Source organism: Vigna umbellata, chromosome 1 (assembly GCF_029865625.1).
Source record: "Vigna umbellata cultivar VRB3 chromosome 1, Vumbellata_1.0, whole genome shotgun sequence".
Lineage (NCBI taxonomy): Eukaryota > Viridiplantae > Streptophyta > Magnoliopsida > Fabales > Fabaceae > Vigna > Vigna umbellata.
In genome coordinates, this window is record NC_142165.1 from 716,250 (window position 1) to 860,428 (window position 144,179).

The window sequence follows — 144,179 nt, forward strand, 5'->3', positions numbered from 1 at the left end:
GAAATACTACTCCACTTCGATTGGGAAGCAAAAACTCTGATATCCCTACCAATATATACAAGCTGAAAAAATGTTCTATTGGAAAATTTTCATGTTCCTCTAACAAAAAGTCATATACCATGCTCACATCTACTTTCCCCTCAGGGAAGTACTCCCTACAAACACTACGATGCCCAACTTTATTTAAATCTATCACTTCACCAACAATAGGCAACCCTAACGACAAACACACATCAAATTCAGTAAATTTAATAACTTTGTCACCAAAATAAAACCCACTCATGTTATCTACCCATTGACCACATAACTTAGATAACAAATTCCTACCTATCTTAATACAACCTGGCAAGTATAACAACCAATTAAAAACAATCTTCTCAATGTAACCCTTCTGCTCAGAAGTCAATTGTTCGTTCAAAAGACCTATCATCTTGGTTTTGCAGTAGTGTCTGAACACTAACTACATACGAAGTCATGCTTACTATTTAAATACAGTCAAACAATAAATGTATGCAAATCAAATACAATCCTACATACCTTCTTCGTTGTATCTCGAACTTTCTTTTGCTCACCAACTTCATCCATCAGACTACACCAACACAAAACAACCATAGACAATATATCAACCACAACCATCACAATAACCTTACCAAAATCAGGCCTAACAAATTACAAATCAAATAAAACACACCTACGCACAAAGGATTGTCACGCTCGACACTCCGTCGGTCACGGGTCCGACAATGCTCCGGCGACACGCCCGGAACTCCGGCGTACAAGTCACCGCGCCAGTCAAGGGAAGGAACTTAGTCTTCTAATATGATTATTCTTTAACCTATATTATGATTCAACAAATAATAAGAAGTTTAAATCATTAACACCAATAAAAAGTTTAAAGCATTTAACCTATTTTATATAATCATTTTACATCTCATGTATATTTATATATTCACATACGCTAAAACTATACTTACAATTAAATTTATAATTTGTTAACAATAATTTGTTTACCGAAATTTTATGACAAGGGAAAGGAAGAAAAAATAAAAGTGGTAGGTGGTGTGATGGGACAAATCTCCATTTCCAATGCAAAATACTATTCACTGCACGAATGTGCAATTATTTAAAGAGGTTTACTTTTATCTGTGTGGGCGTCCCATTTAACGCACAATTTCAAACCTTTCTAAACCACAAGATTGTAATCATCATCATCATTCTTGAGTTCAAGCCCAGTCTCTTACGTTTTCAAACTTTCTTATCATGGATGAAAATGACCTTAACCCAAGTGTCTCTAATATTATTTTTTTTCACAATAATATCTTTATTATATTTTTGTTTATTGTTTTTCATCATGTATAAATCATGCTATATTATATTTCTCTTTCTCCTTTATATTATTTTAAAACAAAACTTTATAAGTAATGTGGAATACAGGTAGAAAAATATGTCCAAGTAGCATGTAACTCTTAAATTAAATTATTCACCAAATAAATATGATGTTAGTCTACTGACAAAATAATAAGTTTTGATTTTGTTTTTTCCCATTTTTTTTCTGTTATTCCTTTTTATAAAATGTGAAATATCTCTTTTTTAGTCGTTATAAAATATGTAACCTTTCAAGTTTAACAATACATAAAAAGATTTCAGATTGATAAAAATATCTTTTTCAAAAACATTTTGTTATACAAATTTAAATTATTTTCAAATAAATTCATGCTTGGTATGGTCATGAAAATTGTATTGCTTTTTATAATAACTGTTTCTAAATATCTACTTTAATTTTATATTGTTTGACCTTAAAATGAAATTAAATGCATAAAATATGAATTTGTCTTGTAAAAGAAAAGAAAAAAAAAAAGAAATAATGACGAGCGATAGTATTTATTTATTCTCTCACCAATTTATCCTTACCACAGCAAAGTTGAAAACAAGTGAGATATTGATGAAGGAAGAGAAAGCCATGGCAGTAGTGAATGAAGAAAGTACTGATACCAGAAGAACAATTCCCTCGTTGAAACAACACTTTGTGCTGGTGCATGGCATTGGTGGAGGAGCTTGGTGCTGGTACAAAATCCGCTGCCTTATGGAGAATTCTGGCTACAAAGTCTCATGCATAGACCTCAAGAGTGCAGGAATTGACCAGTCTCATGCTGATTCTCTTCTTTCTTTTGATGATTACAACCAACCCCTCATGGATTTCTTGTCTGCTTTGCCAGAAAATGAACAGGTTTTGATCTTAATCATGATCAACCACTGTTATATGATTTAGTTTATCTTCTTTCCTTCACATGAAAACTGCAGGTGATTTTGGTGGGGCACAGTGCAGGAGGGTTGAGTGTTACCAAGGCTTGTCACAAATTTGCCAAGAAGATCCGTTTAGCTGTGTATGTGGCAGCAACTATGCTCAAGTTGGGATTCTCCACAGAAGAAGATCTCAAACATGTGAGTCTTTTTCACCAAATTGAAATTTTCAATATAGGTGATATTATACTATATAGATATATAAGGTTTTAATGTTAAGTGAACAACAAATATGATTACGCAGTGATAGTTACAATCACAGCACTGATTACTAATCTTTGATGCTGTTATGGTTGTGATTCCGACTGTGTTTGTGAAAGGTTGGTGTGTGACAGTGATGCTGATAGATTTCCATTGATGTGTAAGTTTTGGAGACTTTAAAGTCTGAGCAATAACGTTGATGTTGGGTTGAAATAATATGGTGGCCAACTGTCTTCATAAATCTGAGGCACACCCACCAACTATCACAGTTTTCAAAAGAGTACTCCCACATACAAAGAAACTACCCAGTAGCTGTTCAGCTACACTTTCGAGGTCTTAAACAAAAACAACATATAATTATATATAAGAATTAAATTTAATTTTTTCTCTTTCTGTTTTATTTTAATTTTGTCTGTGTTTCTGATTTTCTTTGGAATTTCTTAACTGATATCATTGTTTATTAAACTGACTAAACTCAGATTTTATTTTAGGATAAATGATTAATTTTTTTCTTAAATGACTAAACTAAATAGTGAGTTTGTTCTACAAATAATTAATTTGATTCTTAAATGTTTGATTAATTTAGTTTTTAAGAAGATAAAAAATGTTAATTAGATTCCTCCATTACATTGTTTTATTAAATTTGTCTATAACATTTACATATTAATTTGTCTATATAATTTTATTCTTTTATTGGAAGAATAAACATTTTTTTTAAGAACTAGATTTACAAAACCAAATATTCAATTTTTTTATTTTGCAATGATTTTCATCATATTATCTTTTTTTAATTAGATGAAAGTATTTATTTATAATCTTTTACACCACATGCATTTCTTATTTCTGTCACATACTTTTCTTATTTTTCTCTCTCTTTTTACCCATTTTTTCTATTTTCTGTATTATTTTTTCATTAACAGATTAATTAATTTATTATTTTTGGAAGAACAAAAAGGAAACATAGACAAGTCCCAAACTAAAAATTCTAAAAAAAAATATAGCAGTATGCTAATACGTTTTAACAGTATTTCCATGAAAGACAATGTCTCTTGTTATGCTCAACAATCTTGTGCAATTTAAACCTTCACCAAGATGTTTCTATTATATCTAACATTTATAATCACCTTTCTTAGCCATGTTTTCTTGTTTGGAGACATGAAATTATCTAAGTCTGGTGGAGTTTTCTTTCTTTCTTACTAGAATGGTTGTTATGACTTGTCCGACAGCCTGTTACACGGTTAATGTTTGTGTTCACGAGGATATGTGTGTGTGAATGACAGAAAATTTTCATTGTGTTCAAAAGTATCTCTAACTATTTAAAGGAAACAAAACAATCAGTGATCCTAATAACCATTTTTGCATGACAATAGAGTAGCTAATTGCTTCTTGTGCTTCATGTAAATAATGAACACAATGGTGATTTTGATATGTGTGAAGCAGGGTGTACCTGACCTATCTGAGTTTGGAGATGTATACCAGCTAGGATATGGATTGGGAGAGGATAAGCCTCCAACCAGTGCTCTGGTGAAGAAAGAATTTCAACGCAAAATCATCTATCATTTAAGTCCACATGAGGTATGCATTCAAAAGGGAGAAAAAGGGTCATACATGCTATGCTTTATCTACACAAACTGTTTATTTAACCCATGTTCACTTGGTCAGACATACCCTTTGTCTGTCTCCAGGCTACCCCACATGCCATGTACTTTTTACTATCATCAATTTCATTATCATCTGCTTTTTTCCACTTGTAGGACCTTTTATGGCAACTTCTTGGAAACAGATAAAACCACACAAGATTTATCCAAATTAAAACATTCTAAGAGAACATTGTAGCCATAAAGGGGTGGTTTTTACTTATTCTGATCATTTTTAGCTCTCAGTATTGTTATTTAAGAGAGAGACCAAAGTTATGATTAGAAATGTTTGAATGGTATAATGTGAGTGAACATGATTAATATGTTGTTGATGATAGGATTCAACCTTAGCTTGTATGCTGTTGAGGCCAGGACCTATTAAAGCATTGACAAGTGCTAGGTTTGTGGAGGATGGTGAAGTGGAGAAGGTGCCAAGGATGTACATAAAGACAAGTCAAGACCATGTGATGAAGGCAGAGCAACAAGAAGCCATGATAAAGAGGTGGCCACCATTGAGTGTGTATGAACTAGACAGTGATCATAGTCCTTTCTTCTCTACCCCGTTTCTCCTCTTTGGGTTACTTGTAAAAGCTGCAACTCTTCACTTTGGATGCAGCTTTACTAACCCTCCTTCATAAGTTTTCTCTTCAAACCATGGCTTGTGAAAGATCACAATTTGAGAGTATTTGCTAAATATGGAAAGATGGAAAGATGGAGTTTAATAAAGCAATGATTAATAATAAGAAAGTAATGACAATATTAATGAAAAGTGTTACAAAACTGTGTGTTAGACAGCAAATATACTATACTGTGCTAGGTTTGTGCATAATAATTAAAAGTAAATTAATGAGTTAAAAATAGATATTATACTTTAAATAATTATGATAAATTGATTAAATAAAGAGATTAATTTAGAAATGCTTAAAAGATATTAACTTTGACAATTATAATTTTATGTCAAGTATTATTTTTAATATTTTATTATTTTGTTTATTTTTTGCTTATTAATGCTGTGAATATTTAATTATTTTATTGTTTTATATAATATTTTAAATTTTATCACTATTATATTAGTAATATTATGTTATTATATTATTATTAAATATTATTATATATTATATATATTATTATATTGTTAAGAACCCACAATTTTTTAAATGTGAACTCTTTTAAAGTTAGGAATATGTGAAAGCTCTTGAGAGACATTAAAAGGATCTATAAAAAAGGTTTCAATTTTCATTTTTTTTATTATTTTGAATTTGACATGTAAATTTTTTTTTATTTTGAATTTGAAATGCCAATTTTTTTATCACATTTTTACAGTACTTAAATCTGAATCTTAATTTTAGGAAAAATTGAAATAGTTAGTATTTTTTTTTCAAAGTTTTAAACAATTTATAATTTTCACATTTTAATAATACACTTATGTCTAAGTTATTGAAATTATTTTTAAATTATTATTTAGATTTGACATAATTGCATTGCAATTTTAAATGAGGTATTATTTCTAATGATTTATTATTTAGTTTATTAACAATGTCATTATTCAATTATTTAATAATTGTTTTATATCAATATTTAATTTTTACACTAGTAAAAAATGGTTTTTTAACACTATATACACCTCGATTTTACTGAAACCGAAGCATATAAAAGCGCGGTGGCAATTTCATAATTTTAGGGAAGTTATCTTCCTCGGTTCAAAAGGAACCGAAGCACAAGAGGTGTATTGCCTCGGTTAAGTTAGCAACTGAGACATAAGGTACTGTCAACTCACCTTGCTATCTCTTATATATGCTGACAAACTTTTTGAAAATCACATACTGCCTCGGTTACATTCAGAATTGAGGCATAAACTTTGCCATGTACCCTTTGCTCCTCTACAAATCAGGTGCAATGAGAAACTTCTCTGATTGACAAGGATACTGCCTTGGTTATCTGCAAAATTGAGGCAGAAAGTTCACGCTACCGCATCGGTTAGGCGCCAATCGAGGCATATAGGTTCAATATAGTTTCAAAATTGCCATTATATTTTAATTTTTAATTATTTTATGATACCTTAGGCATCGGTTAAGCCTCATAACTGAGGTAATATATGTTGTTATCAGCACTGACCCTTCAGAACTGTTCCATTTCTCTTCTCGCGCAAACTCTCCCATTGTTCTCCAACCCCCTTGAAACAACGTCGTCTCCGTCTCCACCATTCTGTCGTTCAGTCGCCACCACGCCTCTGGTGTTCTCGCACAAGAAGAAGCCTCGTATTGCATCGCACTGCCTTGTCGTCGGTCTTCTCCCGCAACAACGTCGCTGCCTCGCTGCCTGCTTCTCGCACAACCGCTTTGCTGCCTCGCTGTCGCGCTCCCTCCTCACCGTCGCCAGCGTGCTGCCTCAATGCCATTCCCATCGCGCTCCCTTGCAGCGCCTCCGCCTCTGTCGTCGTGCCTCTTCTCTTCACGTGGCAGCCACAATTCTCCTCTCTTCACGTGGTAAGTTCTCTTTGCTTGCAAATTTTTTTTGTTTTTCATTTTCAGATTGATGGAAATAGCAATGGTAGTGTTCGTTGATGATAATCATGCAATGGGAAATAGAGGGTTTATCCCTATGAATTAAGGATATTAAGGATATTAAAATTAGGTGAATAGAATTTTGAAGATAGGGATGTATAAATTAGGGATATAGAAATTAGAGAAATAGAAAATAGGGATATTTTTGAGTTAGGGATATAGAATTAGGGAAATATATTTTTGGTTTATATTTTTTAATTAAATATATGCAAATTAGAGAATAAGATTTTGAATTGTTTGTATTACATTGGTTGATATGGTGATAAAATAAAGTTTAAGGAGGTTAGGAATCATGAGACTAATTAATGTGTTGCTTGTTTTTGTCTAGATATTATATTTTTGTGGTGAGGGACATTCTTCATTGTTGACCGACTTTCACGCTCCCAGGTTCCTATTCTTAATTTTTTTCCATTTAATATGTACATGTTATTATTTGTTTGAGTGAATATATTGTTTGCTTCAATATATTGTTTGCTTGAAAATATTGTATGTTGCATATGTACTTATTTGTGGTTATATATATTCTTGTCCTGAATTAGCCTTAGTTTCCCGTTTGAGATTCAATACAAAAATTATTTACTATCTCCAGTTTTTTTGAACAAATGTACTTTTTAAAAATGAATAGAGAGGAGATGGTAATAATAATTTAGAAGTATTGAATCTTGAATTGTTCGGTTGGACAGTTTAAGAAGAGTAATAACTTTTTCATAGTTTATTAATACATATCAATTTTAGTATACATGTCTTCCATTTCATGAAATTTTGCAGTTGTGTTTTGTATTGATCTTCGAGTGCATATTTGATTGTGATTTATAATCACTTTCATTTCGCGTAACCTGAAGACCAATGTGAAATGCTGGCAAAATTTCGTGAAATTTTAGATATGTTGTTTAAAATGTATGTGTTTAATAAACTAAAAAAAGTGAATCTTCTTGAATGGGATAGGGTCACACCTTGAATACAAAGACGATCAAAGTGATGATTCGAGATTATTGAAATTATGTAAACAATTTCAGTAAATATACGTACGGATCGAGGGTGGATTAATCTACCACGCATCAGCACTGAGTACGAGAGAGGGGTAGAAGAATTTATAAAATTTGCACAATGTAATGCGAGTACAAGTGATGATGAAGTCAAGTTTAGATTTCCTTGTGTGAACTGTTTGAATGGGAGGAAGTTGAACAGAACCGATATTAAGGAACATCTTATCTGTGATGGTTTTATACGAAGTTATACAACATGGATATGACATAGCGAGTGATGAGTCGTTATTTCTTGAATTATATTTAGTTTATTGCACTTAAATAAACCAGGAAATTGTGTTTAATTGTTTGTTATTTCCCCGTTTTCCGAATTCTGCTTAATTTGGTCGAAAATTTGTAATTGTGCTAATTTGGGTTTTCTGAGCTGATTAAGTGCATTTTTGAAGTGCAGGAAAATTTCGGAAATACATTTTGGGACATCAGGAAGAATACCAAATAAATTCAAGACTCTCCACACAGACATTTTAGAATTAATTAAATTGTAATTCAGTAGTTTAGAATTTGTGTATCAACTCTTATATTTTGGGTCAATTTTTGGTAAATTAGATTAGACCAAAAATTAGAAGTTAGTGATTTGGCACCCTAGCTTTTTAGGGCAGCGCTACCCCACATATAAAAAGGGGAACTTAAATTTTAGAGGGGAGGCCGCCACCCTCACGGAGGGATTTCTTTTTTTTGGCTGGAACGTTTATACTGGGGGGGCTCTCGGTTTTGGAAAAATGAGGAGAATGGAACGTGGTCTGGAATGAATGAACAGTTGTAATTCCTTATTTGCTTAATTCTAATTGAACTTTCCATTTGGTTTCGGTGCACCTTTATTAAATTTTTTCTAGCATTATGTGAGCTGGGAATGGGGAAAGGGTTGTCTCGGTTTGGGAGAAGAGTAGCTTGGTGAAGCAATGTATGAGGCACAGGTGGAAGCACGGGAATGAGGGAGAGATTAGGTGGAAACGAGTGAAGCTTGGGCAGCAACACACAAAGGATTTCGGTCCAGCAAGTGGGTGCAGGGGCCACGGCTGGTGCAAGAAAAGAGATTGTTTTTTTTTTATTATTTATGAAATGAGTATGCGGTGTGCTGAAACGTGGAGAAAGGAGAAGCACACTCACTGGAAGCTTTGAAAGGTAGCAAATGTTGATGGAGTAGGAGAGAATGGTGTGTACGAGAATGGCAGCTGGAAGAACCCACATGAAGATGTCACGTCCAGGGGAGAAAAATGCATTTTAGCATTTGCTTTCATTTTGAAGTTCACGAGGCACCGTGATATTGCTTTTGGAGAATAGGAGCAGCACGGTGATGGGCTGGGAGTAGATAATGGTGCACGGGAAGGTGGATAAAGGTAAGGAAAAAGGATGTCTAGAAGAATGGCACATACGATGGTGGATAAAAAAATGAAGATAGAAATTAGATTGGAGTAGGTGTCACGGCTACTGGAAGGAGCGTGCGCATTTCTTTTGCTTTCATAGAATGAAGAAGTAGGTTAGGTGAAATGGAATTGCTTGGTACGGCTGGAAGCAAATACGAGAAAGTTGATTTGAAAGCTGCTGCCACTGGAAGGCCACGGAGAAAGGTTTTTTTTTTAGTTAATACTTTGCAGAATGGAGTTGGAAGAAGTGAAGCACACAGCTGCACGGTTATTTGAGAGAAACACTGATTCATTTTGCGTTGGGTGCTTTCAATTTTTTATTCCAGCTTGGAGTAGTTTACTTGTTTAGTTTATTTCATTTGCCACGTTTGATTCCTTTACTGTTCATGCATTGTTTTTGATGTCGTTTCAATGATGGATGTACTTCATCTAGATGATTACAAAGTGCATTTAATTTTTTAGCTCATCATTGCATTTTAATAGTTTTGGATTCCTTTTTCTTATTTCTCTAATGCATTTAAATTAGTTTTGGCTTTAGGAATGTTTAATTTACTGTTATCATGTTGTCTGTTCTGTTCAGTTTATTTATCTTCTTGCATTTCACTTATTTTAGAAACCGTTCGGTATTCACGTTTTGTTAATTCATTTCACTGTTTTCAATTATGTTTGGTTGTATTTAATTTCCAGTCTTAATTTACATCATTTTCGAATCACAAAAACACTTTCAAACCCCCCCCCCCCCACTTCGTGTTTGACCTAAGTCTCGAATCGCATTTGGTCATTGAGAGACGACCTAGGAGTCACTTCCTAGTCTATACTGCATTCTTTTATGCACAACTTTTGTTGGGAGGTGCGACCCTCTCATCAGCGAGTCAACAGACTTTCCAACTGTCTCTCCAACTGAAAATGTATATGACTCCACCATGGATATGGAAGATCGACTGGAAGAAGACAACTTAGAGGACATGATTCGTGATGTTGGCGTAGAAGCTTTTGTCCAATCACATGTGTATGAAACGATGTCCACGGGTGCGGAGACTCCTTTGTATGTCAGTTCAACTAAGTTCACACGGTTGTTAGCGGTGTTAAGGCTCGTGAATTTAAAGGCGAGCAATGGATGGACTGATAAGAGTTTTTGTCTTTGTTTAAAGAGTATCAAGGTACCACAAGGATACTCTTCAAATATCAAGAGCTTAGTGTCAATGCAGGACTTAAAGCTTCTTGGACTCAAGTCTCACAATTGCCACGTCTTAATGCAACAATTGTTATCGGTGGCAATTCGTGGAATTTTTCCCGAAAAAGTTAGACAGACCATAACTCGATTGTGCTCATTTTTCTCGTCAATTTGTTGTAAATTCATTGATCCTACAAAGTTAGATGAACTTCAAAGTGACATTATCATCATCTTGTGTCAGCTAGAAATGGTTTTCTTTCCATCCTTTTTTGACATCATGGTGCATTTACTTGTTCATTTGGTCAGAGAAATAAAGTTGTGTGGACCAGTATACTTAAGATGGATGTATCTTATTGAGCGTTATATGAAGATTTTGCAAGGGTACGTCAAAAATCAATATCGTTCAGAAGGTTCAATGATTGAAAGATATATTGTTGAAGAAAGTATCGAGTTTTGCTCTGATTATATGACTAAAGCAAAACCGATAGGTGTCCCTCGGACATCATGGTTGAATAGATGTTCTACAAGTAAAAGCATCCGAAGTTTGAATGTAGTGACGAAAAGTCGTGAAGAATTAATGCAAGCACATCTGTACATATTAAACAACACAGATGAAGTGATCCCATTTTTGGAAGCACACAAAGCCGTTGTAAAGGACAAGTATGCAAGACAATAAGAGAAATGGCAGTTGATGGAGCATAACAGAACATTCTTGTCTTGGTTCAAATCTAAAGTTTTGAAAGAATCACGGTCTTCTGAGACTTTGTTGTGGCTAGCAAATGATTTGAAGTTTGATGTTGTATGTTGTACAGGCTATGAAATTAATAATTGCACATTCTGTACAAGACTTTGGATGATAAAAGCATAGTACAAAATAGTGGCGTCAGTCTGGAAGCTGAGTCGCTACAATTTTCCACATTCAAAGATCAAAATTCTGTAATTGGATCAATGAGATATTATGGTAGAATAGAAGAGATATGGGAGATTGATTACACTAAGTTTTCTGTTGCACTCTTCAAATGTAAGTGGGTCGACAATAAGAGTGGTGTCAAAATAGATGAATCTGGTATGACACTAATTGATTTTCAAAAGGTTGGTTATCGAGATGAACCGTTTATCATGGCATATCAAGCAAGTCAGTTTTTTATGTCAAAGATCCTGCGTCTGACCATTGGTATGTCGCTCTTCAAGGAAAAAGACAAATTAAAGATAAAGAAGAGAATCTAAGTAATCTTCATATTACTGACAACCATCCATTTAAAATGACAATAAATTTGGATGACGACCCTCTAATTGATGATATACAAGCAATTCGAAAAGATCACAATGAGGGAATATACATATGACCAATCCATATGATTATGTATGAATTTCATGTTTGTGTAAATATTTATGTCTTTTGTTAAATAATATATGTTATTTTATAAGTGTTTTATTAATCTTTCATCTTATTGTGAAAGATATATGGCTGAGTCACTTCATTCGTCAGGGGATGAAGTCCCCACCACTTCTAGACAGATGAGAGGAACGACGAGGTTACGACAGCTTATACTTAGAAGAAATGTAGGTGAGAGGACACATGTCATTATTGACGTGGTCACTAGAGTTTCATCTGGCCCAAATGCAGATGTATTTAGGTCTTACCTTGGAGTACTAGCACGTGATTGTATCTCTATACTTACTCCATCCTTTGACCATGTATCTGAGGCTGATCGGAATCTTATCTAGCAAGATCTATTGGTAAGTTAAACAATATTGCTCCAAATTCTAGATTCATTATATTGATAAATTTGTATTGATATAAGGTTATTACTTTCTTTGTTGCAGATGACATTTGATATACCAAATGTCGATAGCCTAAGGAGTAGGTGTTTATCTGCAATTGCAGAAATATTTCGGGGGTTTAAGACAAAATTGACGTCCATATATATATTTGGAGCAAAAATAATGAAACTCCATGTTCTAAATATTCTGCAATCGACAAAGAAACATGGCGTCAGTTTGTACAGTTTAGGACATCCGAGACGTGGTAGGTAAGTGTAGGTAAAATCATTCAATTCATTTTGTCATAGGAAACAAGGTCAAAAGAATAGGGTATAAGTGCTCAGAATAAAAATCCACACCTATTGTCTTGTGGTGGATACAAGAAGCTTGAGGAGAAAATAATGAAGCAGAAGCCAGATAGTAGACTTTCACTTTCTGAGGGTGGTGACCCTCCTCCTCCTCCTTCACCACCATCTCGGCACGAGAAGTGGAAGTTAGCCCGTTTAAGATCATTAGGCTCCTACACTTCCGACACTGCTAGAGAGATATCTGAAAGAATTGTAAGATGTCATTTATCATATTTAAACAACATTTTTGTTATATATATTACATAGATCTTTCAAATAATTATGAAGTTCTGTTATGTTACAGGACTCCTTGGTTGAGCAGAGCTCCCAAGGTCAATTCACACAACAAGGTCGTGAGAATGTTCTTGCCACAACTATTGGACGACCTGAGCACCCAGGACGGGTGCGTGCTGTTGGGACTGGCATAGGCATATGACAGTTCTTTAGGTCTTCCTCACGTCCATGTTCATACGAAAAGCTGAAGGAGCACGTCAGAAAAGAGATGACATAGGAGATCACAAAGAAGGTTTGGGCAAAGTTGTATGATGAAATTGTTGAAATGGTTGCGCGCCATTTTCAGCAGCGTTATGAGGATTATGGCAATCGTCCTCTGCCATCTCCTGTAGCGGAACATGTTGTGCCCCCTACAGGTAAACTTAATAATCATTTTTGTTTATTAATTTACTTTTTGTATAACCTAACATTTAATTTCACTGGTAGAAGCGGCAAAGGAAGTTGCTCAACTGTCGGTGCCCCAGGGGACGACATGGACGACACTTGTCCATGTCAATTATATATTCTCTCTGATACCGGGACCATCCTAGTGGCTCGTGGCACAGTCTATGAGACAACCACTGTATGGTGTATAGCTAGCAAAAGATGAGGTCAAGGTCACTGATGGACAAATTTGTAAGCACCAAAATATGATGTCACAAACTTGTTTCACAATCGGCAAGTATGACCGAATCGTTCAAGTAATAAAACTTGGTAAGACCAAGTATCGTTCTTCCCAAAGGACTCACGGCCTAGTTTAGTTATGTGGTTTCTTGATTAACTAAGACTTACAAACGAAATATTCAAAGTTTAATATGCAAAGACAGAAAATAAACATGTATGCATGAATTGATCAATGGCAAAGACAAAAGATAAACACTTTCAATGGAATATATGAATGAATATGTTGTTGGGGGTCAATTTCATCTCATCCACTCTCATATATTTTAGGAATTCAACATTCAAATCATCATTGTTAATGCCACTCACTAATGTACCATTCTAGATGGCTTCTCCCTAATCAAATAGTTCATACAATTCCTAGCATTCCTAATGATTAGTTCATTACCGCAGGAGCTTAAGGCAACCAATATAATGTTGTCAGTAAAATATTGGGAGAAATTCCCCGGATCTAGATTTCCCCGTACGTGTCCGTATCAACAAAACCAATAATCATGCATTAGAATGAGTTAAACAATGCAAGCATTGAGCAAAGAGGAAAAACCCTAACTAATGATGAAAAGAAAGCATATGTCTTAATTCAAAGATGTATTCAACAAATCCATATATGAGAGCTTCAAGAGATTACATTGATTCCCCAACAAACATACAAGGTTTAGTTCACCATATACATGGTGAACCTAGATGAATAACAATGAAAGTATGAAAGAATAAACCCAATAAAGTTGAAGAGGTAGCCTGAGCATCCAAGATCCTCCTTCAAAGGGGTGAAAGAGAGAGTGTTTGCCTCGTTTCTGCCAAAGATACCTAACTAAAGGACGTGCAAGCCCTTATATACTAATTTAGAATTACAAAAGATTACAAAAGCCCAAGTCCAAAAAGTGCCGCTCAGCGCCATTTACCGCTCAGCGGTGGTTACGCGTCTTCTTTCTTCCCCTCAGCGGCCATTTGCCCCTCAGCGGTTCCAACGCCACCTCTTGAGTGCCGCTCAGCGGTAGTTTGCCGCTGAGCGGTGCCTTCGACTTCTCTTTTTGCACTCTTTCTTGTCTTTTCTAATGTCCTCTCTCTCATTCTTCACTTCTTTCACCAAATTCACCTCAAAACCTGCACAAAAACACTCAAATCAAGCATAAACCTGTCCAGCTCTCTTATTTCTGAAAATATAAACAAAATGCATGATTTCAAGCTAGTTTCTAAGTCTAAAGGTTGCTTTTAGTATCACTTTTAAGCATGAAAATAACAGTTTTTCAACTGTTATCACAACCCCAAACTTAGAACTTTGCTTGTCCTCAAGCAAATAAAATGTAACTCCATCTCCAACCAATTCATATGATGGTTTACTCATTCAAAATCCTCTTTTCAAGATAAGTAATAACTTCACTCAAACTTATGACCAAGAGTTAATTCAAGATGTGCACATGCTTTAGTGTTCACAAAGTCATTTAAGTTCCAACAAATGCTATTTTTCATGAATGATCAATCAATTAAGCATGGATGTTCATGTGCTTATGGAATCTTTCCTCACTAGGTAAAGTGTTTCACTCAATACACAAGTGTATAAGAGGTAAAGTGTTTCACTCATTCACTCCACTATCACAATGTCACATGAATCAACTTTGCCTTTCATTTAACCACAATCAAATACATTCACAATCATGCATCATCACAAGGACTTTTCAATGGCTTATAATGTGGCTGGGCTAACAAGAAAATTGGTTTTTCTGGATCACAAAATCCTTGAGTTAAGAGAATCATAACAACACAATCTTCCTATTCATTCCCAACTTTCTTTTGCCTTTGCTTTTGCATTTGCATTGAGCTTTGCTTCTTTTTCTTTTCTTTTCTTTGCATATTCTTACTTTTTAGCTCTTAGCTCAATGCTTTTTCCTTTTTCATGTTTCCCCAATAACCCCAAACTTGAACATTTAACAATACCACACAAGATCTTCTACTTAACTCAAGGTAAAGATTTTCAATCAAGGGTGTTCAGTGTATATTTAAGGCTAAGGGTTCAAAGGATAGAACACAACGTGTTCTCTTTTAGAAGGCTAACTTTATGAATTTGGCCAATAAAAAGGGTTTCAAAAACACGGCCTTTGATCATATGATGCAAAACAAGCAATTGATTCAATCATAGAAAACCTGGGCAAAGTCATTCATGCTTTCAAAGTAATAGCATTCAACAATAACAACTCTGGAGCTCAAAACCTCACATATAAGCTCATTCACATTTGACATGCACATCCTGCTTAATTTCACAATCACAATCATGATATTATGCATTTGTTCACAAAGCTTGTGAATCACCTATATAAGCATTTTAATGTGCACATCATCTCAACATCAATCAATCAATAAGCATCATCAAGCATTACTTATCACACAATCACAGTTAATAGCAAACCATCATAACAAACCAGGTGCTCAATAGAGTACATCAAACCCTAATCTAAAAACAAAAACAAATAAGTTCAGAAAACTTAAACCACAAAAGCATAATCATATGATAGCATTCATCAGTAAATGCTATCTCAGCTCCTCATCAGTCCGAGCTCTCTGTATCTTCCTCTTCCTCTTCATCATCATCTTCATCAAATGCATCCTCCTCCTCTGCTTCATCTTCCTCCATATCTCTGGCTGAAGCTTCAGCTGCTCCAGCTCCTCCATATACTGGTTCTTCTGGCCAAGCTACCACATTATGGAATTCATCCATAGTCCACCTGTGTGCTGGAGGGGTATCATACATCCCCACTATCATCTCAGCCGTGGCCACCTGCCCTCTGTGAATGGACTGCAACTGAGCACCTATAAGAGACATATACATGTCCCTCATCTGGAATGGTTCTGCCTCATGAGTATCAGCAGAAGTCCTGCTCTGTGCTGGCCTTCTCTCTCTACGAGCCTGGCGTGGTGGCACTGGCTGGGCTGCCTCCTCTCCTCCACAGTACTGTCTGTAATAGGCCTCATCTATAGCTTTTCTTGGCCTCTCAAATGGTGGAACAGAAGTGTCCACCCCAGCTAGCTTGCAAAGGTGAGTGATCAAAGAAGGATGTCCCAGTGGTGCTTTGTTGTTTGAGGTGTTAGCACACACACTAATCTCATCAGCTATCACCTGCCCAATATTAACATTCAAGTTTCTGATAACACAGTAGATGAATAGTGCCCTGCTGAGAGTAATATCTGACACATGTGAACATGGCTGAATGTTGGCATGAGAAAACGCCATCCAATACTTTGCAAGAGGAGTCAAATCTGTCCTCCTAATGTTAACCACTGAGCCAGATCTATTCCTTTGGAAGTGTCCTCCAGGTATACACAATACTCTCTCCACATCCTCATAATCAGCACCTTCCTCCATGCTAAGAGCAAACTGGCATTGCTCACCAGCCCACACAGTATCCAGAAAGTTATTTATGGAGTCAGGATCATACCTGATAGCATGGCCTCTAACATAGCCCAAATAATTCTCAGCTGGATAATCACCAATCTTCTTTGCATTGGTGTAAAATTCTTTCACCACAGCTATGTTGGCAGGTGATGGATAAGTGGCTAGCTTCCCCCAATCATTCCCTAACACTTGCTCTCCAAATTGAGGAGCAAAGTTAGGTATCATTCCAACCTTTCTCTCCATTAGAAGTCTCCTGTCCTGAACCACCCTAAAGTGCTTCTCATGTTTCCTAGAGAGGAACCTGCCATTATGGGGCTGCTCTGGTTCCTTTTCCTTTCTCTTGGTTGCCATGGTTTTCAATCTCTTTCCTGAAGAGGATGCCATTCCTGCATTCAAACATAAATCCAAAACCACAGAACATGATGTTCATCATTAGTAAACACAAAACAAAACTCCTTTCGAAGCTAAACCACCGCTGAGGGTCAGAATTTCCCCTCAGCGCCACCAGTGCCACATTCAAACACGCAACAAACCAGAAAAAAACAAATCTGGCAGAGTGCCGCTCAGCGGTAAATGCCGCTCAGCGGTGATCTGCAGATTTTTTGCAAATCTCATTTTTAAACTGTCCTAACTCCACCCAAATGCAATTTTCAGTTTTCCAGTTCATAATCAAGCAGTTTAATCGGTTCAAACATCAAATATATCATCAAATCATGCATAGAAATCAAAACCCCTAAATATTCATGCTTTGACAATCACATTCAATTTCAAGAACCCTAGAATGAACAAAATGCATTTTACTTACTTGGGTGGAGATGCTAGATGATATGAGAATGCCTTCAAACTAGAATGCTCTCTTCCAACCCCAAACTTTGATGGCACACTAGTGAAAAAGTGAATAGAAGAGAGATTTTCTTAAGAGGGAAGAGTGAAAAGATGTGGAAAACCTAAGAGAATGTGTGTGGAAGTGTTTATGCAGAGAGAAGCCAGAAAATAAACCCTTAAAACGCAGCTTGGGGTATAAAAATACCCTAATGGGCTCGGGTCCCGCTAAGGGGAACTTAAGCCCCTCTGCGATAGTACCGCTCAGCGGTAATTGCCGCTCAGCGGCACTTTCGTGAAGTACTCCCCTCCTTCTTTTCTTGACCTACATGCCTTCCCTACATGTCTCTCATAGGTTCCCTGCAATTCAATGTTAAAAATGCTTATGCAAATCCTAACTAAAAATAAACAAACAAAAACAATCAATCAACTGGGTTGCCTCCCAGGTAGCGCTTGTTTAACGTCACGAGCCTGACCCAAAATCCACCAACACCCAGCAGTAGGTGTTTCAAACTTACCAGCACCCATCAGTAGGTGCAAAATCTTCTCACCAACACCCATCAGTAGGTGTTACAAACTTAGTATCCTTCAGTAGATACTTAATCACCTAGCATCCTTCAGTAGATGCTAGATCAAACAAAATAATGTCCAGAATAATGTTCACAAATTATAAATTACAAAACCAAATCAAAAGTTTGTAAATCCACTGGGTTGCCTCCCAGCAAGCGCTTCTTTAACGTCACTAGCTTGACCCAACCTCAAGTTCCTTCTTCTTTTTCTTCTTTCTACTGAACTTCTTCAGAAATTTGATCAAACCAGGAACCTGTTGCAATGTCTCAACCATAGGAACTTTAATCTCCAATTTCTTGAAGATTTCCATAAAGCACTTAAATTTCTTTTCCTTCCTATGATTCTTCTTTAGATGAGGATGTGATTTTTCATGTGATTTCTTCTTCTTTCCTCTCATCTTCTTTTTCTTCCTTTTTCTCTCCCTAAATTTTCTCTTTTTCTCTTCTTTTATTTTTTTCTTCCTTTCTCTTTTTCTCCTCAACTTCTTTATCTTCACACAAATTTTCTTTCTCTCTTCTCTCTCAACCACTTCTTTCTCTTTTTCTTCATCTTTATTTTTCTCACTCAACTCTTCTTTCTCTTTTCTCTCTATCTTTTCCGCATCTCCCTCTATTTTTTTCTCATCAAGAATCTTGTCACTTTCAGTGACATTGGTTTGCCCTTCCTCCTTAAGGTTAATTTCAGTATTAACCTCATCATCCAAACTCTGACTAATGTAACGAAAGTGCATCTCCATCCTTTTACATGATTCTTCAATGCTTTTCTGAGTAGAGTCGGAACTTTTCAAAAATCGTTGAAGGGTGTCCTCCAAACTTTCTGATAGAGAGGATTTTTGCTGCCATTGTTGTTGTGGTTGGTTCTCAAATTGTCCAGCAGCTTGCCAAAATTGGCTTTGATCCATGCTTGAGTGAGGTTCCCACCATTGGTTGAGATTACTTTGGTAGAATTGAGTGCCCCTATAGTTAAACTCTTGACCAAATTGCATTCTGCAGACATTAGGCACAAAACCCTAAAAACAATTGTTAGCACAAAAAGATAGAGAAGAAGATATAGATTCAAAAGATAGAAGATTCAGAAGATAAGATAGAATAAGATAGAATAAAATAAAATAAAATAAAATAAAATCTAACCTAATCTAAAAAGATAAAATAAAATCTAACCAAATAAAATCTAATCCTAAAAGATAAAATCTAATCTAAAAGATAAAATAAAATAAAATCTAACCTAACCTAAAAGATAGAATAAGAATAAAATAAAATCTAACCTAAAAAGATAAAAAAATAAAATCTAATAAAATAAAATAAAATCTAATCTAAAAAGATAAAATAAAATCAAATAAAAACCAAAAAATAAAAAACAGAAAATAAAAACAGAAAACATAAAAACAGAAAACAGAAAAATAAAATAAAATCAAATAAAATACAAACTGAAAAATATAAACAGAAAAATAAAATAAAATTAAAAAATTCGAAATTTAAATTAAAAATAAAAAAAAAATAAGTCAAAGATAATCAATAATCACACAAATTAACCAGTTAAACCACGAGTCCCCGGCAACGGCGCCAAAAACTTGATGGACAAATTTGTAAGCACCAAAATATGATGTCACAAACTTGTTTCACAATCGGCAAGTATGACCGAATCGTTCAAGTAATAAAACTTGGTAAGACCAAGTATCGTTCTTCCCAAAGGACTCACGGCCTAGTTTAGTTATGTGGTTTCTTGATTAACTAAGACTTACAAACGAAATATTCAAAGTTTAATATGCAAAGACAGAAAATAAACATGTATGCATGAATTGATCAATGGCAAAGACAAAAGATAAACACTTTCAATGGAATATATGAATGAATATGTTGTTGGGGGTCAATTTCATCTCATCCACTCTCATATATTTTAGGAATTCAACATTCAAATCATCATTGTTAATGCCACTCACTAATGTACCATTCTAGATGGCTTCTCCCTAATCAAATAGTTCATACAATTCCTAGCATTCCTAATGATTAGTTCATTACCGCAGGAGCTTAAGGCAACCAATATAATGTTGTCAGTAAAATATTGGGAGAAATTCCCCGGATCTAGATTTCCCCGTACGTGTCCGTATCAACAAAACCAATAATCATGCATTAGAATGAGTTAAACAATGCAAGCATTGAGCAAAGAGGAAAAACCCTAACTAATGATGAAAAGAAAGCATATGTCTTAATTCAAAGATGTATTCAACAAATCCATATATGAGAGCTTCAAGAGATTACATTGATTCCCCAACAAACATACAAGGTTTAGTTCACCATATACATGGTGAACCTAGATGAATAACAATGAAAGTATGAAAGAATAAACCCAATAAAGTTGAAGAGGTAGCCTGAGCATCCAAGATCCTCCTTCAAAGGGGTGAAAGAGAGAGTGTTTGCCTCGTTTCTGCCAAAGATACCTAACTAAAGGACGTGCAAGCCCTTATATACTAATTTAGAATTACAAAAGATTACAAAAGCCCAAGTCCAAAAAGTGCCGCTCAGCGCCATTTACCGCTCAGCGGTGGTTACGCGTCTTCTTTCTTCCCCTCAGCGGCCATTTGCCCCTCAGCGGTTCCAACGCCACCTCTTGAGTGCCGCTCAGCGGTAGTTTGCCGCTGAGCGGTGCCTTCGACTTCTCTTTTTGCACTCTTTCTTGTCTTTTCTAATGTCCTCTCTCTCATTCTTCACTTCTTTCACCAAATTCACCTCAAAACCTGCACAAAAACACTCAAATCAAGCATAAACCTGTCCAGCTCTCTTATTTCTGAAAATATAAACAAAATGCATGATTTCAAGCTAGTTTCTAAGTCTAAAGGTTGCTTTTAGTATCACTTTTAAGCATGAAAATAACAGTTTTTCAACTGTTATCAGTCACAGTGGATGAAGTTGTCGTATTGGATGTCGTTCTTCTTGTGCCTACAGATGAGTTTTTCACTGTGCAAGAGGCATTTAAGTCGTTCGTCGCCTGGCGTAGACATTTGGTTGGTGATGTATCTGATCCTCAGGTAAACACTCCTACTATATAATTCTCAATTTTAATATTTACTTATTATTGACATCATAACATAACCATTTTTTCATGTAACAGTAGACAGGTCAATAGGGAAGTCCTACACCGAAGAAGACTCATTTATCTAAGGACGACCCTCTTGGTGCGTTAGACGAGCTTGCTAACATCATTTCAGATGCGCTGATGATTGTACACTGGGATTCTACTACATTTGGAAGAGAAGCTTAGATCCCATTGTACTTGCATCAGCAAGATGTTAGGGAGCTTGCGTCGGGGAGAGAAGAAATTAATATTACACTCATTCAGCTGTGGATGATGTAAGTTTATGAGAACTTTTTTATATAATTCTTTTTTATCAAGTTACTTATATCAGATTATTTCTACATTTTAGGTATATGTTTGATCTCAGTAACAAGAAGGGGTTCAATCATGTATATGGGTTCATTGACCCCTCTATGACTCATGAAAGAAATAAATTTGATGATATCCAAACATACATCACCACCTGCTTTGCAATGGGGAATGAGATATATTTTCTTCCTTATATACTTGGGTAAGTGAAGTTTGTTAACTTCAAAGTTTCATTTATTAATTTTGGTATATGACAATTAAGTTATTACCAATTTCAGGCGTCATTGGCAGCTACTTGTGATCTTCATACCGGAGAACACTACTGTCTGGTTTTGTTCATTGCACAAGTCTCCTCCCAGCCCTCTTAGACATATAGTAGATTGGTAAGAACATCAATGTTTCAACTTTCTTTGTTATATAAATGTATGCTAAAGCATTTTTTTTAATAGTTCCCTTGCAACACATATGATCTTATCTGGGAGATCTACTGCTACAGCTAAAAAGCTTGCATGGGTTTTCCTTAAGGTTTGGTATTTTAGTCCATACTTTGTTACATTTTCTACCATTCCAATGATGTTACTTAACATTTTTTAATTATGATGATATATTGTAGTCATATGAATGTGGTTACTACATCATGTTTTGGATGATGACCATTATTCGTGCACATTACACCAGTGGATTGCAAACGGTAATATTTAGATTTGAATTTTATTTTCTCTATAGTTTAGATTTCATATACACTAATTGAAATCGTTGTTTTTTTATGCAGAGATTCAATCTGACTGCTCCAATTCTAGAGAAGTCACTTAAACTCGTGAGGAAAGCACTGGCTAAATATAATATTCACTTATATAATAGTATGTAGTAGATATTAGAATATAGTAAGTTCTAAGTTTATGCTTCTAAGTTATTTTATGCTTTTGTACATTATTATTAGTTTAACTTTGTAAATTGGATGGATTTATGCTTCAAAGTTGATTTATGATTACATTGGATTGATTTATGCTTTAAGAAGTTGATTTATTATTACATTGAATGTATTTATGTTTTAATATAATTTTTATTCAAAATATATGCTTCTATATTGTTCTGGACTGTTCTGGCTGTAAAATTATATGCAGGTCTGTTTCTACAGTTGGGACTGTTGTAGAAACATACCTGTTCTTAAAAAAAAGCAAGGGAATATGCCTCGGTTGTGACCATAACCGAGGTAGAAAACCCACCTATGGCATCGATTCAGACCCTAACCGACGCATAAAGGTTTGCGAAAGAAGAAAAAAATAAAAAAAGACCCTATTGCCTCGGTTCAGGTGCAAACCGAGGCAGTAGAGTTGGACATATTGCCTCGATTCAAAGGGAACCGAGGCATAAAGTCCTGCGAAATTTTTTTTTTAAAAAAAAGCCTACTACTTCGGTTAACTTTGAACTTAGACAAATTCCTTCACTTTTATGCCTCAGTTCAGAACCGAGGGAAAAAGGCTACCCCTTTTTGCCTCGCCTGGATATGCCTCGGTTCAGCAACTGCTGCCTATGGGCGAAAAGAACCGCTGTCATTTCCCTTAACTACACTAGTGTTATTATTATATTAATATTATTATGTTATTATATTATTATTAAATATTATTAAGTGTTATAATAAATTATTAATTTTTAAGAACTATTAAATTTGTTGAATTCTTCATCTTAAAAATTTGGTTTCTATGTTAAATAAGAACTATTCTTATAGGATGAAAATAAGTAAAAAAATATTTAAGGGCATTAAAAGGGTTTCGTTAAAAAAGTTGTCATAGCAATTTTTTTTGGATTTTGAATTTCAAGTTCAAACTTTATTATTATAGTCATAAATACCTAATTTCAGTTAAATTTTAGATGAATTTTACACTTACCTTATTTTGTTTGTGATAAATTTCTATTAAATTTACTCCAATTTAGTTTGATTTGTAGTTTTCAGCAGAAAAAGTGAGTAAAAGTGGAAATAAAAAAAAATGGGTGTAATGTATGCAAATTTGTTTGTAAAGCATGACTGTTGCGACTAAACCGCAAATGTAAGGTTAAGCCCTAAGAGCAAACCCTTTGAAAGAGAAAACTTCAAACACCAAAACTAGTGTTAAGCCATGAAGACTCCTTTTCAAAGAAGTTATCCAAGGAGAAAAGCACCAAAACGTGAGGCTAAGTCATGAGTGCACTATTGTGTTGGGAATCCAAGTGTGAGTCTAAGTCCCACATTGGATAAAAATGAGAAAATAGAACACTATATAAAGATGAAAGACTCATTTACTCATTGCCTTAAAGTTTTGGGTCAATCCCTTATATGGTTGAACTCATATCTCATTAGTGTTTGTGTCACCTCGTTGAACCTCCTCCTCGATAGACCCAACAGTGGTACAAGTCCCGTTAAGATGAACGATGGTTGGAAAGGACTACTCGTGGTGTTGGTTGGTTGGGAATGCTTCTGCTGAAGGGGGAGTGTACCTATGTGGAAAGGACTCACCTACCTTAAGATTTTGGATAAAGAGTGGTGTCAATCCCTTATATGGTTGGACTTATATCTCATTGGTGTTTGTGTCTCTCCGGTGAACACCCTCCTTGTTAGACCCAACATGTTGAGCACTACTCTGGACAATTTATAAACGTATAGGATAATTTATAAAAATATATTTACACCCTTGTTTTAGATAAATCTTTTGTACTTATCAGGGAAAATAGAAGGATATGGTTACTAAACACATTTTAATGTTTGCATCTATTATGATGAGTTAAACCTTCTTGTGTTGAGGTCAATATATATGTAACCCTTTGAAATTCTCTTGTACTGGTATTGTTTTATTGATTAAAGTATGTTTTTGTTTACATGTTTATGAATTAGTTTATGCTTGTTGTTGGATGAATTTATCACTAGTCTTATTTCACTGGCTTGGGATTGAGTGAGAATTGTTTCCAAGGTGTGGTTCAACTGATTTTCCACTTGTTTTAGATGTAATGAATAGACCTAAGGCTCTAGCTGGTTATAAAGTTATGATCTTAATGCAAGTTATTCATTCAAGTTGTTAAAATAGAATGACTTAATTTCTCACATCAAGAGGGGGGTGAATTGGTGAAATGTAAAAATAAAATCTTTGAAAATCTTTTTCACAAAAATGATGCCTTAATATTTTTCATGAATCACAAGGTAAAAGATTTTCAATGCAGTGGAAATTTAATCGAATGAATGGAGAACGTAATCGATTGAATAAAGAGAGTAGGGATGAGAAAATTCAAACACTGTGTTTTTATACTGGTTCGGCCAAGCCTACATCCAATGTCCTTCTAACCACAGGAAGCCAATGCACTATAATGATCAAGGTTTTTACAACAAGGCTTTTATAGCAACCTCACGTCAAAAATATAAAACACCTCTCTAGCCCTCTAATCAAAATATAGGCAGTATACAACAAGACCAACAGCAAGAATCCCCTCTTTTACTGTCTAAACCCTTTGAGACACTCTCAAAGTCAAGAACGTCACACGCTCTTCTTCTTGTAATCACAACAGGGAACTTCAAACCAATCTTCAAAAGATTGTAACCTCTGATCTCTCAATGACACCCAAATTTGCAAGTTGATCAGCCTTTGAAAAACACAGCAATCTTGTTCTTCAAGAAATCACAAAAGTTGATCACCACGGTCACTCTTGTTTCTTGGAGCTTTTCTTTACTTCCTGTAAGATCACATCTTTCTGCAAAAGATAAGAAAATGTTAGAATCACAAAAGTTCTTACAAAAATCAAATATGCGTCAATTTATAGAATAACTCATCTCAGACGCATTTTAATCAACTTAGCTACTAATGCATTCGAATACAACAATTCTATTATAACATTTAGCAGCAATCACGACAATTAATTGAATGCACAATTAATGCAGTCGACTAACATTTAATGCTTGGTCAACACAATAAAAAATATGATCGTTAGACAGTTATGTCAAGCATTAACGGTATTTCAAAACAATAACTAATTTAATCGAATACAACACGCATGCAACCGATTATGCAACAGTTTTAAGCATAGTTTTGGAAAACTTTCTCTTTGAAAACTCTCACAGCACACTTGAAAATAGTTTGTGTAAAGACACGAGTTTTAATCGATTCACCCCATAATGAAGTCGACTTAAAATTGTTGTTTTGCCACACATTTAAAATTTAACATAAGTGCTTGTGGTTTTCCTTTTCAGCATCATATGTCATGCATTCACATATAAAAAACACAAGTGTAACATAGTGATATGCAATGAACAACACAAACATGCTCTCATATATGCTTGAGCATATTTAACAGAGTGATTAAAAGCATATAACATGTAAATATGGAACATGTAGCACAGAATATACATGTGTTATTAATTATGTGTTGTCATCATCAAAAACTCATATATTACTGAGATTGTAGGTTAAACTAAACCTTTGCTCCCCCTATCAACAATCTCAACACTAGTAGTCAACTTTAAGGAGTCATACTGAAGTTTGATGATCTTAGGCTTTAGGTGTCAGGAATGAACGTAAAGTTACATTTAAGAATACTCATAAGACATGAAAAATTGCATCTTCATAAATAATAATTGGATTGGTACAAGAGGGGGATAAATTTGTTAAATCTAGCCTCAACATGTTTTTGTTATATTGAAATCAATCTTTCTATTTAATATTGTTTCAACACGTCTTTATTATACTACATCATCACTTTTTCACAATAATTCTATATTCCTCCTTTTTACAATACAAAAATAAAGTTCTATTCAAATCAAACAAATTTAAGTATTATGTATTCTACCCAATCGTCATGGATAAGACATTTGTTTTATTACAAACTACTCAGATACTAGTTGGAAAATTTATTACATTGGAGCACATCAACACATACTTTTAAAGTTTTTTGCGATTTTGAATTTCAAAACCAAACTCTATTATTTTATATTATGAATTTCAAATTTAGCAATATAAATCTTAATTTTAGAAAAAGATTGAAATTGAAATAGTTAGTTATTTTTTTATCTTTGAAAGTTGAAAGAACATATAATTTTCACTACATTTATTTTTATGTTATTAAAATTATTATTTAAATTTAACATTAGTGTATCTTGGTGTAATACTCAATAAAGTCTTGCATCTACAAGAGGATTGCAAAATAGTTGTCTATTACTGAAGAACAAGCGAGAATACTAAATTAATGTTTGGTAGAGCTTCCATGAGGAAAATTGATGTCTTAAGAGTGTTGTGGATCTCTCCAAAACTTTTCAAGAAAGACATCACATGTTCAAAATCTCTATATCTAGCAACAATTTTCACCAAATTGCAAGTGCATTTAACACAATATATGGTGGTGAAAATTGACCTCAAACATTCAAGCTCTTTAAATATGTATATAAAAGAAAAACACTTTTCTACTCTTAGTTAATATATTGTATTTCCTATAACAAATCTGAAATATGAAAATAACCATATTTTTCGAAAATTTGGTTTGCATGCGAGATGTGCCATGCAAGTTGACCCACAAACCCGCAAGAAAAGTGCAAAGTGAGCTGAGTATTTTAGCTTGTTGCCTACTTAAGCATGTCCCACAATACTAGTATCAAAAAAGTTATTTCATTTTGATTGATTGTTTTCATGCATGGACATTATTTAGAGGAGCGGTAAGTTCTCTTTTCTCCCTCACCGCTGGTGACTCTTTTACTCTGGCGTTGACACCACCCTCAAATATATACAATTAGTTTGATTTTTGGTTTTTAATGTACATTGCACTTTGCTTATAAATTGGTTGTTGAATTTCATTTTGTTGTTTTCCTTTTCAAATTTTTTTAGGAATTTAATTCGATTAAATTGTATTTTTAGTTTTCATTGTACTTTGTGTCTTGTTTCTTATATGTGGCATTGGTTATCTTTTGTCTTCGTCATTATTGATTTTATGTTAGACAATTTTTTAGTGTTTTTTTTAGCATTTTATTTTTGGTTAAAATTTTAAAATATTTGTAGTATGGAATTATAGTTAAACACTCAGTGAAACTTCGTTTCCATTTGAGATTTAGCATAAATGATTAAACTTTTAATCGTTTGTATTAAATCTCGAATTGTCCAATCGAATAGTTTGGAGAAATATTTTTCATAATTTGTTATAACATGTACGTTGAAGTTTATAGATAAATTTGATAAAATTTCGGTTGAGATCATTTTGTATTGTTCTCTCGATGCATACTTGATTGTGGTCATTAATGATCACTCTCATTTCGTGTATTTTGGAGACCGATAAATACTGCCAAAATTTTATCAAATTTTAAGGATGAAGTTGTGTCGCACTCCACAATAGTGAAGAAGTATACAACCAAGTGAAAAACATTTGCATTGTGTTTGGAAAACATCAAAAGAATACCACTGAGAAACATTTGGAAGAAACGATCAATATGCTATAATCTTCCATATTGGTGTCACTAGTGCAGAAAGGGCTTTAAACGTCTGCTATTTTGGCTTTTTGACATCCGACCTTAAGCCGACATCTTTGTGGGTGACGTTAGTCAGACGTCTGTTGTGTCAGAACAGACGTCTATATAGACGTCCGGCGAAGCCACCCCGGACGTCTATATGGCTTCACGGACGTCTAAAAGGCTGACAGGGAAGTTGAAGAATTCATTGCTTCAGCCTTTTAAACGTCTGTTAGAGGGGGCCGGACGTCTATATTATTATAGACGTCCGGCCCCCTCCAGAACGGACGTCGAAAAGGCTGACAGGGAAGTTGAGAGTTCATTGCTTCAGCCTCTTAAACGTCCGTTAGAGGGGCCCCGACGTCTATAATATTATAGACGTCGGGGCCCTGCAAGCACGGACGTCTACAGTCCCACTTATTTACGGATATGCCACCGGTCAATTATTTACGTTGGAGTTTTTGTGGACGGACGTCTATTGGGTGACGTTTAAGGCCAATTTTGCACTAATGTGTAAACTTCTCGTACAACATTGTATAGACAAGATGCAAGTTGGAAAAAAATGTATGTATGTGATAGTGTCATCGAGACTTTACTAAATGCAAAAGAAAGACAAAAGATTGGGTAAAAACACGAAAAGATTTAGCTGACATGGATATTCGTTCTGAGTTACATCCATAATCAATTGAAAGATGCACATCTGCCCTTAACCTGTCACACTCTCTTTAAAAAAGAAAAGCAATTTTTTTGTAAGTGTTTAAGTAGTGTGAAGGTTCCACAAGGTTAATCTTTAAATATTACTAGCCTTACTTTTATGCAACATTTAAAGTTAATTGGTTTAAAGTTCCATGATTTGTCCTATGTTGACGCAACAACTTTTACCAATAGTTATTTTAGCCATATTACTTACTTTTGCTAGAGGTATTTTCTAACGTTTGAGTATGTTTTTTAATGTCATTTTTAAGAAAGTTGTTGACCCTCAAGTGTTTAGAGGATATGTCATGGACGAAAGAAAGTTTGCACACCCATGGATGAGTGAAAAATTGACACTTAATGAACATAACAAAAATTTCTTATCATAGTTTAAGAAAAAGTTTACGTGACTCCAAATGTTTCTAAAACTCTATTGAGGCTAGCTCGTGGGCCAAACACCGATGCGATCACATATGGTAGTTACTACATAAAAAATTATTGCTTTTATTCAAAGATGGAAGATGGTAAAAGTAGAGTTCAAAATAGTGGGGTTACCTTACAAACTAAGGTTGTACACTTTGCCAATTCTAAGGACAAAAATCCAATTATAGAATCCATGAGTTATTTCAAAATAATACAAGAAATATGGGAAGTTGGCTATGTAAGTTTTAAAGTTCTAGTTTTCAAGTGTAAATGGATTGGTAGCAATTCGGGTGTGGTGACAAATGATCTCGGGTGCGCTTTGGTGGACCTTAGTATCAAGATGAACCATTTATTATGACTAATCAAACAAGACAAATATTCCATGTCATTAATCTAACAAATCAAAAATGGTCAATCGTATTAGAAGGAAGAAGCATGCACGAAAATTATGATGAAGACCTAGATATACTTGAGACAACATCTTTCTCATCAAGAACCATTCAAGACAAGGATGACGACGTAGCCAATGACATCCATTCAATTCAAAGTAATCACAATGAAGGCATATAGGAGAAAACAATACCCTCATAGGTATATTTTTATTATTTTTTCCACTTTTACAAAAAAAAAATCTTGTTCTAACTTTATAGAGATAATTTGTTTTATTTTTCATATATGATGTATTAACAATGTGCTTTCAAGTATGACGAACTTTGAATCAGGAAAGAGCGAACATGGTAAATCTGTGACTCATTTCCCTAATGTCACATCTCGATGGATTTTCGTGGAAGTTGGTGGTCGAGATTGATTCTCGATCGGGTATACCTAAAGGCCCACATGCAGAAAAGTTTTGAAGCTATTTGAGCATGTTGGCCAAAACACATGTCTCTATTGTCATTGCATCTTGGGATGACATCTCGGAAATGGAGAAGAACCTCCTATGGCAGGATATTCTAGTATGTTTACTTAAAACATATATAGTGTTTAATATGTTTTACTTAATTCATTAACATTTCTTTTTATTTTCAACAACAAAATTTTGATGTTCTTAACACTGAGAAAATTAGGAAGAAAGTCTTATCCCGCACAGCCATTAGATGGAGGGACTTTAAGACAAGGCTGACATGTCTCTATGTGTTCGGAGACAAACAACATGGCACTCCTTATGGGAAGTACAAAATAACTAAGGAGGAACGAATGCAATTTCGTGCATCTAAAGAGTCTGGGGATTGACAAATTTGCTTCATAAATTTTTTTTCTAGTCACACAAGATATTCATTTGTAATTTACACTTATAAATTTAAATGGTGTGACAAGAAAAAAGGATAACAACCCAACAAAGATAAAGGTTAAATGATGCTCCACACACACTCTTTTAAGGTGGTTATGCATTATTGGAGAGATGAATGAAAAAGTGTTGTACAGAGGCTTTAGAACTTGAGTCTCCTGATCTAGTACCTGCATCATGCAATTTCGTGCATCTAAAGAGTCTGGGGACTGACAAATTTGCTTCATAAATTTTTTTTCTAGTCACACAAGATATTCATTTGTAATTTACACTTAGAAATTTATATGATGTGACAAGAAAAAAGGATAACAACCCAACAAAGATAAAGGCTAAATGATGCTCCACACACACTCTTTTAAGGTGGTTATGCATTATTGGAGAGATGAATGAAAAAGTGTTGTACAGAGGCTTTAGAACTTGAGTCTCTTGATCTAGTACCTGCATCTGCTAGGTACGAGATGTGGAAGGCTACTCGAACTAAGTCTGATAGGCTCATGACATCAAAATCAACTGAATTAATATTAGAAAAAATTTTATGTATAAACTCTAACCCCAAAACCATAGTTCACATGAAGTGTTTTATGTAACAAACTTGATTTTGTAGTGTAAGATGAGTTAGTTGAGCAACAGACTCAAGGTTTCTTTGTTGGCCAAGGTAAGGACAATATACTCACAATGACCATTGGAAAGTCATAGCACCCAGGTCGTGTGCTTGGCGTTAGAGGTGCAATTGGTCTTCAAGACTACCTTGGCCCTTCACAAAGAAGTAGTGAATCCTTGAACGAGAGTTGTTGAGGAAGATGGAGTTCCAAATGAACGAAAGACTAAACCAACGTATGACTGTTATGGAACAACGCTTTATGGAACGCCTACAATAACAATAAGAAATACTATTACAAATCATATTAAACTTTAAATATTAGTATGCAAACATAATGAAGATGTGTTATTTTTACAGTACTTCAAGAATCTATTACCTATAACGGATGACACAATGAAGAAGATATGACAAGAGTGAACAATGTATCTTTAAGAACGATGGAGTTAAGACCTAGGACCCATAATAACAACAATTATATTTTTCTTCAAGACATTCATTAGTTTAGTTTTAATACTGAGTTTTGATAGCTTTAGTTTTAGTTTTAGTTTTGATTAGTTCATACTTTTAATCTTGAAACTGTGCTAGAAACATTCAATACAAAAAATTGTGTCAGACATCTTCTGTTTTTTGGATTTGGAAAAATTGTAAAAACAAATAAATTATTTTAAAAGAATGCTACAATTGATGTTTGTTAATACTAACAGACGTCCATTGACATTGGTCTATACCATAGCCGATGTCAATTGCTCTCCATTTTCAATGTAAAGATGATACTCAACAATGCTCCACTTTCGCTCAGCGTTAAAGCATTCACAAAAATTTTGAATCAAATCCCCTAAACGTCGGTTTCTTTTTTGTCTGTCATCAATGGACGCCGGCTTTACCGAAAGCCGACGTCCTTCGATGTCGGTTTTCTTTTACGATGCCAATTTGACATCTTCGACTATGATATCAAAGTTTGGACTGACCTCAAAAATAAAATATAACGGACGTCAAAACTCGTTTTTGTAGTAATGAGTGTTTCTTATAAGCAACTTGCTCATTAGAATTTTTTTCTCTAATCCATCCAAAAACAATTCGCTCATTCACGTTAAGTTTGATTCAAAGTCATTTCTATTTCAATAGACTTATACTTAAAAATTATAAATTATAAAATTATAAATATTATTTATTTTAAAAAATAGACTTATAAAATTTATTATTTATACTAATTTAATTAAATAAAAACAAGGTTATTAAAATCTTGCAGAACCAGACAGAGATATTAGCCCACATTTCTTATGGATGGTGAGTCAATCTTTTTTATAGACCAAAAATACGAACTATAATGAAACATATTAGCCCGTATTACCACCTCTATTTATGATCAAACGAAAAATAGCGTAAATGGTTTTGGGATTTTCAAAAGAGTTTTGATACGAGGTTCGTCCTTATTAAAAATGATCGATTTGTCTTCTTCAATCCCAGGTTTTAAAGTTTTGAGTTCACAAACTTTTGGAAACAAAGTTGCTTGCTATCTTGAAAAGCTTATGACTTAAAGAGCTCTATGGAATCATTATTATTAGCAACAGTTTGATTCATGAATGTGTAAATGGGTGGCAAATTAGTATTTGAGAGAGAAAAAATCCAATTTAATCTCTAAATATTGAAAAAATACAAATTTATTTTTGAATTTTATAACTCAATGTCAAGTGGGTCTATAAAAAAATAAAATTTAGTTTCAAATTGATCATATATTTAATCGTCACACTTTTTAAACATTATTAAAGGACTAAATAAGTTTAAATTGATATCAGATTATATTTTAGGGATCAAAATCACCTTAATGATTGTTTGTTTATTAAAGATGTGCGAAATGAGAAATATCCATTTAGAAGCAAATAAGAAAAAATAATGTTTAGCAAAACTTGCGTTTGAAAACTACTTAAAAGAATCAAACAAAAGAAGCAGGACATGTTCATATGCTATGTTAGTTTAGATGTCAATTTATTCCATTATTGAACAAGATTAGATCATCACACGCGTCAATGACAAAAAAAAGTTTCAACACGTGATTTTTGGATTAAATAATAATGAATTTAGAGATGAAATTTTGAAGAACCAAAACATGGAATTTGATTTGCATACGCAAAGAAAAGACATGACAAAGAATTGCGTACAAGTACATCCTCGCTGTATGTATTCTGTTGCTTTGCTTGAGGTTCATTTAATCAGATCCCAAACGCAAAGCCATATATAGAAGTTTCAATTTTAACTCCATTTTCAAATTTTATATATTAATGTTAATATAAAAGTTAGTGGTAGTAGTTGCAATAATTAGAAAATTAATGTAACATGTTTTGTGGAAAATTTTGAATCATAATTTAAATAATCCTTAAAAAAATTGTTATAAAACACTTTCTATCTTGTTAAAAAAAGTAAAATCTTATTTTAAACGTGTTTTTTTCTATTAAAATTCATTTTTCAAAACACTGTTTATCCATGTCTTGATACTTTAACGTTGTCCTCTTTTCCTCAAAGTCAACTAATGTTTATCTGTTGTATTCGACACCGAAGCCGTGAAAAAGAATAACCGCCGCCAAAACTAATTTAATGTTTTAAAAAATATTATGAACAGAAAAGAAGGTAGAAAAAGAAAACCTTTATAGTTTCTTTTGTTAACGGCTCTAGCCTTCATTCTCCTCAATGTAAGTTAGCTTTCAAACTCTGTGTCCAGAATTTGTTCTGTGTTAGTATTTGGGTTTTGTTACTTGTTTTGTGAAAAAAACAAATCTTTCCTGCCTTGTGTTTTATGTATGATGATTAAGTTTCCCTCTGGAATGTCTTCTAAAATTATACCTTTGTCCTTGTTCTTTATACCCTTTTCGATTTCTTAATCATTTGGGAGTTGATTATAACCGAAACAATAATGTCTTTTGGAGTTTATGTTATCTCATCATTTGAACTTCTCTGAATTGTAGTTTTCTATCAGTGTTTGTTGTGATCTGCGAGTGCATGTTTGATCCCATGAACTCCCAATCGAGTTTGTTTGGAACCTAATTTGAAACTGCCAAGAGACGATATTCATTGGGTTCCTCCTCCTCCCACTCGCCCTGCTGCAATTTCATTCCTTTTGTTTTTTCTGAGTTTAAATGTTTGTTGCAATCTGTGATGCTGTTGTGTTTGTATTTTTAATTCCCTCCATTCTACACTTTAATGCAAAAACCTTGAATTCACTGTTTTATTGTCCTGAATTGCAGAATTGACAACCGTTCTTCATGAATTTGACAAGTGTTGATACATCCACCGTTTCCTGTAGAGCGGGAAGCAACAACAAATTCCTTTTCTGGATCTTGGTTTGCTTCTTGCTACCAAGTTTTCTAGAAGCTCCTGAAGTATATGTTCATTCCCAATTGATAGAGCTCATTGTTGGGTTTCCATCTTCCTCAATTTGGGGTGTAATCTTTGGGCAAATCACACCTATAGTTCTAAAGTTTCTTGGTCTCATTTTCTGCACTCTCCTTGTTTTATCAAAGAGCTATGGTTTCTTCCCAGTTCTCTGTCTTAAATGAAAATAGTTCGCCAAAGTCTTTCCTGAACCAGTTGGTTCTACCAAAGGGACCACCTGATCTTTTGCCTTCTTCGAATTCTGAGGACTTTGAATTTTCTGATGTGTTTGGTCCATCTCCTGTTGAAGCCTCAATAACAGTAAGCTCCGAGAAACATGGAGATTCCACACCTACACGAGGTTCTGGTGGAAAGATTTGCAATGATCCTGATTGCATCAACATCCGCTCTCAATCTTTATTTGCTCCCACAACTTGTATTGGTCAGTCCTTGCAGCTGAGGAAGCTCAACTTACATGAGACAGAAGATGCATTGGACCTTGTGGAGGTCTTAACAGAAGCACAGAAAGAAATTGAACATTCTGTTAACAATGCAGCAGTAGAGAAAAATAATTTACATTTCAATGATTACTGTCTGAATAATCAGATTATTGGAGTTGAGGATTTTGAACTTTTGAAGGTTGTTGGGCAAGGTGCTTTTGGAAAGGTGTACCAGGTGAGGAGGGCAGGTACTTCTGAAATATATGCTATGAAGGTCATGCGCAAGGATAAGATCATAGAGAGAAACCATGCTGAATATGTAAAGTCTGAAAGGGATATACTAACAAAGGTGGACAACCCATTTGTTGTGCGGCTCAGATACGCTTTCCAAGTAAGACTTTTGATCGTATCATATGTTTCAGTGTCAGGATAGGAAAATGGACAGTGATATCATATTTGCATAACGACAAGCTTTTTTTGTTGGACTTACAGACCAAATATAGGCTGTACCTTGTGCTTGATTTTGTCAATGGTGGCCACCTTTTCTTTCAGCTCTATCACCAAGGCCTATTCAGGTATTGTAATTTGTAAGCCACATGCTATGACCATATTATGCTTATACATGTTTGTCTCACACAACTTTTGTCAGGGAAGATTTGGCACGCTTCTATGCCGCAGAGATTATTTGTGCCGTTTCTTATCTTCATGCAAATGATGTAATGCACAGGGATCTTAAGCCTGAAAACATTCTTCTCGATGCAGATGGTCATGTAAGATAACATAAACTTACGTCTGTGATTCTGTCTCTCTGCTTTAGGCATGCCACATGCTTGCTTATTTATTCTGAAGGGATTTGTGATTTGTGATTTGTTTCTAACTTCTATCTTGTTGAATTATGGCATATTTATGTGCTTGATATCAGGCTGTGTTAACAGATTTTGGCCTGGCTAAGCAATTCAATGGCACTGAAAGATCAAATTCTATGTGTGGAACTGTAGAGTACATGGCCCCTGAAATTGTAATGGGAAAAGGTCATGATAAGGCTGCTGATTGGTGGAGTGTGGGAATTTTACTATATGAAATGCTTACCGGAAAGGTTAGAATCTTAGTATTTTTTTTGTCTTGTAGTATAAAATAGTGATTGCACTATATTATTATTTTTCCAACTTGACATATCTCTCTCAAGCATTTACTACTGAAGAAGGAGCTCCAATTTCATGGAAATTGTTAGATAAACTTGATTATCTGAAATGCAATTAAATGTTTTCTACTTTCATGAAAATAACTGAAAGTTATTCGTTGTTCATTATGCTTGGATTACATCATTTTACTCAGGTTTTTACTGAAATGGCTTTGTTTCTAATGAATTGCCAAAATAAGTTTGTATGTCTGATTTGCACGAAATTTATTTTGCTTCTGGAGAAAGAAACATAAGCTAACACAATACTATGTTAACTAACCCTAGAATGATGGCTAATGATATCAATCTCCAACTTTATTCTGCTAAGATTATGGTGAATGATTTCTATTAGCCAGTCAATGACCTGTAGCTCTCCGAAAACTATATCTTACATTTCCTTAAATTGTGGTGCTGTGTCAACTTTGATTGTTTAAACATGATTGTATTTGAAAATCCTGTTTCTAAGTGACTGCCAATAATATCATATTGCTCAAGAGATTGAGAAAGTTATCTAGATCATGTGATTGTTTGTGACATATTTCTGGAGATTTACAAGTCACTTGGATGTATTTATCTAAGGCTGATACTTAAGTTTGCTGATGTTTGAGTGAGTTATTGCAACATTTATATCTAGACTTTATTTTAGTGTTTACTCCAATTGCAGCCTCCTTTCTGTGGCGGAAATAGACATAAGATCCAGCAGAAGATAATTAAAGACAAAATCAAGCTCCCAGCATTTTTGTCAAATGAGGCACATTCACTGTTAAAAGGGGTACAGATTTTCTCCTACATCTAATCATTAGTTTTTTCCCCCTTTTGAGTAATATGGTTATGAAAAACACTCACTCTTGAGGGAAAAGGCTTTTGTTGTTTCTGCATGTATGATTCTGAAAAATCCATTACTTGTATGATAGTGAAGTATTCTTTTATTTAGAACCAATCTTTTTATACACATTGGCTTCACAAAATGGAAGTTTTCTTCTTCAGCTGTTGCAAAAGGATGTCAGCAAACGCCTTGGCAGTGGATCAAGAAGCAGTGAGGGGATTAAAAGCCACAAGTGGTTTAAGTCTGTGAACTGGAATAAATTGGAAGCCCGTGAAGTCAGGCCAAGCTTTGTGCCAGATGTTGCTGGGAAGCACTGTGTTGCTAACTTTGAGGAGCGGTGGACTAGTATGTCTTTGCTGGATTCTCCAGCTTCTACTCCCAAAAAGGATGACACTACCTTCAAGAAATTCTCATTTACTGGTGCTCCAGTTCAGTAATGATAGAAATGCATGATTTCTACAATAAATGTCCAATCAGAGCAGCCAATTCATGTAATTTGTGATGGCTTAGAAAATTATATCTGTGATACTGCCACACTTATAATTTATAAAACATAGGATACAGCCTCAGGTGTATACATTGAACATTCTATGAATCATTTAAACTGATAAGGAACATTATATTTAAAATCATCTTCAGAAATTTTAGCCAAATATAACCAGTTGAACACTTTTTTTCCTATACAGAAACGAATTTAATCTATTCATCTTAATTTGAAAAGTGAAACCGGATCTAATTCATTTAGAGCATTTTATCCCTTGCTGATTACCATCATTGAAAAAGATACCACCTAAGTTAAATTTCATCTAAAGACAAATTCAAATAGAAAAAGAGAAATACAAAATATAAATATGAAACGTGTGTTTGTTTAAAGGAGATAATAAGTTTCATACTTTCCAACGTCTTATAAAGATCATTGTGTCTTCTCCCGTTATAGGAACTGTGTTGGATTATATCCGAGGATGTTGGAGCCGTAAAAATATGTTTTTTTAAATTTGAGACTTTAACTGAGTGTCCAACACCTTAATATGCTAAAACCAGAAGCAGTAGGAACAGAGATTACAGTATAAGTATTCATTTTGGTTCTTCTACTGGTGCAAACACATTCGCACAGTCAACGAAGAAGCTCTTATTCTAGCAACTAAACCACACGAAGATTACTATTCTTTAGTCTCTTAGACAAGAATATAAAGGGAAACTAAAACACAAGCAGAACATAGAAACGTGTAAGTATAACTTACTGAAACAAACATTATTCTTTTTGCACCTTCCTCTTATTATTGACGCTTATAGTTGGGGTATTAAGATTAGCTAAACCACTGAGTTTGCTGGACTTATATCAGCGTTAGAGTTTTTGGTTTCCTTTCCTGTATCAGTTGTTTTATCGTTTGCATTGTCTTGAGAAACATTGCCAGTGAGTTCTTTATCTTCTCCAGAGATTTCTTCAAGTGACCGGCCTCGTGTTTCTGGCACTAAGAAAGTGCAGAGGAATCCTAGCATATTAACAACTGAAAGTGCTATAAGTGCGGTCTTGATACCTTCTGATTCGTCTTGCGGATTACTTGTATAGCTTTGTACAACAAAAGCACCAATGATAGCTCCTGCTTTACCAGCTGCTGCTGATATTCCATGGCATGTTGAACGGAACCTGGCAGGGAACAGCTCTGCTGGCACTATAAATGTTGTGCTATTGGGTCCAAAGTTTGCAAAGAAAAGGGTGACTTCAAAAAGAATGACAAAGAGGGTGTGTTTGCCACCACAATAATCATATGTTTCATCTGGGTTGCATTCATCTCCCCCCTTTTCTGGATAATTGAGTCCCAAAAACAACATGCAAACAGACATAGCAAAAAATCCGCCAAGTTGGATTTTGTACCTTCCAATCTTGTCAATGAAGTACACTGTGCACCAGTATCCAGGGACAGTGGCAAACAGTGCCACTGCAAACATTGCTTTGGAGAGTAGAAAAACCTCCTCTATGGCATTCATTTGGGAAGCACCGGGTAAAAATCCACTTGCATGGTAGATATCTTTTTGTGCTAGCTGAAGACTGTAGAAGGCAATATCCAAGAAGAACCAGGTGCTGGTTGTTCCTAAAAGGTGAAGGCCGTGCTTCTCAAGAAACTTTGAAGAGAAGAATCCATAAGAGAGGCTAGGTGTGGCAGCAACCCTGGTATTTGATTCTTCTAAAGGTATATCATTTTCAAGAACTTTAGCCATATCTTCAACCGCTTTCTTGTGATTTCCTTCCACTAAGGCAGTGTACCTTGCAGTTTCTGGCAGTTTCATTCTCCAGTAATAAGTGAAGGCAGCAGGAAATGCACCAAACATTAGCACTATTCTCCAAACAAAGTCTCCTTGTGGCTGAGTAGATTGCACTGGATCAACTGCAAAAACGCTGGCTGGATAAGCTAATAGGAACAGTTTGGAGACCAACATGGATACACCTCCAGCAAACAATATTCCCACTCCTTGCATAGCAAAAACAGCAGCAACAAAAGCTCCCCTAGTCTTCTGATTGGCATATTCAGACATTATAACAGCTGAGAGAGGATAGTCTCCTCCTATGCCAAATCCTAGCCAAAACCTGAAGAAGCAAAGACTAGCAACCACACTTTTGGCTGTGGAGCCAAAAGAAAGCCCTGATGCCAAGGCACACCCCACCATGGTGGAAAGGGTTATGCCATAAACCTTTTTTCGGCCGAGTTTGTCACCCAGCCAGCCAAAGAAGAGCTGCCCTGAAAGGGTGCCACACAATGCAACTCCTGCTATTGCATTGCTTACATTCTTTGGAAGCTTACCTGGACTGTGACTCATGGGGTCATAGTAGTACAGGCGACCTATGAGCTTGATAAGTGCAGTGATGCAAAAGAGATCATATGCATCAGTGAAGAACCCCATCCCCGCTATCCCAATTACCTTATAGTGATATCTTTGTGTCTTGGCTTTGTCAAGTGTCGAGAGGACACCACGGTTGGTGGCCATGGCTCTTAACAAAGGTTAGTGTCTGATGGTAAAACGTGAGCAGGAGAAGAGAGTAGAAACATTACAGTTTTATATACCATATTAATGAAGGAACTTAACTTGTCTTCTTGGATTTTGACAATTCAGACATTGCTTTCTTAAAGCTGGAATAACACATAGGTAACATCGAGTCTCAAATATCGTCTGGTTCAAGGAAAAATGCATTGATATATGAGAACACACAATGTTTATGTGGAAGCTTGAAAAGCCCTCCTCCTTAATGGCTAAGTTGCTATTGGTTTCTATCTTAAGTTGGTTTCCAACATAATATATAAAAGTATAGCTTTGTTATTATCTTGTGTCTTTCATCTTAGTGCCTTCTTTCACCATTCTTTGTTCCTTGGCAAGGGATTCTAATTCCTTGGTTCCCTTTGGATATTCTGCGATATGCATGGAGATTAATTGATGAAATCCATGCACGTAATCTCCAATTATGTTTTTCCTCTGTTGAGTTGACACGTGATTGTTTACAGGGCCAAATCCGCGTATCCTTCAAGGAAAAACCTTTCAATTTTTTAATGGTTACAAATGTTTACACAAAAAATTTGCATCTTTGAATTATGCCTTAGAGATTTGAGGAGATTGATGTAACTTCTTTAATTAAAAACTAATTTAAATTACAGATATTTAAACATATATTCCCTACACATTTCAAGCAAAGATGTGTTAGGAAAAGCACAATTTTGGAAGGGTTTAGTAGTCTAGATTATCTTTTTCCCTTGTAATCTTCTGAAGTTTTGTGTTTTCTGTCTATTTAAGAAGTAAGAAATATGAATTGTTTGTATTCATCAATTTTGTTTAGTTTAATGACTTCAGAGTTCCGAGCACATTGGTATTGAGGATATCACACTCCAACTTTTGATGATTTTAAGTTTGTTTAATTGCGTTGTAAACTATGCAGAGTAGAAAATCCTCACCTGCATGTGTTTAATGAGACATTATAGGGCTGTAACTTTCATCCATCTCTAAATAATACAAAATTAAGTTTTCATTTCTGAGAAGGAATAATAAGTATTTCTAACTACTTGAATTTTATAATGGATGAGTTGAACATCTTGTAGTTAATCTTAGTTTTAAAGTGAAACTTTAATGTTTAAGGATTGTAAGTTTTCATTCACTGACTATGTTAAATCTTATATATAAATTATTTATACAAGTGATAAACATTGTTTAGTGATTTTTAATGGATTAGAAAATGATAAACAATGCGCCATCATACTAATATTAATTATGTAATGAATCTTAAAAGAATTTAGAGAGTAAAAAACATGTTCTTTCAAAATTAGAGAGATATTAATATTAATTCTTTCTTCAATAAATAAACTTGATAATAAGGAAAAAATCAAAAAATCAAAACACGTGATCAATTATGTTAATCATTATCAATGTTCAATTAAAATTAATTAAATCAAATTTTTATATTGAAATTATAATCTTTTTTCGTTACACTAAAAATAAAATATATTAATAATTATTGTACTGAAAAAAGTATTTATTGATATCTGTAATAAAGCATTGCTCAATGAAAACATCATCTCTTATATTTACTCACCCTTACAAATTACAATGATTATATAAATTCATATTGTTCATTAAAGAATTGTTACAGTAAAGATAGAAAGTAAAAGAATACCTGTGCTAAATGAGTGGAATTTGAATAAGGCTACAATCATATCATCCAAGCTGACCTTTGTCAACCTTCCTTAATTACTTACCATCATCCATTATTATCATGCAAAACAGCCAGATCTTTCGGTTTTTAGATGTTACACTTATTTGCAACTCATTTGGTTGTACGATAGAGACGTAAGAGGTTTTCACTTCAACATAAAGACTCTTCTAATGGTGCCACATAAGTCATGACATGGAATTTGAATAAATCTTGAAGCTCATATATTTCGATTTGTTTTTGTAGGGTCATCATATCCATAACCCAGGTATTTGACATATAGTTATATAGAAATTGTAAAATCTCTTATATAAAGTTAATAATTTCTTCCTAAACTCTTTTTAATTATAATAAGAGATAAATATATTTTTAATTTTTAAATATTGTCACAAAATAGAATTCACCTTTCTTTCAATTCTAATCTCAATTTTTAAAAATAAATTGATATAGTTGTTTTAATTTTTTGGATTTGTTAAACGGAGTTTTAAATTGACATTTGAGATTAAATATATCAAAAGTGTAAATATATCCACTTTTGATATGTTAAAAAAAATTAACACAAATAAGTTAAGAAAATATATCTATATATTTTAAAAGTTTGGATAGCAAATTCTATCATATTTGGAATGGAATAAAGAAAATTTTCAATTTTAACTTTCATTAAAAAAAGTACACGAAGTTGCAGTGAATATTTTTTCATAAAATCTTTTTTATAGCCAAAGGGAAAATTTCCATTTCTAGTAGCAGAAACAAGAAAACGTAAAACACTTTCTTAAACCTTTTTTATTGATTAAAATTTACTACAAACCAAAAAAACAGGAAAAAAGAGTGTTTAATAAGAAGTGAAAAATTTAGTAAAAATTATGTTGAAGAGTGTGCTCCTTGATCAATTGAGTACCCATTCTTGGTCTTTCAACTGTGGAAATAAGATCCCATTTCTTTGGGTTTATCCTAGATCTATTTTACAAGAAATTTTATGACCAAAACATTCTGTCCGAATTCAACTGTAGGTGTAAACTGTGTGCATATGGGAATTCTTAGATTTCCAATCTTTCTTATGTGGAATAATGTGACGATAAAAGATCATGCGAGATACATAAATGAGTGATACTGAACTGCAAGGTTTGAAAACTTTTACTTCTTCAGTGTCACTAACTTGATACAACGTTTCTCACTGCATTTGTGGAATAAGAAACTACTACGTCATCTGAACATACCATGATACAATACAGTTATCATAACTTGAATACTCTAAAGACACAACAAGGTTATTCCTTGTGTGGTATAGAAAATAAGAAATCCATGGCAGGGCAAACATACGTATACAAAATAATCATGGAGTTTGTAGATTAGAGTCAGACTCAGATGATGTGTTATGGTTATTCAATTCAGGAAGCCTAATTTCCTCTATGTTCCTAACAGTTTCATCCATTGTTGGCCTATTATCTGCCACCTTAGCCACACATGCCAGTGCAATCTGAAGCATCTGCACCATTTCCTCTTCAAAATACTGCCCTCTAAGCAGCTCCTCATCAAAAACTTCAGCAGTCCATTCCTCTCTAACCACAGACCTCACCCATCTTGGAAGATCAACCATGTCGTCATATCCAGGATATCCTATTGGAGCCTTTCCAGTGAGCATTTCAAGAAGGAGCACTCCAAAGCTGTAAACATCAGACTTCTGAGTGATTCTCCTGTACTCGGTTATTTCGGGAGCACGGTAGCCATTGGCTTTTGACATGGTTGATTGAGTGGTCATCATAGGAGTGAGTCCTACATCAGTGATGCAGCCATCATGTTCTTGGGTTATGAGCACATTGGAGGACTTGATGTTGCCATGAGTAAGTTTTAAATCCATGTGCTCAGTGTGAATGGAAGCAATCCCCTTTGCAACTCCAAGTGCAATCTTCATTCTTGAATCCCAGTCTAATGGAGCTCTTCCCATTCCTCTGTTCCCTGTTGTTTAGGAAGGATAGAAGAATTAAGCAAAGATGTAGCTTTGTTATAGTTCACTATGTGTCAGCTAGTTGCATGATGAATTGCTTATTGCTACATAAGTAACATACTGCAGCTGTTGAATGGTGAACAAAAGACACCATTTTTTGTCCATTATCTTGCCGAATCCCTAAAACTACTGCTAAACAATCTTCAATGGTGATAGAAATAGAAAAATAGGCTACTTTTTCCATGACATCAATCTAGATAATTGAAATTCTCCTTTAATAACCAGCATAAATATTGACTTCAGCTTTTGCCTTTTGGTTACTCACACCAAGTAGCTTGATAAATATAATGCAGATGCAGAATGGTGAAGAAAAACTTACTTTGTCCATTATCAATAAAAGAGATTGGTGTATGGACTTGGCAACAGAAAGAGACAATGTATCAATAATCAATGTAAATAAAACGTACCATGCAACAAGGAAAACAAGCTGCCTCCAGGCATGTAGTCATATACTAGAAGTTTCTCATCTTTGGAGAAGTAAAAGGCTCGAAGGGGCAAAACATTAGGGTGCCGACCAATTCTTCCTACAACCTCCATCTGCTGCTCAAACTCCTTCTTTCCAACTAGAACTTCCCTCAACCTTTTAACTACCACTGCTGTTCCATCCTCCAAAACAGCCCTATATGTTGTTCCATAGCTCCCCTTTCCAAGAACTTCAGCTGAAGCCTTTAACAAATCTTCAAGGTCAAAGCTGTAAGAGCAACCTTCAAAGAAAAACAGCCTGTTTTTTTCAACCTCTTGCACCCCACTCCCGAAACTCTTTGAAACCTCAATCTTTCCAGAACACGGTGCCTTTCCTGTAAGTATGCCACTGCTTTGACTTTTGTTCTTCTTTAAACAGCATACAAACATCACCAAAACTAGGAGAGAGAGGAAAGCACAGCCCCCAATTGTCAGAGCAAGTATAGAAGCTAGGCCAAAGTAACTCTTTGAAGTGGTAGCACTTCTATTTTGGGGAGCTGCTTCTGGAGAGAGTGGTTGATGAACAGGTGAAGGAGAAATGGAGGAAGAAAATGAAGATGGAGTGGAGACTGCAGAGCAGTTATTGAGAGGTGGTCCACACAAGTGAGAGTTCCCAGCAAAAGAAGTGTACGGATACTTGTTGATGGACTTTGGAATTGAGCCATTCAAGTTGTTATAGCTCAAATTCAAATACTTGAGACTTGTAAAGTTGAAGTCAGGAATAGCCCCAGAGAGGGAATTGTTTTGGAGATACAACCAGGTTAGTCTACTGAGATTCTGAAAGATACGTGGGATACTTCCCGAGAAATTATTAGAGGAAATGTCTAATGCTATGAGTTTAGGGGAGAGGGAAGAAGGGATTAGACCTGAGAAGTTATTTTGCTGCAGGTTTACATATTGGAGTGAAGGAATAGAGAGAATGTCAGAAGGAAGGTTTCCTCTGAGGCCATTGGAATGAAGGCTCAGAATTTTAAGAGAATCTAGTTTACCCAGGCTATTCTCTGGAATGGAGCCCTGGAAACCTGCCCCTGGAAGATGGATGCTAATGACACTAGTTTCATTTTGGTTGCAAGTCACACCAGCCCAAGAAGTACAAATTGGAGTGGACTCACTCCAATTTAATCTTGGGGCGTGTGGAACATTTGAGAAGAACTCAAGCAGAGCTTGTCTGTCGGAGTTCAAGTCAGCTACAATCAGGCCAAAGAGAGACACTATGAAGCTTAGCAGAACAAATGAAACAGCACGGAATTGGAACTTCATTGCTTCTTGTTTGGTGTGGAGTGGAGGCAAGTGATAGTTTCAAGTCCTGATCTTAGCTGTTCTTCATCCTTGCTTGGTTCAGCTCTGGAAAATTATGGTAAAGTGTTAGCTGATCATATGGCTGAGAAGGATAAAAATGTTGAAAGTCATAATGAACTACTTTTTTGTTCTGTGACATTGAGTTACTTGAGTAAGAAAGAGTTTAGTCTAAAAACAATGATGTGCCAACTTGGAAGGTAATGCAGAACTTAGACATGAAATGGTGGTTTAGACTATTAGTTTACAGAGTGGATTTAGAAATTGACCAAAAATCAAGTCGAATAAGTTCAGCAATTCCGTTCTTAGAGAACTTGAATTTTAAAGTGAGTGTCTTCTGTTGGTACATTTTTTCAAATAAATCAGTCGTTTCAAAACAAGTAAGAAGATTCCTTTACCAAAAAAAGTATTCCTTTACCAAAAAACAAGCAAGAAGGAAGAGGGAAAAAGGAGGATTGTGATTGAGAATCCGAGAAAAAAAGAACTGAAAAAAGAAAAAGCTGAAGTTTGACTCACTTTTGTACTTCATAAAGAAAAGGCATTGTCGCTAAAAGTAGGCTGAAATCTCCTGATTTAAAATGATGTTGTGAATCATGAGTGTTGATTTCTAGTTTTTGCCACCAAACCTGGTGATTGCATACTCGAAAAGTTAACCTTCAAATACTGAAAAACTACTTTTTTCCTTTGGAGCTAGATTGAAACATTTACTGTGACAAAGGACATTCAAAAGGGATGAAGATGGGTAAAAAATTTCACATTCAAAACAAGAATACCACCAAATGTTAACTAATACAACTTGCTGATTCCTCAAGTGAAGTCATACAAACATAACATCATTCACCTTACGGACAATGCCAGAAATATTAAACAAACAAAACAGTTAGGAGAGAAGGAAGTGACAGAATCAGCAGATCATATTAGAATAACTCTCATTGGCTACATACATGAATCACTTGACTCCATTCAACTTAATTAAAGACCAGATTTTCAGAGATACATAGATCATTGCAAGCATTGTACACAAAAAAAAAATGTTATGCAGATTTGTGAAGAAGATGCTAAAAGCAAGGGATCAAGTTCCAAAAACAATTATGATGAGCAGCAGAGGCAACCACCGACAAATGGACCATGTTCATCAGAAATGCCTTATTTTCCAATCCATAATCAAGCAAGTGTTCACATTTGGAGTTTAGAGGAACCAAGAGAAAATACCTGTGTATGAAATTCAGTGTGAAGATACCAAGAATTGCAGCATTACCAGTTCACAAAAATGAGAAGGAAATATTTAATCCAGTTCAACAAAAAGAGGAGAATAGCAATGAAATTCAAAATCTGTAATGAAGATCTAATGAATGGCGTCCAACAGAGCAAAAGTATAGTTTTTGTGCACGCAACATATGACATGAAAGCATGAAATAAATAGAGATTGAAACTAAACAATTAGGAATTGGTGATCATTTTCCTACTTAACTACAAATCTACTCTGGCAGCAATAATGAGGGAGCTAACCTACACCAAATTACAAACTCCTTTTTCTCCCTAACAATCACATTAATGTCCACTTTTTGCAGTTGAAATTAGCTCAACGTAAGAGGAAAAAAGAACATGGCTTTGCATGACTTCAACTCTAACGTTTGAAATGAAGCAGCAAGTCATAAATTAAATTAGTTGGCATGTCTTTGGAAATGGACCCTATATTATTCACTAATTAAACAACTCACACAACAACTATACGTCTTGTTTAAACCATCAATATGAACAGTGCAATTTCAGTTCTTAAAACCACAGGACCCACTCAACCCATACACCAAATTTACTTCTAACCGCATCAAAAGCCAAATCAAATTTTGAAAATGTTTGTTTGAAGAGATCCTACCTCTGTGTGTGTTTAATATTTCAAAATATTCAATATTTACTACACAAATAAAATAGAATTTGAATCATTATAGAGTAGTATTCTAAAAAATTTTGAAATAGATTATTAATGGTAATGGGTACACATTGGAAATTGATGGGAAGGAAATACGCATAAAAGCTATGACGAGCTGTAGCTGAAGAGAAACACTACCGGAACTTTCCTTCTGCCTGTCACATAAATAACAAAATTTCGTAATTTTTTAAAGTAAAAGTTGATGGAGGGATTAAAATATGTAATTAAGATATTGGAAAAATGAAACCTAAAAGTAAATGATATTAGTCTCATTGTTTTTTTTTTTGACAATACATAGAATATTAATATAAATTATTATAACTAATTCATTAAGTAGGATGACAACGGTCGGACGGAATGTGTGTATTTTCTGTGTTATGCCTCCTAAATATATTTGTCCCGTTAGGTACATGTGAAAAAAGTAACTACGGATATATAAAAAACTTATCAATACCTATGATTAATTGTGTATATTTTTATATTTTACTTTTATAAATTTTGAATAAAATTAAAAACAAATCTTTGAAATTTAAATTCAGATAGAAGGATAATGTTCACAATCAAATTTAAATCAAATTACTTAATTGAAATAATAATGTAAGTAAATTTGGCTATTTTAAAAAGTAAATTTAAACTAATTATATCAAAATAAAAATTTTAAAAAATTATCCTTTATAAAATAATTTCAATTTTATATCTTTAAATGCAATATTAAGACAAACAAACCTTGTTTTGTTTTGAAGTTTAACATAAGTCTAACATGAAATAGTGTTTAACCGTCTAGGACATTTGTTAGAAGCACTAAACAATACTCTTTAATGTGCCTAATGGATACAAGAACGTCTATTGAAAGAAGAATGTTTAACATATGTTTGACAAGTGCTAAACACTATAGAGTTTGTAACAAAACATCTAATCGCGAAAGCATCTAATAAAGAGTTAGGTTGTCTAAGAATCATATAATCTCGCTAAACACTAGATATCCTAAATGCTTTAAAAAGGTACTCAAAACAGACAAACTTTAAACGATAGTTATTGTGTCATGCCTAAATCTTAAGTTGTTTAACGCTTTAATGCAAGTACGTTCAAGTATTCTTTTATCTGCTATTTTGTGCTCTCTTTTTCTGTACAAATTACCAACTTTATTCAAAAGTCTACTCAGAATCAGAAGAACGTTTAGAGACATAAGGATATTCAAAGAATATTCATACATGTTTTTTGTCTGTCTCATCCATACAAAGCACAGTTGCTCTATCAGGACGCAACATAACTTCTAACTCTATCATAAAGGCTATATACCTAGAAGAAAGTTAAAAGCTCTGAATAACGGATCTTTCTCGAAAAATTCTATATAAAGAGGATTGTTGAAGAGAAGAAATAGAACTTTTGGTATCAATATTACCATACACTCATTACTTGTCTCAAAGTTATTTCTTTTAAGACTCATCTTAGATAAGATCGTTTACAAGTTTTCATAAGTTCTCTGTATTGGTTTTATATCCTCTCTACGAGAGTAATCTTTTGTCTTATAAGATTTCAAAAACACTTTAATGTTTTAGATTCAGAAGTGAATTCAAATACTTGTAAAGTTTAACTTAGTAGAGTTAAACGTTTTAGACAGATGGTATAGTGTTGATACCAGGTGTGATGAAATTCGTCTAACCATTTTGGCTAATTTGTAAACTAAGAGTAATTAAACTTGTTTTAGTGAAACTCCTTAAAAGAATTTTAAGAAAAAAATGGACGTAACTGAATTGCAGTAAACTTGTATAAAATCAAAGTGTGTTTTTTTTCCTTTGTATTTAAACAAATTTTTCATTCAATGTTTTTTTTATACTTAGTGTTTAACTATTGTTCCAAAGTGTTTAATCCCTACAAAATAATATTAAATACTATTTACAACAAGTTTTAAAATACTGTTCAAATCACTTTTTTTTTTCTCTAGTATTTTTACGTGTTTCATACAAAAATAAAAATATAAAAAATTAAATTCTAAATGATTATTCCATAATTAATATTTATTTCACTAATAATATTATTTTGATCACTTCAATTTAAAAAAAATTCAAACAAAATTTATTAATAATTATTAACGGATAAAAAGTACATGCGGATGATATTATCATTACATATACCTATCTCGTTAGCAAGCAGGTAACTAAACAGTATATCTATTATTCACGAATATCCATTGAAAATATTCATTTAATATTCATCACATATTTGGGTGTTACTCTCTTCACCACCACACCTTTCTCCCTCCACCTCCCCAATTTATTTTAATTTCAATTATATCCTCATATTAAAATTTTTTACTTTTACTATTTTAATTTATTTCAAACCTAGTTCTCCTACTTTACTCCTGCACCCAATCTTTCCATCTCTCATTTTCGTTTAATAATTTGTCTTTCGTTTTACTCTACAACCCAATCTGTCTTCTCCCTTTCACTTCTCCTTCTCCGTTTCTTTCTTCTTCATTTTCCTTACATTATTAAAATAGATTAAAAATATATTCAAAAATAATAAATCAAAACATTTAAATTAAATTATTAAAATATTTCCAAAATAAAGAATAAACTAATAAAAGAAACCCTAAAATAAAAAATGTAACTTTTAAACGGAGGTGACATCCTTCAACGGATGTCAACATCCGTTTAAGGAAAAACGGATGTCGACATCCGTTTTACCTTAAACGGATGTTGACATCCGTTGAAGGATGTTGACATCCGTTGAAGGATATTGACATCCGTTGAAGGATTTTGACATCCGTTGAAGGATTTTGACATTCGTTGAAGGATGTCTTAAAGGTTATGTTTTTTATTTTAGGGTTTTACTTGAAGGTTTATTTGAATACGCACCTTGAGGAAGCAACACACTGCACCACTCCACACACTGCACTACAAGAGCGACACTGCACCACGAGAGGGAGATTGCTTGATAATTCTTTCCACCACCACCAACCTTTGCAACTTGTAAAAGAAAGAGAGGAAGAAATATAATGTTAAAATGAAAGAAAAATGTTAGGATATTTATCCTATTTTATCATCATTATAGTGTGTCAAGGGTTACCCTATTTATCATGATTATATTGTGTGTAGGATTACCCTATTTATCATGATTATATTGTGTCTAAGGTTACCCTATTTATCATGTATTTGTGTATCAATTTATTCTTATAAATAGAAGATTGTGAGAGGGATCAATTAAGCCCTCAAGAATTATTTCTTTTCAATCTTAAGTTGGTATCAGAGCGGGTCGATCCCGCTCTGGTTTTTGTCTCGCAATATATATCTGTCCGGCCACCGTCAACCGCCGGTCACCGTCGCCGCCGCCGGCCACCGTCGCCGCCGGCCACCGTCGTCCGTCGCCAGCCACCGTTCACCGCCCGCCGTTGCTGGCCACCGTCGTCCATCACTGTCACAGTTTCCTTCGTCTAAACCCTTAGGGTTTTCTTGTTCCTCGCTAGTACTATTTGTCTTCTTCAGAGATGGCGTCTGGCAGTACTCTTTCCTTCTCTGGAAGTCCATCAATTACCTCCGAGAAGCTAAATGGAAAAAATTATCTATCATGGTCTGCTGCTGTTGAAATGTGGTTCCTTGGCCAAGGGCATTATGACCACCTTGAGCGAGATGGAAGCCATGTGCCTACTGAAAAAGCTGATCAGTGGAAACAAGCAGATTTCCAGTTGTGTACCCTGTTATGGCAATCAGTGGAACCCAAACTTCTTGTATCTTTGAGGGCTTTCAAAACTTGTCACTCCTTTTGGAAGAAAGCCCAAAGCATTTATGCCAACGATATTCAACGTCTCTATGACACTACGAACAAGCTTGCATCTCTTAAAATGGCAGACCATGATATGGTGTCCTTCATGGCTGAAGCTCAATCTGCTGTCGAAGAACTTAGGATGTTTTTGGAAGTAGATCCATTAGAGGATATCAAAAAGAAACTAGACAAATTTTACATGGTGTTGATCCTTCGTGCCCTACATCCCGATTTTGATCATCTCAGAGATCAACTTCTAACTAGTCATGAGGTTCCCTCTATGGAAACATTGATCACTCGCCTTCTGCGTGTCCCGGTATCTCAAACTCAAGAAGCGCATGAACTAGTGGAACCATCTGTCATGGTTGCCACACGAGGAAGAGGAGGACGTGGCACTAGAGGAGGAGGACGAGGAGGTCGGGGACGTACTCAATGCACATATTGTAAAAGGATGGGTCATACTCAAGAGAATTGCTACTCCTTACATGGTTTCCCTTCCAAAACCGCCAATATTTCGAAGACTGAAACTTCCACTTCGAAAACTGAAACCTCCACTTCTATGTTTTCTGAGGATGAATATCAAGAGTATTTAAGGTTAAAGTCTAACAGCTTGGCACAACCATCTCAATCTCCCAATACATCAACAGCCTGCGTTTCTCAATCTATGGAATGTCAAAATTCATGGGTAATTGACTCAGGTGCTTCTGATCACATTTCTGGTAATACCTCTTTGTTCTCATCTATTTCCTTTCGAGAAAAACTTCATTTCATAACCCTTGCAAATGGATCTAAAACTTCTTCCAAAGGAGTCGGTCATGTTTCTTTGTCTCCCTCCCTCAATCTCAACTCAGTCCTTTTTGTCCCTAATTGTCCTTTTAATTTAATTTCCTTAAGCCAGTTGACTAAAATGTTAAATTGTTCAATAACCTTTGATCATAAATCTTTTGTTATACAGGAGCGTGGTTCGGGGAGACAGATTGGAGAAGGATATGAAGCTGGCGGATTATACCATTTTGGATCTCGTCCAAGGGTGTCTTGTGTTGCTGCTCCTAATCCTAAAGTGCTACATGATCGACTTGGCCATCCTCATTTGTCCAAATTAAAAAAGATGTGTCCTGAACTTAGTGGTCTCCAAACTTTAGAATGTGAGTCATGTCAATTAGGAAAACATGTTAGATCTTCCTTTCCTAAAAGGTCTCAATCAATATGTAATTCTAGTTTTTCCATCATCCATTCTGATATATGGGGACCGAGTCGTATCTCCTCCTTTGGTTTTAGATATTTTGTTACCTTTATTGATGAATATTCAAGATGTACTTGGGTTTATCTTATGAAAAATCGTTCTGAATTGTTAGTTATCTTTACATCCTTTTTGAATGAAATCAAGAATCAATTTGGTCAAGTAATCAAAATATTAAGAACTGATAATGCAAAAGAGTATTTCTCATCCTCCTTTTCTGCCATCTTGAGTTCCCATGGTATCTTACATCAGTCTACTTGTCCTCATACACCATAACAAAATGGTATAGCAGAACGAAAAAATAGACACTTGGTTGAAACTGCTCGTACCCTTTTGCTTGGTGCCCATATTCCTGTCCATCACTGGGGGGATGCCATCTTAACTTCATGTTATCTTATTAATAGGATGCCCTCCTCCTCTCTTGATAATAAAGTCCCTTTCTCCATTTTGTTTCCTAATGATCCTCTCTTTCATACATCTCCCCGAGTGTTTGGCTGTGTATGTTTTGTTCATGACATGTCTCCAGGTCTAGCCAAACTCTCCGCTCGCGCTCTCAAATGTGTCTTCTTAGGCTATTCTCGACTTCAAAAAGGATATCGGTGTTACTCTCTTGAAACTAAGAAGTATTACATGTCTGCCAATGTCACATTCTTTGAACAGACTCCTTACTTCTCTCCATCTGTTCAGGATGTTTCTATCCTCCAGCAAGTCCTTCCTATTCCAATGGCTGAGTCAAATAGCTCCACTGTCTCTGTCATTCCAAGTCTTGATCACAATCCTTCTACACCTGTTTCTCCACATACTGAGGTTATCCCACACAGGGCCTCAATGGATAGTCCACCTCCCCAAGACAATGGTGAATCTCCTACTTCAGATTCTTCTCCCTCGTCACCTCCTCCCACGCCTCCTGGTGCAAATGATTCAGCATGGCCTATTGCCCTCAGAAAAGGTACTCGTTCCACTCGGAACCCTCATCCCATTTATAATTTTCTAAGCTATCATCGATTGTCGCCCTCCTATTTTTCTCTTTTATCCTCAGTGTCCTCTGTTGTTATACCCAAGAATGTGAAAGAAGCACTTGATCATCCTGGATGGCGACAAGCTATGATTGCAGAAATGCAGGCTCTTGACCACAGTAATACTTGGGAGCTGGTGCCCCTTCCCCCAGGAAAAAAGGCGGTTGGTTGTCGATGGGTGTATGCAGTTAAAGTTGGCCCTGATGGTGAAATTGATCGGCTCAAAGCTCGGCTTGTTGCCAAAGGTTACACTCAGGTTTATGGTCTTGATTATTGTGACACTTTCTCTCCTGTAGCCAAGATGACTACTATTCGTCTCTTCTTTGCCATGGCAGCCATTCGTCACTGGCCACTTCATCAATTGGATATCAAGAATGCCTTCCTACATGGTGATCTTGAGGAAGAAGTTTATATGGAGCAACCTCCTGGGTTTGTTGCTCAGGGGGAGTCTGGTATGGTATGCAAATTGCACCGATCTCTATATGGCCTTAAGCAATCCCCATGTGCTTGGTTTGGAAAGTTTAGCTCCATTGTTCAAAAATTTGGGCTAAAACGCAGTGAAGCAGACCATTCAGTTTTTTATTGTCATTCTTCTCTCGGGAAATGTGTTTACTTAATAGTATATGTTGATGATATTGTCATTACAGGAAATGATGCTGTTGAAATATCTCAACTAAAAGAGTACTTGTGTAGACATTTTCAAACCAAGGATCTTGGAAGTCTCAAATACTTTTTAGGCATTGAAGTAGCGCAATCAAAAGATGGAGTTGTAATCTCCCAAAGGAAGTATGCTCTTGATATATTACAAGAAACAGGCATGATTGATTGTAGACCGGTAGACAGCATGGACCCAAACCAGAAATTAAGGACAGAAGAAGGTGAATTATTCTCTGATCCAGAGAGGTATAGGAGGCTGGTTGGCAAACTGATTTATCTCACTATTACAAGGCCAGATCTATCCTTTGCAGTTGGAGTGGTTAGTCAGTTCATGCAGGCTCCATGTGTTGACCATTGGAATGCTCTCATTCGCATTCTAAGGTATGTAAAGAAGGCTCCCGGGCAAGGATTGTTATATGAAGATAAAGGAAGCATTCATGTCTCTGGGTATTGTGATGCAGATTGGGCAGGTTCACCTATTGATAGACGGTCTACAACAGGATATTGTGTTTTTCTGGGAGGAAACATTATTTCATGGAAAAGTAAGAAACAGAATGTAGTAGCTCGATCAACCGCGGAAGCCGAGTATAGGGCAATGGCATCATTAACATGTGAACTTATATGGGTGAAACAATTCCTTCAAGAGCTTAAATTTTGTGACATCCATACGATGAAAATGTATTGCGACAATCAAGCTGCTCTCCACATTGCATCAAATCCAGTGTTTCACGAGAGGACTAAACATATAGAAATTGATTGTCATTTTGTTCGTGAAAAGTTGTTGACCAAAGAAATATGTACTGAGTTTATTGGGTCAAACGATCAACTCGCAGATGTATTGACTAAGTCATTAAGGGGTCCTCGGATTGAGTTTATTTGTTCCAAGCTTGGTACATACAATTTGTATGCTCCAGCTTGAGGGGGAGTGTTAGGATATTTATCCTATTTTATCATCATTATAGTGTGTCAAGGGTTACCCTATTTATCATGATTATATTGTGTCTAGGGTTACCCTATTTATCATGTATTTGTGTATCAATTTATTCTTATAAATAGAAGATTGTGAGAGGGATCAATTAAGCCCTCAAGAATTATTTCTTTTCAATCTTAAGTAAAAATATTTTACTCATGTATGGGGCACTAGAATAGGTTATTAGTGGAATAGGTTGTGAATGAGTAAAATTAAAAAATAACCCTAAAAATAAAATTTTACTTAAGGACAAAATAGTAAATGAGAGGTGGAAGGAAAAAGGTGTGGTGATGGAGGGAGCAACACCCCACATATTTTTATTAATATGGATTATTTTACTATCCCGTAATGGACCAAATTCAAATGTCAACTTTTTCTACTTGCATCCCACAAACTCTACTTGCACCTTATCAACCATAATAATAATAATAATAATAATAATAATAATAATAATAATAATAATAATAATATAAATAATAATAATAATAATAATAATAATATATTAATTATTTAATCACATGTTAACAAATTCACCTATAAGTATTTTTTTTATCATGTTTCTAATAATTAAACATATCTTAACAAATTCACATATAAGTATTTTGTTTATCATGTTTCTAATAATTAAAAAAATCTTAACAAATTCATATATAAGTATTTTTTTTATCATGTTTCTAATAATTAAACAAATCTTAATGCAAGTACATTGGTAAGTTCAACTTACAATTGAAATAAATTTGAATTATTTATTTATTTATTTATTTATTTATTTATTTATTTATTTATTTATTTATTTATTTATTTATTTATGTAAATAAGAAATCTCACAACAATATCCAAGACAACAATATCCAAAAGAAATTTCTAGAATTTTATTATCACTTCACCAAAATTAACCAAATATTCTAAGAGACACATTGAATTACTAAACAACTTTTTTTTTCATACAACTAACAAACAAAAAACTTGGATTACTACAATATTTCATTCTGTATGCAAATCACACACTACCACCCTAGTAGTTTAATATAGTTAAGGTAACTTTTTTCATGCCCCAATAAAGTTTAGGTTTAATTGATTTGGAGGTCCCTATTTGTACAGTTTTGCGTCAATTAAGTCCCTGTATTTTAAAGTAGCTCAATTTGGTCCTTATTTATGAAAAATTGAAGCAATATATTCCCTACCGTTAAATTTTGTGGACGACGTCAAAATTGTTGTCTGGTGGCTAGCTGAGGTGGCATTTCATTTGAAAAGTACGTGACACGTGTCATCCCTTTCCTACCCAAAATTAGGGTTTGCCAAATTGAGGAAAAAGAACTTGCACCATCAGGGAGTCTCTGTGCGAGAGAAGGAATTCCGCTAATGGAGATAAGGTAGTCACTCACGGTGCTTGGCTGGTTGTAGGTTTGGTTGCGCGATTGGGGTTTCTTCTTCATGGCGGCGCGATTCCTAGAGGGTGGTTGTTGGGTTTCTCTGCTGTTTGGTTGTCTTCTTAGGTTTTCCTCTCTTTGCAGGTGCGAGGAAAAAGCTCGTTGTGGTGGCCTCTTGCGGATGGCGATTTAGCCGAAGGGTTTCTTGGAATTAGGTCTCTATGTGTGTGATGGTTGTTGGTCCTCTGGTTTTTCTGAGTGCAGGTGGTGAGGATGGCGGCACGAAGCGTCAATGGAAGATGGCCATGGTTGTGCATGAATGAAGAAGTGGCGCTGCTCATGGTGGTGGTCCGATGCGAGCTTGGAGAATGACGAGTTGTTGATGGCGACCTTGCGCGATTTTGGGTCGTGGTGGCGGAATGATGTGTCAGCGCTGTGGTGGTTTTGATGGAGAAGATGAAGGTGCGAGATGGTGGTTCTGCGACGGCGGCTTGGGCGTTGATGATGCGTTGGAGAGGACGGCTGCCGACGAGGATGGCGGTGACAACACTTTGGGCTGTCATGGTTCCCGGATGAAGAAGCTTGTGTGTTGATGGTGATGAACGTGGTAGTCGCAGCAACTAGGGTTTTTGTGTCTGCGATTTTGTGTGCAGGTTGGGTGGCTCTGCGACGGCGGCTTGGTGGTAGTGCAGTTTGAGTGTGACGGTGCTAGGAATTGTAAAATGCCACGTGCTTTTCAAATACCACCTCACCTAGCCACCTAGCAACAATTTTGACGCCATCCACAGAATTTAATGGCAGGGATTGTATTGCTTCAAATTTTCATGAATAGGGACCAAATTGAGTTATTTCAAAATACAGTGACCTAATTGACGCAAAACTGCACAAATAGGGACATCTTAATCAATTAAACCTAAAGTTTAATGCAATAACTCTTTTAATTTCTCACGATTTAAATCTTAATGGTAAGAATGACAAAAAAGATCAAGTTTGATAGGCTAACTTGTTTCAACCAAAAAAGGTGGGTTGGGAACACGTTTTTAATCTGGGAGTCTGAATCAACTTGTCACCAAATCTGACAGCTTGACGGATCAGGTTATAAATCTCAACTCGTTTTCAATTGGCGAGTCAATCTAATCCAATCTATTATTTTGATCGGGCTAATGGGTCGAGCTTAAACAGACCAAATTGACCTATTTTGTCAGGGTGTTGCTCCCTCCACCACCCCAAGTGCTCCTGCACCTCCCCATTATTTTCTTTTATTCCAAAAATACTCTACACCTCCCCACTGTTTTCTTTTATTCCAAAAATACCCTACACCTTTCCACTATATTTAACCATCTTTCTCTTTCTTTCTCCGCATTAATGGAGCATTCACATGGCTCATATTTAAACTTGTGATATATTGCAAAATTTTATTTACACTTTCCCTTAAATAAGTTTGATTCAATCTTATTTTCACTATTCAATATATTTTTTTTCTTCAAATTACTTAATAAGTGGTAAAATGTTGTTCTAAATTTCTAGAAAAATGTTTATATACGTGTGTTTTTTTACATTTAATATCTATAATTTTTAACATTATATTATGTTTTAACTTACCTACATGTTTGACTCAAATAACTTGAATAAAGTATTTAATTTATTAGATAAATAATATAAAAGTATTATTAAATACTTAAAATATAAAAGAAAAGTTATTTGTTAAAGATTTAGAATTTATTTAGTTCTTTCGTCATTATAAAGTTAGTATATAATAATAATAATATATTATTTAATATTAATACTATTATGTTTATTATTTTGTATTTGCATCTAACTTTTAAGTTTATAAAATGGAAGTGGTAGAAGCACTAATATTGAAGTTTCCTCTGAATTTTATATTTTGCAATATATCACAAGTTTAAATCTAAGCCATATGAATGCTCCATTAATGCAGAAAGAGAAAGATTGTTGAGAATAGTGGGAAGGTGTAGGGTATTTTTAGAATAAAAGAAAATAGTGGGGAGGTGTAGAGTATTTTTGAAATAAAAGAAAATAGTGGGGAGTTGCAGAAACACTTGGGGTGGGGAGGTGTAGAGTATTTTGGGAATAAAAGAAAATAGAGTATTTTTTACTCTAATATCCAACTTAACAAAACACAAACCAAAGAAAACTATCATTATAAATGCAATTTATAGTCTAAGTGAATCACCACATATCATTATATTTACAATTTATACTACAAAATCTAAATCCTAAATTTTAAATAAATATAAATATATCAGTATTACCGCAAAACAAGTATTTAACCAAACTTAAGCTTTTGAAACGAAAGATGTATCACTTGAGCAAAGCATCCTCACTTCAATCTTCTTTTCATGGAGAGAAAATCAACTATAAATCTCTCCCTTGCAACATATAAACTAGCATTCGAGTAACCACATTCTTAAATGGGAGAGAAAAATGATATGGTTTTTATCTCGCTTGAGCATTCAAAAGAGAGATTCTATTATAAAATTTATCAACTTTTATAGATACAATATATCAAGTTGATTCTCCTCTTAATTCAAAGCTAATACAATTATTTACAATTTTTATATTACTAAATTCTTTTAAGTACAAAAACATACTTAAACGCCATTTCAGTAATTCTGCACGTGGAAATATATAAGAAAATCTAAATTCCAAACTAAATCGTCTAATTACGTACAAGAAAACTATGTTTCATTGACTTAATCTTTTTTCTCAGAGCACTAGTATTTTGTCTTGAACTAACCTAACTCAATATAAAACTCAGTCAAGAAATTATTTTTTAACTCAACTCTATATTCAACATAATAACTCCTTATTCTAACTCTTTAATCTAATTCAGATACACCCTTTAGTCATTAATTAACAATAGACAAAAAGTATTGCAAAAAATAGCTAAAAAGTATATTACTAAGCGCTATATAATGCATCAATATGAACAATAGGATCATGAAAGGAAGAATGATAGTACATTTTACCTTTTCTTCTTAATTTTCGTATGACCTAAATGCAACAACTCATGAAATTCTAACAGACATCAGTGTTTTTCCATTTTGACCTTGTTCATTAAAACCTCATATGTAGCTCATTTATTCTCACTGCGTGTTTTTTTCCACACGGAACTGACTAAGAAACGTTCTGCTTTCGATTTTATTGACATTGGTTATGATTGCTTGCTGTATTGTTGCTATTATTAGGTTATTTAATATGATGGTTGATTGTGAAAATTTAATTGAGGATGAGACGTTAGGAATTGGCAATAAAATGACTTTTTTTATGTTTGGCGAAAAATCGAAATGAGTTAAAGAGAGTGTTGGTGAATGCTGTAGAAACTACAGCACGTTCTATGAGACAGTGGAACCAATTTTCAAGAGAAATGACAAAGGAGTCGTTGGTAATTGTTGTTCTCGAGATATAAAGAAAAGTGGTTCGTGTCCATTATTTAACCAAGACCTGTGACTATTGAATCGTTCACGTTTTGGCTTAGTGACTCTAAGCCGTAAAATTCAAGAAACGTTGTCATAAAAAGAATTGAAGAAGCATAAAAGTGGATGGGAAGCAATACAAAAGGTGCACTTTCTAGTCCATTATATTTCATGCTACTCAATGTAGGTAAAGCTAATTATGTAGGAGTGTTATGATGTTTTATTTTAGTTGAATTGTAAGTATAGACTACAACTCTCATTTAGTGAAAGAAATTGAGGTGGAAGAAAAAATAAGGAGAAATGAGTAAAAGGTTAAGATGTTGAATTAAAATTAAGTAAAGTAAAAAAAAATGAATGAAAGGTAAAATATTACGTGTTCAGTTGGAAATAAAAAAAAAAAAAAAAAAAAAGCGGTAGTTAATGAGAAAAACAAATTTGTTCTTATAAATGTTTGCTGAGTTTTTTATCGTATTTTTCTGAGTTCTTAAAATATGTTATTAGACAATAAAAAAAATTAGTAGAAAACATTGACTCAAATCCAGTAAAGAATCTTGACGCAAATCCAGTAAATGAAATTAGAGTTTTTTCTTTAGATGGATAACAAAAACCAAGACATCACAATTGACTGCGGATTCACGCTTGATAAAGTTTTTTATGCATGAGACTCTAATTCTAATTGATAAAAAAAAATTAAAAATTGGTGATAAAAATACTTTGTAATTTCAAGGATTAGGTGAAAAAATTGTAAGATTTAAGATATAAAAATTGGTTTTTGAGAATATCTCTGTATGCATATTCCGTTAGGATTAACAACTAATTACATGATTACATACTTTGATACATATTTAATAACCACCAATAATCATATTATAAGTTTCCTTCTACACTTTTCCCTGGATAACACATTTTGCCTTTCACAAGGCACGTCCTTTTAACTCCCTCTTTTCTGTGTTTTCAAATGCCCAATCTTCCCTCACATCAAACTGACCTTAATGATCCACCCAGATGGCAATGATAGTTTACATAAAGCACAGAATGGGCAGACAATGATCAGTGAAGTAGAGGATCCATCCATGGAATTGCCATAAAACGATGATAATTTTCATCAGTTGATGAACAAGAGGTAGCTTACAGAGGAATCAACACTACAGATTTCGGCACTTCACTGTTACTTTCATGGCAAGGAACAGTGGCATCTAATTTTCTAAACCAGAAAGGTTACGCAGTTCTTCAAACTTCGTGTATGTATACACAGCTTACACACCACATAGCTCCCAAGAAAAAGCCATCAAATTTATGGCCAAGTAGGTCTCATTCACGTTAAAGTTTGATACACTATCAGTGCTATCAATAAATCTCGTTAATAAAATAATACCAGGTACCATCGGTGAAGCTGACGAAAAATCGCAAACTAACAAACAAAAAGGAGACGTAGAATATCATAACAAAATATAGCATTAAAATTAAAATAACCAATACAAGAGGTTCTGCAAAAACAAATGAACTCAACTTAGTTTAAGGGAGTGTACTGACAAAATAACCGATTAAATCTTGCAAAACTACTATAATTCAATCTCTAACACTTAATGTAACAGACACAGACTTAAGCAGTAGCACTGTTCAGAAAAGCTCTTCCAGGTTGGCGGTTGGCCAATGGTCCATGGCATCCAAGAAGCTACAAGACCACAAAAGAGAAATTGATATGAGCCCAAATGAGTACATTTAAAGTATTTCACAGAGAAAATATTTCATTCAGAAACGAGATTTTGTGCACCCCACGCTTAGATGTTGTACACATGTATATGACAGAATCTATATAACAAGATTCCAGTTCGTTCACATTACCTTTGCATTAACACCATCCGGCACAATTCTGTTCTCTGACTTAAACCTGATATAATCAGAACGGCTAAACTTGGTGAAGCCCCTGAGCACGCATTTCAAACAATAATAACCAAAATTAAACACGGAAGAAAAATATGGCTGCGTAATAAAACAGAAAATTTATGCAGAAAATTAATTACTAATCTGCCAAAAGTGCAAATATATACCATTTCCTGCTAACAATAATCTTTTGACGACCAGGGAATTTGAACTTGGCACGGCGAAGAGCCTCCTGTGCATGGTGGCTGTTGCTGTCCTTGCAGCGGACAGAAAGGAGCACCTGCCCGATGGCCACTCTAGCACAAGTACCCTGTGGCTTTCCAAAAGCACCTCTCATTCCAGTTTGGAGCCTATCAGCTCCAGCACATGAAAGCATCTTGTTGATCCTAAGAACATGGAATGGGTGCACTCGGACCCTCAAGTGGAAAGCATCCTTTCCAGCAAACTTTGCCATGTACTTGTTGCAAGCAATGCGGGCAGCTTCCAATGCTTCACTCGAAACATTTTCCTTCTCCCAACTTACCAGATGGACACAGAAAGGAAACTCATCCACACCTTTCTTCTTCATGCCAACATCATAAATTCTGATCTTGGGATCCGGAACACCACGACAAAAACGGGACTTGGGGTATGGCTTGTTTTTAATTTGCCTATAACACCTAGCAGGTCCTAAATAAAACAGCATTCGTAATTACAATCACCTCAATCACACATAAAATCTGGAGCAGTTCATTTCAAAACATAATATATTTTAATTGTAATTCCAAACAGTAAAGCATAAATCGTATTCAATATTAATACTAGAAAACTGACAACCAAGAATATGGAAGAATTTGGACGAGCTCATTCAATAATGAGATTGTAATTTTTAACAGAACAACATATATTCATGATGAATATTAATACCTAAAAAGATAAATTTGAGCATACCATCAAGCACAACACAAAACCACTCTTACAATGAATAAGGCAAAATCATTAAAACAGTCATCTAGCTTTAAATCAACAGTAATCACATCAACACGAAAATAAAACATACCTAGAAACTCATTTTCCGAAATCGATATAAATTTAAATGAAAGAGGAAATAGTTCGCGAGAATCGGAAGCACATAGATTCAAAAAAAAAGAATCTTACAACAATAGTTAATTATAACATAGAAGATAAGAAATTGAACCAAGCAATCAAAACTCAGTGAAGAGGATAAGGAGGATAGAACTTACTTCTCCCCATGGCTGCGTCTCTCTCTTCTCCACACGCGTTATAGCTGAGACTATCTACGCAACCCCAAACCCTAGAAAAAGTTGTTTATATAGAGGCAGTTCCGTAGGGCTTTTGCCTGTTTATGAGTTGGGCTTCTTTTGGGCCCAAATTGTACTATCGGAGTTTATAAACTGATAAATTATTTTCTTTTAACGCAAAAACATTTCATTATTTTTGAATGAATCATTTTATTTTATTTACTAAATTTAAAAGATGAAGCATTCCAGATTTACGAAGTCTAAAACTAAAAAAGAGTGTTAAATAGGTTAGGAATTTTTTGGTTTCTTTAAGATTGATTTAATTTGACTTAAGTAACAAAAAGTTGAGATTAGTTAATTTGAATCACTTGTAATAATTGTGTTTTTTTTTCTTTTAAAAGAGTAAAAATTCATGTATTTTTTTATTTTTTTTAATTTACTTTTGAATTAAGCAATGGAAATAAAGGAGTGGATAAGAAAAGAAAGGAAGAGAAATAAAATGAAAATAGTTTAATTGGTTGAACTAAGGAAAAGATAATGAAAAGTTTATCGTGATTTAATACGAAAATTTAATATTGATATATTTAAAAAAAATCAAAGTGTTAGTATATTAAAAATGTAAGTAGAATCAATGTTAAGAAATGTTTTAGTATGTATCATTATCTTTATAGGGTTAAATTGTTTCTCTCGTTACAAGTCAAACATTCACATGTAAAGTATTAGAAGATTATCTTATATCTTTAATGTAATTTTGTAATGCGACACTTTAAGTTTTAAAAACCTTAATTGAAGTTGAAATTAAACAAAAATTAAAATGAACAAAAATCATTATAAAATGTTGTTGATGATCATGGTTGATTTGTTATGTTGTTAGATTAGTAGCATAACCCTTAGGCCAACCAATTGAAAGATTTTCATTGTTAAGATGTTGTTAATGATAATGGGTAATCTTCCTTTGTTGTTATATACCATTAATGACATTTTTTTCAAAATAGTATTTCACTAAACCAATTTTTCTACTGCTAGATTATATTCGTCGTGACAATAAAACCTGTCATATTTCAAAATTGCTTTTTTGACCTCACTATGCAAGTGATCGGTAGCAAATACTTTCAAGTTTAAGTAAAAGACCTTAATTAGATCTTCGTAGTACAAAGAATTTTGAGAAATAAAGTGGTTGAAGCCATAATATGCTACTAAATACTAATGATATCGTTTAGCAAACTCAATAAGGGAAAAATTTCATTGAATTTTTTTTTTCAAACATATATAATAATTCACTAGTACAAAAACAACTTATAACGAGTTCAGTATCCATCCACTGAATAGTCAATGTTAAAAATGAGCGGTGACATTTTTATAAATAAATACAATTATTAAACGTTGTTTATAATTGTAATTCGACGTAAAATGATATAACACGTCGAATGCCTTTTAAATTCACCATCAAAAGGTTAGTGAATTCAACAAAAATTTGAGCGGGAGATTGAAAATTCATTCATTTTATCTTAGCGCGCAATTTTCTCTTCTCTTCTCAAACTTTTCTTAAACGAAGTTTGACGAGTATCACATGTAATCGTTTTTTCATTTGATACAAATGCATGTTAATTAACTACTTTATGTATGATTTTTGTTTGTTTTAACCGATTATTTTCATGTTCTTGTTCTTCATAGGCGCATTTTGTTTTCTCTATTGCTGGTGACGAAACTTTATTCCGACGAACCCACCTTTTGAAGGTTAGTTTTCGTTTTCATTTTTAAGAACTTATTTGTTAAACTTGTTTGTTGTTTTTTTGTTGAACTTGGTTGTTGTTGTTGTTTGGTTGAACTTGGTTGTTGTTTTTGTTTGATTGAACTTGTATGTTGTTGGTTATTATTGTTTATTGTTAATACTACACTACACATTCATAGTTCATGCTTTATAAAATACCAAAAACTGAAATTTGTTGTTTTTCTGCTTTTCAGGTCAAAAAATTTTGATTAACGTCAAATATTAAATTCGACGTTAAGTTAACGTCGTATATTGACAAAATTCGACGTTAATTTAACGTCGAATTTTTTAAATTTGACGTCAATTTAACGTCTCTTCATATGACGTCGTTTGCGAATTCACCGTTAACAACCCAAAATATTCGACATTGTAAGCGATTTTTGTATTAGTGATTTAAACATGATTATTGAATTGTTGAGTTTTATCTAAAACCTCCTTCACATTGTGGTAGCTTAGGAGGCAGAACTCCATCAATTATTGTGAGATTATATCCTTTCTATCATTTTCAAATCTATGTGTCTTATTATTTTTGGAAAAGAAAGACATAAATGATGAAAAATAAAAATACAAATCACATTAATGATAAAATATGTAACATAAAAATGTCTTTAAAAATGTGCATTAAAGCGTTGAGCAATTAACATGAAAAAAATAGTACACATTAATTTTAAGGTTTAAACCTTCAAGTATTTATATTTATTCGAAAATCTCAATTCAATCCTCGGATTTTGAAAAATTCCAATTGGATCTGTTTTGCTTAAATGTGTAACAAATATGTCCAAATTATTAATGCTATGCAAAGTAGGCATGGTGATGTGGATTTTTTTAGGATGTAAAATTTAACTTTCGTTATTGGAAGCGATCTTGATGGAAGAAGTCGTGAACAGGAAGAAGACAAATAACAATCTGGTCTACAAAATTGACATGGTCGAGGACAAGAGGGAGTCCGAGGAGGTCAAAAAGTGTGTAGAATAGTAAGAAGAACTTAGCAAGTTCGTCTAATAGCAAGAACTTGGAAAGATTGTCGAATAGAAAAGAAAACTCGACAAGATTATGGAGTAGCAAGGAGTACTCAACAAGTTTGTCAAGTAGAAAAGAAAGATCAGCTAGACAACTGAATAGGTTGGAAAGGTTACTAAGATATGCAAATAGACCAGACAACGAGGTGAAACATATGAAGAACTTGGCCAGACAGCCAAGTAGAGTGAACTCAAATAATTGAGTAGTATGGGGAACTCGACATGACAACAAATTAATGCGGTGAACTCTGTAGAACAAATGAGCAACATGGATAGGCCAACTTGATAACTTGATAGGCCGAGGAGGTGCTTAGACTTCTTGCATAGCTTGAAAGAGCATGTAGAGAGTTCTTAGAATAATGTAAAGAGCTTGTGGAACCTGAGATAAGCTCGTTGAGCAAAGAATTTGGAAACGGTGTGGCAAACATGCTCGGATTTCTATATTAGAATATGAAGATCAATGAGGAATTAAGTGAGCAAATGAACAACTCAAATAACTCGGTAGAGTATGTTGATAGCTCGGTATGTTGGTGTGAGGTGGGCGTGGTTCGTTATTTCGAAAGGAAAATTTTATTTTGGTAAGTACCCTAGTACGAGAAGCTTAGAAACTAAAAGTAGAAGCTTGCAAATCGAAAGTATTAGCAACTTCATTTTGATGTAATCATTAAGTACAATTGTTGGAGTTCCATATTTTTTAGGACAATGAGATTTGAATTTATGGACCAATATGTATAGCGTGGGGAAATGTTTGCATAGCTTAGGGAAGTGTTTGGACAATCCGAGGAAGTGCTAGGATAGTTAGGGGAAGTGCTTGAGGTAAGCTCGCTGAGCAAAGAATTTAGAAACCATGTGGCAAACAAGCTCGATTTTCTAGATTGAAAGATTAAGACCAAGGAGGAATTTAGAGAACAAGTCAATAACTCAAATAGCTTGGTAGTTATCTTCAATTTTCACCAAAGTGTCACGAGTTTCATTCCTTCACCATCCCTTTCTTTCATCTTCACCATAATTCTATCCTTTTCTTTACTCTTAGGACTTTCTTCAATTCCTTGTTCACTACACCACTGGAAATAAATGCAGCCAATCAATTCTTCACACCCACTTTGTCCAACAAAACAACAAAAACTCACTTCGAAAAATAGTCAATTTTGGTTCCATGGATCTTACCTTGAACTTAGAGCAACCCCAAAATTGATTTTCCTTATTCTTAGGAGTTCTAGCAATTCTCAAGACTGCATTTTCACAACAGTAGTAAATGGGTTTTACAAAGCCTGCACATTTAAATGTTAAGGCGAAAAAATACAATACCTTAAAAGGGGTTGATTAAACATGTTAACTACAGCGAATTATGAAACCAAATGACACGTAATTCATTCAATATTATAGCTCATCAAGTATTCATGTCATTTCAATAAAATTAACAGAAAAGGTCTATTTGTTACACATTTAAAAAGAAAAAAGTTTCAATTAAGAGTACTTAAAATCTGAGACCGAATTAAGATTTTTAAACAAATACAAGGACCAAATGAGGGTTTAAACCTAATTTTAAAAACTAACATGAATAAAAAAATGAAAATAAACATACATAAGGTTAACACAATCCTAACATGTCACATATGTCAAATTTCCAATATTATGAATTTGAGTTATCCATCAATATGTAGACTTATTTGTTCATGATTTATGTTTTTCAATTGTCAACACCTCTCTTTTAGCCATTTCACATCATAGTTGAGTCCCGACAATATTTTAGTCAACATATTTCAAGTACTTACTGTATCTACAACTTTGTCTAAGTGTAATGTAAGTTTGTCAAATTGGATCACTAGAACATTCATCATATGAGTTTTCCTTTTTGTTGCTTTTGTGAAGTGGTACCATTATATGGGATATATTGTGAAGGGTAAGTAGTATATGAATGCATCAAGTGTCATAATAAATGGCTACTCCGTGAGGCTTTCTTCAACCTCATCATTGAGTTCAACCCCTAAACTTTGATTAGTCATGGTTATATAGACTTGACGTGTTTCTCCAACCAAATGTTTGGTTGTAAGATTGACATTCCTCAATTCCTTTGGTTAATTATAATTTTGGAACCCTTTACTCAATTATGAATGGTTTTGTTTACAAGTAAAACCACCAAGTTTATGTATATTATAATGCAAATATTAAGAAAAGTACAAAGTTTTGATAATTTTGATTGTACATCTAAATTTCCAAAAAAAAAAATACACATGTTTAATCTATGATGTTTTCTCCACTTGATCCTTTTATATCATTTAGAGATGGATATAACACACCACTTCCAACTACATCATGCTTTACGTAGAACTTTAGCTTGTATTCAATGTACTTACATCATTTTGCAATGTGGAAATACAACCTACTTAAGGGCTAAAGTGAGACTACGTCTGAACTTTGTCTCCATCTTTGTCATTATATCCTACAAAATTCAAGATTTTATCCATGAGATATAAAAAAGGAAAAATGCATATATCAATACTTTTGTTATAAGAAAAATTTCACGTAGTATAAGACAAGATTGAATTTAATTCAAAATAATTAGTTTCACATCAAGATCTAACATAATAAAAAGATAATATGAAGCCTTTTTCAATTGAAGTGATTAAAAATAAATGATCATTTCAAGTTACAAACATAATATGGCCAAGGATATATAAGTGCGATAAAATTTCAAGCACAACCAGTATTTTAGTCCATAGTGTCCTAAGATTTGGAAATATTGTGACAATTTCTAGAGAGCATTGGTTACTTCCACTTTATTTTTCTATAGTGATACATTAAATTCATTCCACTTGCTAACCAAGTGCAAATGGGTAACAATAGAAGCACTATTTAGATTGCTCAGAGGAAAGGCTTAAAATGAACATTCATCATGACATTATTGTTAGATCACCAAATTCCTTTATTCACTCTATGTCAGGAGAAATATATGGTTAATCCTTAAACGTTCGTTGAACTTTACTAATCCAAATCACAAACCTCAAACTCCACCTTATCATTTACCTATACATTAAAATCGTTTAATTTACTACCATTACTTTCAAATCCTATAAATTCCAATATAACCACGTACCATAGAATTCAAAATGTTAAAAGAATATCCCTTGTCAAAATGCAATTGCATAGAGAAAAATATTATTCTTTATGTGTGATGAAAAGTTTTCTTTAATGCATAGTGTGACATCCCCAAAATATACGACATGTATATATAATAAAGACGTCATTCAGTTATAATATTGGAAAGCAGTTAGAGACATAAGGCAGACTATATGAGTTACAGTCATCCAAAATAAAATCAGAGTTGGTCTCTTAAACACAGAGGACCACTGAAAATTTTCTCCAGAGTAGTTCTACAAATCAAAAGCCTAAGCATACTAAGCTGCAACATCACCGTCTTCCAGTGCTTGCTCCACACATACCTCTTCTTCATCTGCTCACATCCAATTGGATGATCATTGCAAAAGAAAACACATACAACATGCACAAACACAAGCAAGCAAGGGTGAGCTAGATATAAAAAAAACATGTTATACAGATAGCACAGTTAATTCATGTTATCATACATAGATTCATATAAAAGAACAATTAAGGCATACTCATTAAACCATAGTTCACACACTCACACGACATGTAAAAGTTCATCAATCATGGTAAATTGGCATTACAAAACTTGTTACTTTATACCCCGACCTGTTACTTTATAGACCGACTCGTCCGGACTAGAATGATTACCGAGCTATGGCGGGTCATGCACTCGTTGTGGCTTTATGAAACTTGGGCACTACCGCCCTGGCACTACCGCCTTGTGAAACTTGGGCACTACCGCCCGGTGGAACTTTGGGCACTACCGCCCGGCCACAGTCACGAGGTTAATCCGTTATCACTCACCTTGGATCATATGGAAGCATCCAAGACTAGGACCTCCTGCTACTCCTCACCACATGTTCAATCCTCTCTACATGAGAAGAAAGACCATTGGAGTTTCAGGATGACCCCCAAAACTGAGCTACCATGTAATCATTCTATACAACCCCAAAACACCACCATGTATCCTCTCCTTGAGGATCATGGAATTACGTCCATCCATCATACTTTTCAGAAACCACATACTTTCACTTTTACATTGCTTACAAACATAGATATAATACTAATTATACTTCAAAAGACCACAAACAACTTAACAAGTCATAAAAAATCACACGAAACCATTCCCTGTACATTAATAGGCAATAACAGTCCAAGAAGAACCACTAAACAACACAGAACCCCTTAAACTCATACTTAGACAAAGAAAACAACTTTGAAACCATCACCAACAGTTCCGAAAAGGTCCAAAACCCCTAAAACGAACTAAAGAACATCCGAAACGGACATCCGGAACTCCCAAAACATCAAAAACACCGAAAACACTCAATCTGTCACACATAATTCGCACAGCGCACCCCCCTTGGTGCGCTGAGCGAATTTCCCTGACGGGAAAGTGTTTTTCAGCTAAAATTCGCATAGCGCACCACCCTTGATGCGCTGGGCGAATTTTCCTGACAAAGGGACATCTAAAATTCGCATAGCGCACCCTATTTCGCATGGCGAATTAATTCGCAGCATACATCACACCTCAAACCTCTCGCTATGCACCCCACTCGCTCTTCGAATTAAATGGGCAGTGATCCCAGACAACCACCAGTCGCATAGCGACAGGATTCATCATGGCGAGTCCATAAACAGTGAGCATCAACCTCTGATAATTCGCACAGCGCACCAACTCGCACAGCGAATTACCAAGACAGTGAGCACCCCTCTACAGGGTCTCGCTATGCGAGACAACTCGCATAGCGACACTGCATAATCTGCAGAACGTGAATTCTGCAGAATCACACACTCACACTAATCCTTACCACTTCCAGTTATTTCCCCAACTTCTAACCCTCCTAATTCTTGTATCACGCCTAATTAAACTTGTCTAGATGATTATAAACGTTCTTAGCATGATTCTAAAGTGATTACTACCAAGTTTTTCAACTTAAATTTCCAAGTTCATCAACCCAAGGACCCAATTTTGATTCTACCATTTTAAACACGACTAAGACAGGATTTCCACCTCAACCACATCTCCCTAACCCAATTGGTCATCGGAGAAGAATCAGATGTCTGAACGCATCAGTCTCACCTTCGACGCCAGCACATATGACTAGTCACAACTGACTGGACCAGGCCAGGGCTGCTCTATGATCAGGGATGTGCCAACTCAGGTTTTTAAGATTCTTCTATCCTACCAACACAGTGCTCTCAACCTGTCCCAATTTACCACTCTACATTATCTCAGTACTTCAATCACACTCCCAATCATAGTAACTAAAATTCCTACCTCAGTTTACTTAGTCCCTCCCAAAATGACCATCATAACAGTATTAACGCTCTCCATCATATTTAATCACTACCACATGGTTAACCCCAAATTCAGTCACAACCTCAATTCATGGTTCACACAACATTCACATACAAGGCAGTGTCATATAACATAATTTACAGTTTCACATAAGAACATGTCAGTACATATTATTCTACACATTCAATCTTAAAACTCAACTTTAACAGCACAACAGTTCAGATTTCAACACACATACACCTCATACAATAAAATCAGAAGAAAACGTCTAGCTCCCCTTACCTCAGAGTCGAACTACCAAGCTCATAGGAACACTCCTTTACGGTGTTTCACCAAATGAGAACTCAACCAAACCCGGTCCAATCGAAAATGCGATCGGTTCAAAAGGAAGCCTTCGGTGAGATGAACGTCTGAGCACCCTCCAACTCAAGATTGAAAGGTTCAAAGAGCTGGAAATTTAGAGAGAAGGTAGAGAGAGTTTAGGGCATGAGAGTTTTAGAGAGAAGGAGAAATGAAGTTCAGGGGAAGAAAATGAGTTCTGAAGAGCCCCTCCTAAGGTCAAGTTGGCCTTAGTTTGATGGGCCTGGCTGCCCCACATAAGGCCCAAAGGCCCCTTTATAAATTTACAGGCCCTTACATTCTCCCACACATAAAAAATTTTCGACCTCGAAAATTAGACTCATAGACTATAGAACCACCACTTATATTATCTCATTACCAAAGTAAAACTCTTCTTCTTTGCAACGTCAAAACCAATTTGAGCAATCCAGCTTCACTTCGATATCTCACTAACCTGAACCATATGCATTTCTTAATCCACTAGCTTGTAATTCATACTTAGATCTGGAACCTCTTCAACTTGAGATCACTAGCTTGATCAACATCAAATCAACTTATGATACATCTCAAACTAGGATTGTCCAATATGCACTTTCTCAACCATTTTGAGAAACCCACTAGTTATAATATTCAATTATACTAATGAAATCACTTTACAATTTCACTAGAGACCCCGATCATCATATTCTTCAACCAACTCTTATTCAATACTTGTCAAACCAAGAACCTGAATCTTCTCTTTGTGCAACCCTTCTATTAACATTTCCCTACCTTTAGATTGCCACTATAACTCAAAACCATAACTTAAATCATCTTTCTCGTCCACCGATCCGCTCTTCATGTTCCAAATTCATTAATACTTCCTTACTTTGAAGTTGACCCTGAAGCTTGAAACCGTCACTCACTTATCTTCTCTACTTGATACCTATTTCTTCCTCACCTAAACTCACTTATGACTCTTGAAGGTTGCCGAACACTCCCACTCATTCTCATATAACAACACCAATATTGTTTCAAAGAACTCATCCCTCACAAACCACCCATCCACAATTATGAAAGCTCTTCATGCATACCTATTATTGACAACCACATGCTCACTATCATCCGCTGCGCTACTCTGATTCCTCACACCTCCTTGTTCACTAGTTGACTCAAAGAACACTTCCTTATGTCAACCGTAACCCAAACATGATCGCCCTTGAAAAACCTTCTTCAAAACTTCCATGATATCCTTGCCATTTCCTTTTCTCAACACTACCTTCTACTCCACAGAACAAACATGCCCGAAATCACTCCTGATTGTTATGACTTATACTAGATTGTTCCAACTTGTCCTTTATTTCTCTTCTGAGATTCTTCAACCTCGTAGTTCTCCCTATGATTACATTGAGTCCAAACACTGCTGCTCTAACCAAAACTCCACCTTCCTCTTATACTACTCAACTTCAACAAGAACAATCCATAACCGGTGCTGCCTAAGACCCCACTCCAAAATGAATTCCACTTCTCCAAGATATAAAAATCCCATACTTGTCATAGAACACCAACCGAAACCCTTACACTCAAAAGATTTATCTTCTCTTCTCCACTTATCCTCACTAGAATCATCTGACTTCTACAACCCTTCTTCTTCTCATTTATAACTTGAACCACGTCTAATACATACCCATTTATTCTCTTTCTAAAAAAAACAACACTTCTTTTAAAGACCATAATCACCCAAAATCGAATTGAAACAATCCATCCTCCCTTATGATCACACCTCAAATGTATGAAAGAACAACGCCATCTCTTTTTCCCTTACAATTTTCAAACATCTTGGATTCCCATAACACTTGCTTCCATCTTTTGTTCAACTATACTTGATGCACCATCTTCGCTTTCCTTCCTTGCCAAGAAACCACTCTATATAAACTTCACACTCGAGCCCTTAGGTTAACTCCACAAACGCCACATCACTTAGAATTCTTCATGCACTCATTTCGACCAAATTAACTTAAAACCTTCTTCTTCAAGAATTGCCCCCTTCAACTCTGAATCTTCCGAATTACAGACCCTATCTCGAATCCTTTAAATCTCAAAATACCCTTAACCAGCAACACCAATCCTCTGACCTTATCTGAACTTACCAACTCACTGCCTTTTGCAACCCATCATTCAACATCCCTTTCTATCTTGATTGACTCAGCCGGTCGTTGAACATCACCATAAAACCACATTCGATGAAAATTGAATTTATCACAGCATGCAACTTCATAACTTTGAACATCTCAACTAACCCAAACTCTGATCATTCGCGACACCCTCTTTCACAACTTATACTGTGACCACCCTTCGTCATTTGTTCTAAAACCTTTTCTCCTCATTTCTTCATCCACTATGCTCTTAATTCTCTAATCTTATACTTTCCTACCAAACTGACATTCTGATCTACTTCTTCCTTCAACACTTGAAATCTCTCATCTCAGCCAATGATCAAACCTTTCTTCTATACGAACCACTTATCTTGAAACATCATTCTAAACTTGACTCTAAACATCCACTTGCTGAGAAAACTTGACTATCTCCTTCCAATTATTCACTTAACTTAAGACCCTTACAATACTTCATTCTTCTTCAAAGACCTCATGTTCTCTCAACTTGGAAATTTCCCTTCTACTAAATTTTGCTTAAATCAGCTCTATGCCGTACACAACTGATTCTCAAACTCTTCTTCGTCTACTTCCTTTCTAGTTATTGATTCCCTTTTTGGTCCACTTTAGAATTCATATTCCTTTCTTAACTTAAACTTTAAACCTTCCACCACCCTTCTTATTCAGATCTCAATCATCGCTAATACACCGATCCATGTTACCAATCTCACCCAATGCCACTCTGATGCTCACCAACACTCTTTTTTTTTTTTTTTTTTTCTAACCTCTGACGCTACTGATATACTAAACCAAACTGATTTCTCAAACCTTGCTACACCCATGCTTATCCAAAGCTCCTCTTAATCTAGCCTTCGAACCCCCCTCTTCTTGTGGAACGTACGATAGCTGATCTTCTGACTCTGTTCTTGAGAACTTTTTCTTCACCCAAAAACATTACTTCTAAATTCCAATATCTTCACTTGTCTTGTGAAACCAAGATTCTGGTCTTCTAACTTCTTATCTTCAAGGCAAGAATTTGTCTCAAAGGCTTAAACCAATTCTAAAAAGGTATACAACTCAAGTTGTCCTTGAATCTGCATTCCTCTACTACTATAGAGCACATTACACCACCACAAAGGCAAGAACAAGACAGGAATTACTACACGAAATAACACTTGAACCTTAACTCTTTCCTACCTCAAACCTTCATAATTAAGAAAGGAAAATCATCTATGGTAAAAGTCATGAGTGTGCACCCTCATCACTCCTATCAAGACGTTTTCTGTTCTCAAAACCTCCAGTTAGATATCATACTATACTATCTAGACTTGGAGGAAATTGTAAATTATACCATTTACACTCAATTCCTTACAGAGAAGACACGACAAGCCCTCAACTCACAGGTCATCCTAAGGACAAACTGCTCTGATACCATAAGTGTGACATCCCCAAAATATACGACATGTATATATAATAAAGACGTCATTCAGTTATAATATTGGAAAGCAGTTAGAGACATAAGGCAGACTATATGAGTTACAGTCATCCAAAATAAAATCAGAGTTGGTCTCTTAAACACAGAGGACCACTGAAAATTTTCTCCAGAGTAGTTCTACAAATCAAAAGCCTAAGCATACTAAGCTGCAACATCACCGTCTTCCAGTGCTTGCTCCACACATACCTCTTCTTCATCTGCTCACATCCAATTGGATGATCATTGCAAAAGAAAACACATACAACATGCACAAACACAAGCAAGCAAGGGTGAGCTAGATATAAAAAAAACATGTTATACAGATAGCACAGTTAATTCATGTTATCATACATAGATTCATATAAAAGAACAATTAAGGCATACTCATTAAACCATAGTTCACACACTCACACGACATGTAAAAGTTCATCAATCATGGTAAATTGGCATTACAAAACTTGTTACTTTATACCCCGACCTGTTACTTTATAGACCGACTCGTCCGGACTAGAATGATTACCGAGCTATGGCGGGTCATGCACTCGTTGTGGCTTTATGAAACTTGGGCACTACCGCCCTGGCACTACCGCCTTGTGAAACTTGGGCACTACCGCCCGGTGGAACTTTGGGCACTACCGCCCGGCCACAGTCACGAGGTTAATCCGTTATCACTCACCTTGGATCATATGGAAGCATCCAAGACTAGGACCTCCTGCTACTCCTCACCACATGTTCAATCCTCTCTACATGAGAAGAAAGACCATTGGAGTTTCAGGATGACCCCCAAAACTGAGCTACCATGTAATCATTCTATACAACCCCAAAACACCACCATGTATCCTCTCCTTGAGGATCATGGAATTACGTCCATCCATCATACTTTTCAGAAACCACATACTTTCACTTTTACATTGCTTACAAACATAGATATAATACTAATTATACTTCAAAAGACCACAAACAACTTAACAAGTCATAAAAAATCACACGAAACCATTCCCTGTACATTAATAGGCAATAACAGTCCAAGAAGAACCACTAAACAACACAGAACCCCTTAAACTCATACTTAGACAAAGAAAACAACTTTGAAACCATCACCAACAGTTCCGAAAAGGTCCAAAACCCCTAAAACGAACTAAAGAACATCCGAAACGGACATCCGGAACTCCCAAAACATCAAAAACACCGAAAACACTCAATCTGTCACACATAATTCGCACAGCGCACCCCCCTTGGTGCGCTGAGCGAATTTCCCTGACGGGAAAGTGTTTTTCAGCTAAAATTCGCATAGCGCACCACCCTTGATGCGCTGGGCGAATTTTCCTGACAAAGGGACATCTAAAATTCGCATAGCGCACCCTATTTCGCATGGCGAATTAATTCGCAGCATACATCACACCTCAAACCTCTCGCTATGCACCCCACTCGCTCTTCGAATTAAATGGGCAGTGATCCCAGACAACCACCAGTCGCATAGCGACAGGATTCATCATGGCGAGTCCATAAACAGTGAGCATCAACCTCTGATAATTCGCACAGCGCACCAACTCGCACAGCGAATTACCAAGACAGTGAGCACCCCTCTACAGGGTCTCGCTATGCGAGACAACTCGCATAGCGACACTGCATAATCTGCAGAACGTGAATTCTGCAGAATCACACACTCACACTAATCCTTACCACTTCCAGTTATTTCCCCAACTTCTAACCCTCCTAATTCTTGTATCACGCCTAATTAAACTTGTCTAGATGATTATAAACGTTCTTAGCATGATTCTAAAGTGATTACTACCAAGTTTTTCAACTTAAATTTCCAAGTTCATCAACCCAAGGACCCAATTTTGATTCTACCATTTTAAACACGACTAAGACAGGATTTCCACCTCAACCACATCTCCCTAACCCAATTGGTCATCGGAGAAGAATCAGATGTCTGAACGCATCAGTCTCACCTTCGACGCCAGCACATATGACTAGTCACAACTGACTGGACCAGGCCAGGGCTGCTCTATGATCAGGGATGTGCCAACTCAGGTTTTTAAGATTCTTCTATCCTACCAACACAGTGCTCTCAACCTGTCCCAATTTACCACTCTACATTATCTCAGTACTTCAATCACACTCCCAATCATAGTAACTAAAATTCCTACCTCAGTTTACTTAGTCCCTCCCAAAATGACCATCATAACAGTATTAACGCTCTCCATCATATTTAATCACTACCACATGGTTAACCCCAAATTCAGTCACAACCTCAATTCATGGTTCACACAACATTCACATACAAGGCAGTGTCATATAACATAATTTACAGTTTCACATAAGAACATGTCAGTACATATTATTCTACACATTCAATCTTAAAACTCAACTTTAACAGCACAACAGTTCAGATTTCAACACACATACACCTCATACAATAAAATCAGAAGAAAACGTCTAGCTCCCCTTACCTCAGAGTCGAACTACCAAGCTCATAGGAACACTCCTTTACGGTGTTTCACCAAATGAGAACTCAACCAAACCCGGTCCAATCGAAAATGCGATCGGTTCAAAAGGAAGCCTTCGGTGAGATGAACGTCTGAGCACCCTCCAACTCAAGATTGAAAGGTTCAAAGAGCTGGAAATTTAGAGAGAAGGTAGAGAGAGTTTAGGGCATGAGAGTTTTAGAGAGAAGGAGAAATGAAGTTCAGGGGAAGAAAATGAGTTCTGAAGAGCCCCTCCTAAGGTCAAGTTGGCCTTAGTTTGATGGGCCTGGCTGCCCCACATAAGGCCCAAAGGCCCCTTTATAAATTTACAGGCCCTTACACATAGATGTCCCAATAAAGCATTATTTATTTTTACAAATAGAAAAATATGACATGGATAATTGTACATCTGATCCTCCTAATATAATTGAAAATATGAAAATATTTGCATTGCATGAACATCATTTATATAATGCATTAAAAGGTTCATATGGATTGGGTACTTCGAGATTGCAAGGGACTGTTAATGACATGAAAATTCAAGTGTTGCTAGATAATGTGAGTTTTCAAGTGGAAAACTTCTAACGGAAAGCTTATAGTGGAATCCATTCATGATTTTCAAGTGTTGGTTAGGAATGAAAATGCTTTAAGAGGTGAAGGATTTGTTAAAGAATTAAAAGTAAAGATTCAAAAATACTTGTGTACTTGCTTTTAGCTCACATGTTGGCTTGGTTTTGAGGTTGCTTGATTATTAACACTAAGGCCATACATTGCAAATTTAGTAAGTTGACTTTAAAGTTCTTAGTTGATAATCAATTCATTATTCTACATGGTGAGCAAAGTAAATCACTGACCAAAGCCTAATTTAATCAATTGTTTAAAATGCACCAGACAATTCAAATCCCATAGCAATAGAACTTGTTGCATAAGCTATTGGTTTATGATTTAACCATTAAACAAAAGCCTAATAGGAAGAATATTGTTAGAAATTTCACCTCCAGGTCGTTTTATATGGTGTTATCTAAACCTCAGATGCAAATGATACCCTTACTCAAAGAAACATTGCGAATAAATTTTGAATTAAAAAGGATTTTGAAGGCACACAAAAGTTGTAATAATAGTAAAAGGTTTAAGCAAATAGGGAGGTTTGAATTGACCCTATTTTAAAAAAAAAATGTTTATTTTGAAATTGGTAAAAATATTTTTCTTAAATCAGATTGACCGTGAGATTTAACAATGTATCATTTCTGGACCAAACATTTCAACGGATTAAATTGTGAAATCAATAGTGTAAAATTCTAAAATTATATTTTATAGAAATACCACTTAATAACCAAATTTCAAAATTTGATTAATTTGATAACTAAGATCAATCACAATAGCAATAGATGCACTGATTTATAATTCTAGTATGCAATCATACAAAGATTATTAGTAAAGATAAAACAAATTAGTTTTCTTGATAAAAACAACTTAGAACAATAAATTGCAAAAACCTAAGTCAATGCACATGAAATTTGTATACTAGTTCACTTCAATAGAGCTACATCTAGCTATTCAAGACAACTTGAGCTTGACCTTTCAATAACTCAAGAAATTACAATATCCTTACAATTGATTTCTTGAAAAATAAAAAACACATAATACAGGTTCCTTGAATCACACATGAAATAACAAATGCACAATAAGAATCCTTCTAGCAGACTTGGACTAACACCAAGAACAACACATGAACGCATGCAAATATACTATAAGGATCAAAGCTCAAGGTTAGATCTCCCTAGTTAATCAAGAACCTTTATATACCTTGTCAACTAGGAGCAATCACAACTCCAACACCTCTATGATTAATCACGAACAACAACAACAACACAATCTTCCTTTAAGAGAATAACTTTTTTCAATTTTCAGAATTGATTTTGTGTTTTTTGGAAAACTCCTTTCATTTAAAACAAGACTATATAGTATGTAAATTGACATATTGAACCAATGGAAAGTAATTATAATCGATTGATTGATTTCACTTACTCAAGTGAAACTAGTTGATTAATTGTTATTTTAGCTAATTAAATGTTATTCACATAACTATATACACAAGTCATTTAACCAATTAAACACCACTTTAACAAATTAAATAACTACAAGACACGCATAAGACTTCTATCCTAAGTGAGATTTACACATTGGTTTTCAATCTTTATCAATCTTCAAGCTTTATCAAATCTTCAAGCTTTAAAACTCTTTTTCTAACACTTACAAATTAAAATAAAAAATAATTTAAAAAATAATTTTTTAATATTATATTTTTTAAAGTTTAACTATATAATAGTATTGTAATTTAAATCATTAACATTTACAAATTAAATTTCACTTACTAGTTATACAATAATATATAAATGTAATAATTATTTTAATTTATTTAATTAAAAAATTCACTAATCAATTAAAAGTTTAAAAAATATTTTATATGATTAAATATGCTTTTAATATTCATTTATATATTTATATAAACTATAAAACCCCAGAAAATAGTATTTTAGAAGTGGTGGTAGTCTAAAAATAGTAAGACTCGTTTATTTTAATATTAAATGGTTTATTTACAAATAGTTTTGTTATAAACGAGTTTCATTATTTTAAAATGTACCATCTCTCTAGAAAACATTTTTCTAGAGTTTTCTACCTTCTCTCTAAGAGTTATAATTCCTGAGTCATCTTCATGACGATCAGGAGGTACCTAATCGACCACGACAATGAGGTCTACGTTTTTACGTGATAAGTTTCTTCAATAGAGAAAGTAAGTTTTGACTCTTTTTTCCCTTTTGTTCCAAATCTGTTTTAGAAGAATCTAGTATTGTTGCATGTGTAATCATACCTTTCTTACTATTCTTAGTTCATCTAGAGTTCTAAGGACTCTGTCCGTTTTCAATTTAGTGTTTTGTAGGTTCGTCTAGTTATTCCTTGTGGTTTAAGTAATTGGTGAAGCGTTCTTTGAGTTGGGGTTATTTCTTATGAGGTAAGGGAAGCTAGGATTCTTGCTTTAGTTATGGTTATATTAATAATTTGGTATCTCTAGGAATTGTTGTTGATTTTGAAGAAGTTACTATGACTAGGTGTTTTATAAGTGTGTTTAATTGTTAACTTGGATGGTATGATGTTGAGAGTAACTGTAATTATGTGATCTTAATGTGTTATACTATCATGCATGTGTTTGATGAAGTTGTGTTGTTATTAGAAACTGAGTTCAAAGTGGTTTTGATGAGAAATTGTTGCACTTTTTAGTTTTAAGTCTTAAAAGGAGAGGTTTACAAGAGTGAGTTTGAGAAATAGAGGCTATTGAGAGTAAACTATTGTCTAGGTACTGTCATGAGGTTGATTGAGACTTGTTGGGTGTATATTGGGGTTGATATCTGAGCTATAGTGAAAGTGAAGTTTATAGTTGAAGTTTGGAAGTGTTTTGAAGAAAAAATGAGGTTTTAGGTAGGGAAATTGTGAGAGAAGGATTGTAAACTGGTGTGAGGCCTTTGGGGTCTGTTATGAGATGTTTTGTGACTTGTTTAAGCATTGAAATGTATGAAATCTGATGTAAGAGTGTTTGATGGTTGATAGGTAGATTTTAGCTTGATTTAGAACTAGTTTTTTAGGGTTTGGACTAGTGAGAATTTGAATTCTAGGTTTTGTGTTTAAATGCTCATTTTGGAGGGTGTTAATAAGTCATTTGGGACTTGTTGGAGTCATTGAGTTGTTTGAAAATAAGCCATAATTGGTGGAATTCAATTTGGGTCTCTAAAGTGAGGTTTTGATAAATTTTATATATAAATCTTGTGGTTAATGAGTTTAAAATGTGTTTAGGATGGTTTAGATACATTTGTTTAGGTATTTTTTTAGTCTAGAATATGATCTAGGAGTGTTAGAAGTTGAGAAATTTATATAGAATAGGTCATGAGTAGTTGAGGAGTGCAAATTCTACAGTTTTGGTGCTGCATAATTATGAAGTCTTGTTGAGCAAATATGTGTCAACGGAGCGAGCAAAACACTTCCAGCTGAGTGAGAGTTTTCGCTGAGCGAGAGGTAAGGGACTAGAGCCCATTATTCTCTATCTTCGCACAATGAACTTGGTATGCTGAGCAACTAGTCCAAATCCTGTTTTTATTCTTTCTATCTTTGTTTTCTAATAACCTTAAGTTATGTTTTGATTTTCAGAATGGTTATCTATGATACTATATGATCATTAATGTTATATGTTGTGATTCAATGTGAAAGTATATGGGTATAAGTATGGTTTCAAAGGTATGGAAAAGAGTTCCAAGGAGGAACTTTTCAATGGTGGTTTCAAGTATTGTAAGTATGAATATGGGAAGCTCAATCTTGGAGTTCATCCTGAAATTCTAATGGTCACTCATTCTCAAATGAATACGGGAGGTATGTCGTGAGAATAACAGGAAATTCTAGTATAGGGGCTTTACCTTGGCCGAAGGCGAGTGATAACGGACTAACCTTGTATGGTACCTTGGCGTATGCTAACTATTTCACCACAACAAGTGCACGAACTGCCATAACTCGATATTTATACTAATCCGGACAATCAAGTCAAAAGGGTTGTCATGCATAAAGTGTTTGGTTGATTTGGTGTGAGATATGTATCTTTCAGTAAAATGTTGGGTTAAATATGTTTTTAGTCCCTAAACTATCATGCGATTTTGGTTTTAATCCCTCTTTCAAGTAAGGTACTTTTTGGTCCTTCTCCTTTAGGAAAACATAATTTTTCGTCCTCAAAAACCAACGACGTTAAATAGAAGGTGAGCTGGCAAACGGTGGAGTACCACGTTGTAATCTTTGAAACTCTCCCTCTCTCCACAACCATCACCACCTCCGCTTCTTTTCATCCTCCGTCAGCAACGACGCCATCAGTTCTTTTCTCCCTCCCTCCGCCACCAAACCTCCTTTCTCTTCCTCCCACCGGAAAAAGGGTCACTATGCCGGTTTCGCAAAAGGGATGATTATTAGGGATAATATTACATTGATATTTTTGAATGTAAAGTCAAAACAGTGTCTTAGAGTAAAAATTTTATTTTGTGTGGTGAAGAATTGACTCAATAATGAAAAACCCTCAAAATTGAAACTCACAATTTGGGGTAAATTAATCAGTGAGCGCCAAAAACGTGGATGCCAGCGTTTTTGATGGAATGGAACTAGGGAGAGACCATGACGCGGTAGTGTGGTGGACGATTTGCACGATGGTGACACCAATTTCTCTGAGACAGAACCCTAGCTTCTCCCAGATGAGAGAGGCCACTTTACTATCCCAGTAGCGCTGAGATCTGGGGAACTGGTTGAGTTGTGCTGGTAGTGAGCCACGAATTCCTGCTCTAACGAGGAGGTGGTGGTGTTGGTGACCTGGTAGTGAGGATTGAGAGATTTTAACAAATCCAAACCAAGCGATGGAACAAAGTCAGAAAAGTCGGAGGTATGAGAGTGTCAGAATGCTTCATCGAACGACTCATATGTGTCACCGATTGGCTCATGGCCCACCACTTTCGCTGCTAACCGTTTGATCGCCTCTGCCTCCACATGTCAGAATGTTCCACTGATCGGCTCTTGTCCCACCGCTTCCGCTTCTAACCGTTCGGACGCCTCTGCCTGTACCAGTTCGGATCATCCGTCCGACTCATTGAATGTTCCACCAATCGCCTCATGTCTCACCGCCTCTTCCAAACCAAGAAAAGTCGCGCGTGTGCACAGGCCACCCCGACACGAAGGTCCTTGTCATTTTTCGTCCTGCTGCTTCCATTGAACTGTATCACCGCGAGACAATACAGTGCTGACGTGTGAGAATTCATAGCCGCCTTTACCATGAGCGACGCGCCGCTTCCTCTGTTTTGCAGACAATAAAATCGAATCTGCAAGTAGATAACATTCAAGACTCAAACTTTTGTCCAACATTTAAAAAAAAAATTAAAGGAAAAACAATGAGATTTCTTTTAACGGTATCTTCCTGAAGGGAGTTCTTGGTACTGTCACTCTGTAGCATCATGCTAGATCCCTAATCCCAATCAATCCGAGAGAAAAATGGTAAAGTCAGTCAAATTTAAGAATAAAAGGCTGTGCATGAGTGGAGTATTCAATTGAATCACCCAAAACCATGATTGAAGCGCAAATTGATCGAAAAAAGCAAAAGGTCATGACAAATCGTGAAGTTAGAAGGGTGACAGTCTTACTTGTTGCTGTGACGCGGTAAATCGTGAATCTCTGATTCTAGCATGGAGGACTTCACAGAGAACTAAAAGCTACAAGAACGAAATAGAGCTATCTTGGTGGCGAAGGAAATATGTTTTTTATGAGACGCTGGCGACATTTTTTCTGGTGGGAGGAGGAGAGAGGAGGTTTGGTGGTGAAGGGAGGGAGAAAAGAACTGGTCTGACGTGGGATAAAAAGAAGCAGAGGTGGCAATCGTTGCAAAGAGAGAGAGTTTCTAAGTTTACTGCACGTTAGCCACCTCACTTTATTTTTAACGTCGTTTGTTGTGGAGGACGAAAAATTATGTTTTCCTTAAGGAGAGGGATCAAAGTGTACCAAAGTTTAAAAGAGGGACGAAAAACAGAATCGCTTGATAGTTGAGGGACTAAAACATATTTAACCCTAAAATGTTTAATATGTGTTTAATGTATTATGAAAATGTTTTGTATCACCAATTTACCCTTACTTTTTCTTTGTTGTTTATGTGTGTTTTATCTTTTGCAATCGTCACCTTAAAATGGTGTGAACTTAGAGAAAACTTTTTTTCAGTCATTTTAACATGAGGTTGAGAGAACAACCACATAGATAGAGTTTTATTTTCTAAGTATAAAATCTTCTTCAATTGTAATTTATAGTTTCTGGTAAGTTATCATGTAATAATTTATTTTGATAGTTTTATTTTAATGATAGGATGTTACACAAACAAATTTTAAAAATAAAATATTTTAAAAAATAATATTTTTATAAAATTAAAATTAATTTAAAATATTAAAATAAAGAAAGTAACATGCCGGCCAGCCCGACCCGACAATCCATTCTACGCGGAATTGATTATCATTGGTGGTACGTTTTTGTTTAACAAACTAGTTGGCTGGATTTATATTTTTTTTTTTATGGACAAATGATACTATTTTGTCTCTCCTGATAAATAGATAATGGTACTAATTTTTCAAACTTTATTTTAGTATATTTTGAGAGTTTTAAATTTTGTTATAAAACATTTTGGAAACATTTTTCATCGATACTGATATTAAACATAAATCTTATTTTAAGAAAATAAATAAATACGTTTAGCCAGGGATTCAAGAAGGTTCATGTGATATCTTTAACACAATCGTTCTAAGAAGAGTCCTAATCAATAAAATTGAATTCCATTAATTTTATGATAAAGTATATATATAAACATTATGGAAATGAAAATTTCAGTCCATTTATAAATCCGTCGCCGCTAGATACTCGAAAGGAGTCGAATTTTTGAAGAGTGTTTGAATCGGAAAGGGAAAGATGAAAATCCAACACATACCATGTCTCGAAGACAATTATTCTTATCTGTGGGAATCTAATCTAACATTCATCCATTCATTTCTCTTCTCTCTTAGATTTTGCTGAACCAATCTGAGTGGCGCAGGATCGTCGATGAGAGCACCAAGGAAGCCGCGGCGGTGGACCCAGTCGAGCCGGAGAAGATTCTCGAAGCTGCCAACTCGTATGGTGTCACTCTCAAACTCGTCCTCACCACCCACCATCACTGGTATGATGTACTGAGTTGTTTTTATCTTTTTCTGACATGTTCCCTATGATGTTTTGTTTTACCGTTTATTATTGTGTGACAGGGATCATGCTGGTGGAAACGAGAAGATAAAACAACTGGTGCCTGGAATCAAGGTCTATGGTGGTTCCATCGATAACGTGAAGGGTTGCACCGACAAGGTTGAAAACGGTGATAAGGTCTCCCTTGGAGCTGACGTCACTATATTGGCCCTTCATACACCTTGGTATGCCATGCTGTGTTATGTTATGTTATTGCTAATTCAACTTTTCAAGTTTTTCCATCTGTGCACTACACTATAGAGTATGGGTTGGAATTGTAACTGTTGGGTCATGTTTGGATGAGTTTATCAGAAAATAAAATAAACAGGTGAAATGATTTAAGCTTCTCTAACAACTTGAAAATAGTTTATGTATAATCTAACTTTTGAAAGCATTCTCTTATTTCATTTAACCAGATACCAATTTTAACCTTTTCAAGTGAAATTAAATTAGTATGGTTGAACACAACTTAGAAGTGCTTTGGAGAACTTTTATACGGGAAATTTGAAGATTATTTTTGGAGAAGGTCTCAAAAGCACTCATAGAGTTTGTATCCAAAACGTTTTAACTTGAACCGAAACAGGTTTGAACAAGTCATAAATTTGTTTAGTAGTTGTTAGTACGAGTATAGTGTTTGAATACCAAGAATTGTTAGCTGGTCAGGATGAATACTATAGTCTTTGACACCCACAGCTATAACTTTTTGTAATGTATTTCTCTAGCCAGAAAAGTCTGCATAGAAGAATCAGTTTTGTAATGCGTGCTGAACTTTTGCCAATTATTCCCATCCCCTGTTAGAGGGCTATAATTCTGCTTATCTGATGATTAAACAAATGATGTGCCAAATTGGGAGAAAATATACCATGAAGGCATTGCCATACCTCATTGGCCTTCTTATTTTTATTTTATTGTTAATTTTTTATTGCTGCGTTATCAGTTCTTTTGGTGTATTTCTTGATGTTTGCTGTAGCGATGATTCTCTCTTTTTTTATTCATATTTACCTCTCTTGTTAACCTAGGCTATATTTGTAATTTGCTCAGTCACACAAAAGGCCACATAAGTTACTATGTTACTGGCAAAGAGGATGAGCATCCGGCTGTTTTTACTGGAGATACATTGGTAAGATGATTGATCAATCTTTTCCATATCAGAAAAAAATGTAGTTATTTTGGAAAACATGTAATAAACTTGTTCTTAAAGCCGTCACAAGTGCTTGAAGTCAAGGTATGTGACTTTTATTTGGTTCTCTCTTTTAAAACTTTTATGGATATGAATTTTGAAGAGGCTCTTCTTTCAAATCTCTACATTTGCTGTCTTATTGCTGGTTTACAGTTTATTGCTAGTTGTGGGAAATTTTTTGAGGGAACTGCTGAACAGATGTATCAGTCTCTCAATGTAACACTAGGTTCATTGCCAAAGACAACTCGAGTATACTGTGGCCATGAGGTAAATCATACTGAAGTCACCATCTATACTCAAAAAAAATTATTATGGGGAGTGTCAATTTTGTTTATCTATATAGGTAGTGTCAATAATGATCAATCTTCTTATAATTTAAATGAGGAATGGAATTGATCCAAAAGACTTCTTAAACAGTCAGTTCACTCATGATTTTTAATGGTAAATACTTCTAATTTGATTAATGGAGAAAGGGGGTTGGGGGATGATGCAAACATTTAAAAAGTATTAAATAATACAGACTAATCTTCTTGGTCCAGTTCACACACGTTAATATTATGTAAAAACTGTGTATTATGGGAAATGTACACCAATTTTTGCGGCATATAGTAGTCAACCTGATATGAATATAATGGAGTACGAGGTTCAAACGAATTGATACTCAATTATTGTCACAAATTTTGTGCTAAAATTAGGTCTTTAGGTATTCATGAATACTGTTTCCTAACCTTTTGTTATGCTAGAGTGTGTGTTAGTCCATCGAAATGTCTAGATTGATAAATCATATTTTGGTTCGGAGTTAGCATTCTGCCACAGTAACCCTTGAGCAAGTAAATCAGTACATCCTTCATTCTTTAGAACACAATTCTATGTTCTTTTCTGAAAAAATAAAATATAATTGGTTTTTAAATGTATACATTCAGCTACTCAGATGTGAAGTTATAATTTGGAATGAGTGAATTGCTTTAGATAATCTGTAGTGACTGTTCATAAGAACTCGTTTGTTTGGAATTGATCGTGCACTGTTTATCTTGCAAAACTATGACTTACATTAAATAAAAAATGCAACTTTGAGACATAAGGTGAGGAGGGGGAAATTTTAGATTGTTTTACTTTCAGTGGCCTATTTCTTATATGCTGTTTCCACTTATAATCACTAGTAAGAGTGTGAAGTTTTTATCTCCAGTATTCAGTGAAGAACTTGCAATTTGCTCTGACACTTGAGCCAGACAATTCGAGGACACAACAGAAATTAACCTGGGCTCAGAATCAGAGACAAGCTGGTCAAGCAACAATTCCCTCAACCATTGAGGATGAGTTGGAGACCAATCCCTTTATGAGGGTTGATCTACCTGAGATCCAGGTTTGACACCTCTCCACCCTCTCTTCAAAGTGGGAACCAAAATATATTATTTCCTGTTGATTAGAGGGTAGAATGAAATATAGAATCAGAAAAAGTTTAAGGAGTTTATTGGTGCTTTCTACAATCAAACTGAAATTCTAACATAGTTAGAAAAGAAGCTGTTATTTGTGCAGTATTTATTTATTTTTTTCTTGGGTAAAAAATATAGTGACTTACAAAAGTTGAACCTGAAGCTTTTCTTAAACTGAAAATTTTCAGGAGAGGGTGGGCTGTAAGTCACCTGTTGAAGCATTAGGAGAGATAAGGAAGCGGAAAGACAACTGGAGAGGCTAATGAAACAAGCATTCTCATTTGTTCATACTTCAATTTCCTGTTCTGTTTTATAATATGAATAAGGCCTTTATGCAGATACTGTAACCGTTTGATTTACCTGAAACTGAAATGAGAGTCAGAGGCTTGTCAAGCTAGGGGCACGGATTCTGATTAGCAATGTCGCCTATATGCATATTATGTTGGTTACTTGTGAACTTGAATTCAATTTTCTTCTTCTTTCCTTTTCTGTTTGCAATAATGGCTTGTTATTTTATATAAAGCTTAATTAGTGACTTAGTATTTGTTAGTTTAGTTTATTTGGTTCTTTCATAATTTTTGGATTCAATTTAGAGGTCTTCAATCTTTTGAAAAGTTCAATTTGCTTTTTTTTGTTAACTTGATTTTAAAAAAGTTCAATTTGGTGTTTTTTGTTAAGTTGATTATACACTGTCTCTTTATATATCACATATCAATTGGTGAAATTTTTTTTTTTTAATTTTCTAAATTTGAAAAAATATAAACGGTTGAGAATCAGGACATGGTCAGAAATCTGGAAGTGTCCATGCCATGTGTTTGTGTTATTGGGACATCATAGTGGTTATTTTCATTTTAATTTCTTAATTTAAAATTTTGATTCAATTTAATTTTTTAATTTTTAAAATAATTAAATTTTATCCTTTCTAATTTAAGATTAAATTAGTAATTAAATTTAATTATTAATTTGGTCTTAAAATATTTTAAAATTGAAGGAAATTAAATTGAATCAATTTTAAATAAAGATATTAAATTAAAAATAACTATTGTGACAATTACATTAACATGTTACAGGGCACTACAATAACTTGCTACATGATAATTTATGTCTTTTTAAATTAAAAAAATTAAAAATTTCACGAAGACACATTATATATATAGACATTGTGTTAATATCAATTTAATAAAAAAATAAACCTAATTGATCCTTTTTAAAAAAGAAAAATTGAAAGACCTCTTAGATTACATGATACATTTGCTTTTATCTCTCGAAAAATTGTGAAGATAAAGAAAATAACTTCTTAGATGGCCATTTCTTTCTCCATTTCTAGATTTTCTTCCTGCACTCCCATAAAATGTATTATCTTCATTTTACCCTTCTTAAATATATAGTAAAATAAATAATAAAACAAGAAAAGTTTATCTGAATTCTAGATTGAATAATTCGAAATGTTATTCAGATTCAGAAATTTATTCTGAATTGACCAATCCAAAACTCAAACATTATTTCCATCTAGAATGCATTCTTATATTCGCAAATATATTTCAAACTAATTAATTCGAAATTGAGTAATTTAAAATACATTCTCGATTAACTAATCTGAAATATAATTCTAAATTTGGGAATGTATTTTGGGATTAGCCAATCTGGAACACATTAATATACTTCATATTTTTGTTTTTGTTTTTCAGTCAGTGTTTTTTTTTTTGAATTAGCCCAAAGTTATCTTGTACCAAAAGCTCCACAAGGGGTATCCAAGTAACCTGTTTTCGAAACATAGTTATGAATTTTCATTTTAAGGCAATGTTAAACAGAGGAATGAGAACGTGCTTATGAATGTTCCTTCCTCCACCACATCGTATCACTACCGCTTGCCATTGGACCAATGTAAAATTTGTATTTTCAAAATTTAAAATATATTTTTTATTTTCTATTTGGACTGTACGAAATGTTTTATGACAGTGTATTTTGGAATTGAAAATAAAAATGTTGGAGTATAAACAAAGTTTCATATCATATAAAAGAAGAGTTGAACATGAGTTTATATACACATATATATTTTCATTGGTAAGAGATCTTTTGAAGTGGTACCAAAAACAAATTTGTGAAGACTTGACCCAAAACAGACAATATTTCATTAGTGTGGAGATATGTATTATTTTGTCATTGAGTCTCTTCGTTTAAATTTCTCCTTATTTCTTTTCACTTAATTTAAGTGAAATCATTAGTCTATTTTTCTTTATTTTTTTTTTCTTTCACTTTTTATTTCCTAAACAAAGACGAAAGATTGACATGCACATGTTTGGAATGAATTAAATTAAAGCTTAACTAGCTTTCTTTAAAAGCAATAGAAGTGTTACTTATCTCTTGATACATTAGAAAGTTAAAATTCGTACAGTAATGTGTATGTGGATAATTTTGTTCTGTGTTTAGTTGAGAAGTTAGTAACGGTCACTTCATTCATTAATGTTGGTCTCAATCTCAAATGCCTTTTGTGAATTTGGAAGTGAAGTTATTATTCTAACGGTCATCATTTGCTACACCAATATTTGGACCAATGTTAGTTATCATCATTGAACAACATAACTTATGATAATACTCTTATTAATGACTAATAAACATCTTATTAAAATATTTTATAATCGTTAATAAAAGTCTTACCTATTAATAGGATCCAAGATTATATAACTTAAACATTATTATCTTATTTTTATTAGATTGATAGAAAAAGAATAGTTAACACATTTTCTAGATATAAACTAACGTATCATAATGATAAAAAATACTTTTGTAATATAGCAATTTCATTGTTGTTGATCATACTCTCGTGAATAATTTAACTTAAATCACGATAGATAGGCTACCGTCGTTATTGTTATAAATTATGATAGTGTTATTTACTATTGTTATAGAGATAAATTATAACAAAATAATTAAAATTTTGGACTGAAACTATTATTATTATCCTTTTCCTTAATCGACGCGATATTTCGATTTGAAATTCAAATAATTTTGGTTTGACGAGTATATATAACTACAATCTTTATTACAAACGTTGTGGAAGTAGCATAAATGACAACATTTTTGCCTTTACCATTATGGATGTTAGATTTTTCTTTTCTGTTTACTATTTTATTTTACTCAAAATCTCTCAAAAGTTTAAAAAATGCAATCAATTCAAACCGGTATAATAACTATTTAATCTTTGAACAAAGTTCTTAAATATTTAAAATATTAAATTAAATTTAACTATCAATTTTATAAATTCTTATATCTAGAAAGAAAATATGTTACTCATGTTTTATGAACATAGGATAATACTTTGGAATCCAATGGTTGTTCGTTAACAAAATTTTGTAAAAGTAAATTAAAGTTAAAACTATCACATATGAAAATAAATTAAGACATATGTTTAAATGTGATATATTATATTACTTTATCACAACTGCTTTCATAGCCAACTTCTACAATGGTTGTCATCCATTGCATGCTGCAGTACTCACACCCAAAGCTACCGATTTATTTATTGCACTATAACATAGTAAATGAATGATATAGTATTATAAATACCTTGAGAAACTTCCACGTGACCTGTTGAGTTGTAACACTTGATCTACAACTCATTATGTTTTGACCATTAAAAGCATTAAATATAATAACATTTAATGTTAGAAAACATGACATTGAAAGTTCAAGGTCAATGAAGCAGTGAGCTTTTCTTAAAATAGAATTACGTATCTATTGTGTTTTTTAATGCATTATGTTTGTTTTTATGACAGAGGCAAAACCATTAAGCGATACGATTTGGTATTGATATAACTTACAAGTGTCAATTGACAGTTGCATTGAAAATTAGTTAAAACATATTTAAAAATATAACTTATTAAATAATGATGAACTTACCTAACTATATACATAGCAATGTAAATTTGTTTCTTGCCATCCAGTATGGCTTTGTTGATTTACATTTGTCTTTCTATAGGTGAGTTAATGATTGGTTGCGTGACTTGAGGGTCTGTAAACTCATATTTGTCATCCTTCCTCGCTTTCAAGAACAAATCGTGCAAGTACCTAACTTTTACACATTGATAATGTGTATAAGGTAACAAATAAAAGTTATTAAAAATTAACTTACATCCTGATGGAAGAACGATTTGGCTGATTCGGGCGGAGGAATAAATCAACCAAGCTCACCTTTGACTTGGACCATAGAAGCACCCAGCAATGGAAGATGAGCTTCGACAATATAGCGGAATGGGTTGAAGATGACTGGAGGAAACAGAAAAGTGTGGAAGCCACTCTGAAGAGGTGTTCGGTGGCTGGATTGAAGGAGAATGGATGATTCGGTGATGAAGATAAGGTTGAAGTAAAAGGAAAGTGGAATGAAACAGTGGTTCGGTGATGGAGAAACTGAAGCACAATTTCAAACGGTGGTGTTATGTGAATTGGGAAGTGAAATGGAGGCAAAGATTTGGGTGCCGAAATATGATGCGGATGGGTGGAGATATGCTAGTAATGGAGCCTAGCTAGGGAGAGAGGCTAGAGGAAACTCTCAAGCCCTCTCTCGGTGACCTTCAATAAGAAGAAAGTTCTGGACAACATCACAGAAAACAATTCTTCATTCAAATCAAAGGTCACCAAGTGAGAGCTTGAGAGTTTCCTCTAGCCTCTCTCCCTAGCTAGGCTTCATTTCTAGCATATCTCCACCCATCCGCATAACATTTCAGCACCCAAATCTCTGCCTCCATTTCACTTCCCAATTCACAAAACACCACCGTTTGAAATTGTGCTTCAGTTTCTTCATCACCGAACCACTGTTTCATTCTACTTTCCTTTTACTTCAACCTTATCTTCATCACCGAATCATCCATTCTCCATCAATCCAGCCACCGAACACCTCTTCAGAGTGGCTTCCACACTTTTTTGTTTCCTCTAGTCATCTTCAACCCATTCCGCTGCATTTTCGAAGCTCCTCTTCCATTGTTGGGTGCTTCTATGGTCCAAGTGGGCGGTGAACTTTGTTGATTTATTCCTCCGCCCGAATCAGCCAAATCGTTCTTCCATCACATCCCCTATAATTTCACAACATATATGTTTAACTATTGATTTCTTACTAAGATCTCCTACAAATAAGATTAGTAAATGTATAATGGAAGTTCGCTTTATTTGAAAAAAAATGACATCCCAAGGAATCTCCTCTTGGTTTGTACCTATGGATGCAACAACCTCCCTCAATGTGGTCAATATTAGTGTATATATTTACCAAAGTGTAACATGGTGTCATCCTCACAAGATGTTTGGGTCACACAATGAAGGTTTGTAAGGCTTTCGATACAATATAAACCTCTGATATCGATATAGGAATTACAACATCACATAATGTATAGTCTCCACCATAACCTTTACCAAATGAGAGGGGAGAGACTAACCATGTAACACAATTGAACTTTCAAAGCTCTTCCCGTGGGCCACCAATTGAAGGGAGATACATAATCAACTATTATGTACAACTCACATTACCAATCGAAGCCAATCTCACCTCCCTTTTCAGTTGTAGCTAAACAACTCCCTTTATAGTTGTAGCTAAACAACTCCTTTAGTGCTAACTTTAAGAATGGAAAAAATGTCACCCTGTACTACAACTGGTTGCCTTTGCAAAACTAGTAAGTTTTCTAATCGTTTGTCAAATGCATCAATCATCTCTTATTTTTCTTGTCTCATTCGTCTATTATGGTCTCAACTCCTCCCTTTCTTGTCTCATTTCCTCTTGTAGCTCTTCAGCAAGGTCACACTTCATTTTCTTCTTGTACTCATCCAAAGGAGCATAAATGGATGATATTAGCTTTGCAATAAGGGTTAAAAGTAAGATCAAATCCTCACACCATATCCAACAGTACAAACACGTTCGGGATGTTGAACCAAGATAATCGTGTGAAGTTAGTTGAACCAAGATATAATAGAGTCTCTACATTAGTAGACATATTTTCATACACCAAGATTATACTCTAACATCACAGATCATGCCCTTAATCTATTATCCATTGTCCAATCAACAAATTCATGTGTTTCAAATACACTGGAAATGTTTAACAATTCATCGCACAAAAGATGTTCTCTAATTTCAGTAATATCCAATCTTCTCTCATTCAAACAATTCACACAATGACACCTCATCCTTACTCTATTTTCTACACTACCAACATCACATTGAGCGAATTGTATAAACTCTTCCACCCCTATCTCGAAATCATCACTTATACATGGTAAATTAATTCAACTTTGATCTATATTTGTGTTTTGTAGGTAGGTGATCAAAATTAGTTTTCTATCAATCCATATCTAAGGATTTTTCGATGAAACAATGCAAGATAAAGAAAATAAAATTTTATTTGTCAGGGTTGGACACCCCAGACTCAATACCAACATGTTTAACTAATCTAAATCATATATAATTTATAAATAACAAATATTAATTAAATAAAAAATGGCAACTTACTTAGAATGGAGAGTAGCACTAGGAGGAAAGCTAAGATAGTAAAGAAAAGGGAGTGGCGCCCCTAGGATACTAGGACGACACTAGGTTGGACCAAAGAGAATGGAGGAGACATCGACGATGCCTTGGTGGTTCGAAGAGGAATGGGGAGAGAGGTTGCCACTTTGTTGGTTCAAAATGAACGGCGAAATGAGGTGTTGAAGGCAAAAGAACGAGGAAGAACGATGGATGAAGAAGTGATTGAGAGAGATGAAACAAAATGACAAAAAGCAAGAACAATATGCAATAAACTTGCAATCAATACAAGGTGGTGGTGTAGTGCGTTCCGATTAAGAGAAGAATTGTGCATGCACAGGGAAGTGAAAGATTAAACTTTTTAAACCTTCATCAACTATATCATGACAATTAAGTAGCCAAACCATTTTTATTTTTTAGTTCCAAGACGGTTCTATGTCTAACCGTCATAATTTTTGAAACTTCCACGACAGTTTCTAAGGATATCGTCGTGATTTGACTTTTTCAAAATTTTAACTTTGTTATATTTATGAACATGTCATTACATTTTGATTTTACTACATTAGTGCGATAAACATCATTGATGGGACTTTTTGAAAAATGAAATCTCATAAATATGTTCTAAATTAGTTGAATTTGAACTAAGCAATGCTTAATGCTTAGAAATTAATACTAATGATGTTGAAGTGATATTGTTGAATTTTAACAATTTGTAAGGGTTGGCAGAAAATCCAAATTATGAAATCTAATCCATGATAATCCAAATCTATATTATTTTAAGTCTACTTAAATGGATTTATCCCAAATTCAAAATTAAGGTGCATGTAAGTTGAACCAAGGTGGTTGAGGACGAGGTCGAGCCAAGTTGGCCCGAGTCCAAGGTTGAGTAAAGTCAACCTAGGTCGAAGGTTAAGTCAAGTTGACACAAGATGAAGTTTTAGCCAAATGAGTCTAGGTAGTGCAAATTTGTCCAAGTTAAAGGATTGAGTGAGTCAACCTAAGTAAAAGAATTGAGTTGAAAAGGTTCAGGCCGAAGCATCAAGTTGAGCCAACCTAGGTCAAAAGTAGAGGTAAGTCAATTCGACCTAAAGGGTGAAATATGTCTACCCAAGCTAAAGATTGAAACAAGTCGGTCCAGCTCAAAGTTCAAGGCTAATAAACCCAAGTCTAAGTAAAGTAGTCATGGACCCAAGTGTACATTGACCCAGTCGAGATCGAGGAATCGGGCCAAGTCAGTTTGCCTTAAATAATCTAGTTGAATCGGCCATGAAGTCTATCTAGGACATGGGTTAATGATTGAATAAGTCTATCTAGGACAAAATTCAATACAAACTAGTCTAAGGCAAAAAAATCAAACTAAGTTTGTTTAATTGAAAAATGAAATTTTTGATCTCATAGAATTTATTAATAAAATAAATTTAATCTAAATTTAATTCAAATTAAGTTAGATTGAAAAATTATAAATGTAATTTATCTTATTAAAATAAATTTAAATTATAAATTCATTATATTTTATTAAATCTAGACTTAATTTTGAAAATTTTAAAATATAACCATAGTAAAAGTTTAAATAGCCGTTGAGACAGTGGTTGATCACCTTTTTTTTCTATCACTACAAGAAAAACATGAATTACCGAGGGTGTTTTTCCGAAGGCCTCTCTACCGTCGGTAAAAGTGTTTTACTGAGGGGCAAAAAGTGAATCACCGACGGCCTAGATGAAATAACATTTTCGACGGTCAAGAAGACCTTAGCAAGGGTTCTGTAGCCTTCGGTAAGAGCGTCGAGCAATTAAATTAGTGATTGGGGTATTCGTGCAGGTCGTCCCCAATTTCGTCAAACAAAGCCCTCCCTCCCCTCTGCTTGTAAGAGCTGAGAGTTTGGCCATAGATTCCCATCGAGAGGAGGTACTCTGAAGCATCAACCTTCTTCTTCCACCACTACTGCTGACGAGGCCGTTGTCCGCCTCACACAGGCACTGGAGCAATGTGACCAGGAAATCACTGATTTGATATCAGAGTCTAGAAACTTTTAAGGCCCTGGTCATGAGAGTGTTGCTTGAAACTTCACAAGATCCGTTCATTATGTCTGCGACCCAGCCACGACCCTCCTCGTCACCCATCGTCCCTCAGCAGCCCACATCAGTCCAACCCTCATCAGTCCAACCCACACCAGTCCAACCATCTACAAAGGAGTAGGATGATGAAGATCATTCTGAGGATAATTATGTACATTATTAGTTTTATTTTGTTATTGAACATAGTTGTTATAGAAACATTTGGATATTAGAACATTTGGATGTTAGATCATTTGGATCTAAGATCAATTGGATTTTAGAACATTATGTTAGATTGTTTTTTGTTTTATGTTTTATTTATAAATATATGTTCTATGGATGATTGGATGATTCAGATGTTATATTGTTTTATGAATCAATGATTGGATGATTGAGATGCACATTATGCAGGTCTGTATGTTGTTAGAAAATGTTATGTAGGTATGTTTGTTCTGTGAAAAAATTTATACAGGTTTGTTTGGTTTGATAAGCAATCCAATTTTGCTTGACATTTGCGTAGAACTTACTGAAGGCTTTACCGAAGGCTTGTACCCTTCAGTAATTACCAAAGGTTTGTGCCCTTCGGTAATTACCGAAGGCTTCTGCCCTTCAGTAATTACCGAGACTTCTGCCCTTCGATAATTACCGAAGGCTTCTCCCCTTCGGTAATTACCGAGGGTCATAGTCCGTCGGTAATGGTTAGCGATAACATGTTTACCGACAGTCTTATAGTCGTCGCAAAGCCCTTGATAAGTAGTCATTATCAATGACTTTTGGATGTTACCAAAGGATTGTAGCCTTCGGTAATGCCCTTTTTTTTGTGGTGGAGTTATAAGTAGCTTAAAGTTGAAAAGAAAAATAAGAAAAGTTATAGGTTCAATTTCCTCCACTAATCATTGGAAATTATATATTTAATTTAATGAATTTGAAAGAAGAAAATGACATATGTTATAAATTCAACTATACTATTAATCAACTATTAATAACTAACGTTACCAATAAAAAAAGTTCTTTTTTATATATATATAAATAAATAATAGTAAAGACTTTATTTTTCAAACTAGAGTATAATTAGTTGTTATAGATAAACCTTTAACTCAAATTATTTCATGTATGTATTTTTATTTTGACACCACTTCATTAATATGGAATCAAGAATCTGCTTGATTTGTCACGGTTGAATAATTTTGTTTTTCTAGTTGTCATATCCTACCAGATGTTTATGATACAACAGACACTATCAATAACAACGATTGAATCATCATCGCATGATAGGTGAGAATGGTAAGTCTATGTCAAGCATTTATACTGGTCCAGTTCGAATGTCTCGTAAGTAAATAAAAGTCACTGAGAAAGTGTCGGATACATATTTATTTATTATTATTTATTACCAGAAAATCAGGCAAATTTAAATGCTAAAGCTCATATCTGCAGCAGCCACTCAGTAAGCAACAATCACTGCCAGCTCACCTGAAAACTCAAACAATTCTAACTATAACTTTTGCTAACTATTAACCATCAACCATTTGTAGCTATGAGAATATCTTACATAAGTGTTTGTAGACTCAAAACTTTAATATTTATGGATAAAATATAGTTTATTAAGACACTCTATATATCTTCAAACCATTGTTACATTATATATATACCAATGCCTTAGATAATGTTACTACATTATGAACAAATAAATAGGTAGCATTCCAATGTAAATCAATTTTATGAAAAAATTAACTGAAAAAGGGACAAAAAAATATGTATAATTTTGTGGTCCATACTTGAAGGGTTTGACTGCTCCCCACTATGCCAATGTGGAAGATCATACACTGTCAAGCTGTGCCTATCTTTTCTTCTCACTTGGCCTCTTACCATCATTATTGTAACTTTTGACCACTACCCACCAAAAAGTATCAATTTTTATTTTATTTTTGTGCATTTAGGGGATCCTAACTTTTCACCATCACTTTTTGGTATCAAACTAGAAACCCTCTTCTTTGTTTCTCTCACATGTTCATTTCTTCAACCAATTTATACTGGTACATTATTAACACTTTCACCATCGTTTAATCTTGCAATATATAATATTTTGACCATTCATTCTTCCATATCATTATTGTTTAACTTTCAACACAACTATATTCAAAATTATTTGAGAATCATAATCTGTTTACTGTTGTTGAATGTGAAAAAGAAAAAAATTGAACACTTTTGAACACATTTTCTATTTTTCTTTTAATCAAGGATAACCCCATGACTCCAACTTACAAACAAGTTTCTTGTAGGGAGAAAATTATTTGGTTAGATTTGATTGTAACTTGCTATTAGTAGTAGAGAAAATGTTTTTAATGGAGTTTCTCTCCAATAATATGATGAAAATTCTATGTGAAACAATGAATTGACTTTCAACAATATAATTTTATGTGAAAAATTAATTGGCTACAATATACTTTTTATAGACAAATATTGAATATTTGAGTTTGTAAAGAAGTTACTCTGGCAAAATCCAAGCACCAATTTTATATTTTGATGATTTTATGAGGAAAAGGGTAGCTATTATTTAGTGTGGTTGCTGCCACATCTCATAATAATGTTTTGTTTCAAACTCTCATCATTGTTGTACTGATTTTAGTTCTTGTTTCTTTCTTAGTTCCAACACAAACAAGTTTCACTTCACAAACTGTCCTGTTAGTCACCACCCACTTTCCACAGTCGAACTTCCTGCACAACATTACATCCAAATGAATATGGAGAGTGGGACAATCAATTCTAAAATAGGACATGTGTTAACTCTATTGAACATTCAATTCAAACTCTGATTAAACTTCATATAAAAAGGCAATTAAAAGTATAAAAAATGAAAGTGATATGATGTTGTAGAAGGATTTAAAATAATTATATATTTTAATGTAAATTTATATTTTGGCACATTATTTTTTTGGTCAACCATTAGGAATTGTATAATGATAAAAAAAACAAAATAGTATTTAAAGTGTAAGGTTGTGCAAGCCTGTCTTGGAACCCCATATGCACATGGATCATGTTTGAGACCCTAAAGGTACTGTGCACAGCTGAATGAATGCAAATTCCAGCTAAGAAAACATGTTGTGGAGCAGTTCTGGAAAGATTCATGAAAAGTATGCATCTTGGGTTCAGAAAAAGGGCATTTACATATTGATGTTAACTATCAGAAATTCTATGTTTTCAAACTTAAGATGCTGTCTTAATGTTGTTCAACCCTTATTTCCAACCACTTTTTTAATTATTTTAATCATGACTTTACTTCTAATAAAGACTGTTATATATATATATATATATATATATATATATATATATATATATATATATATATATATATATATATATATATATATGTATAATAATAATAATAATAATGAAAAACTACATTGATTGTAATGTATAATTTGAAAGACATGATTAAAGTAAGAATGTCATTGGTCTTATAAACAAAGATATATAAGTTTTGGAAGGACCTAACATTAGTAAATTGTTCAAGAAAGAAAACTAGTTCCATTAAGTAAGCATTATTCTTGTTCATGTTAAAAATGAGACTGACTACATATACAATTTTCTCTTGACTTCATCCCATTAAAAATTTAGACACTACTTAGTAGTATTTCTCTTACGTCATTTTTGTTTGTTATTGAAAAGATCTATCTAGAATAGATGGAGGATATTACAATTATTTTTATCAGTTGGTTTAATCATTTCAGGATATTCGTGTTTTTGGTTGAAAGTTTTATATCACTCTTTTAATTTTTTTATTTATTTTAATTGAGTCTTTAATTTAAAAAATTGAAACAATAACGTCTTTGTCATTAAATTAACTAAATGAAATTAAAAAAATAATGAAAAGACACGTTGACCTAAATTTTTTAAATGATATAACACAGTAAAAATGTTAATAATGTAGAATTTCAATTTTTGTAAATAAAAAATTAGAAAAAATAATCACAAAAGGTAAAGTTCATTCTAATTGGAAACACTGTCAAATGTTCCTGCCCAACTCAAAACTCATGTTCCTCAAATCCCTCCTCCTGAGAAGAGCATTGATGGATCATTTGGAGGTAGTCAATATGGTTCTGGCATTTATAGTAATTTAGTCTCAAGGACTGGAAGAACTGGAACTAAGCTCATTGATCTAGGGTAAGAAAAAACATGGTCCTAGAAAGATGGTGGTGATGCAGAGACAATATCTGACCAAATAAATGGTTTCAGTCTCAAGCATAGTCTTTCAAATAGTGAAGCACCAAAGTCAAGGAAAAAGTTAGATGTTAGAAGATATTAGATATATTATCTTTATTTTATATTTAATTTTTATTTTTAGTTAATTTTTTATTTGTATTTTGGATTTATTTTATATTTTTTTATTATAAATAAATGATTCTATGTGTATATTTAATACAAAGAAATTAATATATAGTTTTTCACTATATTCAACATGATATCAGAGTTATGGTTAGAGTGTATTCTAGTGATATTTTTTTGTTTGTTGGGCATGTTCTTCCACCCGCTATCGAGCCGTTATCGGACCACCAATTAATGTCTAGTCTCACGCTCGAGATGATGTCTATACTTTGGCGTGAGGGGGTGTGTTGGAAGTCCCACATCAACTAGAGACAAGGCCAATTTATAATATATAAGTGGATGCAACCCTCACTTTACAAGCTGGTTTTGTGAGGTTGAGTTAGACTTAAAGTTTACTTCTTAACATGGTATATAGAGTCAGGTTCTTTTGAGGAAAAAGCTTTTGGTGCCTTTGTCACTACATCCGCCGCTGCCGGTGGTGGCGCCATCTACTGCCGCCACCGACGTCGTCATCTACCACTATTGTCTACCGGTGCCACTATCGAAGTTCTAGTTTCGACCGACGATCACATGGTTTTGATCTTCTCGGCCAGACAACCACCAAGCCATTAACGACGCGTTCATCGAAGCTCCTACGCGCTCTCAGCACCTTTTGAAGTTAAGAATTTGCTCCCTTTTTCATCGTGCATGGCGGCATGTCTAGTAGTAATTTAGAGCGTCGAGGTCACTCATTTTCCGCTTTCAGGTTCATCGTGTGTTGTCACACGTCTCATCTCCTTCATGCAACTATTCAGAGCATCGAGGTTACTCTTTTTCTTTTTTTTCCCTTTTTTTTCAGGTGCCTTAATTGGAGAATCTTGGATTTTTTAAGATTTCTCTCTCTTATTCATCCATTGCTTCCGATGTTATCTCTTCTGACCTTTCTTTTGTCACCATTGCGTTTGACCCGTCTATATATGTGTTTTTTCCCATGAAAAAGACGATTTTTGTTAGTTTATTTATAGTCGTGGTGGCTCTCCAACAATTACCTCTTTATCCACTAGTGGTATTCCTCAAAGACAATTTGTACGAAGAGATTTATATTGAGCAACCTCCTAGATTTGTTGCTCAAGGGGAGTATTTTGGGTTGGATTTCATCTTCTATGTCGTCTTGCAAATCATTAACAATTTGGTGTCATTTGAGTGCAAAAGCAAATATTTTCACTAAGACTTGATGAATTATATTAGTAACAAGCTTGATACATTTGTATGTACTAGCTTGAGGGGAAATGTTAGATATATTATCTTTATTTTATATTTATCTTTTATCTTTAGTTAGTTATTATTTCTTATTTGTATTTTGGGCTTAGCCCATATTTCTTCTATTATAAATAGAGGACCCTATGTGTATATTTAACACAAGGGAAATTAATATATAGTTTTTCACTATATTCAACAAAAGAAAAGCTCCTTAGATGTCAAATTCTTTATTTTTATTGACAAAATGTGGATGTATTTTATACTCATATTAAGCACCTTAATGATGTACTTTGATAATAATGTATGTTTGATCAACTTTAATTCAGTACTTTGTTTTTGTATATGTATTCTTATTAAGCACTTACATTAAATATACCGATATTATGTTATTACGTCATAATCTTATATTAACATTTCTAGCAGGTATCCTTCATATGCATCATATTCATATACATTAGGGATCACAATGCACATTTTTTAATCCAAAAGAGGATCATAGTTCAATTTTTTAAACAATAGGAGGGACTAAAACGAACATTCTCACACGAAACCAGATTGTTCATTTGAACTCATTATAACATACACTGATACATCATCCATTGCATGAACCTAAACATTCACCTAAACACCTCAACTTAAACATTCAACTTCACATTCACATTAACATTACATGAACAAAATATACAATGACAATGTTCAGCGCAATAAGAACACACGCAACTCCAACTAACAACTCACTAGTAAAAAATTGGGTTTTTACAGCGCACATTATGCCACGGTTCACTAGAAACCGCAGCATAATGGTGCGCGGTGGTAGTTTTGTAAATAGAAACCATCCCCTTTGACGCCACGTCTGAAAAAAAATTTACATAACAGCGTATATGCCGCGGTTCTCTGGAAAACCGCGGCATATACCCCTGCCAATTTATTGCAGGGGTTGACTGAGTCAGAGAATTTCAGAAGTTACAAGGGTATATGCCGCGGTTCGCTGGGAAATCGCGGCATATACCGCATTAACTTCTGAACTTCTCCGTCAGTCAGAGAATTTCAGAAGTTACAGGGGTATATGCCGCGGTGGCTCTGAGCAACCGCGGCATATACCCACTGTCATCTACTGATATTCCCCAAAAGGAAGTTGGGGAGACAGTTGTATTCAGAAGTTACAGGGGTATATGCCGCGGTTCGCTGGGAAACCGCGGCATATACCGCAGTAACTTCTGAACTTCTCCGTCAGTCAGAGAATTTCAGAAGTTACAGGGGTATATGCCGCGGTGGCTCTGAGCAACCGCAGCATATACCCACTGTCATCTACTGATATTCCCCAAAAGGCAGTTGGGGAGACAGTTGTATTCAGCACGTTACAGGGGTATAGGCCGCGGTTCTTAGAGTAATCGCGACCTATTCTCCTACCTGAAATAAATTTAAATTGAATTTGAAATATTTAGAGGAATATACCGTGGTTGCCCCGTGAACCGCGGCATATAGTTTAAAAATAATTTCAAAAATGCCATTTAGGTTATTTTTTTAATGAGTATAGGCCGCGGTTCGTTGTGAAACCGCGACATATAACCATCTTATACAGTGGTTAAGTAGTGAACCGCGGTAGATTCCCCAGTCAAAGTTAAAAAGTAAAACTTTGGAGCAATATCGTCTTGTTCGCGCAGACGCTGTTCGTCGAGTTTTCTTCTCCCGCCGACCACCCATCTCAGTTCCCTCGTTTCTTCACCGTTTAAACTCAAAATTGTTCGGTCATTTCCCATTTTTGACGATAAGAAACAGTTTTAGCCGATCAAAATCGTTTGAAACGCCTATCATTCCTCTCCGCTGCCATTCCCCTTTGTTGCACCAAGCTTTTTCGCCGCCCCTGTTCCAGGTATTTATACTCTTTTGCATTCTTAACATGATTTCTTCATTAGTTTTTGCATAATAACAATTGCTATAGTTTTGTTAATGTATGAAATTACTATAGTTTTGGTAATGTATGGTATAGTTTTTGCTAAAATTTTGGTAATGCATGAAATTGCTATAGTTTTGGTAATGTATGGTATAGTTTTTGCTATAGTTTTGGTAATGTATGGTATAGTTTTTGCTACAGACGCAGGCACAAGAGAAGATTCCTCTATCTAAGGATGACCCTCTTTCTTCATTGCATCTACTTGCTGACATCCTTGATGATAAGCCTTTGGAGGTTGAGTATGATGCTAATGTATTTGGGGCAGGCTCTGAGGTCCCAATATACCTTAATAGCCAAGATGTCCGTGAGCTTGCGTCGGGAACACAAGAGTTGAATATTTCAATTATTCAACTATGGACGATGTAAGTCTATGACCAATTATTTATATATAAAATTGATTTATATATCAAGTATCCTTATATCAAAGTTAATTTTTGATTTCAGGTATATGTCTGGGGTCAGTAACAAGTTGGGGCGTTCTGATGATTATGGATTCATTGATCCCCAATCAATTCATGAATCAAATGATTTTGAGCAGATCAACATGAATGTGATAAGAAGTTTTGGAAGGGGCAAGAAAATATACTTTTTGCCTTATATATCCGGGTAAGTGAACTTTGTTAACATAATAATGTTCCATATGTGATTTTAATATTTAATAGTTACGTTATTATGAATTTCAGGCGCCATTGGCAACTTCTTGTTATGTCTATGCAAGACAACTATGCTTTGTGGTTTTGTTCATTGCACAGGCCTCCTCCCACACAACTCAGACAAGCAATTGATTGGTAAGAACCTCAATGTTTGGACTTTCTTTGTTATATAAATGAATGCTAAAACCTTTTTTTATATACAGTTCTATTCCAGCAAGTATGATGATGGGTGGGAGATCAATTGTTAATAGTAGAAAGATTGCTTGGATTTCTCTCAAGGTTTGACATATGCTAAAGCCATACTTTGTTATAATTGTTTTATTTTAATGTTATTCACTAACTATTATCAATTGTGATGATATATTGTAGTGTAACAGACAAAATGGGTCATATGAGTGCGGATACTATGTAATGTATTGGATGACCCATATTGTTCGTTCTCACATCACAAGTCGCTGGGAAACGGTAATATTTAACTTTAACAACATTTGATTTTTTCCCAAATGTTGAATTCATATACACTAATTAATATGAATTGTCTTTTGCAGAGATTCAAGACTACTACACCAGTTCCTGAGAAGTCACTATTATTCATTAGGAACGCTGCTGCGAAGTATATAATTAGATTATACAATAGCTCTTAGATTTAAACATTGCATTTGATTAGATTGAATTTTCTTAGACTTTGTACTTTATTTGATGTTGAAATACATTTGAACATGTATTTGTTATGTTCAAATTGAATTTGTGTACATGTTTTTATATGCAGGTCTGTTTTTGTGGTAGTGGATATCACAAAAACAGACCTGCAATTTTAAAAAACTGCAGGGGAATATGCCGCGGTTGTAACCACAACCGCGGCATATAGTGTTTCGTTTTTTTTTTTAAAATGAGACATATGACCGCAGTTAGTGCTAGAACCGCGGCATATACTGACCGCGGCATATCGTGGACAAATTTTTTTTTTTTAAAAAAAAATGGATTTAGGCAGCGGTTCCTTGGACAACCGCGGCATATTCCGCAACCTATATACCGCGGTCATAACCGCGGCTTAAAGTCTCTGACTTACTACCACGGCTGAATAGGCCGCGTTCGTAAACCGCGACGTATAGTGAAAAATAACCGCGGTAAAATCCCCTCGCTGCACTAGTGAACTTCATCATTTTCTGCAATTCTTTCACTAAATTTTCCAAATCACATATTCCCCTCCTTTGCCTGACAATTGTAGTATCTCTTTCATCATTATTCTCTTCAGAACACTACTTGAAAAAGTTACAGTACATGTCATTTGAAGATACATCTTGTTATTCACCAAATTAGACACTAAAATTTGTTCAAAGTCAGGGAATGTATCAACACATAAATCCAGTACACATAAAGTGATTAGAGTATTCATAAAACTTTATAATGACGACATCCCCAAAATTGTCTAAGAGCATTCTTTGCAGTTTTGTCAACTTTGGTTACATCAATATCACCACAGTTGCAAAAAAAGGTTATCTCACCTTCCCTTGAACCACCACCATGTGAGGAATGCAAAATTCCTTTGTCTCATGTCTTTGAACAAGAAGAACAACCTTGAGAAAAAATTATTCCTATTTCGCCAAAAGTATTTTACTCACTTTAGGGGTGAATATGCACGAATCCCAACCTTTGTTTTTAACTAATTATTTCAACTTTTAACATTTTTACACACGTTTTTAACTTATTTCTACACACATTGTTATGTAATGATAAATTGAACAACTTGTCCAATTTTTGTCAGAAAAACAATTTTAACTTTAACATCTTTAATACAATAAATAAAAAGGATTGATCTAAACCGTTAATACAAAATATAAAATAAACATTTAAAAAAAATAAGACCACTTTAACTCAACATAATAATCAAATATTAGACAATAACAAAAATATGCTTCTGATTACAAATATTTATATAATATCTTAAATAGGAATACAAATGTTGGTTTGTGTGCCCATTCTTTAAAATCTGTCTTAAAATGATTTCACGTGTCATCATTTGTTGGGTGTCATTTATAATAATTTTATATATTATTTTATTTATATTTAATAAGGACCACTGTGTAATTTGTCAAAAAGCTATTATTGTGAGATGAAGAAGGAAAGGTTTAGTCCAACACATGACGTCAGAGACTAGTACTGCTTTCCATGGTGGTTGCCGCTAGCGGTGTCTGAAGAGGGTGGTTGGGGACGAGACTTAGATATAACTTTTTACCAAGTTTTTGGAACTTACGAAGGAGAAGCTCAGGCAGCAACGACATAGATTTGGTTGTTTTAAAAGTTATAAGAATGAAAAAATGGAGAAGCTGATTATGAATTTGTTGAAACCCTACCGTCCCTCTAACAAATGGAATCGGTCCCAATTACATAAAAAAACATGAGCAGGCATAAAAACATGTTCATATGTATAAGAATGGAGACAAGGTGGCCTCCACTTCTTTAACAACCTTGAGATTTGGAAAATTGATAATGTGGTAGAAGAACTCAACCTGTCTTCCTAAACAATTAGATCTATGCCTCCACGTCATGTGCCACGGTCCGCGCCACGCCATCTCATCATATGAAAACTTTATCTGGATTATTATCTTATTATAAATAAATAAATAAATAATAAGTAAAAGAATTTAAAATGATACCCAATAAATAAAAACACAAGAAGAATTTTTTAAAAACATTATTAAAACACACACACAAAGAATAGTCATAGTAGTACAGTTATACTTATTAATGAAAAAGAGTTATCTTTAGGTATATTTTTAAAAAATAATAGTGGTGATTAAATAGAAGATATTCGTAATATATTCTACTGTAAAAAAAAAAAAAGTTGGTGTGGGGATAGTTAATTTTAACATTTGGATATTTTTTCATTTATTTTTACTTTTATAATTTTTAAAATTTAATTTAAGGTTAACATAAAACGATGATATGCGTACATTGAAAGAAAATTTTTTTGTGTGTATTTTTCTTTTAATAATATGCGTACATTTAATAATATATTTTTTGTATATTATTATTTTTCTTTTATTTTGTGTGTATGTATATATAACCAAACAACTGATAAACTCTTAACTTTCAACTAAGATACTTTATTCAGCTAGAAGTCGTTTGGTAAACTAATTAATAAGCAAATTGATAAATGTAAAATAAGATAAAATGATATAAATTCATATTTTTTTACTGTATATACATGGAATTTGAGTTTCTAAGTAAAAATATATTATTATTTAATTATAATAATAGTACTTTTATTTATTTATTTTTATAATTGAACATTTTTTTTATTTAGACATTAATTAAATTAATGTCTAAACTTTTATTTTTATTATACATTAATGTCTAAACTTTTATTTTTATGTTTATTTTATAAGTTGATATATTGAGTATTAATTAAATTAAACTTTTATTTTTATCTTAAATTAAAATATTTATTTTTCAATTTAAATTATTTTTACATTGAAATTCCTTTTGCCGAAACTTATTATATTATTTTCTACATAATATCATATAATGAAATACATTTTTGTTTAATTTGTAATGTTTTTTTATTTAACAACATAATAAATAAAAAACAACAAATGTTAAAAATTAATTATTGTCTCCATAAGATTATAGATAATAGTAGATAAAAATAAATTAAAGATAATAAAAAATGTATTAAAATATAATGGATAATATTGAAAGAAAATCAAATAAATTATAAGGTATAAGCTAACTATGTAGCGTACACAACCATATAAATTAAGAATTTCTAAAATAAGGTACTTTAAATACCTATTAAAATAAAATAGTACTTCAAAGAAGATGCTTGTTGATTAACTTATGGACTAGTTAAATAAGATAGTTGATAACTTATTACCTATATCAAACACAGATCTCTCTTATTATTCTAAATTTAATTAAAAATAAAAGATTAAATATATTTTGATCATTAAATTTGAATGTGATAATTAATATTTGTTTCAATTTTAATACTTTTTAGTCTTTAAACTTTAAAAATAAATTAATATATTCACTGTAATATAATAATATTAGCTTCTTTTACGTGTTAAACAATGTTTTAAATTGACATTTTATGTTGAATGTGTCATGTAAATAGTTCAAACTATTAGTCTAAAAATGTCAAAGAATTTTAAGTAATTAAGTTATTAAAAGAATTATATTTATTTATTTTTAAAGTTTAATAAAAATGTACTAAAGTTTGAGATATAAAAAAATTCTTTGTCTAAGAATTAAAAACATATATTTAACCAAAATTAAATAATATATATTTTAACAATATAAAAATTGTATATACTACCATACCATTGTAAATAATCATAATCTTTTTAACTTTTTTAATTATATAAATATACTTATTTAATAGTGTAAAAGCTTTTTATTATATATGTATAATAGCATCATAATATAATCAAACATAGTTTTTTATATTGGACTACGAATAAAACTTGAATTAAAATCAACGATTTAAGTAGGTTTATTAACTTGATATATATATATATATATATATATATATATATATATATATATATATATATATATATATATATATATATATATATATCACTTAAAAGGATGAATGATGTGGTAAGGAAAAAAAAATTTCTTTAAATTTTTTATTTTTGTCCTATAAATTACTCGAAACACTATTATATTTGTTTTAATAATGTCACAAAATGTTTCATACATTTCTTTATTAATGGAGTTTCTACGACTATATGGGTTGTATAGTTCTTTTAATAAGATGAATAAAACTCTTTCTCTTAATAGATTTTATGAAGTTGAATTAAAATTAAAGTTTTATTTTATACTAATAAATCTTATCGAGAATTTTTTTTAACAAGATTTATTGAATTTATCTTCTTATTCTCTACCAATTTTTTTTTTTAAATTTCTACACTCAATGTCATGGAAGAAGAACATCTTAAACATTTCATATCATTTCCCTACAAAACTTGTGGGACCAAAATTTAAATATTATATTTTAGATAATGATTATTTATTGGTTTAATACCCTATTTTGTCCCAAGTTTCGTCGGAAAATGTCAAATTAGTCCATTATTTAAGAAGTGCATCAATTACGTCCTCACTTAATAAAATTTGCATTAATAAAATCTCTTTCGTTAAATCCGTACAAACGGTGTTAACTATTTTTTCTATTTTACTTTTTCTGTGCAACTTAGGTTTTATAGCAGGTTTTTGTCAGATTTTACTTAATATACATTTTAATATAAATTCTTTATAGAACTTTTTTAACCATTTGTTTCTAGTCCCCATAATAACCTTTTAGTTTTATTGGTACAATAAAACAGGATAGGGTGAGCAGAGATAAAATTGTAGAATGAGATTAAAGAAAGAAGGCTATTAAACAAAAAATCTAAACTCATATCTTTTTATTTATAGAGTCATCTCCCAATTACTTTTCATTTAATTCAGATTGTATTTTCCATCACTTTTTTTTAATATTGTTTCAATGTCTTTTTTCAAATATTAAGTTTCAATTAGAGATAATTCAGGAGAAAATACTTTTGAAATAAAATATGATGATCTAAAATATAACATTTTTAATGGCCATACTTATTTTAATTATTCAACAAATAATACGCAATATTAATATTCCAATTGAAATTCATAGTAAAAACTAAAAAGCTTGAGTTAATTGCAGCAAAATTTCCTAAAATATTCTTAATTACATTTACATTTTTCTTCAAATATAAGTTCAAAAAATTTATAAAAAAATAAAGATATTTTTAATTTAACTCATAATTTCATTTTTCTTTCTACATTATATCATAACTTAATAAGCTTCATTAGGTTGTTCTTTTCTTAAAGCCATGATTCTTATGATTAGCAATTAAATTCTTTTCTTAAATCTCTAAATATAATAACTAGTGTTTTTTGAAGGAAGAATAATAACCAGGTTATTATACAAAAGTCGTTTCTTTTCTAATCTAAAAATAGCTCATAATTGAAAAAAAATACACAATTATATCTTAAAGTTATAAAAGAACTAAAATATAGAAAAGAAATAATAACATTATAAGAACATTATTAGTTAAAATTTATTGAAAAGTAAAAAATCATAAATAAATTCTACTAAACAGGTTATTATTTAAATTAAACAGGCCACATTAATTTTTGTGTACGAAAGGGACAAACAACATTTTGATACAAAATAATTGCCAATGAAAAGTAAAGAAGAGTATGCAAAAAAAAGTAGAAGAGAGAGTATTTAAAGTAGAAGAAAAAAAACCAACAAAAACCTGCATTGCACAGAAAAATAGAAGAGAGAGAAAAATAGTTAAGGCCGTTTGTACAGATTTAACGGAAGGAAAGAGATTTCATTGATGCAAATTTTATTAACTAAAAACATAATTGACTAACACTATTTAAAGGATGAACTAATTTGACATTTTTAAGTAAAACTTGTAACAAAATAGGGTATTAAACCTTATTATTTTTTATATGATTAATTTATTTATTTTTTATTAAATTTTTATATGATTAATTTTATACACTTTTATATATGAATTTTATATTAATTTATTCTTTTTAAGATAAAATTGAACATGATAAAATGATACATTTTAAGATTTTAAGAAGGAAGTTGTGGGCCGAGTAAAAAAAAGCAATGAAAGTTTTACTTAAACCGAACTTTTTTATAAATTTCATTTTACTTCAAAGAGGGTGCAATTTAATTTCCTAAATTTGTTATTTTTTTTATGTATGAGTTGGGAACGCCCCCATACCAAATATGTTAAAAAGAATTTCTTGATGCCTAGATTACAACATTTGTATTGAGGGGAATGTGTGTAGTGTGATGGGTGATTTAATATTTAGATATAATAAAGTGATTATCAATTATGAGTTTGGAATGCATTTAATACTATATATTTAATTTATTATTTTTGTTTGTTTCAATAGGCATTTAATGTTCCGCAGACCCCAATATTATATAAGACTCTATCACCCTAGAAATACGTTATTGAAATAAATACAACAATGAGCAATAACTCATCCTATTCTATGTCAATAGTCACAATAAATAAGTATTCCTCATCTCAACATACATTTATTTTTCTTTGCTAATAGTAAAATAAAATAAAAAGTCTTTTTGGTTTGAATTAATCTGAATACACAGATCGTATAGAAAATTATTCTCGTAAGAGAGACTTATGAGAATAAAATGCAGAAATGCAGAAATAGTAATGTGATAAAGTTATTGGGTAAAATCACTTATTCTCACCATGTGAATCCTCAATTATTGTCGTTGTTTTTAAGAAGGAATTTTAAAACAGATAAGTGTTGAAAAACTACACAAACAAAGGTTTGTCCACACACTAATTCCAACATTAAAATAGTGACAATGGTTTCAATAGGTTGTTGAGAGTAGCTCACGTATGAACAGTAGTTCCGATAATGACGTTAAAGTTGTCGGATTTTAACTCCAAATTCGCACCCATTATTGAGCCTGTTTAGAAGACGAAATGCAAAGATAATCTTCCATTACATTAAAATGAGGATGAAAAGTATAATTTCTGTAGATATAGCTAATAAAAAACAATGTCCTAGGTGACTTTTAAGGTGGTTGTAACAACATCAACAAAATCACTGTGCGTTCATAATTGTAGGTGATGAACTATATACAAACTTTTTACTGTGTCAATGTGAATGAGTATGTGATCCCATCCCACTGAGTAAAGCAGAGAAGAGTGTGGAAATTTGGCAGAAAAGAAAATTTGTTGTGACCATTATCATACACCTTCATCTGTCTCACCCCATTCTCCTGTGCACCTTTCTTCCACTAGAATATTTCTTGGATTCACTTTCCTGTCTGTGACTCTCATGGGGACAATGACCCATCATGTCTATGAATTTCTCTTTCTTCAAAAACATAAACACTAACAAACAATTAATTAATCTCCCACACTCTTTATTTTTTCCATGGTCACTCTCATTACAACCTGCAAGTCCTTTTTCGTCTTTACAGTTTTCGTTTTCTTTATAACTCTGCCTACTACTCTTGCATCTCTTCAGCGCAGGAATCAATAAAACCATCCCAGAATTAGGGTTTCTTCTAGCCATGCTTTTCACTTTTAGCTCTAAGGTTGGCCTTTCTATAGCTGTAGTTCATTGCTCAACTTCAACTTCTTTTTTATCTCTCTCATCCAAAACTCACCAAGGAAAGCTGAGAGTTTTCCTCTCCTTTCAGATTTATCCCTTCTTTTTATCCCAATTTCATGAGTTGGGTTTCCTTCTTTCCCACTTTTTCAATTCTGATCTTCACCTTCAAAAGTAGGGTTTTCTTCAATTGTGATCTGATCACAGACTTTTGTAGTATGGCCTAATTACCTTGATCGGCACTAATTATTGTGAAAAAGTCTGTCAAGTGAAAACTGGTCTGCATATGAATCATTTCTGAGCTTATAATAAACTTGCATGGACATATCCACACACACACACACACACATAAAAGAATCTGATTTTTGCTGCTATGGTACCTTTGCTTTCTTCTTCCCTCTTCTTGCAAGTACGTTCTCTCTAATGTTTCTTGTTTAAAGTTTTCTTTTATTTGAAACTCACTTTGTGGAAGTTTGGGCCAACAAGTGTCTTTTCAATATATTTCTCTTTAATTTCATGTTTATAGGTAGTTTGATTTGCTTTGATTTCAGATCAAGAGGAAATCTATGTAATTCCAACTTCGAAACCCGTTTTCTTTCTCTCCTTTGCATTCACTGATTTATCTGACAAAGTCTGAAAACATGCATTAAAAAAAAAACTCCTCCAAAATTACACATACACCTTTTGTTAAGTCAAATAATGTTATTGTCCATTCTGTGATAACCTTTGATTTGATGCTGTACTCATACCCCTCTTTCCCACTTTCATCTTAATTACAGAAATTTTATGTCCAAAGTCTGGATTAATAATATGTTGAAGCTTTAATTGATCCTCAATTCTTTGGTTGATCTGATTATACTGTCTCCATCTTGTGTCAGGGAAAAAAAATGTACATGTACTGCAGACTTCCATCAGCTTTGTCACATTGGGAAGGAAAGAGAGTGAAGGAGCTTCCCTCAGCCCATTCATGGACACAAAAGATTGGGTTGCAAACTTAATCACTAACTCATTCACACATTAGTATTGAGTTAGGGTGATGCTCTTTTTGCTATGATATGATTGTGTGAATGAAGTGGTGCACACGTATATTGTGACCCTCTTTCGTTGTGCTTGGACTGAAGGGAGCTCCTTCTTTCTGTTGCCTCCATTTGTTTCCATCTCTCAGATGGCTTTATGCATGTCTAAGCTTAATCTATATATACTTAGCACAAAAAAGGTGAGGCCAGTACACTGTAGCTGATGTTACATATCATCTTCTGGCTCTATGTAAGTATCTACTCTCTGCCAAAAAACTGCACAAGATTCAGCAAAAACATCTGCACAGTTGCATATGAACAGTTATACATGCACTAATTTGTTTAGCTTAGTCTTTAAAAATGATCACTGCATATATCTATATACGAATTTAAGTTATTACTGAGTACACAAAACTCTATGCCACTTCCTTTCAGGTTATTTGGTAAGTTTCTCTTCGATCTCTTTCTCTCTACAGTACTTTTCTGAGTTCTTCCTTTGGGGTTTGGGAAAGCAAATTTTAGGTTAAAAGTGAGTAATTCATTTGCATCTGTATTGCTACTGTCTACTCTTTTCAATTTTAGGTTCCGTGACCTTACAGATAATTAGCATGTGCCAAATCATTATTATTATTTTTTTCACGCACTATTTCTGCTTATCCAATCTTTTTTTTTTCCATAAATGTCTTATCATCACTTTATAATTAATGTTATTCATTTACCTAAATGTAAATGGCATGTGGGGTATAGTATAAAGAGGAAATAACATATGTATTTATGTAGTAAAAATGTATGCGAAAGTAAAGGTAATTTTTTTTACAGCAGTAGATATCTACAAACTAAAGTTTAATTAAACTGTAGAAGAACTTGTTATTCATTTATGAGTGATATAAATCATAAGTAGTTTTGATTGTTTTTGCATTTGCATGTCGAAGTGAGTGTGAAGACATGAGAATATCATTATGGAGTGAGAAGAAAAGCATTGAAGGTGTGCATTACTCATTTCTATGCACGAATTACTCAAATCTCTTTCATTTTCCAAGGTAGGAGGAGTATGGTTTGACTAAATAAATGCTGCTATAGTCCACGTTCGGATGTTCCTTCTGGCTTTAACACAGAGCAAACTGCATTAGTTAAATATTGATTCTCCTCTACACTCGAGAAGTTGCACCTGCAAATTTTCATTAACATATTGAATTGCCATTAACTATAAACAGTAATCTGTTGTGTCTTTTTGCCTAAAGCAGATAGTTTATCCCTTCATAATGAGATTTATTTTAAATGTGGCTTTAAAATTAGTGATAAATACTTCTGACATGTATGCAGCATAAAGCTGAAACTTCTTGTTTTTCCTCAAGTTCACTGTGAACATTTGAATTAGTGCACAGTCAGGTGTGTGCCCTATATTAAATTTCATATATATATATATATATATATATATATATATATATATATATATATATATATATATATATATATATATATAAAAGAAAAAATATACAAAATATTTTATTTCTTGGTGTGTCTCAATTCTTTTATATGTTATTCGTAAGTTTAATACTCTACTACGAGATTAATGCTGAGTATGTAATTTTTCAATCAAATGAATGAGAGAAAATCTATTTGATTAAAAATGTAATACAAAATATTATCTGAAAAGTATCATTTCTAAAGTAAAGATTAGAACATAAAATATTTTGCAAAAGTATTAGTATATCTAAATCATATTATATCGCCAGTTAAGTTCTATAATAAAAGTTATCTAATATTAATATATATATATATATATATATATATATATATATATATATATATATATATATATATATATATATATATATATATAACTGCAAAGTATTGTTCAAAGAAAAAGGTTACTGCCTCACATCAGAAGGTGTACATACAGTAATGTTGTTGAAATGAATGAGAATGCAATGGAAGAATAAAACAGATACATAAAAAATGACAACATCACAAAGATGCATCAAAATGAAACATCACAAACATTGTTTCATTTTAGCTGACACTGATAGATAAAAAAGTGTACTGAATTGTTTGAAAGTTACAAAATTGTGGGACCCTTTTATAACAACCATATTTGTATCTATTTAAATAGAACACACCTCACTAAGAATCCTAGAATGAAGAAAAACAAGAACATGTTAAGAAACCTCTTTGGAGTTGTTGAATCTACCAGATTTTGAAAAAGAAAAAGGCTTGTGATCACTACACATATTTCACTTTTTGAGAGAGAACACTTATACACAGTTTGTGTGAGAAAGACACATTTTTCTGTTTATTATCACAGTTGACACTATTTCCTTTGCCCCACTGGATATTTTATTTGTTGTTTTATTGTTAGTTTGTTAAGATGGTTATTTTACCTTTCTAGAATCATCTCTTGTATTTTACTTTGCTGTATAAATTGCAAATCACACAATACTTTACTGGTGGGTTGGAATAATGAAAAGGGAGAACATTTTGAAACCAAAATCACCTCTACTTTTCCTATCACGGTATCATTGCTAGGGGTGGTCAATCAAACTAAACTGCACTGCACTACTTAAAAACTGTATTGAACTAAAAACCAGTTCAGAAAAACTAAACTGCACTAAAAAATAGTTCAGAAAAACTGAACTGAACTGCTTTTGTTTTATTAAACTGTACTGAACTGAACTATACTTAACTGTAATAAACTACACTATAAACTGAACTAAACTACTAACTATACTAATTTTGAACTGAATTATACTAATTTTAACCAAGAACTGCACTAACTATACAACACTAACAACTACAGCACTAACTAGTAAAATCGAATTAATAAAACTACACTTCATCCTGTAAATTAAACATGAGAAGAGCATCATTAATAAAAATCAAAGAACATATCATAAATCAATCTTGACGAGTACATATAATATAATGCTAAATAAAACTTACAAACTGAAAATAACTCTTTATAAACTCTTCAATACAAAATAGAACTTCAAAACTCCAGCACATAATCCTTTTCTAAAGACAAAAGGTATTAACACGCCATCACATGTATCATAAAGCAGTAACCAACAAGATTAAACTGTCTCAACAAGACTGACAATATTCTGCGTGTAGCTTCATGCATTTCATTGTCACGTGCAGCAGCAAAAGAATCAATCTGTATCCAAAAATGTAAAAACACAAACAATACGTAAAGTAGTTTTCCAGAAAATCAACAAGTGAAACAAAGCAACTCTATATCAACATTCCTCGTTTTGTTACCTCATCCAGAAATATAATAGCACCATTTGGAAGATTGTTTGCAAGCGAAAACACTTTCCCTAGAAGACGTTCACTTTTACCATAGAACTCAGACATTATTGCCTCAAGTGGAACATATAGTAAAGGCACACCCTGCCAAATCAAGTTCACCGATTTCAGTTCACTCTATATTTACCCCTCATAATTAATACTATATTGCAGACAATGAAGAACCATATGCATAGTTATTATTGCCCTTTATGTGATCATATTGAATACAGCTCTTTACACATGAGCTCAGACGTTTTATAGTTGTTTACAGTTAACCAGATAACATGAAAAAGGTTATATTCAATTATGGTTAACTTAATTTACAACCAGTTAATTTGATCAGCCCTACCCCGCCCAAAACACCAGCCCAAATCAAAGATGGAGGTACAATTTTATCAATCTATTTCCCTTACCCCCAGAATTACAGCTGGCAAGAAGGCCAACTCTTCCCCTGTGCCCAAATAGTAACTCTATTTCAATTAAGAAAAGATTATTGTCCCACTCAATCACCCTCGTTCCTCCTCCTTGCAGCCACAGTTGCAAAAAGAAGAGGTATTTACAACTATTGAAGCAAGTCTCTTTGAAGCACCTAGACTCATCAAATGAATTCATTCTTCACTGTGACCACAACATTCTTAAAGCATAGCTCTGAAATAAAAAAATAATTCTACAGAAAATCACAATCAACAGTGTAGCTTTGAAGCTTACAGAACAGACATACAAACCAAACTGTGTAGAATGAAAACATGCACAAACAAAGTTAGGATATATAATAATATTAATCAACAGTAGTCAATACATGGTAGAGCTTTCCCCATCAAAAACACAAGATCCAACTTCCTGGTGACAGCTAAACAACAAATTTTGACATGGAAGTGGAACATCTGTACCCAAAGCAACAACTTCCATAAATGTAACTTCAAGAATAGTTTTAATGTATATTTTTCTGTTGGTAGAGGATAGGGCAGGATATTCACATAAAGCAGTTTAAAAACAAAGCTAAGGGGTAAAATTGTAAAACAATTAAAAGCAACATACCGATTGATTGGCAATAACACGAGCACAGGACGTTTTCCCTGTACCTGAAACCATAAAATGTGCTATTCAAACATACATTTAATGTGGATAATGCAAATTAAAGGCTGTAAACTGATGCTGTCCAGTAACTTCTAATGAGATTCAAACTTCAAACTGATGTTGTCCAAAAGGATGTTATATACTGTGGTTGTATATATGTGTTATTATCAATTGAGCAACAGTTTGAAATGACAAGTTAAAAAGGTGTTATATTGTACTCACAAAATCAACTCCGATGGTGCTTATGTAGCTTTCAATGTATGAATCATCCTATAGCGAAGCATTGAAAAACAATATTGAGCATTTGTGTACTGTTTCCAAGACAAAACAACATGAAAAACAAAGCATTAAGGTTATAGTCTTACGCACATGTACTTTAGATAACTAACAAATTGTGGCAAAACTTCAATCATCCAAATTAATAGCAACACTTGAAGGTCCCACTTCATCTTGAGAGGTTATCTCTACAAAAATAAAATAAAATATTTCATAATTTTTTAACACTTAAAATATAAATTAAAAAGTATATAAATTTGTCATATAATCTCACCTTGCTCAAATTTATCAAGTTCTTTAGGATCCTCATAAAAAAGTATAGAGAAAGGTGTTCCTTTTAACCAATCTTGTGTGCAAACAAGCACTTCCACTATTTTAGGCGTTAGGCAACTACGATAAGGACTAACCACTCTTCCTCCTGTACTGAATGCATACTCTGATGCTACGGTAGAGATAGGAATGGCTAACACCTCTCGAGCCATGTTCGCAAGGATAGGAAATCTAGTCGAGTTGACTTTCCACCAATGTAAAATATCAAGCTCAACTGACTTCATATAAGGTTCAGGATCCTCTCTCAAGTATTTATCAAGCTCTGATATATAATCAAATCTACGTCCTGTAGCTCTTAGGTAGAAACTCATGCCATGAGGATCATCATCATCATCATCATCTAGTTGAGATTCTTGTTGGCTACTTTGAGAACCCTCCTCAATACCTTGATATTGTTCATAAAGTGTTTTTAAAGATGACAATAATTTTGATTTCAATTCACTAGCCATACTAGATTCAAAGAGGTAGTCAATGAGGTAATTAACAAAATCCAACTTACTCTTAGGGTCAAGCACAACAACAATCAATGATAAGATATTAATTCCATTAGGATTTCCCAATATTTTTCATACTTGCCCTTCATCCTCATTGCCATCAATTTTATGCTCACATCACTACTCTCAGAATATTGTCGAATCCTTTTACCAATTCCAAACAACTCCTTCATATACATATGACTCGTGACATAAGATGAACCAGAAATGCGTAGGGTAGAGTCATAAAATATCTTTAAAAATGGTAGAATAGACCTCGCATATTCCCAATCTTCTTCTAATGGCACACCATCATTACTTTTGGCCATTTCAACCCCAAATTTCTTATCTTGCATATCTAGCAAGACAAAGGCATCTTTATACTTCAAGCTTGCCTCTAACATTAAGTAAGTTGAATTCCACCTAGTTTCAACATCAAGACAAACAATACCTTTGTAAGAAATTCCCTCTTGTTCAACACATGCCTTGAATCTAGCAAATCTAGCAGAAGAAGATTTCACATATTTAACTGCACTCCGGATTTTTGAAATTGAATCTTTTATCTCTTTTAAGTCATCCTTCATAATCAAACCTAATATATGCGCACAACAACGCATATGAACATATTCTCCCTTCAAAACAAGACAATTCCATGATAACATCCTTCTTTTAAGGTACTGGACCCCAACATCATTTGCGCTAGCATTATCCACTGTGATGTTAAGGACTCGCTTCAACTCCCAATTATTCAAACAAGCCTCAACATGTTTAGCAATGAGCTCTCCTGAATGTCCCGTTGTTTGAGAAAAATTCAAAATTTTCTTTTGAAGTTTGCAATCATTATCAATAAAATGAGCTGTTAAACTCATGTAATTTAGGTTTTGGATTGATGTCCATGTGTCTGTAGTTAAACAAACCCTCTCACACTGCTTTGGTAGAAACATTTTCAACTTTGCTTTTTCCTCTTCATAGAGTTCCCATATTTCATGCCTCAATGTAGTGCGGGATGGGACTTCAAATCGTGGTTGCAAGGACCATACAAAGTCACGGAAGTCCTCATTTTCCACAAATCGAAAAGGAAGCTCAGACTTCACAAACATCTTCACCAACTTCATTCGAGATGCATTTTGGTCAAATTTAGAAATAGTTGGTGAAGGGCTAACACTAACTTCTGCAATTGATGATGAAAGCTTTTGCCTTTTGAATGCTTCTCTATTAGGATTTTCTTTACATCTCGCCAAATGATTCCTTATCCCACTTGTTCCAGCCAAATATTTAATCAAATCACCACAATAATTGCATTTGGCCTTCTTCTCAGAATGTGGTTTTTGTTTAGTAAAATGTCCCCACACATCTGATCGACCCTTACTATTCTCAGTTGACGATGAATCGATACAAGGAGGTAAATAATCCATTCTAGAAGTATTTGGTGTGAGGGTTTCTACCGTTTCTGACATTCACGTCACTACATTAATTAAGAGTTCAATCAAACAAAAGGCAAATTTATCTAAATGATGATGATATTACGTATCTAGTTAAGTGTTAAAGTACCTAGTCAGTCTGTACTCACCCAATAATTTCAAACATACTAGTTAGATAAAAAAATATTAATATCTATTTAGATTTTGAGTTAACAAAAGAAAGAGAAAAGAGGACCTAATAGAAAGAAAAAGAAATAGAGTAGATCAGCAGACTGCACATCAGCAGTCATAGGATGATGATAATAGTTTATAAGCTTTGGATATGTTTTTAATTTATAGACTTCTAATGTAAATGTTTTATAATACCAATCTCTCCTTTCTTTATTAAAATTAGCTTCATAATCTTGTCTAATCCAATTTTTATCTATTTCAAAAGTTTCTTCTCTACTTAAAGTATTTAATCTTAAATGTATTTCAAAAGGCAATTTTATAGTGTTCCACTGTAAACAAAATGAACTACTTGACTTGCTTCTACTTTTTATATATATAGTGCTATGGGTGTGCATATCGTGATCACTGTAAATTGAGCTGCCCATACAGTGGAAGTATATAGTGCTATGGGTATGGTATAATTTAGAGTTTACAGGGTAAGTGAGCAATTACTGGGAATCTGTTTTCGAATTTACTGGGAATTTAGAGTTTATAGGGTAAGTGTACAATCAAATGACCTTTAATGAGATTCACTTTGTTTAAAGCTTACCACACTCATTTTTGAAATTGAGCTAGTTTTTAATATGTTAATATGCACAATCTGAAGCGATGGTAACAACACCATAAAGACTGATGCTGCACATTAATGATTTAATTCAATATTTTGTATTCCCATATGTTTTCATGTATATATCAAGAATAGACTAGATGAGTATAAGATAGGGATATTTTGATATCAAATAGAGGTTTTAATCATGCTTTTGGATACCTAAAGCAGGAAACAATGTAAATATTTTTTGTATAAAGGTTGCGGCACCCAATTGTTCCAATATATATATATATGCTGATAAAAAAAACATATGTACATGGATGTTAACTTTGACACAACACAACCAAAGTTAAAACTAACAGCAAATAAGTGGAAGGTAATTCAAAGGTTTAGTAAAGTTATGCCTATTGATTTATCACATCTAGAACATAAATAATCATAATATTTTGTCCAAAAAAAAGATGTACTAACACCATTTTGTTTATACTCGGCTGAAAATATTCTTGTTTTAGCTTTGAACTGTGAGGTGAGAATAAGTGTCATTTCTGCAAAAATTTGTTATTTTGTCTCTGTTTTATCATATGCTTATCTCCTAAACAACATAACCCATCATATTAAACTCCCTAGAGCATTTATTATAATAGTAAAATACTCATGCATATCTGCATCACAAGATGCTCACACGTTGCAGCTTGGAATTCATATCCAAACAGGTAATGCTAACACAGTTTATGGTAGCTCTCAATGTGAATCCAGCAGGGTCGTGTCTTGTATATTATGCCCACAGATTCTGTGGCTACTTTCTCTGTCTCGTGAACCAATAGGGACACAACCATACCATTTCTTGTATTCTCATACAGATAAAAAAACAAACATTCAATTGAATAAAACAGTAGCTACGAGATGAAAATTTAGTGGTAACATACAACAGTCATACCAGATGATAACAATCAACACAGAGAAAAAATATTGGGAGAGCATGGATTCCATCTGTCTAAAGCTAAACAAGACACAAATATGTCAAGGTAAAAAGATGCTGAAAATCACATCAATGCGACTAGGGTTCACACCAAAAGTTCACAGCAGCCTGGTAAACTCACCTTCGACGAGGGCAGAGTGTGGCAAAGCCTTCAACAGTGGCAATTCTTCGACGACGGCGAGTCTTTGACTACAGAGAGTCTTCAACGGCAATGAACCTTCGAGAACCTTCAACGGCGGCGAGCGAACCTTTGACGAACGGGAAGTAACGAGAGGACGGCGAGTCTTTGACTACAGCAAGTCGGCAACGAACCTTCGGAAACCTTCAACGGCGGCCGACAAGCGAAAACTATGATGGAGAAAGGGAAAAGAAAACCTAATTTTGAGAGAAATTGTGATTGAGAAAAATAATTGGGAAACTGAAACAGTTAACTGGTTAACTGTACTAGAATAAAAACAGTTCAGTATTTGTAAACTGAACTATTAATAAGTATAATTAGTTTTAAGTAAAATTAGTTTAAGTTTTTTAAGTTTAAAACAATACAAATAAACTATAGTTTAAGTTTTTTTAATTAACTACGCCCAGCCCTAATCATTGCTGAAAACTCACCTTTCTTTAGCTTAATGTTTTTCTCCTCTTCCTCTATATTCAACCATGGCATCCATTAACCAAATTACTTCCCCATCACCGGATTACTTGGTGAATCCGGCTCATCCGCTCTACCTGCATCCTGGAGAAAACCCAACATTGGTGCTTGTTTTGCCTCTTCTCATAGAGAGCAATTTCCACCAGTGAGAGAGAGACATGGTACGTAGCACCTGAAACCAAAAAGAAGAAGCGATTCATTCATGGCACTCTTCCTTGTCCACCCACCACAGATCCCCTGTATGAAGCTTGGCGCAGATATAATCGAAAGGTAATGTCATGGCTCACCCGTTCCATGACTCCTTCCATCAGCCAATCTGTGATGTTGATAGATACGACTTCTGAGATTTGGCAAGATATCAAGGATTGCTTCTCTTGGTGATAAATTTCGGATTTCTGGTCTTCAGGATCAAATTCTTGCTTGTCACCAAGGTGAATCCAATGTTTCTGAATATTATACTCAACTGAAGATCTTGTGGAAGGAAATGAAACTCTATCACTGTTGGTTTTCCTGCTAGTTACAAAAAGTCAAAACTCACAAATAAAACTTATGCTAGCTTGGTTGTTGTGGATTCTTCTATTTCTCCTCAGCCATTGAATTTGGATGGTAATCACATCAATGATCAATTCACTTTCTCTAAAGATCAGTATCAAGCGATCTTGGCCTTGCTCCAACACACTAAGGATCATTCATCCTCTATGAATCGTGCTTTTGTTCATAATTTAGGTACATCTTCTCCTTTTCCTCATTGGATCATTGACAGTGGTGCCATTGACCACATTTTTCCAATTCAATCCTTATTTCATAACCTTCCACCCCATCAAACCAATCCATATTAATCTGCCTAATCACATTACCGTCATTGCCTTATTTTTAGGGACTATTCATATAGGTGGCTTATTACTTGTTGATGTCCTTTTTGTACCTGAATTCTCTATTTCTCTCATTTTAGTTCCTAAACTTGTTTCCACTATTAATTGCATGGCAGTATTTTGTGATTCTCACTGTTTATTTTTATAGAGGTCTCACCTCATGATGATTGGAGCAACTAAGAAGGTTGATGACTTGCATTGTTGTGAAGAATCATACAATCTGAATCACAACAAAGTTTTACAATTTTTTGTCATCACCAAATTAAAAGTTTCTTGTATACAGTACATAGCAATGCAATGTGGCATCATAGACTAGGACACACTTCCAATTTCATTTTACAATTGTTATCTTCTCAACATCCTACTAATAAATACCAAACTTGTATGCCCTGTGATATTTGTCACTTTGCCAAACATAAGAAATTACCCTTTAATGTTAGGACCTTCAAAAGCTCTCGTCTCTTTGAACTATTGCATGCTGATATTTGGGGTCCCTTACAAACTGTTTCCATTGATGGTTTTAAATACTTTTTAACAATTGTTGATGACTGCAGTAGGTTCACATGGGTTCATCTTTTAAAATCCAAAGTTGAAGTCAAATTTGTTCTTCGCAAATTCATCACTTTCATTGAAAATCAATTTGATAAAAAACTAAAAAGAATAAGGTTTGACAATTGCAATGAATTTTTCTTAACTGATTTTCTTTCTTCCAAAGGCATTTTTCATGAAACGTCATGCATTGAATCTCCTCAACAGAATGGGATAGTTGAGCGCAAAATCAACATATTTTGAATGTAGCTCGAGCCTTACTTTTCTAGTCTGATTTGCCCTCTATTTTCTGGTCATATGCTATGAAACATGTTGTACACCTCATTAATAGGCTCCTTACTCCTTTTCTTAAACACACATCTCCTTATCAATATGTTTTTGGAAGCCTTCCTGATTTTCGTACACTTCGAGTTTTTGGTTGTTTAACTTTTGCTAACACTATCATGGCTGATAGAACTAAGTTAGACAAACGTGCCTCTAAGTGCATTTTTCTTGGTTTTAAACTAGGGGTTAAAGGCTATCTTTTATATAATCTTCATAACAAAAAAGAAATATGTGTGTCGCAATGTAGTTTTTTTACGAGTCTCATTTTCCATACGCTCTTGATTCTCGATCCATTTCTCATCACCACAACACTGGTCCTACTGCATTACAACATATTTTTTATTCTTTAATTGTTTTTGACATACCTGGTTCTAATGTTTCTTCTCTCAATATTGATAATACTGTTGTTGAACCAATTATGCAATTCAATGATGATTCTAATAATGTTGTGCAAACTATTGATCACCTTCATAAAGTTTCAACTCGATAGAGGAAGCCCCCTGCTTATTTTTCTGCTTATGATTGCCCTATGTTACTAATGAGGAGCATTGGTATCTTGAAGATACTGAAGTTTTGATGATGTTACAAGCTAAAAAATTGAAGACTCTTGTTGTATTTACATTAAAAGTATTTTTCTGGAAATAATTGTATAGGAATAACTTTGTTGATGTAAGAGCAGTTAGAAGTTTTCCAGTTTAAAGAAACCTTGCGCAGATAATCGATTATTTCGTGTAATAATCGATTATCACGAGACAAAATAGAAAGAGATTGCTCGCGTAAATAATCGATTATTTCAGAGAATAATTGATTATTACTGTCTAATTCAATATTGCCCAGGTTGCACAAATAATCGATTATTCCCAAGGATAATTGATTATTACCTTTTGAAATCCTCATAACGACCGAAAATAATCAAATATCACTTGTGATAATCGATTATCACTGGTAGTTGGGAGTTGGCTTTTCAATTTCTGAACCTTGGGCTATATATACACATTCTTAAACCTCTTAGAAGTTTATCTAAGCCATTTGAGAATACTGAAAAAGTCTGAAGAAGTTCTCAAGCGTTAGTGTGTCCGAATCAAGTCTTGTGAAAAGGAGAAGCTTGTGCTTAGTGTGTCTAAGGTCGAAGCGGTTCTCTTCAAGTTGATTAAACTAAAGTTCTTTCATTTGTTTGTCGAAGGAAGGCGTTGTTTGTCTTTAATATTTTTCCTATCTGATTGTAATCTGTGAACTAGTGGAAAAGGTTAATCACTGTTTATAGTAATTAACGACTGAACGTAAAATCTTTTGATTCGAACCAGGATAAAACACTTTGTGTGATTTTCTCTATCTTTGCACTTTTAGTTTACCAACTGTTTGATAAAAGTCCTAAAAGAAAATCACAATTTTTAAAAGAACCAATTCACCCCTACCCTCTTGGTTATTGACCGTAACACGCTCACTAAAACCTTTCCACTACACGATACCAGTTTCAACACGTTACTCTTTCTTCTGCTAACATTTCCTATAGTACTCCTTATCCATTACATTCATATTTATCATATTCCAATTGTTCTAACTTTCACACTACCTTTTGCTTGTCTTTATCTACCACCATCGAGCTCACTTCCTTTAAGGAAGCTTGTGAGAATGATCATTGGCAGCATGTCATGCTTGCGGAAATACAAGCTTTGTAGAGAAATTGCACCTAGTCATTGGTCAAATTACCACCAAATAAGAAGGTTGCAGGTTGCAAATGGGTCTATAAGACTAAATTGAATGCAGTTGGTTCCATATAGAGACATAAGGCACGTCTTGTTGCCAAAGGATTTACACAAACTGAAGGCATGGATTCTTGAGTCCCCTGTTGTGAAGCTCACCACTGTCAGATTTCTCATTTCCATCGTTGTTTCTCGCAATTGGTTTTTATATCAACTTGATGTTAATAATGCTTTTTTACATGGTGATTTAGATGAAGATGTTTATATGAAACCTCCTCTGGGATTGCTTCTTCCGAAACCTCATTTGGTTTGTAAATTACACAAGTCTCTTTACGGCCTTAGACAAGCTTCTCGATAATGGAATTCCAAGCTTACATCTGCTTTAATTTCTTATGATTTCTCACATAGTTCTGCTGATCATTCTCTGTTTACTGATGACAAATTTATGAACACCGAAAAATGGCGCCAAAAACTTGTTTAACCCTCGACAAGTGTGACCGAATCGTATCAAGTAATAAACTCGGTAAGACCAAGTATCGTTCTCCCAAAGGACTCACGACCTAGTTAGTTATATGATTTCTTGATTATTTAAGACTTGAGAACAAATTGTTAGTTTCAAATGCAAAAGACAAAAAGTAAACATGTATGCATGTGATGATCAATGGGAAAGAAGAAATAAAACACGTGAATTGAAATATGTGGATGAGTATGTTGTTGGGGCAATCAATTTCATCTTATCCACTCTCATATATTTTAGGAATTCATCGTTCTTTTCATCAATGTTAATGCCACTCTCTAAATTACCTTAAACCCGATGTCTCGATGAAGAAAGCTTATCCTTAATTATGAGTTCATACAATTCCTAGCATCCCTAATAATTAATTCTGAAGCACAGAAGCTTAAAGGCACCAACCCTCAGATCTAGATTTTATCGTAATAAAACCAATAATCATGACATCGAATGAGTTAAATAATGCATACTTTGAGCAAAGAGGAAAAACCCTAACTAATAATGAAAGAAAGCATGTATCATAAATATGATGTTTAAACACAAAATTCCATATATGAGAGCTTCAAAAGATTACATTGATTCCCCAACAACAATACAAAGTTTAGTTCACCATATTCATGGTGAAACTAGATGAACAATAATGAAAGAATGGAAGAGATAGAAAAACCCTAGAAAGAGAAGAGGAGAGCCGTCACCATCTCCAACTCTACCCCCAAGGGGTGAAAAGTGTGTTTCTGCTTCGTTCTCCAGCCAAAGATGCAAACCCTAGGACATCCTAAAGCTTATATACTATTCTAAAAAATAAAGAAAATTAGGCCCAAGCCCATAAAAGTAACAGAAAACCGGTCCAAGCCCATTTAGAATGGCGCTCAGCGGTATTTTACCGCTGAGCGGTACTAGCGCATGATCCATTTTGCCCCCCAGCTGCTGTTTTGCCCCTCAGCGGTGATTTCGGCACCTGAAAACTGTCGCTCAACGCAACATTACCGCTCAGCGCTACTCGGTCGCAACCTTTTCTGCATTCTGGTTGACTTTTTAGTATTCTGGTTGACTGGTTGACTTTTCTGGTTGACTTTTCTTGTTTCTGGTTGACTTTTCAGCATTCCAATCATTCAGTACTTCAATTCTTCTTTCAAATCATTCAATTAGCCTACAAAATCAAGGGAATCTTGCACAAAACCATTAAATTCACCTTCAACTCTCTTATTCACAAAACTAAAGCATAAAAATAACGGTTTTAAGCATAAAAATAACGGTTATAAGTCTTAAAGGTTGCTTTTGGTATCAATTTTAAGCATAAAAATAACGGTTTTTCAATCGTTATCATTTACCCATCATTCTTTTGAATCTTATTGCTCTATTGGTTTATGTTGATAACATGCAGGCCATTGTTGATGTCAAACAATTTTTACATCATAAATTCATTATTGATAAGTCTCTATTTTTGCACTTTTATTTGTGTTTAGCAGTCTAGGTTAGCTTGTTTTTCTTCTTAATTGTTTAGAAATAGGTAAGTTTTAGGATTTTTCTTTAATTTTGTAGATTAGTAGAATTTTAGTTAAAAATAGATTTGTAAGTGCATTTTTAGTATTTTTTTAAATAAGTAGGAAAATAATTTTTTTCTTTTCAAAATCTTCTAATAAAAGTTTTGTTTTTTTAATTAGGTTTAATGTTTCTTTAATTGTAAAATTTACATTTCTTTTGTTTCAATTACTGATTATTTTTTTTAATTGGATTTTAAATTTCAGATTGGACAATGTTTTTGGCTGCTGCCGCCACCATGGGATTAATTGAAAAAGCACATTCTGGGCCGCTGCGTTTGAGATTAAGTTGCTAATTTGCTGCAATTAAAATTGGCATGCACTGAAATGAATTAGGTTGCTGCACGGGCTGACTCCAACTAAGTGGAATGCAACGTTTTAGCATTGCTGATGCCTCAGGGGGTCATATCTCAAGACATTCAATTGGAGGAGAAGCTGCTTTTGATAAAAGGAGATCGCCCGATGGGGAGAAGCTCAAAGTCAAAGGTTCTCGACTTATCTTCCCTTTTCCATTTTCCCTCTTTCATTTTTTTTTTCTTTCTTCTTTGACCCTATAAAAGGGCGTGCACATAGATACACTTACAGATACACAGTTTTACATTTGTTTAGCTTAGGGTTTACACCTTCCATAAAGTAGGTTTTCGTTTCTCTAAGCTTTTGGAGCAAACACTCACGGTGGTGATAGCCTATGGTGGCTCCGATTGCATGTTTCGTTCTTTATTCTCTATTATAATTCTCGTTTCTCATTAAAAAAATGTTCTTTTTCTTTGATGTGTTCTTTGTTTTGTGTGCTTTATGATTATGTTGTTTTGAATTTTTTTCTTCAATGTTTCCGTATTCTTGTGAGATTATGTGATTGTGTTTCTTGTTCTTCATTGAAAATGATTTGGACTCTGTGACTCCACACAGCTGAAATTCCTTAGGGAATTACATGACTCCATAGTGAGCATGACTTATTGAGATGCCTTCTTGAGTTTGGAGATGAGTCCAATGAAAGAAAAATATTGTAATTCATATTTTTGCTTCTTTTATTTCGTTTTAATTATGATTTTATATGTTTTAGAGTATATTGTAGGTTTTATTTGCATGTAGAGTATATTCCATATCTGATGATGATTAGGAGCATGAATTGGATTTAGATTCATTATGGTTTTAATGAACTGAGTGATACTCATTTACTTTTAAGTTTTGGAAATGAACTATAAGACCCTGTAATGAGCTTATCTTAACAGGATGTCTTCCTAATATATGATCAACCACTCCATGTATTGATTCTACATGAATTTGATTCTAGTTTTTTATTCTAACCAATTTTCCTTACTCTGATTCTTTAATTTGGGTTCTGTTATATGCATAAACTCTTCTTTCTCTTGAAATGTTCTTTGTTTTCATTAATATCCATATTAAGTTACTTCCAGTTTTTCTTGTATTATTAATTCATAGTATTCATATTGTCGCAACCGAGATCGCGACGGGACAGCGACCCGAAAAACAAACGGGTTTGAGAAAAAGATTTGTGGAGTCGCCACCATAATTTATTATGGAAAAACTATGGAAAACCAAAAAATAAGACATGGTCTGCGAAAAGAGATTTTCAGGTTCGGGAATCGGTTACGCGTAAGGAAGGTGTTAGCACCTTATCGCGCCTGCCCAAAGGCAGTACCTTTAATTAAATGTATAAAGATTGAAGTGGTTTTTTAAATGTTTAATTTTCCCTAAAAATAATATAAAGAAACTATTAAGAGACAAAAAAATATTTTTTGTTTTATGAACCCGACAAGAATTGACCTTGGTCCTACGTACATCCATTTAATGGACAATCAGGGATCACGTAGTTCTTTATGTAGAAAAAGGTTTGTGAGTTTGTTTAAAAAATATATTATAGATTGATTTGGATTTTTGAAAAGTGAACACGAAAAAAGATTTGGTTTAACAAGATTGATATTTTTTTATTTTAAAGATTTTGTATTTTTTATTTTTAAGAACGGTGGGAAAAAGGAAAGAAACCGACCATATGTCGACGCGTATCTATACTTCAAAAATCATGATTTTTAAAAGAAAGTCCTTTATGTATAAAAAAAAAATAAAACCTTTAGAAAAAACCTTCAAATTGCAACAAAAAAGAAAAAAAAAGAGGGTGTGAAGATGACGTACCTTTTCAGCTTTCAATACTCTCTAATTCTTCCTTGCTAATTTCTGTTGGCAGAGTTCCTCTAGCGTGATAAATTACTTTTCTCTATACTCTCTTATACCTTTTCTATCTCCATTATTCCATAGTGTCTCTCTCTATATCTTCTTCTTTTTTTCCTTTTTTTTTTCGTCCCTCTCTTCTATGGCAGAGTGTGTATTTATACACACACATCGTAATATTATGAAAATCTTGCCTTAATTGTGAATTAATTGACAGTAAAACAAAACAGGGAAAGAAATTGCATGGTTGCCAGAAAACAAAATAAATAATATTCAAAACATTGATTATCATTATTGTCAGAAAATCATAATTTCCTCTTTAAAAGCAACTGATGCAACAAATTATGTTAATATACTATTTTAATTTATTGTTTATAATTATTAGCATAATATTAATTCAAATTATTACCATATTAAACTAACATTTCAAAAATATTGTAGTAAAATCATTATTTTATCCCTTTTTACCCACCATTAATTATTATTATCTTATTTTTTATTATTTTTAAATATTTACTTACCCGGACGAAATTGGGTGTTGACAGCTACCCCTCTTTATTTGGATTTTGCTGGATAACATGAACCTTAGAGTTTTTGTGTTATCACAGTAAAAGCTAAATAAAGATAAAGACGCTAATTTCGTTCGGGTCTAAAGAAAAGGAGAGAGGTTACCTCGAAGCTTACCTGGTAGAGCATGTGGCAACCTTGTGGACCTCGCTGAAAAAGCCGTGACACTTGTGGAGGGTGTGTCATACCCTATGAACTTTATTCATAAAACTTGCTGGTGAGGCGCAGGAACCTCGTATAACTTGATGGTGAGGCGCACGAACCTCGTAAAATTAAATGGTGAGGGCAGGAACCTCGTAAAATTAGATGGTGAGGGCAGGAACCTCGTAAAATTAAATGGTGAGGGCAGGAACCTCGTAAAATTAAATGGTGAGGGAGGAACCTCGTATAACTTGATGGTGAGGCTCACGAACCTCGTAAAATTAAATGGTGAGGGCAGGAACCTCGTATAACTTGATGGTGAGGCGCACGAACCTCGTAAAATTAAATGGTGAGGGCAGGAACCTCGTAAAATTAAATGGTGAGGGCAGGAACCTCGTAAAATTAAATGGTGAGGGCAGGAACCTCGTAAAACTTGATGGTGAGGCGCACAAACCTCGTATAACTTGATGGTGAGGCGCACGAACCTCGTAAAATTAAATGGTGAGGGCAGGAACCTCGTAAAATTAAATGGTGAGGGCAGGAACCTCGTAAAATTAAATGGTGAGGGCAGGAACCTCGTAAAATTAGATGGTGAGGCGCACGAACCTCGTACAATTAAATGGTGAGGGCATGAACCTCGTAAAATTAAATGGTGAGGGCAGGAACCTCGTAAAATTAAATGGTGAGGGCAGGAACCTCGTAAAATTAGATGGTGAGGCGCACGAACCTCGTAAAATTAAATGGCGAGGGCAGGAACCTCGTAAAATTAAATGGTGAAGGCAGGAACCTCGTATAACTTGATGGTGAGGCGCACGAACCTCGTAAAATTAAATGGTGAGGGCAGGAACCTCGTAAAAGCTCTTTTTTCTTTTTTTTTTTTGTGCTAGAATGAAAAGTGGGCTTTGGTGCCAGAATGAAAACTGGGCTTTGGTGCCAGGATGAAAACTGGGCTTAGGTGCCAGGATGAAAACTGGGCTTTGGTGCCAGGATGAAAACTGGGCTTTGGTGCCAGGATGAAAACTGGGCTTTGGTGCCAGGATGAAAACTGGGCTTTGGTGCCAGAATGAAAACTGGGCTTTGGTGCCAGGATGAAAACTGGGCTTAGGTGCTAGGATGAAAACTGGGCTTTGGTGCCAGGATGAAAGCTGAGCTTAGGTGCCAGGATGAAAACTGGGCTTTGGTGCCAGAATGAAAACTGGGCTTTGGTGCCAGAATGAAAACTGGGCTTTGGTGTCAGGATGAAAACTGGGCTTAGGTGCCAGGATGAAAACTGGGCTTTGACAATCTCGAAACAAATATTTTTTTCTTTTGTTATTTGAAAATTCTGAATTTTGTCAGTGATGTATTTTGCTTAAACTGTATGCTATTGAAATTACGAATTCCTGTTGAATGTTGGCGATGCATGGTGTGCCATGCTTTTCCTATGATGATGCCTACACTATGATGAATGTATGAATGTATGGGTGAAAATTCATGTGAGTCCCAAATATTGTATTATATATTCTGTTTTGTTTTAAATCCACGACATCCCTTAAGGACAAGCTCGCACCCTGTGAATGTGCCTGTGATGCTTATTATTTTCGGGAGGGATTTTGAAAGTTAAGAACGACCTTATGAAAGAGATGAAAAAAAAATTTATTGAATAATATAATATTGTCAATTCCACCTTAAAAGCATTCCCTATCATGGAATCATTAGAAAATTTTTTACTGCGCCAGAATTAACTGGCAAAGGTAACCCCTCTCCATCCTTTCTGGTGAGAATAAGTGCACCACCACCAAAAGTCTTCTTTACTACATACGGACCTTCATAATTTGCAGTCCACTTGCCCCTATGATCCTTTAGTATTGGCAAAATCTTTTTTTAGGACCAATTCACCTTCTTGGAATTCCCTTTGCTGGTATAGTTTCCCATGGCATGTTGTGGTCAATCTTTTTTCAATGAGATTGAGCTGATCAAATCGATTTTGAACTCCATCTGCTTCTTCTAACTGGTTTCCACTAACACTTGTAGGGATGAGATTTCTACCTCAAAGTGTAGTACTGCTTCGGTTCCATATGCCCAAGAAAAAGGTATTGCCCGAGTCGATATGCGTACCGATGTGAGGTAACTGAAGGTATATTCCTCTTGATATATTTTTATTAGCGGCCTTGACTATCCCATTCATCTTTGGACGACGATGGGAAGTTTGATTATTCAGGTTTGCGGCAATGAGAAATTGTCTTTAAAGTATGATAGTCGACATGAATTTGCTCATTATAGTCCTTCTTCAACACGATACTTGCCACCTATTGGGAGTATCTTGCCCCAGCTAGAAATCTCGCATCGAACTGCTTTTTGTACTTCATCTTTGATTCTGAAGACACTCATGTTGAACTCTTTCTTCGTGCTAGTGTCGACTTTTACCTTTTTTCTCTCGCTTTCTTCTCTTACACTAAAGACTTCAACCTTTACTTGATGGAGTTTTATTTCTTTAGAATCTTGCTTCACAAATATCATTAACTCTGGAGAGGGTTCCGGGTCAGTCATAATCATCTTCCATGTTATTGATAGGGTGCTTAAAATTAGGAAAAACATTATTGTCATATCCATGTTATTCGATTTTAAAAAAATATTTAAGACACGAGATGATGATAAAAAACGAAACAAACATGATTTAATGTTAAACCAAATGCAAAAAAAAGCGTCAACCCTAAAATAGGAACCCCAAGGCTCCGGGCAAAGCAGTGATGTTAATTAAAAAATGATTACATTTCAATAAGCATCACAGGCAAATTCTTTATCCTTCAGGTCTTTGGTTTGCAAATACATCTTCTTCTTTATCCTTGTGGTATACTTGTAGGAAATTTCTGTCGATCAGATCTTGGAGAATGAGTCTAAACTTGGTACACTCATTAATGGAATGCTCGGATCCTAGATGTACTCCACATGCCTTCTCAAGGTCACCTTTGCTCCTGAGCAAACCCAGTTTTACCAATTTATCAAAAATGATCTCTTTGGAGCTTTGAATTTCACTTACATTCCTTACTAGTTTGTGTCGTCCAACCTCGATGGCATTGGTTGAGGCGTTTCCATGCTCAGCAAGGGGGTTGACCTCAATACTGGGTTTGTCTTCCTGGAACTTCAACCATCCTGCATCAATTAGCGATTGTACTTTGAACTTAAGACCCACGCACCTTTCAGTCGAATGGCGAATGCTTCCCCCATGAAAATTGCATCTTGCATTTGGATCATAATTATGAGGGTATGGAGGTTGTAAAGGTTTCATGGGACGAATACTGGCCATGCCTTTCTTTAAGAGATGAGGTAACAATTCTGTGTATGTCATAGGAATGGGAGTGAAATTCTTCTCTGGTTCTCTCCTAGGATGAGTGTTCTGACCAACATTCTGATCTAGACCTAAACCGGCTCCAGTGCCCCTGGCATTAGCCTGTTGTGGTTGATAATATCCTGGTTGTCGAGGTCTCATTTGGGGACCAGACACTGTATTGTTCACATAAGGAGGATAACTCGGGCTTGGTTGATAGCTATGTGTGGGTGCATGACCTCCCCACATGGGTATTGCTGATGTTGCATGCACTCCCCCTTCTTTCTCTTTCGGAGTGGTGGCTTGAGATATAATTTTCCCACTTTTCAGTCCGATTTCGATTCTTTCGCCTATGATGATGATATCGGCGAAATTGGAAGACACGTTGCCAATCATATGCTCATAAAAAGGTGGTTGTAGTGTGCTTACAAACATTGCAACCATCTCCTTGTCATATAGAGGTGGTTCAACTTGCGTTGCCAGCTCTCTCCATCGTTGTGCGTATTCTTTAAAAGACTCCTCATCTTTCTTTGCCATATGGTGCAATTGTAACCTGTCTGGCGCGACATGCATGTTGTATTTGTATTGTCTTACAAAGGCATCTGCCAAATCTATCCAAGAATGGATATGAGAGGATTCCAGATGCGTATACCAACTCAACGCTGCTTCAGCCAAACTATCTTGAAAGAAATGAATAAGTAGTTTATCGTCGTATGCGTAGGCAGCCATTTTTCGACAATACATGGTCAAATGGTTCTTAGGGCATGTGTTTCCCTTGTATTTCTCAAATTCTGGCACCTTAAACTTGTGTGGAATGGTCACTCCTGGAGCCAAACTCAACCTTGACACGTCACCAAAGCCGTAACTTTCAAACCCTTCTATGGCTCTCAATCTACCTTCTAGAACTTCGAGTTTATCCTTCGCTCCTTCTACGTTCGCCTGCAAAGCAATATCTTGTGCGACAATTGTGTGGGGAAGCTTGGACGTTTCATTCAGATTTGCCTCAGTTGTATGGATAGGCCCCTGGGTACTAATGGGAAGTACATTGCTGGTTACGGGAAAAGCCAAAGAAGTATGCTCTGCCTCTGAATAATCTCCAATTGGCGGTGTGTAACCTGGTGGTAAACCATACATTGGAAATGTGAATTGTGTGCCCACAGCGTCATGTACTGGAGTGTGAGCATTATCATCAGCCTTTGCAGACGAAGTCTCTCCTGCGGTTTTCATGGCTTTCAACGCTTCTAAAATTTGACCGACTTGATCCTTTAGCTGACTAATATCGGCCTTTATAGTTTCACGTTCCTCTTCCCAATCTTCCATAGCTTTGGAGTTTGCTCGAGTCTTATAAGTTTCGCCGTTGTTTTTTTCTTAAACTTTATACTGTTTTTATTAACTTAGATTAGATGAAAACGATTTATGCGAAAATGCAGAAATGATGCATGCTAAAAATAAACGAAAATCACAGAAAAGTTGAAAGTGGTAAGGATTTAAAGGACACTGGATAGCCACGTTGGTGTGTAATATATGAATATGAGATACAACACACCAAAAGGATGTTGGTGTTTTGGTAAAATAAGTATGGAGATATGTACCCATGAACGTCAAAGCTGCCCCAGTTTTTAGGCATGGGTTTTGCTCATGATAGGGAACGGGTATGGAAAGGGTTTACTGAAAAAGGATTGCCCCAAATGGTTTGATTTTCTTTTGCATGACTAGTTAGGGAGTTCTCAAATAACACAAGCGAGAATAACTTTGGCAAGACAAATATGCTCTAGTATACGGTAGCGTTATTGTTTGTTAGAGTCAATCTCTTTTCTTTTGGGGAAGGCTGGAAAATGAGTGTTTTCATGCAATGCACACACACATGTCTCAACAAAAAATGCTATTGTTTATTTAAAATATTTGGTCACAAAAATGTATAAATTACTCAAAATGTAATGATTTCCCTTTCTATGTTTTTTTTTTGGCGAAATGAAAATGATAAAACTTTTTGAGAAATATTTTTTTATTTTCACATTCGTTTGCTTTTTTCAAGAAATTGAATTTGAAGAAAACTATCAACTGGGCCCAATGGGCTTAAAAAAAAGTTTTTGTTACAGTGAAATGAAAATTAAGTTTGTCATTTTCATTTTTCCTTGTGTTTTGAAATTTTGATTTTTTTTTTGTAAAAACAATTCTTTCTTAAATAACATGATGTCAATCTGACTTGTTCAAAAACATTTTTATTTTTATTTTTAAGACTCAAAATAGGTTACAAATAATGATAATTTTTTTTGATGAAGAAACATATCTTTCCATTAAATTATTTTTGAAAATCTTAACTTAAATAAGTTCCCCCTGTTTTTTTCATTTTCAATTTTTTATTTTATTTTTATTTTTTTTAGATAGTGCCCCTTATAAACTGATTTTTTTATGGATGAATTATAGAAAAATATGAAGAAGAAAACCATTTTCACGATTTCATGTTAATAAATGCTTTAAAAAAAATGAAAGTTTTATTAATTCATTTGACTAAAAAGTGCTTATTTTTCCTTATTAATTTATTCACTAAAGCATGATATTTTTGTTCTTGTTCTTTTATTTAAAGAAAAACATGACACATTTATTTATTGTTATGTATAAAGAAAATGAAGGAAAAAGGATGCAAATGCTACTAACGCATATGATGCATGAAGATGTCTATGCCAAAAAAATAATTAAAAAACAACATGTTTTTATTATGCTTTTAATGTAGGTCCAATGACTTAAGGTCTAAGCATTGTGCATGCAATCTCACAAGGAAAGCTTCCTAAACCTAAAATTAAGGCCACCAGAGCTATGGTCCTTTTCACAGCATCTTCCACAACAGTTGAGATGCAACTAGGTGTTAAATTACATGTGAAGAGAACAGGCACTGGCTGGGATTCTCACGATAGCCAAACTGGAAGTAGTCCAGACGTGACACCGCTACGCAACCCCTCTAATTCTATGTTGCACTCAGACCCGGGTATAGGGTCCCACTCATGATATGCACAATGATAATAATAATAATAATGAATATAAATAAATTACCAAAATAAATAAAGACAATCATATATAATAAATAAAGGGAAAATAAATAAATAAATAAAATAAAATAAAATAAAAACCACATCAATTTTGCACATTTAATTAAGAAGGTCTGATTCTCTAGCATCCCCAGCGGAGTCGCCATCTGTCGCAACCGAGATCGCGACGGGACAGCGACCCGAAAAACAAACGGGTTTGAGAAAAAGATTTGTGGAGTCGCCACCATAATTTATTATGGAAAAACTATGGAAAACCAAAAAATAAGACATGGTCTGCGAAAAGAGATTTTCAGGTTCGGGAATCAGTTACGCGTAAGGAAGGTGTTAGCACCCTATCGCGCCTGCCCAAAGGCAGTACCTTTAATTAAATGTATAAAGATTGAAGTGGTTTTTTAAATGTTTAATTTTCCCTAAAAATAATATAAAGAAACTATTAAGAGACAAAAAAATATTTTTTGTTTTATGAACCCGACAAGAATTGACCTTGGTCCTACGTACATCCATTTAATGGACAATCAGGGATCACGTAGTTCTTTATGTAGAAAAAGGTTTGTGAGTTTGTTTAAAAAAAATATTATAGATTGATTTGGATTTTTGAAAAGTGAACACGAAAAAAGATTTGGTTTAACAAGATTGATATTTTTTTATTTTAAAGATTTTGTATTTTTTATTTTTAAGAACGGTGGGAAAAAGGAAAGAAACCGACCATATGTCGACGCATATCTATACTTCAAAAATCATGATTTTTAAAAGAAAGTCCTTTATGTATAAAAAAAATAAAACCTTTAGAAAAAACCTTCAAATTGCAACAAAAAAGAAAAAAAAAAGAGGGTGTGAAGATGACGTACCTTTTCAGCTTTCAATACTCTCTAATTCTTCCTTGCTAATTTCTGTTGGCAGAGTTCCTCTAGCGTGATAAATTACTTTTCTCTATACTCTCTTATACCTTTTCTATCTCCGTTATTCCATAGTGTCTCTCTCTATATCTTCTTCTTTTTTTCCTTTTTTTTTCGTCCCTCTCTTCTATGGCAGAGTGTGTATTTATACACACACATCGTAATATTATGAAAATCTTGCCTTAATTGTGAATTAATTGACAGTAAAACAAAACAGGGAAAGAAATTGCATGGTTGCCAGAAAACAAAATAAATAATAGGTTTAATAGGTTCGGAGGTCCCTATATTTGCGGGTTCGTTTCACTTGGGTCCTCCAATTTTAAAAGTGATCAATTAGGTCCCTAATTTAACAAAATTGAGTCAATAATACCCTTTCCGTTAAATGCAAGGGAATCTGAATGCAAATTAAAAATTGCAGAAATTGTCACGTATTAAGCTCAAACTCTGCCACCTGCAAAATAAAATGATGCCTTAGCATGCCACCTGTTTAATTTGTATTCAGATTCCCTTGCATTTAACGGAAAGGGTATTATTGACTCAATTTTGTTAAATTAGGGACCTAATTGATCACTTCTAAAATTGGAGGACCTAAGTGAAACGAACCCGCAAATATAGGGACCTCCGAACCTATTAAACCTAAATAATATTCAAAACATTGATTATCATTATTGTCAGAAAATCATAATTTCCTCTTTAAAAGCAACTGATGCAACAAATTATGTTAATATACTATTTTAATTTATTGTTTATAATTATTAGCATAATATTAATTCAAATTATTACCATATTAAACTAACATTTCAAAAATATTGTAGTAAAATCATTATTTTATCCCTTTTTACCCACCATTAATTATTATTATCTTATTTTTTATTATTTTTAAATATTTACTTACCCGGACGAAATTGGGTGTTGACACATATGTTAGGGTAGCTACTGTTTTGATTTGTATGCTTAGCTAGATTTAATCTTTTTATTACTTTAGTGTAGGTTTTATTTCTTTGCATTTTCTTTCTTTATTTTCTTATTTTTTTAAACAGATTTCAATTGCTTTATTTTTTTTTAGTTTCATTTTTAATGTCCCCATATTGCATTAATAGTTTAGATAATAAATAGTAAATAAATAACAAGATTTTTACTTTACACTTTGAACTTAATCTTTGCTGAGTCTTTGGATTGATTCCTGGTTAGCCCTTTTGTAAAACCCCAGAAAATGGTATTTTAGAAGTGGTGGTAGTCTAAAAATAGTGAGACTCAATTATTTTAATATTAAACGGTTTTATTATAAATAATTTTGTCATAAACGAGTTTCATTATTTTAAAACGTACGATCTCTCTAGAAACCACTTTTCTAGAGTTCTCTACCTTCTCTCTAAGAGTTTTTAATTTGAAGTCATATGTTCAGGAAGTGTCTAGGTGATCCTGGCGTTGAGGGCTACAAATCTGTCTGATCAATTGGTTGAATCGAGCAGGTAAGTGGTAAACCCCTTTCTTTGGTGTTTAGGGTTCTTGATCTTGCGGAGGGTTCTTGGTCAAAACATGTGCAAAGTGGTAGAATTGAATTTGGTTCTTTAAGTTGAGGAATTTGAGGTTTTAGAGTAGGAATTGCTTCATAACCACTTTAGATTGATGGTAGGAAGGTTTAGAATCACTTAGGCAAGTTTAATTAGGTATATAACACAATCTAGGGGTGTTAGAAGTTGGGAAAAATAGTTAGAAATGGTAATTGGTGTATGAGTTGCATAATTCTGCAGAATTTCCTTCTGTAGATTATGCAGACTCACTAAGCGAATGGTTTTGCACAGTGAGTCCTCATAGAGAGGTGCTCTCTGTTCGGTCATTCGCACAGTGAGTTGGTGCGTTGTGCAAGTGATTGGAGAGGGTTGCTCTCTGTGTGATGATTCACATAGCGAATCTGGGCGTTGTGCGACTAGTGATGGTTTTGGATCACTGTCAATTTAATTCGAATAGCGAAAGGGAGCGCTTAGCGAGTGATTGAGGGTTTTGGTCTCTATTTGGGCTTTCGCATAGCGACCTGGGGCGCTATGCGAGGGGTTGAGGTCTGGTATCTGTGCGAGTTAATTCGCACAGCGAGACGTGTCGTTGTGCGAGAAACTCCTGGTTTCGCACTGCGAATAGGTGGGCTGAGCGAAAGGTCTAAGTTAGTCTACTCTTTATTTCTTTGTCTTGAGTTGAATTAAGTCAAGTGTTACATGTATTGTGAAGTGTGTTGAAGGGTGTATGGTAATATATAATTGATTATTATTGTGAGTGAATTCACAAGTGATTCGATGATCCTCACGGAGAGGTTACATGGTGGTGCCCTATGTTGTGTTCCATAGTGAATCCTCTTGGTGAGGTTCAAGTATGTTTAGAATGATTGTAGGGAGCTTAGTCTTGGGGGTTATCCTGAAACTCCAATGGTCTTTCATTCTCACGTAGAGAGGATTGATCCATGTCGTGAGGAGTAGCAGAAGGTCTTAGTCTTGGAGGCTTCCAGTATGCTCCATGGCCTGGAACAGACTAACCTCGTGAGTGTGGTAGGGTGAAAACCATTGGCAATGGCTTTGCAAAGCAGTAGAGGCCACCACGAGTGCACAACCCGCCATAGCTCGGTAATCATTCTAAGTCCGGACAGTCGGTTTAGGTCTTTGTATGTTAAGATGTTTGGATTGGATTAAACTATATATGATTCTTATGTGAAATGCTTTAAACTTATATTGTATTATTTTGTAGTTAGCTTACCCTTGCTTTTATGTGTCTGTCTTTGTATGTTGTTTCTCTTTTGCGATGATCACCTAATGGTGTGAGCTTAGGGATTCACCTTTTCAGTTGTTCCAGTATACTATTAAAATTGGATGTTACACCTTTACTACATTAGGGGGACAGGATTTGTTGACTTTTTGTGCAATCAAAAAGCCTTTCAACAAATGGCGCCGTTGTCAGGGACTCAGCAAATTAAGTCGTAGAGTATTTCGTTGATCTTGTTTAGGATTTTTTTTCTTTTTGCATTTTATATGTTTGGTTTTTGTTTTTAAATTTTTACATTTGTGAGTAGTGATTCTTTTCCTTTTATTTTTTGCATTCATTTTTTTTAAGCATTCTCTTTTTATTTTCTTCTTCTGTAAAAGTTTGAAAAATATAGGTTGTTGTCCCACTTTTGTTCTTGTGTCCTCTTTTGGTATAATCTCTTTGCTAAAGTGGATGACTAGTGCAGGATAGTTATTATTGCTGCCCTTGGTCTAGAGACAAATTCTGTGCTGCAAATTTGGATTAGTCATCATGGTTTGGCCAAGAGATATATCTATGAAGAAGTGGAATAATCAGGAGTGAGTCTTCCAACCTCCCTACATTCAAGTACCACAAAGGAGGGAGATGCCTAATAATGAGCTAAAGACCAAGCTAATTAAGGTTCTTCCAAAATTCCATGGGTTGGCACATGAAGACCCACACAAGCACATCAAGGAATTCAGCTGGATATGTGCCTCCATGAAGTCTACTGAAATTCCAGAGGACGTATTGCTAATGAAGGCATTTCCCATGTCCCTACATGGTGCAACCAGAGGCTAGTTTATCTACTAGCGTAATCCCTTTGCTGGATGGCAAGAGATGCAACAAAGATTTCTGAGTAAGTTCTTCCCAGCAGCCAAAGTGGCCAGCATCAGGAGGGAGATTACTGCCATTGTGCAGTTTCAAGAAGAAAGCCTGGCTGAATATTGGGAGCAATTCAATAGGCTTTGCTGAGCTTGTCAGAATCACCAGATCTTAGAGTCATTGCTCTAGATTTACTTCTATGAAGGGCTCCTGTGCAATGAAAGGATATTTGTGGATGCAGCAGCTAGTGGATCTTTGTTAGACAGGACTTCAAAAGAGGCAAGGAAGCTGATTTGCAAGCTGGCCGGTGAGAATCCTATTGAGGTAGCAATTGAAGAACTTGAGCAAATTTACTCTGAACATGAAATTCTTATACATGTTTCTGAGGTTCAATTTGATTTCAATGCTTTTGATCTTTTAAGAATTGAACCAATAAAATCTGCCATTGATATTGTTGTTTTGATGCTTGCACACACTCATATTTTGGATTCAGTACTTTATATTGAACACATTGTTATTCGTAATGGTGTTTATAACAAGTGCACTGATCTTGACAATAGTTTTTATGATAAATTTATGGATTTTGTTGACTTAACTGTGGATTCTGCTGTTATGGGTAAGATGAATCATGAATAAGCACATGTTTTCTATAAACTTGAAATTCCAATTGCTTTGCCTGAGCTGTTTATGCATTCAAATGTTTTTGATCTGCTGCACATTGATTATATAGAGCCTATAGCTGAAACTGATGCATTTTTGAGTGATCATCCTAAGATTCTTGATTCAGTTTTAACTATTGAACCTGTGAATGTGAATGCTACTATTTTTGACTCGACCATGAATAAAAATGATTGCTCTGATGTGAATGAACTTCTGCATGATAACAACTTTGAATTGAGTCTTGATTCTGTTGTAGATTCACATGTTTGTGTTGATTTTGAGATAGAAATTGTGCAAAATGAGAACTTTATAGAGTTAGAACTAAACTTTGATCTTACACAATTTTCTGAGAATTTTATATGTAATTTTGAAGGTGGTTCTTGCTTCATTTGTACTGAAATTGATTATGTGTTACAACCAGACTCTAAACTTATAACAGATGCTATTAATTATGAGTTAAATGAGAAGGCAGGTGTTGTCATTAAGGAGGTCATGGTTGTTGAAGAAGATTGCATTGGTACTGCTTTGAGCAAGCCAGAGGTTTTTATCCTAGTGCCTCACACTCAACAACTGCCATTGGAAGGAGAGTTGTTGTTGCTGCTGCAACAATTTACTTGGAAAAGAGAAAACCAACATCTTGCTTTGGATGAGAGGGCAGTGTTGCTCCAATCAAGTCCTATGCAGAAGTAGATTAGTGCAGCCAGTGAGTTATTGCAAGGAGTGGTTGAGAGCATAAGGAGCAAACTGATAAGATCTTTCCTTTCTTCTCTTGTTAATAATTTTAGATATTTTGTAGTAAATAGAGTAGTCATAGATAGCATAGTAAATAGTAGAGTAGAACATATGTTGTTTTTCATAAAAATAAAAAGAATTAACTTTGATTTGTGGCCAATCTGAATAAGTTCTTTTCCTCTTTAGTTTTGTAGTTTTACTTTTTAGTCTTGTTTTTGTTCTTGTTTTTCATTTTCAGTTTCTATTCTTCTTCACGTACATTATATATTCTGTTTTTTTTTCTGGTTCTACTATACACATTCGTTGTTCCAGTTGTGCTTTTAATTCTTGTATATCCATTTGTCTTGTACATATCTGTGGTTGTTTGTGTTGTTGCTAGAAAACCTTGTTCACTCACACATTGAGGGCAATGTGCCTCTTAAGTCTGGGGGTGGGAAGGTATAAACGTAAAAGTCTTGTTCTTATGTAAATAACTTTGTTTAGTATCTATTTTGAATAGAATAGGGGTAAATATTTTTTTCTGAGTTGTGTTCCCTTTAGTTTAGGTCTGATTGTGTTTGTAAACATTGAAGCTTTTAGTGTAAATAGCCATACTTAGTTCAATTTGTAAGTATA

The 144,179-nt window shown here is 34.1% G+C and overlaps 7 protein-coding genes and 1 long non-coding RNA gene across 13 annotated transcripts; 4 read left to right on the forward strand and 4 right to left on the reverse strand.

Moving 5' to 3' along the window:
• The first annotated feature begins 1,867 nt into the window (after nucleotides 1–1,867).
• Nucleotides 1,868–4,896, forward strand: LOC148204348 (methylesterase 17-like). Of its 2 annotated transcripts, none has more exons than XM_088105604.1 (4): nucleotides 1,868–2,227; nucleotides 2,302–2,442; nucleotides 3,940–4,077; nucleotides 4,478–4,896. In XM_088105604.1, the coding sequence occupies exons 1-4, from the start codon at nucleotides 1,943–1,945 to the stop codon at nucleotides 4,775–4,777; spliced, it is 864 nt and encodes a 287-aa protein (XP_087961730.1). In that variant the 5' UTR covers nucleotides 1,868–1,942; the 3' UTR covers nucleotides 4,778–4,896. The 2 variants fall into 2 exon arrangements, with proteins under 2 accessions (XP_087961730.1, XP_087961731.1); XM_088105605.1 differs by having other exon boundaries at nucleotides 1,876–2,227; nucleotides 3,943–4,077.
• A 28,633-nt stretch (nucleotides 4,897–33,529) lies between these two features.
• On the forward strand, nucleotides 33,530–37,410 carry LOC124839148 (serine/threonine-protein kinase AtPK2/AtPK19-like). 4 transcript variants are annotated; one of them, XM_088116727.1, is made up of 7 exons: nucleotides 33,530–33,656; nucleotides 34,209–35,166; nucleotides 35,247–35,350; nucleotides 35,425–35,545; nucleotides 35,698–35,871; nucleotides 36,620–36,727; nucleotides 36,943–37,410. In XM_088116727.1, exons 2-7 carry the CDS (start codon nucleotides 34,489–34,491, stop codon nucleotides 37,216–37,218), a joined length of 1,461 nt encoding a protein of 486 aa, XP_087972853.1. In that variant the 5' UTR covers nucleotides 33,530–33,656; nucleotides 34,209–34,488; the 3' UTR covers nucleotides 37,219–37,410. The 4 variants fall into 4 exon arrangements, with proteins under 4 accessions (XP_087972853.1, XP_087972858.1, XP_087972849.1 ...); XM_088116732.1 differs by lacking the exon at nucleotides 33,530–33,656 and adding an exon at nucleotides 33,681–34,039; XM_088116723.1 differs by lacking the exon at nucleotides 33,530–33,656 and having other exon boundaries at nucleotides 33,681–35,166.
• A 125-nt stretch (nucleotides 37,411–37,535) lies between these two features.
• LOC124839149 (low affinity inorganic phosphate transporter 8-like) lies at nucleotides 37,536–40,268 on the reverse strand. Its single transcript, XM_047314883.2, has one exon. It carries the CDS (start codon nucleotides 39,764–39,766, stop codon nucleotides 38,093–38,095), a length of 1,674 nt encoding a protein of 557 aa, XP_047170839.1. The 5' UTR covers nucleotides 39,767–40,268; the 3' UTR covers nucleotides 37,536–38,092.
• A 2,317-nt stretch (nucleotides 40,269–42,585) lies between these two features.
• LOC148204349 (putative inactive receptor kinase At5g58300) lies at nucleotides 42,586–46,893 on the reverse strand. 2 transcript variants are annotated; one of them, XM_088116747.1, is made up of 4 exons: nucleotides 46,450–46,893; nucleotides 45,754–45,863; nucleotides 43,887–45,285; nucleotides 42,586–43,430 (listed from the first exon to the last, which is right to left on the reverse strand). In XM_088116747.1, the coding sequence occupies exons 3-4, from the start codon at nucleotides 45,199–45,201 to the stop codon at nucleotides 42,808–42,810; spliced, it is 1,938 nt and encodes a 645-aa protein (XP_087972873.1). In that variant the 5' UTR covers nucleotides 45,202–45,285; nucleotides 45,754–45,863; nucleotides 46,450–46,893; the 3' UTR covers nucleotides 42,586–42,807. The 2 variants fall into 2 exon arrangements, with proteins under 2 accessions (XP_087972873.1, XP_087972866.1); XM_088116740.1 differs by lacking the exon at nucleotides 45,754–45,863.
• A 14,163-nt stretch (nucleotides 46,894–61,056) lies between these two features.
• Nucleotides 61,057–62,853, reverse strand: LOC148204350 (large ribosomal subunit protein uL16-like). The gene is made up of 4 exons (XM_088116750.1): nucleotides 62,727–62,853; nucleotides 61,671–62,172; nucleotides 61,465–61,546; nucleotides 61,057–61,294 (listed from the first exon to the last, which is right to left on the reverse strand). The coding sequence occupies exons 1-4, from the start codon at nucleotides 62,734–62,736 to the stop codon at nucleotides 61,223–61,225; spliced, it is 666 nt and encodes a 221-aa protein (XP_087972876.1). The 5' UTR covers nucleotides 62,737–62,853; the 3' UTR covers nucleotides 61,057–61,222.
• Nucleotides 62,854–84,732: 21,879 nt separating this feature from the next.
• Nucleotides 84,733–88,336, forward strand: LOC148204351 (hydroxyacylglutathione hydrolase cytoplasmic-like). Its single transcript, XM_088116752.1, has 7 exons — nucleotides 84,733–84,925; nucleotides 85,003–85,125; nucleotides 85,208–85,369; nucleotides 86,226–86,304; nucleotides 86,518–86,631; nucleotides 87,551–87,727; nucleotides 87,986–88,336. The coding sequence occupies exons 1-7, from the start codon at nucleotides 84,879–84,881 to the stop codon at nucleotides 88,058–88,060; spliced, it is 777 nt and encodes a 258-aa protein (XP_087972878.1). The 5' UTR covers nucleotides 84,733–84,878; the 3' UTR covers nucleotides 88,061–88,336.
• Nucleotides 88,337–112,514: 24,178 nt separating this feature from the next.
• LOC148204352 (uncharacterized) lies at nucleotides 112,515–115,034 on the forward strand. The gene is made up of 2 exons (XR_015783958.1): nucleotides 112,515–113,073; nucleotides 113,543–115,034. It is a non-coding gene; the product is annotated as an uncharacterized LOC148204352 (long non-coding RNA).
• A 19,073-nt stretch (nucleotides 115,035–134,107) lies between these two features.
• On the reverse strand, nucleotides 134,108–135,955 carry LOC148204353 (uncharacterized). Its single transcript, XM_088105584.1, has one exon. It carries the CDS (start codon nucleotides 135,953–135,955, stop codon nucleotides 134,108–134,110), a length of 1,848 nt encoding a protein of 615 aa, XP_087961710.1.
• Between the last annotated feature and the right edge of the window lie 8,224 nt (nucleotides 135,956–144,179).

Coding starts and splice junctions, on each gene's coding strand:
- LOC148204353 (XM_088105584.1), bottom strand. CDS start 135,955: ATGGAAGATTGGGAAGAGGAACGTGAAACTATAAAGGCCGATATTAGT.
- LOC148204351 (XM_088116752.1), top strand. CDS start 84,879: ATGAAAATCCAACACATACCATGTCTCGAAGACAATTATTCTTATCT. Junction 84,926..85,002: donor GAAGACAATTATTCTTATCT/GTGGGAATCTAA, acceptor TGAGTGGCGCAG/GATCGTCGATGAGAGCACCA. Junction 85,126..85,207: donor CTCACCACCCACCATCACTG/GTATGATGTACT, acceptor ATTGTGTGACAG/GGATCATGCTGGTGGAAACG.
- LOC124839148 (XM_088116727.1), top strand. CDS start 34,489: ATGGTTTCTTCCCAGTTCTCTGTCTTAAATGAAAATAGTTCGCCAAAG. Junction 35,167..35,246: donor GGCTCAGATACGCTTTCCAA/GTAAGACTTTTG, acceptor CATAACGACAAG/CTTTTTTTGTTGGACTTACA. Junction 35,546..35,697: donor TTCTCGATGCAGATGGTCAT/GTAAGATAACAT, acceptor GCTTGATATCAG/GCTGTGTTAACAGATTTTGG.
- LOC148204348 (XM_088105604.1), top strand. CDS start 1,943: ATGAAGGAAGAGAAAGCCATGGCAGTAGTGAATGAAGAAAGTACTGAT. Junction 2,443..3,939: donor CAGAAGAAGATCTCAAACAT/GTGAGTCTTTTT, acceptor ATATGTGTGAAG/CAGGGTGTACCTGACCTATC. Junction 4,078..4,477: donor ATCATTTAAGTCCACATGAG/GTATGCATTCAA, acceptor TGTTGATGATAG/GATTCAACCTTAGCTTGTAT.
- LOC148204350 (XM_088116750.1), bottom strand. Junction 61,547..61,670: donor ATTATTGTTAGCAGGAAATG/GTATATATTTGC, acceptor ATGCGTGCTCAG/GGGCTTCACCAAGTTTAGCC. Junction 61,295..61,464: donor CGGATGGTGTTAATGCAAAG/GTAATGTGAACG, acceptor GTGGTCTTGTAG/CTTCTTGGATGCCATGGACC.
- LOC148204349 (XM_088116740.1), bottom strand. CDS start 45,201: ATGAAGTTCCAATTCCGTGCTGTTTCATTTGTTCTGCTAAGCTTCATA. Junction 43,431..43,886: donor CTTGTTTTCCTTGTTGCATG/GTACGTTTTATT, acceptor CCTAAACAACAG/GGAACAGAGGAATGGGAAGA.
- LOC124839149 (XM_047314883.2), bottom strand. CDS start 39,766: ATGGCCACCAACCGTGGTGTCCTCTCGACACTTGACAAAGCCAAGACA.